Genomic DNA, 144,179 nt, shown 5'->3' on the forward strand with positions numbered 1-144,179 from the left:
GAGACAAAACTTATGTCACTTTGAGGTAACGTACATGTCAACTTCATGTCAGAGTCACGTCAATGTATGTCCAAGAGTTTGGAGGATAGAGACATTTTAATTTTTCGAGATTATTCGAAAGTTAATTTTTGAAAAGGCAAATATCTCCCGATCTGTTGGAATCTGAGAGACAAAACTTATGTCACTTTGAGGTAACGTACATGTCAACTTCATGTCAGAGTCACGTCAATGTATGTCCAAGAGTTTGGAGGATAGAGACATTTTAATTTTTCGAGATTATTAGAAAGTCAATTTTTGAAAAGGCAAATATCTCCCGATCTGTAGGAATCTGAGAGACAAAACTTATGTCACTTTGAGGGAACGTATATGTCAACTTCATGTCAGAGTCACGTCAATGTATGTCCAAGGGGTTGGAGGATAGACATATTTTAATTTTTCGAGATTATTTGATAGTCAATTTTTGAAAAGGCAAATATCTCCCGATCTGTAGGAATCTGAGAAACAAAACTTATGTTACTTTGGGGGAACGTATATGTCAACTTCATGTCAGATTCACGTCAATGTGTGTCCAAGTGTTTGGAGGACAGAGGCATTTTAATTTTGCGAGATTATTCGAAAGTCAATTTTTGAAAAGGCAAATATCTCCAGATCTGTAGGAATCTGAGAGACAATACTTATGTCACTTTGAGGGAACGTATATGTAAACTTCATATCAGAGTCACGTCAATGTATGTCCAAGGGTTTGGAGGATAGAGGCATTTAAATTTTTCGAGATTATTCGAAAGTCAATTTCTGAAAAGGCAAATATCTCCCGATCTGTAGGAATCTGAGAGACAAAACTTATGTCACTTTGGGGGAACGTATATGTCAACTTCATGTCAGAGTCATGTCAATGTATGTCCAAGGGTTTAGATGATAAACACATTTAAATTTTTCGAGATTATTCCAAAGTCAATTTTTGAAAAGGCAAATATCTCCCGATCTGTTGGTATCTGAGAGACAAAACTTATGTCACTTTGAGGTAACGTATATGTCAACTTCATGTCAGAGGCACGTCAATGTATGTCAAAGGGTTTGGAGGATAGATATATATTAATTTTTCGAGTTTATTCGAAAGTCAATTTTTGAAAAGGCAAATATCTCCCGATTTGTAGGAATCTGAGATACAAAACTTATGTCACGTTGAGGGAACGTATGTGTCAACTTCATGTCAGAGCCACGTCAAAGTATGTCCAAGGGTTTGGAGGACAGAGGCATTTAAATTTTTCGAGATTATTCGAAAGTCAATTTTTGAAAATTCAAATATCTCCCGATCTGAAGGAATCTGAGAGACAACACTTATGTCACTCTGAGGGAACGTATATGTCAACTTCATGACAGAGTCACGTCAATGTATGTCCAAATGTTTGGAGGATAGAGATATTTTAATTTTTCGAGATTATTCGAAAGTCAATTTTTGAAAATTCAAATATCTCCCGATCTGAAGGAATCTGAGAGACAACACTTATGTCACTTTGAGGGAACGTATATGTCAACTTCTTGTCAGAGTCACGTCAATGTATGTCCAAGAGTTTGGAGGATAGAGACATTTTAATTTTTCGAGATTATTCGAAAGTCAATTTATGAAAAGGCAAATATCGCCCGATCTGTAGGAATCTGAGAGACAAAATTTATGTTACTTTGAGGGAACGTATATGTAAACTTCATGTCAAAGTCACGTCAATGTATGTCCAAGAGTTTGGAGGAGTGAGACATTTTAATTTTTCGAGATTATTCGAAAGTCAATTATTGAAAATTTAAATATCACCCGATCTGTTGGAATCTGAGAGACAAAACTTATGTCACTTTGAGGGAACGTATATGTCAACTTCATGTCAGACTCATGTCAATGTATGTCCAAGGGTTTGGAGGTTAGAGATATTTTAATTTTTCGAGATTATTCGAAAGTCAATTTCTGAAAAGGCAAATATCTCTCGATCTGTAGGAATCTGGGAGACAAAACTTATGTCACTTTGAGGTAACGTATATGTCAACTTCATGTCAGAGTCACGTCAATGTATGTCCAAGGGTTTGCAGGATAGAGAAATTTTAATTTTTCGAAATTATTCGAAAGTCAATTTATTAAAAGGCAAATATCTCCCGATCTGTAGGAATCTGAGAGACAAAACTTATGCCAATTTGATTGAACGTGTATGTCAACTTCATGTCACAGTCACGTCAATGTATGTCCAAGGGTTTGGAGGACAGAGGCATTTTAATTTTGCGAGATTATTCGAAAGTCAATTTTTGAAAAGGCAAATATCTCCCGATCTGTAGGAATCTGAGAGACAACACTTATGTCACTTTGAGGTAACGTATATGTCAACTTCATGTCAGAGTCACGTAAATGTATGTAAAAAGGTTTGGAGGATAGAGATATTTTAATTTTTCGAGATTATTCGAAAGTCAATTTTTGAAAAGGAAAATATCTCCCGATCTGTAGGAATCTGAGAGACAAAACTTATATCACTTTGAGGGAACGTATATGTCAACTTCATGTTAGAGTCACGTCAATGTATGTCCAAGAGTTTGGAGGATAGAGACATTTTAATTTTTCGAGATTATTCGAAAGTCAATTTTTGAAAAGGCAAATATCTCCCGATCTGTAGGAATCTGAGAGACAAAACTTATGTCACTTTGAGGGAACGTATATGTCAACTTCATGTCAGAGTCACGTCAATGTATGTCCAAGGGGTTGGAGGTTAGACATATTTTAATTTTTCGAGATTATTTGATAGTCAATTTTTGAAAAGACAAATATCTCCCGATCTGTAGGAAACTGAGAGACAAACAATATGTCACTTTGGGGGAACGTATATGTCAACTTCATGTCAGATTCACGTCAATGTATGTCCAAGGGGTTGGAGGATAGACATATTTGAATTTTTCGAGATTATTTGATAGTCAATTTTTGAAAAGGCAAATATCTCCCGATCTGTAGGAATCTGAGAGACAATACTTATGTCACTTTGAGGTAACGTATATGTCAACTTCATGTCAGAGGCACGTCAATGTATGTCAAAGGGTTTGGAGGATAGAGACATTTTAATTTTTCGAAATTATTCGAAAGTCAATTTTTATTGGCAAATATCTCCCGATCTGTAGGAATCTGAGAGACAAAACTTATGTCACTTTGAGGGAACGTATATGTCAACTTCATGTCAGAGTCACGTCAATGTATGTCCAAGGGGTTGGAGGATAGACATATTTGAATTTTTCGAGATTATTTGATAGTCAATTTTTGAAAAGGCAAATATCTCCCGATGTGTAGGAAACTGAGAGACAAACAATATGTTGCTTTGGGGGAACGTATATGTCAACTTCACGTCAGATTCACGTCAATGTGTTTCCAAGTGTTTGGAGGACAGAGGCATTTTAATTTTGCGAGATTATTCGAAAGTCAATTTTTGAAAAGGCAAATATCTCCCGATCTGCATCAATCTGAGAGACAATACTTATGTCACTTTGAGGGAACGTATATGTAAACTTCATGTCAGAGTCACGTCAAAGTATGTCCAAGGGTTTGAAGGACAGAGGCATTTTAATTTTCCGAGATTATTCGAAAGTCAATTTTTGAAAAGGCAAATATCTTCCGATCTGTAGGAATCTGAGAGACACCACTTATGTCACTTTGAGGGAACGTATATGTGAACTTCATGTCAGAGTCACGTCAATGTATGTCCAAGGGTTTGGAGGATAGAGAGATTTTAATTTTTCGAGATTATTCGAAAGTCAATTTTTGAAAAGGCAAATATCTCCCGATCTGTAGGAATCTGAGAGACACCACTTATGTCACTTTGAGGGAATGTATATGTCAACTTCATGTCAGAGTCACGTAATGTATGTCCAAGGGTTTGGAGGATAGAGAGATTTCAATTTTTCGAGATTATTCGAAAGTCAATTTCTGAAAAGGCAATATCTCCCGATCTGTAGGAACCTGAGAAACGAAACTTATGTCACTTTGAGGGAACGTATATGTTAATTTCATGTCAGAGTCACGTCAATGTGTGTCCAAGGGTTTGAAGGATAGAGAGATTTTAATTTTTCGAGATTATTCGAAAGTCAATTTTTGAAAAGGCAAATATCTCTCGATCTGTAGGAATCTGAGAGACAAACCTTATGTCACTTTGAGGTAACGTATATGTCAACTGCATGTCAGAATCACGTAAATGTATGTCCAAAGGTTTGGAGGATAGAGATATTTTAATTTTTCGAGATTATTCGAAAGTCAATTTTTGAAAAAGCAAATATCTCCCGATCTGTAGGAATCTGAGAGACAAAACTTATATCACTTTGAGGGAACGTATATGTCAACTTCATGTCAGAGTCACGTCAATGTATGTCCAAGAGTTTGGAGGATAGAGACATTTTAATTTTTCGAGATTATTCGAAAGTCAATTTTTGAAAAGGCAAATATCTCCCGATCTGTAGGAATCTGAGAGACAAAACTTATGTCACTTTGAGGGAACGTATATGTCAACTTCATGTCAGAGTCACGTCAATGTATGTCCAAGGGTTTGAAGGACAGAGGAATTTTAATTTTTCGAGATTATTCGAAAGTCAATTTATGAAAAGGCAAATATCTCCCGATCTGTAGGAATCTGAGAGACAAAACTTATGTCACTTTGAGGGAACGTATATGTCAACTTCATGCCAGAGTCATGTCAATGTATGTCCAAGAGTTTAGAGGATAAACACATTTTAATTTTTCGAGATTATTCCAAAGTCAATTTTTGAAAAGGCAAATATCTCCCGATATGTTGGTATCTGAGAGACAAAACTTATGTCACATTGAGGTAACGTATATGTCAACTTCATGTCAGAGGCACGTCAATGTATGTCAAAGGGTTTGGAGGATAGATATATTTTAATTTTTCGAGTTTATTCGAAAGTCAATTTTTGAAAAGGCAAATATCTCCCGATCTGTAGGAATCTGAGATACAAAACTTATGTCACTTTGAGGGAACGTATGTGTCAACTTCATGTCAGAGCCACGTCAAAGTATGTCCAAGGGTTTGGAGGACAGAGGCATTTAAATTTTTCGAGATTATTCGAAAGTCAATTTTTGAAAATTCAAATATCTCCCGATCTGAAGGAATCTGAGAGACAACACTTATGTCACTCTGAGGGAACGTATGTGTCAACTTCATGACAGAGTCACGTCAATGTATGTCCAAAGGTTTGGAGGATAGAGATATTTTAATTTTTCGAGATTATTCGAAAGTCAATTTTTGAAAATTCAAATATCTCCCGATCTGAAGGAATCTGAGAGACAACAATTATGTCACTTTGAGGGAACGTATATGTCAACTTCATGTCAGAGTCACGTCAATGTATGTCCAAGAGTTTGGAGGATAGAGACATTTTAATTTTTCGAGATTATTCGAAAGTCAATTTATGAAAAGGCAAATATTGCCCGATCTGTAGGAATCTGAGAGACAAAATTTATGTTACTTTGAGGGAACGTATATGTCAACTATATGTCAGAGTCACGTCAATGTATGTCCAAGGGGTTGGAGGATAGAGATATTTTAATTTTTCGAGATTAATTGATAGTCAATTTTTGAAAAGGCAAATATCTCCCGATTTCTAGGAAACTGAGAGACAAACAATATGTTACTTTGGGGGAACGTATATGTCAACTTCATGTCAGATTCACGTCAATGTGTGTCCAAGTGTTTGGAGGACAGAGGCATTTTAATTTTGCAAGATTTTTCTAAAGTCAATTTTTGAAAAGGCAAATATCTCCCGATCTGTAGGAATCTGAGAGACTACACTTATGTCACTTTGAGGGAACGTATATGTAAACTTCATGTCAGAGTCACGTCAATGTATGTCCAAGGGTTTGGAGGATAGAGACATTTTAATTTTTCGAGATTATTCGAAAGTCAATTTATGAAAAGGCAAATATCTCCCGATCTGTAGGAATCTGAGAGACAAAACTTTTGTCACTTTGAGGGAACGTATATGTCAACTTCATGACATAGTCACGTCAATGTATGTCCAAGAGTTTGGAGGAGTGAGACATTTTAATTTTTCGAGATTATTTGAAAGTCAATTATTGAAAATTTAAATATCACCCGATCTGTTGGAATCTGAGAGACACCACTTATGTCACTTTGTGGGAACGTATATGTCAACTTCATGTCAGACTCATGTCAATGTATGTCCAAGGGTTTGGAGGTTAGAGATATTTTAATTTTTCGAGATTATTCGAAAGTCAATTTCTGAAAAGGCAAATATCTCCCGATCTGTAGGTATCTGAGAGACAAAACTTATGTCACTTTGAGGGAACGTATATGTCAACATCATGTCAGATTCACGTCAACGTATGTCCAAGGGTTTGGAGGACAGAGGCATTTTAATTTTGCGAGATTATTCGAAAGTCAATTTTTGAAAAGGCAAATATCTCCCGATCTGTAGGAATCTGAGAGACAACACTTATGTCACTTTGAGGTAACGTATATGTCAACTTCATGTCAGAGTCACGTAAATGTATGTCCAAAGGTTTGGAGGATAGAGATATTTTAATTTTTCGAGATTATTCGAAAGTCAATTTTTGAAAAGGCAAATATCTCCAGATCTGTAGGAATCTGAGAGACAAAAGTTATATCACTTTGAGGTAACGTATATGTCAACTTCATGTCAGAAGCACGTCAATGTATGTCAAAGGGTTTGGAGGATAGAGACATTTTAATTTTTCGAAATTATTCGAAAGTCAATTTTTTAAAGGCAAATATCTCCCGATCTGTAGGAATCTGAGAGACAAAACTTATGTCACTTTGAGGGAACGTATATGTCAACTTCATGTCAGAGTCACGTCAATGTATGTCCAAGGGGTTGGAGGATAGACATATTTGAATTTTTCGAGATTATTTGATAGTCAATTTTTGAAAAGGCAAATATCTCCCGATGTGTAGGAAACTGAGAGACAAACAATATGTTGCTTTGGGGGAACGTATATGTCAACTTCACGTCAGATTCACGTCAATGTGTTTCCAAGTGTTTGGAGGACAGAGGCATTTTAATTTTGCGAGATTATTCGAAAGTCAATTTTTGAAAAGGCAAATATCTCCCGATCTGCATCAATCTGAGAGACAATACTTATGTCACTTTGAGGGAACGTATATGTAAACTTCATGTCAGAGTCACGTCAATGTATGTCCAAGGGTTTGAGGGATAGAGGCATTTTAATTTTTCGAGATTATTTGAAAGTCAATTTCTGAAAAGGCAAATATCTCCCGATCTGTAGGAATCTGAGAGACAAAACTTTTGTCACTTTGAGGGAACGTATATGTCAACTTCATGTCAGACTCACGTCAATGTATGTCCAAGAGTTTGGAGGATAGAGACATTTTAATTTTTCGAGATTATTCGAAAGTCAATTTTTGAAAAGGCAAATATCTCCCGATCTGTTGGAATCTGAGAGACAGAACTTATGTCACTTTGAGGTAACGTACATGTCAACTTCGTGTCAGATTCACGTCAAAGTATGTCCAAGGGTTTGAAGGACAGAGGCATTTTAATTTTCCGAGATTATTCGAAAGTCAATTTTTGAAAAGGCAAATATCTTCCGATCTGTAGGAATCTGAGAGACACCACTTATGTCACTTTGAGGGAACGTATATGTCAACTTCATGTCAGAGTCACGTCAATGTATGTCCAAGGGTTTGGAGGATAGAGAGATTTTAATTTTTCGAGATTATTCGAAAGTCAATTTTTGAAAAGGCAAATATCTCCCGATCTGTAGGAATCTGAGAGACACCACTTATGTCACTTTGAGGGATTGTATATGTCAACTTCATGTCAGAGTCACGTCAATGTATGTCCAAGGGTTTGGAGGATAGAGAGATTTCAATTTTTCGAGATTATTCGAAAGTCAATTTCTGAAAAGGCAAATATCTCCCGATCTGTAGGAACCTGAGAAACGAAACTTATGTCACTTTGAGGGAACGAATATGTCAATTTCATGTCAGAGTCACGTCAATGTGTGTCCAAGGGTTTGAAGGATAGAGAGATTTTAATTTTTCGAGATTATTCGAAAGTCAATTTTTGAAAAGGCAAATATCTCCCGATCTGTAGGAATCTGAGAGACAAACCTTATGTCACTTTGAGGTAACGTATATGTCAACTTCATGTCAGAGTCATGTCAATGTATGTCCAAGGGTTTCGAGGATAGAGACATTTTAATTTTTCGAGATTATTCGAAAGTCAATTTCTGAAAAGGCAAATATCACCCGATCTGTAGGAATCTGAGAGACAAAACTTATGTCACTTTGAGGTAACGTATATGTCAACTTCATGTCAGAGTCACGTCAATGTATGTCCAAGGGTTTGCAGGATAGAGACATTTTAATTTTTCGAAATTATTCGAAAGTCAATTTATTAAAAGGCAAATATCTCCCGAACTGTAGGAATCTGAGAGACAAAACTTATGCCAATTTGATTAAACGTGTATGTCAACTTCATGTCACAGTCACGTCAATGTATGTCCAAGGGTTTGGAGGACAGAGGCATTTTAATTTTGCGAGATTATTCGAAAGTCAATTTTTGAAAAGGCAAATATCTCCCGATCTGTAGGAATCTGAGAGACAACACTTATGTCACTTTGAGGTAACGTATATGTCAACTTCATGTCAGAGTCACGTAAATGTTTGTCCAAAGGTTTGGAGGATAGAGATATTTTAATTTTTCGAGATTATTCGAAAGTCAATTTTTGAAAAGGCAAATATCTCCCGATCTGTAGGAATCTGAGAGACAAAACTTATATCACTTTGAGGGAACGTATATGTCAACTTCATGTCAGAGTCACGTCAATGTATGTCCAAGAGTTTGGAGGATAGAGACATTTAAATTTTTCGAGATTATTCGAAAGTCAATTTTTGAAAAGGCAAATATCTCCCGATCTGTAGGAATCTGAGAGACAAGACTTATGTCACTTTGAGGGAACGTATATGTCAACTTCATGTCCGAGTCACGTCAATGTATGTCCAAGGGGTTGGAGGTTAGACATATTTTAATTTTTCGAGATTATTTGATAGTCAATTTTTGAAAAGACAAATATCTCCCGATCTGTAGGAAACTGAGAGACAAACAATATGTTACTTTGGGGGAACGTATATGTCAACTTCATGTCAGATTCACGTCAATGTGTGTCCAAGTGTTTGGAGGACAGAGGCATTTTAATTTTGCGAGATTATTCGAAAGTCAATTTTTGAAAAGGCAAATATCTCCCGATCTGTAGGAATCTGAGAGACAATACTTATGTCACTTTGAGGGAACGTATATGTAAACTTCATGTCAGAGTCACGTCAATGTATGTCCAAGGGTTTGGAGGATAGAGGCATTTTAATTTTTCGAGATTATTCGAAAGTCAATTTTTGAAAAAGCAAATATCTCCCGATCTGTAGGTATCTGAGAGACAAAACTTATGTCACTTTGAGGGAACGTATATGTCAACTTCATGTCAGATTCACGTCAACGTATGTCCAAGGGTTTGGAGAATAGAGGCATTTTAATTTTACGAGATTATTCGAAAGTCAACTTCTGAAAAGGCAAATATCTCCCGATCTGTAGGAATCTGAGAGACAAAACTTATGTCACTTTGAGGGAACGTATACGTCAACTACATGTCAGAGTCATGTCAATGTATGTCCAGGAGTTTAGAGGACAAACACATTTAAATTTTTCGAGATTATTCCAAAGTCAATTTTTGAAAAGGCAAATATATCCCGATCTGTAGGAATCTGAGAGACAAAACTTATGTCACTTTGAGGTAACGTACATGTCAACTTCATGTCAGAGTCACGTCAATGTATGTCCAAGAGTTTGGAGGATAGAGACATTTTAATTTTTCGAGATTATTCGAAAGTTAATTTTTGAAAAGGCAAATATCTCCCGATCTGTTGGAATCTGAGAGACAAAACTTATGTCACTTTGAGGTAACGTACATGTCAACTTCATGTCAGAGTCACGTCAATGTATGTCCAAGAGTTTGGAGGATAGAGACATTTTAATTTTTCGAGATTATTAGAAAGTCAATTTTTGAAAAGGCAAATATCTCCCGATCTGTAGGAATCTGAGAGACAAAACTTATGTCACTTTGAGGGAACGTATATGTCAACTTCATGTCAGAGTCACGTCAATGTATGTCCAAGGGGTTGGAGGATAGACATATTTTAATTTTTCGAGATTATTTGATAGTCAATTTTTGAAAAGGCAAATATCTCCCGATCTGTAGGAATCTGAGAAACAAAACTTATGTTACTTTGGGGGAACGTATATGTCAACTTCATGTCAGATTCACGTCAATGTGTGTCCAAGTGTTTGGAGGACAGAGGCATTTTAATTTTGCGAGATTATTCGAAAGTCAATTTTTGAAAAGGCAAATATCTCCAGATCTGTAGGAATCTGAGAGACAATACTTATGTCACTTTGAGGGAACGTATATGTAAACTTCATATCAGAGTCACGTCAATGTATGTCCAAGGGTTTGGAGGATAGAGGCATTTTAATTTTTCGAGATTATTCGAAAGTCAATTTCTGAAAAGGCAAATATCTCCCGATCTGTAGGAATCTGAGAGACAAAACTTATGTCACTTTGGGGGAACGTATATGTCAACTTCATGTCAGAGTCATGTCAATGTATGTCCAAGGGTTTAGATGATAAACACATTTAAATTTTTCGAGATTATTCCAAAGTCAATTTTTGAAAAGGCAAATATCTCCCGATCTGTTGGTATCTGAGAGACAAAACTTATGTCACTTTGAGGTAACGTATATGTCAACTTCATGTCAGAGGCACGTCAATGTATGTCAAAGGGTTTGGAGGATAGATATATATTAATTTTTCGAGTTTATTCGAAAGTCAATTTTTGAAAAGGCAAATATCTCCCGATTTGTAGGAATCTGAGATACAAAACTTATGTCACGTTGAGGGAACGTATGTGTCAACTTCATGTCAGAGCCACGTCAAAGTATGTCCAAGGGTTTGGAGGACAGAGGCATTTAAATTTTTCGAGATTATTCGAAAGTCAATTTTTGAAAATTCAAATATCTCCCGATCTGAAGGAATCTGAGAGACAACACTTATGTCACTCTGAGGGAACGTATATGTCAACTTCATGACAGAGTCACGTCAATGTATGTCCAAATGTTTGGAGGATAGAGATATTTTAATTTTTCGAGATTATTCGAAAGTCAATTTTTGAAAATTCAAATATCTCCCGATCTGAAGGAATCTGAGAGACAACACTTATGTCACTTTGAGGGAACGTATATGTCAACTTCTTGTCAGAGTCACGTCAATGTATGTCCAAGAGTTTGGAGGATAGAGACATTTTAATTATTCGAGATTATTCGAAAGTCAATTTATGAAAAGGCAAATATCGCCCAATCTGTAGGAATCTGAGAGACAAAATTTATGTTACTTTGAGGGAACGTATATGTAAACTTCATGTCAAAGTCACGTCAATGTATGTCCAAGAGTTTGGAGGAGTGAGACATTTTAATTTTTCGAGATTATTCGAAAGTCAATTATTGAAAATTTAAATATCACCCGATCTGTTGGAATCTGAGAGACAAAACTTATGTCACTTTGAGGGAACGTATATGTCAACTTCATGTCAGACTCATGTCAATGTATGTCCAAGGGTTTGGAGGTTAGAGATATTTTAATTTTTCGAGATTATTCGAAAGTCAATTTCTGAAAAGGCAAATATCTCTCGATCTGTAGGAATCTGGGAGACAAAACTTATGTCACTTTGAGGTAACGTATATGTCAACTTCATGTCAGAGTCACGTCAATGTATGTCCAAGGGTTTGCAGGATAGAGAAATTTTAATTTTTCGAAATTATTCGAAAGTCAATTTATTAAAAGGCAAATATCTCCCGATCTGTAGGAATCTGAGAGACAAAACTTATGCCAATTTGATTGAACGTGTATGTCAACTTCATGTCTCAGTCACGTCAATGTATGTCCAAGGGTTTGGAGGACAGAGGCATTTTAATTTTGCGAGATTATTCGAAAGTCAATTTTTGAAAAGGCAAATATCTCCCGATCTGTAGGAATCTGAGAGACAACACTTATGTCACTTTGAGGTAACGTATATGTCAACTTCATGTCAGAGTCACGTAAATGTATGTAAAAAGGTTTGGAGGATAGAGATATTTTAATTTTTCGAGATTATTCGAAAGTCAATTTTTGAAAAGGAAAATATCTCCCGATCTGTAGGAATCTGAGAGACAAAACTTATATCACTTTGAGGGAACGTATATGTCAACTTCATGTTAGAGTCACGTCAATGTATGTCCAAGAGTTTGGAGGATAGAGACATTTTAATTTTTCGAGATTATTCGAAAGTCAATTTTTGAAAAGGCAAATATCTCCCGATCTGTAGGAATCTGAGAGACAAAACTTATGTCACTTTGAGGGAACGTATATGTCAACTTCATGTCAGAGTCACGTCAATGTATGTCCAAGGGGTTGGAGGTTAGACATATTTTAATTTTTCGAGATTATTTGATAGTCAATTTTTGAAAAGACAAATATCTCCCGATCTGTAGGAAACTGAGAGACAAACAATATGTCACTTTGGGGGAACGTATATGTCAACTTCATGTCAGATTCACGTCAATGTATGTCCAAGGGGTTGGAGGATAGACATATTTGAATTTTTCGAGATTATTTGATAGTCAATTTTTGAAAAGGCAAATATCTCCCGATCTGTAGGAATCTGAGAGACAATACTTATGTCACTTTGAGGGAACGTATATGTAAACTTCATGTCAGAGTCACGTCAATGTATGTCCAAGGGTTTGGAGGATAGAGGCATTTTAATTTTTCGAGATTATTCGAAAGTCAATTTTTGAAAAAGCAAATATCTCCCGATCTGTAGGTATCTGAGAGACAAAACTTATGTCACTTTGAGGGAACGTATATGTCAACTTCATGTCAGATTCACGTCAACGTATGTCCAAGGGTTTGGAGAATAGAGGCATTTTAATTTTACGAGATTATTCGAAAGTCAACTTCTGAAAAGGCAAATATCTCCCGATCTGTAGGAATCTGAGAGACAAAACTTATGTCACTTTGAGGGAACGTATACGTCAACTACATGTCAGAGTCATGTCAATGTATGTCCAGGAGTTTAGAGGACAAACACATTTAAATTTTTCGAGATTATTCCAAAGTCAATTTTTGAAAAGGCAAATATATCCCGATCTGTAGGAATCTGAGAGACAAAACTTATGTCACTTTGAGGTAACGTACATGTCAACTTCATGTCAGAGTCACGTCAATGTATGTCCAAGAGTTTGGAGGATAGAGACATTTTAATTTTTCGAGATTATTCGAAAGTTAATTTTTGAAAAGGCAAATATCTCCCGATCTGTTGGAATCTGAGAGACAAAACTTATGTCACTTTGAGGTAACGTACATGTCAACTTCATGTCAGAGTCACGTCAATGTATGTCCAAGAGTTTGGAGGATAGAGACATTTTAATTTTTCGAGATTATTAGAAAGTCAATTTTTGAAAAGGCAAATATCTCCCGATCTGTAGGAATCTGAGAGACAAAACTTATGTCACTTTGAGGGAACGTATATGTCAACTTCATGTCAGAGTCACGTCAATGTATGTCCAAGGGGTTGGAGGATAGACATATTTTAATTTTTCGAGATTATTTGATAGTCAATTTTTGAAAAGGCAAATATCTCCCGATCTGTAGGAATCTGAGAAACAAAACTTATGTTACTTTGGGGGAACGTATATGTCAACTTCATGTCAGATTCACGTCAATGTGTGTCCAAGTGTTTGGAGGACAGAGGCATTTTAATTTTGCGAGATTATTCGAAAGTCAATTTTTGAAAAGGCAAATATCTCCAGATCTGTAGGAATCTGAGAGACAATACTTATGTCACTTTGAGGGAACGTATATGTAAACTTCATATCAGAGTCACGTCAATGTATGTCCAAGGGTTTGGAGGATAGAGGCATTTTAATTTTTCGAGATTATTCGAAAGTCAATTTCTGAAAAGGCAAATATCTCCCGATCTGTAGGAATCTGAGAGACAAAACTTATGTCACTTTGGGGGAACGTATATGTCAACTTCATGTCAGAGTCATGTCAATGTATGTCCAAGGGTTTAGATGATAAACACATTTAAATTTTTCGAGATTATTCCAAAGTCAATTTTTGAAAAGGCAAATATCTCCCGATCTGTTGGTATCTGAGAGACAAAACTTATGTCACTTTGAGGTAACGTATATGTCAACTTCATGTCAGAGGCACGTCAATGTATGTCAAAGGGTTTGGAGGATAGATATATATTAATTTTTCGAGTTTATTCGAAAGTCAATTTTTGAAAAGGCAAATATCTCCCGATTTGTAGGAATCTGAGATACAAAACTTATGTCACGTTGAGGGAACGTATGTGTCAACTTCATGTCAGAGCCACGTCAAAGTATGTCCAAGGGTTTGGAGGACAGAGGCATTTAAATTTTTCGAGATTATTCGAAAGTCAATTTTTGAAAATTCAAATATCTCCCGATCTGAAGGAATCTGAGAGACAACACTTATGTCACTCTGAGGGAACGTATATGTCAACTTCATGACAGAGTCACGTCAATGTATGTCCAAATGTTTGGAGGATAGAGATATTTTAATTTTTCGAGATTATTCGAAAGTCAATTTTTGAAAATTCAAATATCTCCCGATCTGAAGGAATCTGAGAGACAACACTTATGTCACTTTGAGGGAACGTATATGTCAACTTCATGTCAGAGTCACGTCAATGTATGTCCAAGAGTTTGGAGGATAGAGACATTTTAATTTTTCGAGATTATTCGAAAGTCAATTTATGAAAAGGCAAATATCGCCCGATCTGTAGGAATCTGAGAGACAAAATTTATGTTACTTTGAGGGAACGTATATGTAAACTTCATGTCAAAGTCACGTCAATGTATGTCCAAGAGTTTGGAGGAGTGAGACATTTTAATTTTTCGAGATTATTCGAAAGTCAATTATTGAAAATTTAAATATCACCCGATCTGTTGGAATCTGAGAGACAAAACTTATGTCACTTTGAGGGAACGTATATGTCAACTTCATGTCAGACTCATGTCAATGTATGTCCAAGGGTTTGGAGGTTAGAGATATTTTAATTTTTCGAGATTATTCGAAAGTCAATTTCTGAAAAGGCAAATATCTCTCGATCTGTAGGAATCTGGGAGACAAAACTTATGTCACTTTGAGGTAACGTATATGTCAACTTCATGTCAGAGTCACGTCAATGTATGTCCAAGGGTTTGCAGGATAGAGAAATTTTAATTTTTCGAAATTATTCGAAAGTCAATTTATTAAAAGGCAAATATCTCCCGATCTGTAGGAATCTGAGAGACAAAACTTATGCCAATTTGATTGAACGTGTATGTCAACTTCATGTCACAGTCACGTCAATGTATGTCCAAGGGTTTGGAGGACAGAGGCATTTTAATTTTGCGAGATTATTCGAAAGTCAATTTTTGAAAAGGCAAATATCTCCCGATCTGTAGGAATCTGAGAGACAACACTTATGTCACTTTGAGGTAACGTATATGTCAACTTCATGTCAGAGTCACGTAAATGTATGTAAAAAGGTTTGGAGGATAGAGATATTTTAATTTTTCGAGATTATTCGAAAGTCAATTTTTGAAAAGGAAAATATCTCCCGATCTGTAGGAATCTGAGAGACAAAACTTATATCACTTTGAGGGAACGTATATGTCAACTTCATGTTAGAGTCACGTCAATGTATGTCCAAGAGTTTGGAGGATAGAGACATTTTAATTTTTCGAGATTATTCGAAAGTCAATTTTTGAAAAGGCAAATATCTCCCGATCTGTAGGAATCTGAGAGACAAAACTTATGTCACTTTGAGGGAACGTATATGTCAACTTCATGTCAGAGTCACGTCAATGTATGTCCAAGGGGTTGGAGGTTAGACATATTTTAATTTTTCGAGATTATTTGATAGTCAATTTTTGAAAAGACAAATATCTCCCGATCTGTAGGAAACTGAGAGACAAACAATATGTTACTTTGGGGGAACGTATATGTCAACTTCATGTCAGATTCACGTCAATGTGTGTCCAAGTGTTTGGAGGACGGAGGCATTTTATTTTTGCGAGATTATTCGAAAGTCAATTTTTGAAAAGGCAAATATCTCCCGATCTGTAGGAATCTGAGAGACAATACTTATGTCACTTTGAGGGAACGTATATGTAAACTTCATGTCAGAGTAACGTCAATGTATGTCCAAGGGTTTGGAGGATAGAGGCATTTTAATTTTTCGAGATTATTCGAAAGTCAATTTTTGAAAAAGCAAATATCTCCCGATCTGTAGGTATCTGAGAGACAAAACTTATGTCACTTTGAGGGAACGTATATGTCAACTTCATGTCAGAGCCACGTCAAAGTATGTCCAAGGGTTTGGAGGACAGAGGCATTTAAATTTTTCGAGATTATTCGAAAGTCAATTTTTGAAAATTCAAATATCTCCCGATCTGAAGGAATCTGAGAGACAACACTTATGTCACTCTGAGGGAACGTATATGTCAACTTCATGACAGAGTCACGTCAATGTATGTCCAAAGGTTTGGAGGATAGAGATATTTTAATTTTTCGAGATTATTCGAAAGTCAATTTTTGAAAATTCAAATATCTCCCGATCTGAAGGAATCTGAGAGACAACAATTATGTCACTTTGAGGGAACGTATATGTCAACTTCATGTCAGAGTCACGTCAATGTATGTCCAAGAGTTTGGAGGATAGAGACATTTTAATTTTTCGAGATTATTCGAAAGTCAATTTATGAAAAGGCAAATATTGCCCGATCTGTAGGAATCTGAGAGACAAAATTTATGTTACTTTGAGGGAACGTATATGTCAACTACATGTCAGAGTCACGTCAATGTATGTCCAAGGGGTTGGAGGATAGAGATATTTTAATTTTTCGAGATTATTTGATAGTCAATTTTTGAAAAGGCAAATATCTCCCGATTTCTAGGAAACTGAGAGACAAACAATATGTTACTTTGGGGGAACGTATATGTCAACTTCATGTCAGATTCACGTCAATGTGTGTCCAAGTGTTTGGAGGACAGAGGCATTTTAATTTTGCAAGATTTTTCTAAAGTCAATTTTTGAAAAGGCAAATATCTCCCGATCTGTAGGAATCTGAGAGACTACACTTATGTCACTTTGAGGGAACGTATATGTAAACTTCATGTCAGAGTCACGTCAATGTATGTCCAAGGGTTTGGAGGATAGAGACATTTTAATTTTTCGAGATTATTCGAAAGTCAATTTATGAAAAGGCAAATATCTCCCGATCTGTAGGAATCTGAGAGACAAAACTTATGTCACTTTGAGGGAACGTATATGTCAACTTCATGTCATAGTCACGTCAATGTATGTCCAAGAGTTTGGAGGAGTGAGACATTTTAATTTTTCGAGATTATTTGAAAGTCAATTATTGAAAATTTAAATATCACCCGATCTGTTGGAATCTGAGAGACACCACTTATGTCGCTTTGAGGGAACGTATATGTCAACTTCATGTCAGACTCATGTCAATGTATGTCCAAGGGTTTGGAGGTTAGAGATATTTTAATTTTTCGAGATTATTCGAAAGTCAATTTCTGAAAAGGCAAATATCTCCCGATCTGTAGGTATCTGAGAGACAAAACTTATGTCACTTTGAGGGAACGTATATGTCAACTTCATGTCAGATTCACGTCAACGTATGTCCAAGGGTTTGGAGGACAGAGGCATTTTAATTTTGCGAGATTATTCGAAAGTCAATTTTTGAAAAGGCAAATATCTCCCGATCTGTAGGAATCTGAGAGACAACACTTATGTCACTTTGAGGTAACGTATATGTCAACTTCATGTCAGAGTCACGTAAATGTATGTCCAAAGGTTTGGAGGATAGAGATATTTTAATTTTTCGAGATTATTCGAAAGTCAATTTTTGAAAAGGCAAATATCTCTAGATCTGTAGGAATCTGAGAGACAAAACTTATATCACTTTGAGGTAACGTATATGTCAACTTCATGTCAGAGGCACGTCAATGTATGTCAAAGGGTTTGGAGGATAGAGACATTTTAATTTTTCGAAATTATTCGAAAGTCAATTTTTTAAAGGCAAATATCTCCCGATCTGTAGGAATCTGAGAGACAAAACTTATGTCACTTTGAGGGAACGTATATGTCAACTTCATGTCAGAGTCACGTCAATGTATGTCCAAGGGGTTGGAGGATAGACATATTTGAATTTTTCGAGATTATTTGATAGTCAATTTTTGAAAAGGCAAATATCTCCCGATGTGTAGGAAACTGAGAGACAAACAATATGTTGCTTTGGGGGAACGTATATGTCAACTTCACGTCAGATTCACGTCAATGTGTTTCCAAGTGTTTGGAGGACAGAGGCATTTTAATTTTGCGAGATTATTCGAAAGTCAATTTTTGAAATGGCAAATATCTCCCGATCTGCATCAATCTGAGAGACAATACTTATGTCACTTTGAGGGAACGTATATGTAAACTTCATGTCAGAGTCACGTCAATGTATGTCCAAGGGTTTGAGGGATAGAGGCATTTTAATTTTTCGAGATTATTCGAAAGTCAATTTCTGAAAAGGCAAATATCTCCCGATCTGTAGGAATCAGAGAGACAAAACTTTTGTCACTTTGAGGGAACGTATATGTCAACTTCATGTCAGACTCACGTCAATGTATGTCCAAGAGTTTGGAGGATAGAGACATTTTAATTTTTCGAGATTATTCGAAAGTCAATTTTTGAGAAGGCAAATATCTCCCGATCTGTTGGAATCTGAGAGACAGAACTTATGTCACTTTGAGGTAACGTACATGTCAACTTCGTGTCAGAGTCACGTCAAAGTATGTCCAAGGGTTTGAAGGACAGAGGCATTTTAATTTTCCGAGATTATTCGAAAGTCAATTTTTGAAAAGGCAAATATCTTCCGATCTGTAGGAATCTGAGAGACACCACTTATGTCACTTTGAGGGAACGTATATGTCAACTTCATGTCAGAGTCACGTCAATGTATGTCCAAGGGTTTGGAGGATAGAGAGATTTTAATTTTTCGAGATTATTCGAAAGTCAATTTTTGAAAAGGCAAATATCTCCCGATCTGTAGGAATCTGAGAGACACCACTTATGTCACTTTGAGGGAATGTATATGTCAACTTCATGTCAGAGTCACGTCAATGTATGTCCAAGGGTTTGGAGGATAGAGAGATTTCAATTTTTCGAGATTATTCGAAAGTCAATTTCTGAAAAGGCAAATATCTCCCGATCTGTAGGAACCTGAGAAACGAAACTTATGTCACTTTGAGGGAACGTATATGTCAATTTCATGTCAGAGTCACGTCAATGTGTGTCCAAGGGTTTGAAGGATAGAGAGATTTTAATTTTTCGAGATTATTCGAAAGTCAATTTTTGAAAAGGCAAATATCTCCCGATCTGTAGGAATCTGAGAGACAAACCTTATGTCACTTTGAGGTAACGTATATGTCAACTTCATGTCAGAGTCATGTCAATGTATGTCCAAGGGTTTCGAGGATAGAGACATTTTAATTTTTCGAGATTATTCGAAAGTCAATTTCTGAAAAGGCAAATATCTCCCGATCTGTAGGAATCTGAGAGACAAAACTTATGTCACTTTGAGGTAACGTATATGTCAACTTCATGTCAGAGTCACGTCAATGTATGTCGAAGAGTTTGCAGGATAGAGACATTTTAATTTTTCGAAATTATTCGAAAGTCAATTTATTAAAAGGCAAATATCTCCCGATCTGTAGGAATCTGAGAGACAAAACTTATGCCAATTTGATTGAACGTGTATGGCAACTTCATGTCACAGTCACGTCAATGTATGTCCAAGGGTTTGGAGGACAGAGGCATTTTAATTTTGCGAGATTATTCGAAAGTCAATTTTTGAAAAGGCAAATATCTCCCGATCTGTAGGAATCTGAGAGACAACACTTATGTCACTTTGAGGTAACGTATATGTCAACTTCATGTCAGAGTCACGTAAATGTATGTCCAAAGGTTTGGAGGATAGAGATATTTTAATTTTTCGAGATTATTCGAAAGTAAATTTTTGAAAAGGCAAATATCTCCCGATCTGTAGGAATCTGAGAGACAAAACTTATATCACTTTGAGGGAACGTATATGTCAACTTCATGTCAGAGTCACGTCAATGTATGTCCAAGAGTTTGGAGGATAGAGACATTTTAATTTTTCGAGATTATTCGAAAGTCAATTTTTGAAAAGGCAAATATCTCCCGATCTGTAGGAATCTGAGAGACAAAACTTATGTCACTTTGAGGGAACGTATATGTCAACTTCATGTCAGAGTCACGTCAATGTATGTCCAAGGGGTTGGAGGTTAGACATATTTTAATTTTTCGAGATTATTTGATAGTCAATTTTTGAAAAGACAAATATCTCCCGATCTGTAGGAAACTGAGAGACAAACAATATGTTACTTTGGGGGAACGTATATGTCAACTTCATGTCAGATTCACGTCAATGTGTGTCCAAGTGTTTGGAGGACAGAGGCATTTCAATTTTGCGAGATTATTCGAAAGTCAATTTTTGAAAAGGCAAATATCTCCCGATCTGTGGGAATCTGAGAGACAATACTTATGTCACTTTGAGGGAACGTATATGTAAACTTCATGTCAGAGTCACGTCAATGTATGTCCAAGGGTTTGGAGGATAGAGGCATTTTAATTTTTCGAGATTATTCGAAAGTCAATTTTTGAAAAAGCAAATATCTCCCGATCTGTAGGTATCTGAGAGACAAAACTTATGTCACTTTGAGGGAACGTATATGTCAACTTCATGTCAGATTCACGTCAACGTATGTCCAAGGGTTTGGAGAATAGAGGCATTTAAATTTTACGAGATTATTCGAAAGTCAACTTCTGAAAAGGCAAATATCTCCCGATCTGTAGGAATCTGAGAGACAAAACTTATGTCACTTTGAGGGAACGTATACGTCAACTACATGTCAGAGTCATGTCAATGTATGTCCAGGAGTTTAGAGGACAAACACATTTTAATTTTTCGAGATTATTCCAAAGTCAATTTTTGAAAAGGCAAATATATCCCGATCTGTAGGAATCTGAGTACAAAACACTTATGTCACTTTGAGGGAACATATATGTCAACTTCATGTCAGAGTCACGTCAATGTATGTCCAAGAGTTTGGAGGATAGAGACATTTTAATTTTTCGAGATTATTCGAAAGTTAATTTTTGCAAAGGCAAATATCTCCCGATCTGTTGGAATCTGAGAGACAAAACTTATGTCACTTTGAGGTAACGTACATGTCAACTTCATGTCAGAGTCACGTCAATGTATGTCCAAGAGTTTGGAGGATAGAGACATTTTAATTTTTCGAGATTATTAGAAAGTCAATTTTTGAAAAGGCAAATATCTCCCGATCTGTAGGAATCTGAGAGACAAAACTTATGTCACTTTGAGGTAACGTATATGTCAACTTCATGTCAGAGTCACGTCAATGTATGTCCAAGGGGTTGGAGGATAGACATATTTTAATTTTTCGAGATTATTTGATAGTCAATTTTTGAAAAGGCAAATATCTCCCGATCTGTAGGAATCTGAGAAACAAAACTTATGTTACTTTGGGGGAACGTATATGTCAACTTCATGTCAGATTCACGTCAATGTGTGTCCAAGTGTTTGGAGGACAGAGGCATTTTAATTTTGCGAGATTATTCGAAAGTCAATTTTTGAAAAGGCAAATATCTCCAGATCTGTAGGAATCTGAGAGACAATACTTATGTCACTTTGAGGGAACGTATATGTAAACTTCATATCAGAGTCACGTCAATGTATGTCCAAGGGTTTGAAGGATAGAGGCATTTTAATTTTTCGAGATTATTCGAAAGTCAATTTCTGAAAAGGCAAATATCTCCCGATCTGTAGGAATCTGAGAGACAAAACTTATGTCACTTTGGGGGAACGTATATGTCAACTTCATGTCAGAGTCATGTCAATGTATGTCCAAGGGTTTAGATGATAAACACATTTTAATTTTTCGAGATTATTCCAAAGTCAATTTTTGAAAAGGCAAATATCTCCCGATCTGTTGGTATCTGAGAGACAAAACTTATGTCACTTTGAGGTAACGTATATGTCAACTTCATGTCAGAGGCACGTCAATGTATGTCAAAGGGTTTGGAGGATAGATATATTTTAATTTTTCGAGTTTATTTGAAAGTCAATTTTTGAAAAGGCAAATATCTCCCGATCTGTAGGAATCTGAGATACAAAACTTATGTCACTTTGAGGGAACATATGTGTCAACTTCATGTCAGAGCCACGTCAAAGTATGTCCAAGGGTTTGGAGGACAGAGGCATTTAAATTTTTCGAGATTATTCGAAAGTCAATTTTTGAAAATTCAAATATCTCCCGATCTGAAGGAATCTGAGAGACAACACTTATGTCACTCTGAGGGAACGTATATGTCAACTTCATGACAGAGTCACGTCAATGTATGTCCAAAGGTTTGGAGGATAGAGATATTTTAATTTTTCGAGATTATTCGAAAGTCAATTTTTGAAAATTCAAATATCTCCCGATCTGAAGGAATCTGAGAGACAACACTTATGTCACTTTGAGGGAATGTATATGTCAACTTCATGTCAGAGTCACGTCAATGTATGTCCAAGAGTTTGGAGGATAGAGACATTTTAATTTTTCGAGATTATTCGAAAGTCAATTTATGAAAAGGCAAATATCGCCCGATCTGTAGGAATCTGAGAGACAAAATTTATGTTACTTTGAGGGAACGTATATGTCAACTACATGTCAGAGTCACGTCAATGTATGTCCAAGGGGTTGGAGGATAGAGATATTTAAATTTTTCGAGATTATTTGATAGTCAATTTTTGAAAAGGCAAATATCTCCCGATTTCTAGGAAACTGAGAGACAAACAATATGTTACTTTGGGGGAACGTATATGTCAACTTCATGTCAGATACACGTCAATGTGTGTCCAAGTGTTTGGAGGACAGAGGCATTTTAATTTTGCAAGATTTTTCGAAAGTCAATTTTTGAAAAGGCAAATATCTCCCGATCTGTAGGAATCTGAGAGACTACACTTATGTCACTTTGAGGGAACGTATATGTAAACTTCATGTCAGAGTCACGTCAATGTATGTCCAAGGGTTTGGAGGATAGAGACATTTTAATTTTTCGAGATTATTCGAAAGTCAATTTATGAAAAGGCAAATATCTCCCGATCTGTAGAAATCTGAGAGACAAAACTTATGTCACTTTGAGGGAACGTATATGTCAACTTCATGTCAAAGTCACGTCAATGTATGTCCAAGAGTTTGGAGGAGTGAGACATTTTAATTTTTCGAGATTATTCGAAAGTCAATTATTGAAAATTTAAATATCACCCGATCTGTTGGAATCTGAGAGACAAAACTTATGTCACTTTGAGGGAACGTATATGTCAACTTCATGTCAGACTCATGTCAATGTATGTCCAAGGGTTTGGAGGTTAGAGATATTTTAATTTTTCGAGATTATTCGAAAGTCAATTTCTGAAAAGGCAAATATCTCCCGATCTGTAGGTATCTGAGAGACAAAACTTATGTCACTTTGAGGGAACGTATATGTCAACTTCATGTCAGATTCACGTCAACGTATGTCCAAGGGTTTGGAGGACAGAGGCATTTTAATTTTTCGAGATTATTCGAAAGTCAATTTTTGAAAAGGCAATTATCTCCCGATCTGTAGGAATCTGAGAGACACCACTTATGTCACTTTGAGGGAACGTAAATGTCAACTTCATGTCAGAGTCACGTCAATGTATGTCCAAGGGTTTGGAGGATAGAGAGATTTTAATTTTTCGAGATTATTCGAAAGTCAATTTCTGAAAAGGCAAATATCTCTCGATCTGTAGGAATCTGAGAGACAAAACTTATGTCACTTTGAGGTAACGTATATGTCAACTTCATGTCAGAGTCACGTAAATGTATGTCCAAAGGTTTGGAGGATAGAGATATTTTAATTTTTCGAGATTATTCGAAAGTCAATTTTTGAAAAGGCAAATATCTCCCGATCTGTAGGAATCTGAGAGACAAAACTTATATCACTTTGAGGGAACGTATATGTCAACTTCATGTCAGAGTCACGTCAATGTATGTCCAAGAGTTTGGAGGATAGAGACATTTTAATTTTTCGAGATTATTCGAAAGTCAATTTTTGAAAAGGCAAATATCTCCCGATCTGTAGGAATCTGAGAGACAAAACTTATGTCACTTTGAGGGAACGTATATGTCAACTTCATGTCAGAGTCACGTCAATGTATGTCCAAGGGGTTGGAGGTTAGACATATTTTAATTTTTCGAGATTATTTGATAGTCAATTTTTGAAAAGACAAATATCTCCCGATCTGTAGGAAACTGAGAGACAAACAATATGTTACTTTGGGGGAACGTATATGTCAACTTCATGTCAGATTCACGTCAATGTGTGTCCAAGTGTTTGGAGGACGGAGGCATTTTAATTTTGCGAGATTATTCGAAAGTCAATTTTTGAAAAGGCAAATATCTCCCGATCTGTAGGAATCTGAGAGACAATACTTATGTCACTTTGAGGGAACGTATATGTAAACTTCATGTCAGAGTCACGTCAATGTATGTCCAAGGGTTTGGAGGATAGAGGCATTTTAATTTTTCGAGATTATTCGAAAGTCAATTTTTGAAAAAGCAAATATCTCCCGATCTGTAGGTATCTGAGAGACAAAACTTATGTCACTTTGAGGGAACGTATATGTCAACTTCATGTCAGATTCACGTCAACGTATGTCCAAGGGTTTGGAGGATAGAGGCATTTTAATTTTACGAGATTATTCGAAAGTCAATTTCTGAAAAGGCAAATATCTCCCGATCTGTAGGAATCTGAGAGACAAAACTTATGTCACTTTAAGGGAACGTATATGTCAACTACATGTCAGAGTCATGTCAATGTATATCCAGGAGTTTAGAGGACAAACACATTTTAATTTTTCGAGATTATTCCAAAGTCAATTTTTGAAAAGGCAAATATATCCCGATCTGTAGGAATCTGAGAGACAACACTTATGTCACTTTGAGGGAACATTTATGTCAACTTCATGTCAGAGTCACGTCAATGTATGTCCAAGAGTTTGGAGGATAGAGACATTTTAATTTTTCGAGATTATTCGAAAGTCAATTTTTGAAAAGGCAAATATCTCCCGATCTGATGGAATCTGAGAGACAAAACTTATGTCACTTTGAGGTAACGTACATGTCAACTTCATGTCAGAGTCACGTCAATGTATGTCCAAGAGTTTGGAGGATAGAGACATTTTAATTTTTCGAGATTATTCGAAAGTCAATTTTTGAAAAGGCAAATATCTCCCGATCTGTAGGAATCTGAAAGACAAAACTTATGTCACTTTGAGGGAACGTATATGTCAACTTCATGTCAGAGTCACGTCAATGTATGTCCAAGGGGTTGGTGGATAGACATATTTTAATTTTTCGAGATTATTTGATAGTCAATTTTTGAAAAGGCAAATATCTCCCGATCTGTAGGAATCTGAGAGACAAAACTTATGTTACTTTGGGGGAACGTATATGTCAACTTCATGTCAGATTCACGTCAATGTGTGTCCAAGTGTTTGGAGGACAGAGGAATTTTAATTTTGCGAGATTATTCGAAAGTCAATTTTTGAAAAGGCAAATATCTCCCGATCTGTAGGAATCTGAGAGACAAAACTTATGTCACTTTGAGGGAACGTATATGTAAACTTCATGTAAGAGTCACGTCAATGTATGTCCAAGGGTTTGGAGGATAGAGGCATTTTAATTTTTCGAGATTATTCGAAAGTCAATTTCTGAAAAGGCAAATATCTCCCGATCTGTAGGAATCTGAGAGACAAAACTTATGTCACTTTGAGGGAACGTATATGTCAACTTCATGTCAGAGTCATGTCAATGTATGTCCAAGGGTTTAGAGGATAAACACATTTTAATTTTTCGAGATTATTCCAAAGTCAATTTTTGAAAAGGCAAATATCTCCCGATCTGTTGGTATCTGAGAGACAAAACTTATGTCACTTTGAGGTAACGTATATGTCAACTTCATGTCAGAGGCACGTCAATGTATGTCAAAGGGTTTGGAGGATAGATATATTTTAATTTTTCGAGTTTATTCGAAAGTCAATTTTTGAAAAGGCAAATATCTCCCGATCTGTAGGAATCTGAGATACAAAACTTATGTCACTTTGAGGGAACGTATGTGTCAACTTCATGTCAGAGCCACGTCAAAGTATGTCCAAGGGTTTGGAGGACAGAGGCATTTAAATTTTTCGAGATTATTCGAAAGTCAATTTTTGAAAATTCAAATAACTCCCGATCTGAAGGAATCTGAGAGACAACACTTATGTCACTCTGAGGGAACGTATATGTCAACTTCATGACAGAGTCACGTCAATGTATGTCCAAAGGATTGGAGGATAGAGATATTTTAATTTTTCGAGATTATTCGAAAGTCAATTTAGAAAAGGCAAATATCGCCCGATCTGTAGGAATCTGAGAGACAAAATTTATGTTACTTTGAGGGAACGTATATGTCAACTACATGTCAGAGTCACGTCAATGTATGTCCAAGGGGTTGGAGGATAGAGATATTTTAATTTTTCGAGATTATTTGATAGTCAATTTTTGAAAAGGCAAATATCTCCCGATTTCTAGGAAACTGAGAGACAAACAATATGTTACTTTGGGGGAACGTATATGTCAACTTCATGTCAGATTCACGTCAATGTGTGTCCAAGTGTTTGGAGGACAGAGGCATTTTAATTTTGCAAGATTTTTCGAAAGTCAATTTTTGAAAAGGCAAATATCTCCCGATCTGTAGGAATCTGAGAGACTACACTTATGTCACTTTGAGGGAACGTGTATGTAAACTTCATGTCAGAGTCACGTCAATGTATGTCCAAGGGTTTGGAGGATAGAGACATTTTAATTTTTCGAGATTATTCGAAAGTCAATTTATGAAAAGGCAAATATCTCCCGATCTGTAGGAATCTGAGAGACAAAACTTATGTCACTTTGAGGGAACGTATATGTCAACTTCATGTCAAAGTCACGTCAATGTATGTCCAAGAGTTTGGAGGAGTGAGACATTTTAATTTTTCGAGATTATTCGAAAGTCAATTATTGAAAATTTAAATATCACCCGATCTGTTGGAATCTGAGAGACACCACTTATGTCACTTTGAGGGAACGTATATGTCAACTTCATGTCAGAGTCACGTCAATGTATGTCCAAGAGTTTGGAGGATAGAGACATTTTAATTTTTCGAGATTATTTGAAAGTCAATTTTTGAAAAGGCAAATATCTCCCGATCTGTAGGAATCTGAGAGACAAAACTTATGTCACTTTGAGGGAACGTATATGTCAACTTCATGTCAGAGTCACGTCAATGTATGTCGAAGGGGTTGGAGGGTAGACATATTTTAATTTTTCGAGATTATTTGATAGTCAATTTTTGAAAAGGCAAATATCTCCCGATCTGTAGGAAACTGAGAGACAAACAATATGTTACTTTGGGGGAACGTATATGTCAACTTCATGTCAGATGCACGTCAATGTGTGTCCAAGTGTTTGGAGGACAGAGGCATTTTAATTTTGCGAGATTATTCGAAAGTCAATTTTTGAAAAGGCAAATATCTCCCGATCTGTAATAATCTGAGAAACAATACTTATGTTACTTTGAGGGAACGTATATGTAAACTTCATGTCAGAGTCACGTCAATGTATGTCCAAGGGTTTGGAGGATAGTGGCATTTTAATTTTTCGAGATTATTCGAAAGTCAATTTCTGAAAAGGCAAATATCTCCCGATCTGTATAAATCTGAGAGACATAACTTATGTCACTTTGAGGGAACGTATATGTCAACTTCATGTCAGACTCACGTCAATGTATGTCCAAGAGTTTGGAGGATAGAGACATTTTAATTTTTCGAGATTATTCGAAAGTCAATTTTTGAAAAGGCAAATATCTCCCGATCTGTTGGAATCTGAGAGACAAAACTTATGTCACTTTGAGGTAACGTACATGTCAACTTCATGTAAGAGTCACGTCAATGTATGTCCAAGGGGTTGGAGGATAGAGATATTTTAATTTTTCGAGATTATTTGATAGTCAATTTTTGAAAAGGCAAATATCTCCCGATTTCTAGGAAACTGAGAGACAAACAATATGTTACTTTGGGGGAACGTATATGTCAACTTCATGTCAGATTCACGTCAATGTGTGTCCAAGTGTTTGGAGGACAGAGACATTTTAATTTTTCGAGATTATTCGAAAGTCAATTTCTGAAAAGGCAAATATCTTCCGATCTGTAGGAACCTGAGAGACGAAACTTATGTCACTTTGAGGGAACGTATATGTCAACTTCATGTCAGAGTCACGTCAATGTATGTCCAAGGGTTTGGAGGATAGAGACATTTTAATTTTTCGAAATTATTCGAAAGTCAATTTTTTAAAAGGCAAATATCTCCCGATCTGTAGGAATCTGAGAGACAAAACTTATGCCAATTTGAGGGAACGTATATGTCAACTTCATGTCACAGTCACGTCAATGTATGTCCAAGGGTTTGGAGGACAGAGGCATTTTAATTTTGCGAGATTATTCGAAAGTCAATTTTTGAAAAGGCAAATATCTCCCGATCTGTATTAATCTGAGATACAACACTTATGTCACTTTGAGGGAACGTATATGTCAACTTCATGTCAAAGTCACGTAAATGTATGTCCAAAGGTTTGGAGGATAGAGATATTTTAATTTTTCGAGATTATTTGAAAGTCAATTTTTGAAAAGGCAAATATCTCCCGATCTGTAGGAATCTGAGAGACAAAACTTATGTCACTTTGAGGGAACGTATATGTCAACTTCATGTCAGAGTCACGTCAATGTATGTCCAAGGGGTTGGAGGATAGACATATTTTAATTTTTCGAGATTATTTGATAGTCAATTTTTGAAAAGGCAAATATATCCCGATCTGTAGGAAACTGAGAGACAAACAATATGTTACTTTGTGGTAACGTATATGTCAACTTCATGTCAGATTCACGTCAATGTGTGTCCAAGTGTTTGGAGGACAGAGGCATTTTAATTTTGCGAGATTATTCGAAAGTCAATTTTTGAAAAGGCAAATATCTCCCGATCTGTAGGAATCTGAGGGACAATACTTATGTCACTTTGAGGGAACGTATATGTAAACTTCATGTCAGAGTCACGTCAATGTATGTCCAAGGGTTTGGAGGATATAGGCATTTTAATTTTTCGAGATTATTCGAAAGCCAATTTCTGAAAAGGCAAATATCTCCCGATCTGTAGGAATCTGAGAGACAAAACTTATGTCACTTTGAGGGAACGTATATGTCAACTTCATGTCAGAGTCATGTCAATGTATGTCCAAGGGTTTAGAGGATAAACACATTTTAATTTTTCAAGATTATTCCAAAGTCAATTTTTGAAAAGGCAAATATCTCCCGATCTGTTGGAATCTGAGAGACAAAACTTATGTCACTTTGAGGTAACGTATATGTCAACTTCATGTCAGAGGCACGTCAATGTATGTCCAAGGGTTTGGAGGATAGATATATTTTAATTTTTCGAGTTTATTCGAAGTCAATTTTTGAAAAGGCAAATATCTTCCGATCTGTATGAATCTGAGAACAAACCTGATGTCACTTTGAGGGAACGTATATGTCAACTTCTTGTCAGATTCACGTCAATGTATGTAAAAGGGTTTGGAGTATAGAGACATTTTAATTTTTTGAGATTATTCGAAAGGCAATTTTTGAAAAGGCAAATATCTCCCGATCTGTGGGAATCTGAGAGACAAAACTTATGTCACTTTGAGGGAACGTATATGTCAACTTCATGTCACAGTCACGTCAATGTATGTCCAAGGGTTTGGAGGATAAACACATTTTAATTTTTCGAGATTATAGAAAGTCAATTTTTGAAAAGGCAAATATCTCCCGATCTGTAAGAATCTGAGAGACAAAACTTATGTCACTTTAAGGGAACGTATATGTCAACTTCATGTCAGACTCACGTCAATGTATGTCTAAGAGTTTGGAGGATAGAGACATTTTAATTTTTCGAGATTATTCGAAAGTCAATTTTTGAAAAGGAAAATATCTCCCGATCTGTTGGAATCTGAGAGACAAAACTTATGTCACTTTGAGGTAACGTACATGTCAACTTCGTGTCAGAGTCACGTCAATGTATGTCCAAGGGTTTGAAGGACAGAGGCATTTTAATTTTCCGAGATTATTCGAAAGTCAATTTTTGAAAAGGCAAATATCTCCCGATCTGTAGGAATCTGAGAGACACCACTTATGTCACTTTGAGGGAACGTATATGTCAACTTCATGTCAGAGTCACGTCAATGTATGTCCAAGGGTTTGGAGGATAGAGAGATTTTAATATTTCGAGATTATTCGAAAGTCAATTTCTGAAAAGGCAAATATCTCCCGATCTGTAGGAACCTGAGAGACGAAACTTATGTCACTTTAAGGGAACGTATATGTCAACGTCATGTCAGAGTCACGTCAATGTATGTCCAAGGGTTTGGAGGATAGAGAGATTTTAATTTTTCGAGATTATTCGAAAGTCAATTTCTGAAAAGGCAAATATCTCCCGATCTGTAGGAATCTTAGAGACAAACCTTATGTCACTTTGAGGTAACGTATATGTCAACTTCATGTCAGAGTCACGTCAATGTATGTCCAAGGGTTTGGAGGATAGAGACATTTGAATTTTTCGAAATTATTCGAAAGTCAATTTTTTAAAAGGCAAATATCTCCCGATCTGTAGGAATCTGAGAGACAAAACTTATGTCACTTTGAGGGAACGTGTATGTCAACTTCATGTCAGAGTCACGTCAATGTATGTCCAAGGGGTTGGAGGATAGACATATTTTAATTATTCGAGATTATTTGATAGTCAATTTTTGAAAAGGCAAATATCTCCCGATCTGTAGGAAACTGAGAGACAAACAATATGTTACTTTGGGGGAACGTATATGTTAACTTCATGTCAGATTCACGTCAATGTGTGTCCAAGGGTTTGGAGGACAGAGGCATTTTAATTTTGCGAGATTATTCGAAAGTCAATTTTTGAAAAGGCAAAGAACTCCCGATCTGTAGGAATCTGAGAGACAATACTTATGTCACTTTGAGGGAACGTATATGTAAACTTCATGTCAGAGTCACGTCAATGTATGTCCAAGGGTTTGGAGGATAGAGGCATTTTAATTTTTCGAGATTATTCGAAAGTCAATTTCTGAAAAGGCAAATATCTCCCGATCTGTTGGAATCTGAGAGACAAAACTTATGTCACTTTGAGGTAACGTACATGTCAATTTCATGTCAGATTCACGTCAATGTATGTCCAAGGGTTTGAAGGACAGAGGCATTTTAATTTTTCGAGATTATTTGAAAGTCAATTTTTGAAAAGGCAAATATCTCCCGATCTGAAGAACCTGATAGACGAAACTTTTGTCACTTTGAGGGAACGATTATATCAACTTCATGTCAGAGTCACGTCAATGTATGTCCAAGGGTTTCGAGGATAGATACATTTTAATTTTGCGAGATTATTCGAAAGTCAATTTCTGAAAAGGCAAATATCTCCCGATCTGTAGGAATCTGAGAGACAACACTTATGTTGCTTTGAGGGAACGTATATGTCAACTTCATGTCAGAGTCACGTAAATGTATGTCCAAAGGTTTGGAGGATAGAGATATTTTAATTTTTCGAGATTATTCGAAAGTCAATTTTTGAAAAGGCAAATATCTCCCGATCTGTAGGAATCTGAGAGACAAAACTTATGTCACTTTGAGGGAACGTATATGTCAACTTCATGTAGGAGTCACGTCAATGTATGTCCAAGAGTTTGGAGGATAGAGACATTTAAATTTTTCGAGATTATTCGAAAGTCAATTTTTGAAAAGGCAAATATCTCCCGATCTGTTGGAATCTGAGAGACAAAACTTATGTCACTTTGAGGTAACGTACATGTCAACTTCATGTCAGAGTCACGTCAATGTATGTCCAAGAGTTTGGAGGATAGAGACATTTTAATTTTTCGAGATTATTCGAAAGTCAATTTTTGAAAAGGCAAATATCTCCCGATCTGTAGGAATCTGAAAGACAAAACTTATGTCACTTTGAGGGAACGTATATGTCAACTTCATGTCAGAGTCACGTCAATGTATGTCCAAGGGGTTGGTGGATAGACATATTTTAATTTTTCGAGATTATTTGATAGTCAATTTTTGAAAAGGCAAATATCTCCCGATCTGTAGGAATCTGAGAGACAAAACTTATGTTACTTTGGGGGAACGTATATGTCAACTTCATGTCAGATTCACGTCAATGTGTGTCCAAGTGTTTGGAGGACAGAGGAATTTTAATTTTGCGAGATTATTCGAAAGTCAATTTTTGAAAAGGCAAATATCTCCCGATCTGTAGGAATCTGAGAGACAATACTTATGTCACTTTGAGGGAACGTATATGTAAACTTCATATAAGAGTCTCGTCAATGTATGTCCAAGGGTTTGGAGGATAGAGGCATTTTAATTTTTCGAGATTATTCGAAAGTCAATTTCTGAAAAGGCAAATATCTCCCGATCTGTAGGAATCTGAGAGACAAAACTTATGTCACTTTGAGGGATCGTATATGTCAACTTCATGCCAGAGTCATGTCAATGTATGTCCAAGGGTTTAGAGGATAAACACATTTTAATTTTTCGAGATTATTCCAAAGTCAATTTTTGAAAAGGCAAATATCTCCCGATCTGTTGGTATCTGTGAGACAAAACTTATGTCACTTTGAGGTAACGTATATGTCAACTTCATGTCAGAGGCACGTCAATGTATGTCAAAGGGTTTGGAGGATAGATATATTTTAATTTTTCGAGTTTATTCGAAAGTCAATTTTTGAAAAGGCAAATATCTCCCGATCTGTAGGAATCTGAGATACAAAACTTATGTCACTTTGAGGGAACGTATGTGTCAACTTCATGTCAGAGCCACGTCAAAGTATGTCCAAGGGTTTGGAGGACAGAGGCATTTAAATTTTTCGAGATTATTCGAAAGTCAATTTTTGAAAATTCAAATAACTCCCGATCTGAAGGAATCTGAGAGACAACACTTATGTCACTCTGAGGGAACGTATATGTCAACTTCATGACAGAGTCACGTCAATGTATGTCCAAAGGTTTGGAGGATAGAGATATTTTAATTTTTCGAGATTATTCGAAAGTCAATTTTTGAAAATTCAAATATGTCCCGATCTGAAGGAATCTGAGAGACAACACTTATGTCACTTTGAGGGAACGTATATGTCAACTTCATGTCAGAGTCACGTCAATGTATGTCCAAGAGTTTGGAGGATAGAGACATTTTAATTTTTCGAGATTATTCGAAAGTCAATTTATGAAAAGGCAAATATCGCCCGATCTGTAAGAATCTGAGAGACAAAATTTATGTTACTTTGAGGGAACGTATATGTCAACTACATGTCAGAGTCACGTCAATGTATGTCCAAGGGGTTGGAGGATAGAGATATTTTAATTTTTCGAGATTATTTGATAGTCAATTTTTGAAAAGGCAAATATCTCCCGATTTCTAGGAAACTGAGAGACAAACAATATGTTACTTTGGGGGAACGTATATGTCAACTTCATGTCAGATTCACGTCAATGTGTGTCCAAGTGTTTGGAGGACAGAGGCATTTTAATTTTGCAAGATTTTTCGAAAGTCAATTTTTGAAAAGGCAAATATCTCCCGATCTGTAGGAATCTGAGAGACTACACTTATGTCACTTTGAGGGAACGTATATGTAAACTTCATGTCAGAGTCACGTCAATGTATGTCCAAGGGTTTGGAGGATAGAGACATTTTAATTTTTCGAGATTATTCGAAAGTCAATTTATGAAAAGGCAAATATCTCCCGATCTGTAGGAATCTGAGAGACAAAACTTATGTCACTTTGAGGGAACGTATATGTCAACTTCATGTCAAAGTCACGTCAATGTATGTCCAAGAGTTTGGAGGAGTGAGACATTTTAATTTTTCGAGATTATTCGAAAGTCAATTATTGAAAATTTAAATATCACCCGATCTGTTGGAATCTGAGAGACACCACTTATGTCACTTTGAGGGAACGTATATGTCAACTTCATGTCAGAGTCACGTCAATGTATGTCCAAGGGTTTGGAGGATAGAGAGATTTGAATTTTTCGCGATTATTCGAAAGTCAATTTCTGAAAGGGCAAATATCTCCCGATCTGTAGGAACCTGAGAGACGAAACGTATGTCACTTTGAGGGAACGTATATGTCAACTTCATGTCAGAGTCACGTCAATGTATGTCCAAGGGTTTGGAGGATAGAGAGATTTTAATTTTTCGAGATTATTCGAAAGTCAATTTTTGAAAAGGCAAATATCTTCCGATCTGTAGGAATCTGAGAGACAAACCTTATGTCACTTTGAGGTAACGTATATGTGAACTTCATGTCAGAGTGACGTCAATGTATGTCCAAGGGTTTGCAGGATAGAGACATTTAAATTTTTCGAAATTATTCGAAAGTCAATTTTTTAAAAGGCAAATATCAACCGATCTGTAGGAATCTGAGAGACAAAACTTATGCCAATTTGAGGGAACGTATATGTCAACTACATGTCACAGTCACGTCAATGTATGTCCAAGGGTTTGGAGGACAGAGACATTTGAATTTTTCGAAATTATTCGAAAGTCAATTTTTGAAAAGGCAAATATCTCCCGATCTGTAGGAATCTGAGAGACAACACTTATGTCACTTTGAGGGAACGTATATGTCAACTTCATGTCAGAGTCACGTAAATGTATGTCCAAAGGTTTGGAGGATAGAGATATTTTAATTTTTCGAGATTATTCGAAAGTCAATTTTTGAAAAGGCAAATATCTCCCGATCTGTAGGAATCTGAGAGACAAAACTTATGTCACTTTGAGGGAACGTATATGTCAACTTCATGTCACAGTCACGTCAATGTATGTCCAAGGGGTTGGAGGGTAGACATATTTTAATTTTTCGAGATTATTTGATAGTCAATTTTTGAAAAGGCAAATATCTCCCGATCTGTAGGAAACTGAGAGACAAACAATATGTTACTTTGGGGGAACGTATATGTCAACTTCATGTCAGATGCACGTCAATGTGTGTCCAAGTGTTTGGAGGACAGAGGCATTTTAATTTTGCGAGATTATTCGAAAGTCAATTTTTGAAAAGGCAAATATCTCCCGATCTCTAATAATCTGAGAAACAATACTTATGTTACTTTGAGGGAACGTATGTGTAAACTTCATGTCAGAGTCACGTCAATGTATGTCCAAGGGTTTGGAGGATAGTGGCATTTTAATTTTTCGAGATTATTCGAAAGTCAATTTATGAAAAGGCAAATATCTCCCGATCTGTATAAATCTGAGAGACATAACTTATGTCACTTTGAGGGAACGTATATGTCAACTTCATGTCAGAGTCATGTCATTGTATGTCCAACGGTTTAGAGGATAAACAAATTTTAATTTTTCGAGATTATTCCAAAGTCAATTTTTGAAAAGGCAAATATCTCCCGATCTGTTGGAATCTGAGAGACAAAACTTATGTCACTTTGAGGTAACGTATATGTCAACTTCATGTCAGAGGCACGTCAATGTATGTCCAAGGGTTTGGAGGATAGATATATTTTAATTTTTCGAGTTTATTCGAAAGTCAATTTTTGAAAAGGCAAATATCTCCCGATCTGTAGGAATCTGAGAACAAACATGATGTTACTTTGAGGGAACGTATATGTCAACTTCTTGTCAGATTCACGTCAATGTATGTAAAAGGGTTTGGAGTATAGAGACATTTTAATTTTTTGAGATTATTCGAAAGTCAATTTTTAAAAGGCAAATATCTCCCGATCTGTAGGAATCTGAGAGACAAAACTTATGTCACTTTGAGGGAACGTATATGTCAACTTCATGTCAGAGTCACGTCAATGTATGTCCAAGGGTTTGGAGGATAAACACATTTTAATTTTTCGAGATTATAGAAAGTCAATTTTTGAAAAGGCAAATATCTCCCGATCTGTAGGAATCTGAGAGACAAAACTTATGTCACTTTGAGGGAACGTATATGTCAACTTCATGTCAGACTCACGTCAATGTATGTCCAAGAGTTTGGAGGATAGAGACATTTTAATTTTTCGAGATTATTCGAAAGTCAATTTTTGAAAAGGCAAATATCTCCCGATCTGTTGGAATCTGAGAGACAAAACTTATGTCACTTTGAGGTAACGTACATGTCAACTTCATGTAAGAGTCACGTCAATGTATGTCCAAGGGTTTGAAGGACAGAGGCATTTAAATTTTTCGAGATTATTCGAAAGTCAATTTTTGAAAATGCAAATATCTCCCGATCTGTAGGAATCTGAGAGACACCACTTATGTCACTTTGAGGGAACTTATATGTCAACTTCATGTAAGAGTCACGTCAATGTATGTCCAAGGGTTTGGAGGATAGAGAGATATTAATTTTTCGAGATTATTCGAAAGTCAATTTCTGAAAAGGCAAATATCTCCCGATCTGTAGGAACCTGAGAGACGAAACTTATGTCACTTTGAGGGAACGTATATGTCAACTTCATGTCAGAGTCACGTCAATGTATGTCGAAGGATTTGGAGGATAGAGACATTTTAATTTTTCGAGATTATTCGAAAGTCAATTTTTGAAAAGGCAAATATCTCCCGATCTGTAGGAATCTGAGAGACAAACCTTATGTCACTTTGAGGTAACGTATATGTCAACTTCATGTCAGAGTCATTGCAATGTATGTCCAAGGGTTTCGAGGATAGAGACATTTTAATTTTTCGAGATTATTCGAAAGTTAATTTCTGAAAAGGCAAATATCTCCCGATCTGTAGGAACCTGAGAGACGAAACTTATGTCACTTTGAGGGAACGTATATGTCAACTTCATGTCAGAGTCACGTCAATGTATGTCCAAGGGTTTGGAGGATAGAGACATTTGAATTTTTCGAAATTATTCGAAAGTCAATTTTTTAAAAGGCAAATATCTCCCGATCTGTAGGAATCTGAGAGACAAAACTTATGTCACTTTGAGGGAACGTATATGTCAACTTCATGTCAGAGTCACGTCAATGTATGTCCAAGGGGTTGGAGGATAGACATATTTTAATTTTTCGAGATTATTTGATAGTCAATTTTTGAAAAGGCAAATATCTCCCGATCTGTAGGAAACTGAGAGACAAACAATATGTTACTTTGGGGGAACGTATATGTTAACTTCATGTCAGATTCACGTCAATGTGTGTCCAAGGGTTTGGAGGACAGAGGCATTTTAATTTTGCGAGATTATTCGAAAGTCAATTTTTGAAAAGGCAAAGAACTCCCGATCTGTAGGAATCTGAGAGACAATACTTATGTCACTTTGAGGGAACGTATATGTAAACTTCATGTCAGAGTCACGTCAATGTATGTCCAAGGGTTTGGAGGATAGAGGCATTTTAATTTTTCGAGATTATTCGAAAGTCAATTTCTGAAAAGGCAAATATCTCCCGATCTGTAGGAATCTGAGAGACAAAACTTATGTCACTTTGAGGTAACGTACATGTCAATTTCATGTCAGATTCACGTCAATGTATGTCCAAGGGTTTGAAGGACAGAGGCATTTTAATTTTTCGAGATTATTTGAAAGTCAATTTTTGAAAAGGCAAATATCTCCCGATCTGTATTAACCTGATAGACGAAACTTTTGTCACTTTGAGGGAACGATTATATCAACTTCATGTCAGAGTCACGTCAATGTATGTCCAAGGGTTTGGAGGATAGAGACATTTTAATTTTTCGAGATTATTCGAAAGTCAATTTTTGAAAAGGCAAATATCTCCCGATCTGTAGGAATCTGAGAGACAAACCTTATGTCACTTTGAGGTAACGTATATGTCAACTTCATGTCAGAGTCATGTCAATGTATGTCCAAGGGTTTCGAGGATAGATACATTTTAATTTTGCGAGATTATTCGAAAGTCAATTTCTGAAAAGGCAAATATCTCCCGATCTGTAGGAATCTGAGAGACAACACTTATGTTACTTTGAGGGAACGTATATGTCAACTTCATGTCAGAGTCACGTAAATGTATGTCCAAAGGTTTGGAGGATAGAGATATTTTAATTTTTCGAGATTATTCGAAAGTCAATTTTTGAAAAGGCAAATATCTCCCGATCTGTAGGAATCTGAGAGACAAAACTTATGTCACTTTGAGGGAACGTATATGTCAACTTCATGTAGGAGTCACGTCAATGTATGTCCAAGAGTTTGGAGGATAGAGACATTTAAATTTTTCGAGATTATTCGAAAGTCAATTTTTGAAAAGGCAAATATCTCCCGATCTGTTGGAATCTGAGAGACAAAACTTATGTCACTTTGAGGTAACGTACATGTCAACTTCATGTCAGAGTCACGTCAATGTATGTCCAAGAGTTTGGAGGATAGAGACATTTTAATTTTTCGAGGTTATTCGAAAGTCAATTTTTGAAAAGGCAAATATCTCCCGATCTGTAGGAATCTGAAAGACAAAACTTATGTCACTTTGAGGGAACGTATATGTCAACTTCATGTCAGAGTCACGTCAATGTATGTCCAAGGGGTTGGTGGATAGACATATTTTAATTTTTCGAGATTATTTGATAGTCAATTTTTGAAAAGGCAAATATCTCCCGATCTGTAGGAATCTGAGAGACAAAACTTATGTTACTTTGGGGGAACGTATATGTCAACTTCATGTCAGATTCACGTCAATGTGTGTCCAAGTGTTTGGAGGACAGAGGAATTTTAATTTTGCGAGATTATTCGAAAGTCAATTTTTGAAAAGGCAAATATCTCCCGATCTGTAGGAATCTGAGAGACAATACTTATGTCACTTTGAGGGAACGTATATGTAAACTTCATATAAGAGTCACGTCAATGTATGTCCAAGGGTTTGGAGGATAGAGGCATTTTAATTTTTCGAGATTATTCGAAAGTCAATTTCTGAAAAGGCAAATATCTCCCGATCTGTAGGAATCTGAGAGACAAAACTTATGTCACTTTGAGGGATCGTATATGTCAACTTCATGCCAGAGTCATGTCAATGTATGTCCAAGGGTTTAGAGGAAAAACACATTTTAATTTTTCGAGATTATTCCAAAGTCAATTTTTGAAAAGGCAAATATCTCCCGATCTGTTGGTATCTGTGAGACAAAACTTATGTCACTTTGAGGTAACGTATATGTCAACTTCATGTCAGAGGCACGTCAATGTATGTCAAAGGGTTTGGAGGATAGATATATTTTAATTTTTCGAGTTTATTCGAAAGTCAATTTTTGAAAAGGCAAATATCTCCCGATCTGTAGGAATCTGAGATACAAAACTTATGTCACTTTGAGGGAACATATGTGTCAACTTCATGTCAGAGCCACGTCAAAGTATGTCCAAGGGTTTGGAGGACAGAGGCATTTAAATTTTTCGAGATTATTCGAAAGTCAATTTTTGAAAATTCAAATAACTCCCGATCTGAAGGAATCTGAGAGACAACACTTATGTCACTCTGAGGGAACGTATATGTCAACTTCATGACAGAGTCACGTCAATGTATGTCCAAAGGTTTGGAGGATAGAGATATTTTAATTTTTCGAGATTATTCGAAAGTCAATTTTTGAAAATTCAAATATGTCCCGATCTGAAGGAATCTGAGAGACAACACTTATGTCACTTTGAGGGAACGTATATGTCAACTTCATGTCAGAGTCACGTCAATGTATGTCCAAGAGTTTGGAGGATAGAGACATTTTAATTTTTCGAGATTATTCGAAAGTCAATTTATGAAAAGGCAAATATCGCCCGATCTGTAAGAATCTGAGAGACAAAATTTATGTTACTTTGAGGGAACGTATATGTCAACTACATGTCAGAGTCACGTCAATGTATGTCCAAGGGGTTGGAGGATAGAGATATTTTAATTTTTCGAGATTATTTGATAGTCAATTTTTGAAAAGGCAAATATCTCCCGATTTCTAGGAAACTGAGAGACAAACAATATGTTACTTTGGGGGAACGTATATGTCAACTTCATGTCAGATTCACGTCAATGTGTGTCCAAGTGTTTGGAGGACAGAGGCATTTTAATTTTGCAAGATTTTTCGAAAGTCAATTTTTGAAAAGGCAAATATCTCCCGATCTGTAGGAATCTGAGAGACTACACTTATGTCACTTTGAGGGAACGTATATGTAAACTTCATGTCAGAGTCACGTCAATGTATGTCCAAGGGTTTGGAGGATAGAGACATTTTAATTTTTCGAGATTATTCGAAAGTCAATTTATGAAAAGGCAAATATCTCCCGATCTGTAGGAATCTGAGAGACAAAACTTATGTCACTTTGAGGGAACGTATATGTCAACTTCATGTCAAAGTCACGTCAATGTATGTCCAAGAGTTTGGAGGAGTGAGACATTTTAAATTTTCGAGATTATTCGAAAGTCAATTATTGAAAATTTAAATATCACCCGATCTGTTGGAATCTGAGAGACACCACTTATGTCACTTTGAGGGAACGTATATGTCAACTTCATGTCAGAGTTACGTCAATGTATGTCCAAGGGTTTGGAGGATAGAGAGATTTGAATTTTTCGCGATTATTCGAAAGTCAATTTCTGAAAGGGCAAATATCTCCCGATCTGTAGGAACCTGAGAGACGAAACGTATGTCACTTTGAGGGAACGTATATGTCAACTTCATGTCAGAGTCACGTCAATGTATGTCCAAGGGTTTGGAGGATAGAGAGATTTTAATTTTTCGAGATTATTCGAAAGTCAATTTTTGAAAAGGCAAATATCTTCCGATCTGTAGGAATCTGAGAGACAAACCTTATGTCACTTTGAGGTAACGTATATGTGAACTTCATGTCAGAGTGACGTCAATGTATGTCCAAGGGTTTGCAGGATAGAGACATTTAAATTTTTCGAAATTATTCGAAAGTCAATTTTTTAAAAGGCAAATATCTCCCGATCTGTAGGAATCTGAGAGACAAAACTTATGCCAATTTGAGGGAACGTATATGTCAACTTCATGTCACAGTCACGTCAATGTATGTCCAAGGGTTTGGAGGACAGAGACATTTGAATTTTTCGAAATTATTCGAAAGTCAATTTTTGAAAAGGCAAATATCTCCCGATCTGTAGGAATCTGAGAGACAACACTTATGTCACTTTGAGGGAACGTATATGTTAACTTCATGTCAGAGTCACGTAAATGTATGTCCAAAGGTTTGGAGGATAGAGATATTTTAATTTTTCGAGATTATTCGAAAGTCAATTTTTGAAAAGGCAAATATCTCCCGATCTGTAGGAATCTGAGAGACAAAACTTATGTCACTTTGAGGGAACGTATATGTCAACTTCATGTCACAGTCACGTCAATGTATGTCCAAGGGGTTGGAGGGTAGACATATTTTAATTTTTCGAGATTATTTGATAGTCAATTTTTGAAAAGGCAAATATCTCCCGATCTGTAGGAAACTGAGAGACAAACAATATGTTACTTTGGGGGAACGTATATGTCAACTTCATGTCAGATGCACGTCAATGTGTGTCCAAGTGTTTGGAGGACAGAGGCATTTTAATTTTGCGAGATTATTCGAAAGTCAATTTTTGAAAAGGCAAATATCTCCCGATCTCTAATAATCTGAGAAACAATACTTATGTTACTTTGAGGGAACGTATGTGTAAACTTCATGTCAGAGTCACGTCAATGTATGTCCAAGGGTTTGGAGGATAGTGGCATTTTAATTTTTCGAGATTATTCGAAAGTCAATTTATGAAAAGGCAAATATCTCCCGATCTGTATAAATCTGAGAGACATAACTTATGTCACTTTGAGGGAACGTATATGTCAACTTCATGTCAGAGTCATGTCATTGTATGTCCAAGGGTTTAGAGGATAAACAAATTTTAATTTTTCGAGATTATTCCAAAGTCAATTTTTGAAAAGGCAAATATCTCCCGATCTGTAGGAATCTGAGAGACAAAACTTATGTCACTTTGAGGTAACGTATATGTCAACTTCATGTCAGAGGCACGTCAATGTATGTCCAAGGGTTTGGAGGATAGATATATTTTAATTTTTCGAGTTTATTCGAAAGTCAATTTTTGAAAAGGCAAATATCTCCCGATCTGTAGGAATCTGAGAACAAACATGATGTTACTTTGAGGGAACGTATATGTCAACTTCTTGTCAGATTCACGTCAATGTATGTAAAAGGGTTTGGAGTATAGAGACATTTTAATTTTTTGAGATTATTCGAAAGTCAATTTTTTAAAAGGCAAATATCTCCCGATCTGTAGGAATCTGAGAGACAAAACTTATGTCACTTTGAGGGAACGTATATGTCAACTTCATGTCAGAGTCACGTCAATGTATGTCCAAGGGTTTGGAGGATAAACACATTTTAATTTTTCGAGATTATAGAAAGTCAATTTTTGAAAAGGCAAATATCTCCCGATCTGTAGGAATCTGAGAGACAAAACTTATGTCACTTTGAGGGAACGTATATGTCAACTTCATGTCAGACTCACGTCAATGTATGTCCAAGAGTTTGGAGGATAGAGACATTTTAATTTTTCGAGATTATTCGAAAGTCAATTTTTGAAAAGGCAAATATCTCCCGATCTGTTGGAATCTGAGAGACAAAACTTATGTCACTTTGAGGTAACGTACATGTCAACTTCATGTAAGAGTCACGTCAATGTATGTCCAAGGGTTTGAAGGACAGAGGCATTTAAATTTTTCGAGATTATTCGAAAGTCAATTTTTGAATATGCAAATATCTCCCGATCTGTAGGAATCTGAGAGACACCACTTATGTCACTTTGAGGGAACTTATATGTCAACTTCATGTCAGAGTCACGTTAATGTATGTCCAAGGGTTTGGAGGATAGAGAGATATTAATTTTTCGAGATTATTCGAAAGTCAATTTCTGAAAAGGCAAATATCTCCCGATCTGTAGGAACCTGAGAGACGAAACTTATGTCACTTTGAGGGAACGTATATGTCAACTTCATGTCAGAGTCACGTCAATGTATGTCGAAGGATTTGGAGGATAGAGACATTTTAATTTTTCGAGATTATTCGAAAGTCAATTTTTGAAAAGGCAAATATCTCCCGATCTGTAGGAATCTGAGAGACAAACCTTATGTCACTTTGAGGTAACGTATATGTCAACTTCATGTCAGAGTCATTGCAATGTATGTCCAAGGGTTTCGAGGATAGAGACATTTTAATTTTTCGAGATTATTCGAAAGTTAATTTCTGAAAAGGCAAATATCTCCCGATCTGTAGGAACCTGAGAGACGAAACTTATGTCACTTTGAGGGAACGTATATGTCAACTTCATGTCAGAGTCACGTCAATGTATGTCCAAGGGTTTGGAGGATAGAGACATTTTAATTTTTCGAAATTATTCGAAAGTCAATTTTTTAAAAGGCAAATATCTCCCGATCTGTAGGAATCTGAGAGACAAAGATTATACCAATTTGAGGGAACGTATATGTCAACTTCATGTCACAGTCACGTCAATGTATGTCCAAGGGTTTGGAGGACAGAGGCATTTTAATTTTGCGAGATTATTCGAAAGTCAATTTTTGAAAAGGCAAATATCTCCCGATCTGTAGGAATCTGAGAGACAACACTTATGTCACTGTGAGGGAACGTATATGTCAACTTCATGTCAAAGTCACGTAAATGTATGTCCAAAGGTTTGGAGGATAGAGATATTTTAATTTTTCGAGATTATTCGAAAGTCAATTTTTGAAAAGGCAAATATCTCCCGATCTGTAGGAATCTGAGAAACAAAACTTATGTCACTTTGAGGGAACGTATATGTCAACTTCATGTCAGAGTCACGTCAATGTATGTCCTAGGGGTTGGAGGATAGACATATTTTAATTTTTCGAGATTATTTGATAGTCAATTTTTGAAAAGGCAAATATCTCCCGATCTGTAGGAAACTGAGAGACAAACAATATGTTACTTTGTGGTAACGTATATGTCAACTTCATGTCAGATTCACGTCAATGTGTGTCCAAGTGTTTGGAGGACAGATTCATTTTAATTTTGCGAGATTATTCGAAAGTCAATTTTTGAAAAGGCAAATATCTCCCGATCTGTAGGAATCTGAGGGACAATACTTATGTCACTTTGAGGGAACGTATATGTAAACTTCATGTCAGAGTCACGTCAATGTATGTCCAAGGGTTTTGAGGATACAGGCATTTTAATTTTTCGAGATTATTCGAAAGCCAATTTCTGAAAAGGCAAATATCTCCCGATCTGTATAAATCTGAGAGACATAACTTATGTCACTTTGAGGGAACGTATATGTCAACTTCATGTCAGAGTCATGTCATTGTATGTCCAAGGGTTTAGAGGATAAACAAATTTTAATTTTTCGAGATTATTCCAAAGTCAATTTTTGAAAAGGCAAATATCTCCCGATCTGTTGGAATCTGAGAGACAAAACTTATGTCACTTTGAGGTAACGTATATGTCAACTTCATGTCAGAGGCACGTCAATGTATGTCCAAGGGTTTGGAGGATAGATATATTTTAATTTTTCGAGTTTATTCGAAAGTCAATTTTTGAAAAGGCAAATATCTCCCGATCTGTAGGAATCTGAGAACAAACATGATGTTACTTTGAGGGAACGTATATGTCAACTTCTTGTCAGATTCACGTCAATGTATGTAAAAGGGTTTGGAGTATAGAGACATTTTAATTTTTTGAGATTATTCGAAAGTCAATTTTTTAAAAGGCAAATATCTCCCGATCTGTAGGAATCTGAGAGACAAAACTTATGTCACTTTGAGGGAACGTATATGTCAACTTCATGTCAGAGTCACGTCAATGTATGTCCAAGGGTTTGGAGGATAAACACATTTTAATTTTTCGAGATTATAGAAAGTCAATTTTTGAAAAGGCAAATATCTCCCGATCTGTAGGAATCTGAGAGACAAAACTTATGTCACTTTGAGGGAACGTATATGTCAACTTCATGTCAGACTCACGTCAATGTATGTCCAAGAGTTTGGAGGATAGAGACATTTTAATTTTTCGAGATTATTAGAAAGTCAATTTTTGAAAAGGCAAATATCTCCCGATCTGTTGGAATCTGAGAGACAAAACTTATGTCACTTTGAGGTAACGTACATGTCAACTTCATGTAAGAGTCACGTCAATGTATGTCCAAGGGTTTGAAGGACAGAGGCATTTAAATTTTTCGAGATTATTCGAAAGTCAATTTTTGAAAATGCAAATATCTCCCGATCTGTAGGAATCTGAGAGACACCACTTATGTCACTTTGAGGGAACATATATGTCAACTTCATGTCAGAGTCACGTCAATGTATGTCCAAGGGTTTGGAGGATAGAGAGATATTAATTTTTCGAGATTATTCGAAAGTCAATTTCTGAAAAGGCAAATATCTCCCGATCTGTAGGAACCTGAGAGACGAAACTTATGTCACTCTGAGGGAACGTATATGTCAACTTCATGTCAGAGTCACGTCAATGTATGTCCAAGGGTTTCGAGGATAGAGACATTTTAATTTTTTGAGATTATTCGAAAGTTAATTTCTGAAAAGGCAAATATCTCCCGATCTGTAGGAACCTGAGAGACGAAACTTATGTCACTTTGAGGGAACGTATATGTCAACTTCTTGTCAGAGTCACGTCAATGTATGTCCAAGGGTTTGGAGGATAGAGACATTTTAATTTTTCGAAATTATTCGAAAGTCAATTTTTAAAAGGCAAATATCTCCCGATCTGTAGGAATCTGAGAGACAAAACTTATGCCAATTTGAGGGAACGTATATGTCAACTTCATGTCACAGTCACGTCAATGTATGTCCAAGGGTTTGGAGGACAGAGGCATTTTAATTTTGCGAGATTATTCGAAAGTCAATTTTTGAAAAGGCAAATATCTCCCGATCTGTAGGAATCTGAGAGACAACACTTATGTCACTTTGAGGGAACGTATATGTCAACTTCATGTCAAAGTCACGTAAATGTATGTCCAAAGGTTTGGAGGATAGAGATATTTTAATTTTTCGAGATTATTCGAAAGTCAATTTTTGAAAAGGCAAATATCTCCCGATCTGTAGGAATCTGAGAGACAAAACTTATGTCACTTTGAGGGAACGTATATGTCAACTTCATGTCAGAGTCACGTCAATGTATGTCCAAGGGGTTGGAGGATAGACATATTTTAATTTTTCGAGATTATTTGATAGTCAATTTTTGAAAAGGCAAATATCTCCCGATCTGTAGGAAACTGAGAGACAAACAATATGTTACTTTGTGGTAACGTATATGTCAACTTCATGTTAGATTCACGTCAATGTGTGTCCAAGTGTTTGGAGGACAGAGGCATTTTAATTTTGCGAGATTATTCGAAAGTCAATTTTTGAAAAGGCAAATATCTCCCGATCTGTAGGAATCTGAGGGACAATACTTATGTCACTTTGAGGGAACGTATATGTAAACTTCATGTCAGAGTCACGTCAATGTATGTCCAAGGGTTTGGAGGATACAGGCATTTTAATTTTTCGAGATTATTCGAAAGCCAATTTCTGAAAAGGCAAATATCTCCCGATCTGTAGGAATCTGAGAGACAAAACTTATGTCACTTTGAGGGAACGTATATGTCAACTTCATGTCAGAGTCATGTCAATGTATGTCCAAGGGTTTAGAGGATAAACACATTTTAATTTTTCAAGATTATTCCAAAGTCAATTTTTGAAAAGGCAAATATCTCCCGATCTGTTGGAATCTGAGAGACAAAACTTATGTCACTTTGAGGTAACGTATATGTCAACTTCATGTCAGAGGCACGTCAATGTATGTCCAAGGGTTTGGAGGATAGATATATTTTAATTTTTCGAGTTTATTCGAAAGTCAATTTTTGAAAAGGCAAATATCTTCCGATCTGTATTAATCTGAGAACAAACCTGATGTCACTTTGAGGGAACGTATATGTCAACTTCTTGTCAGATTCACGTCAATGTATGTAAAAGGGTTTGGAGTATAGAGACATTTTAATTTTTTGAGATTATTCGAAAGGCAATTTTTGAAAAGGCAAATATCTCCCGATCTGTGGGAATCTGAGAGACAAAACTTATGTCACTTTGAGGGAACGTATATGTCAACTTCATGTCACAGTCACGTCAATGTATGTCCAAGGGTTTGGAGGATAAACACATTTTAATTTTTCGAGATTATAGGAAGTCAATTTTTGAAAAGGCAAATATCTCCCGATCTGTAAGAATCTGAGAGACAAAACTTATGTCACTTTAAGGGAACGTATATGTCAACTTCATGTCAGACTCACGTCAATGTATGTCTAAGAGTTTGGAGGATAGAGACATTTAAATTTTTCGAGATTATTCGAAAGTCAATTTTTGAAAAGGAAAATATCTCCCGATCTGTTGGAATCTGAGAGACAAAACTTATGTCACTTTGAGGGAACGTACATGTCAACTTCGTGTCAGAGTCACGTCAATGTATGTCCAAGGGTTTGAAGGACAGAGGCATTTTAATTTTCCGAGATTATTCGAAAGTCAATTTTTGAAAAGGCAAATATCTTCCGATCTGTAGGAATCTGAGAGACACCACTTATGTCACTTTGAGGGAACGTATATGTCAACTTCATGTCAGAGTCACGTCAATGTATGTCCAAGGGTTTGGAGGATAGAGAGATTTTAATTTTTCGAGATTATTCGAAAGTCAATTTCTGAAAAGGCAAATATCTCCCGATCTGTAGGAACCTGAGAGACGAAACTTATGTCACTTTAAGGGAACGTATATGTCAACGTCATGTCAGAGTCACGTCAATGTATGTCCAAGGGTTTGGAGGATAGAGACATTTGAATTTTTCGAAATTATTCGAAAGACAATTTTTTAAAAGGCAAATATCTCCCGATCTGTATGAATCTGAGAGACAAAACTTATGTCACTTTGAGGGAACGTATATGTCAACTTCATGTCAGAGTCACGTCAATGTATGTCCAAGGGGTTGGAGGATAGACATATTTTAATTTTTCGAGATTATTTGATAGTCAATTTTTGAAAAGGCAAATATCTCCCGATCTGTAGGAAACTGATAGACAAACAATATGTTACTTTGGGGGAACGTATATGTCAACTTCATGTCAGATTCACGTCAATGTGTGTCCAAGTGTTTGGAGGACAGAGGCATTTTAATTTTGCGAGATTATTCGAAAGTCAATTTTTGAAAAGGCAAATATCTCCCGATCTGTAGGAAACTGAGAGACAAACAATATGTTACTTTGGGGTAACGTATATGTCAACTTCATGTCAGATTCACGTCAATGTGTGTCCAAGTGTTTGGAGGACAGAGGCATTTTAATTTTGCGAGATTATTCGGAAGTCAATTTTTGAAAAGGCAAATATCTCCCGATCTGTAGGAATCTGAGAGACAATACTTATGTCACTTTGAGGGAACGTATATGTAAACTTCATGTCAGAGTCACGTCAATGTATGTCCAAGGGTATGGAGGATACAGGCATTTTAATTTTTCGAAATTATTCGAAAGCCAATTTCTGAAAAGGCAAATATCTCCCGATCTGTAGGAATCTGAGAGACAAAACTTATGTCACTTTGAGGGAACGTATATGTCAACATCATGTCAGAGTCATGTCAATGTATGTCCAAGGGTTTAGAGGATAAACACATTTTAATTTTTCGAGATTATTCCAAAGTCAATTTTTGAAAAGGCAAATATCTCCCGATCTGTAGGAATCTGAGAGACAAAACTTATGTCACTTTGAGGTAACGTACATGTCAACTTCATGTAAGAGTCACGTCAATGTATGTCCAAGGGTTTGAAGGACAGAGGCATTTAAATTTTTAGAGATTATTCGAAAGTCAATTTTTGAAAATGCAAATATCTCCCGATCTGTAGGAATCTGAGAGACACCACTTATGTCACTTTGAGGGAACGTATATGTCAACTTCATGTCAGAGTCACGTCAATGTATGTCCAAGGGTTTGGAGGATAGAGAGATATTAATTTTTCGAGATTATTCGAAAGTCAATTTCTGAAAAGGCAAATATCTCCCGATCTGTAGGAACCTGAGAGACGAAACTTATGTCACTTTGAGGGAACGTATATGTCAACTTCATGTCAGAGTCACGTCAATGTATGTCGAAGGGTTTGGAGGATAGAGACATTTTAATTTTTCGAGATTATTCGAAAGTCAATTTTTGAAAAGGCAAATATCTCCCGATCTGTAGGAATCTGAGAGACAAACCTTATGTCACTTTGAGGTAACGTATATGTCAACTTCATGTCAGAGTCATTGCAATGTATGTCCAAGGGTTTCGAGGATAGAGACATTTTAATTTTTCGAGATTATTCGAAAGTTAATTTCTGAAAAGGCAAATATCTCCCGATCTGTAGGAACCTGAGAGACGAAACTTATGTCACTTTGAGGGAACGTATATGTCAACTTCATGTCAGAGTCACGTCAATGTATGTCCAAGGGTTTGGAGGATAGAGACATTTTAATTTTTCGAAATTATTCGAAAGTCAATTTTTTAAAAGGCAAATATCTCCCGATCTGTAGGAATCTGAGAGACAAAACTTATGCCAATTTGAGGGAACGTATATGTCAACTTCATGTCACAGTCACGTCAATGTATGTCCAAGGGTTTGGAGGACAGAGGCATTTTAATTTTGCGAGATTATTCGAAAGTCAATTTTTGAAAAGGCAAATATCTCCCGATCTGTAGGAATCTGAGAGACAACACTTATGTCACTTTGAGGGAACGTATATGTCAACTTCATGTCAAAGTCACGTAAATGTATGTCCAAAGGTTTGGAGGATAGAGATATTTTAATTTTTCGAGATTATTCGAAAGTCAATTTTTGAAAAGGCAAATATCTCCCGATCTGTAGGAATCTGAGAGACAAAACTTATGTCACTTTGAGGGAACGTATATGTCAACTTCATGTCAGAGTCACGTCAATGTATGTCCAAGGGGTTGGAGGATAGACATATTTTAATTTTTTGAGATTATTTGATAGTCAATTTTTGAAAAGGCAAATATCTCCCGATCTGTAGGAAACTGAGAGACAAACAATATGTTACTTTGTGGTAACGTATATGTCAACTTCATGTCAGATTCACGTCAATGTGTGTCCAAGTGTTTGGAGGACAGAGGCATTTTAATTTTGCGAGATTATTCGAAAGTCAATTTTTGAAAAGGCAAATATCTCCCGATCTTTAGGAATCTGAGGGACAATACTTATGTCACTTTGAGGGAACGTATATGTAAACTTCATGTCAGAGTCACGTCAATGTATGTCCAAGGGTTTGGAGGATACAGGCATTTTAATTTTTCGAGATTATTCGAAAGCCAATTTCTGAAAAGGCAAATATCTCCCGATCTGTAGGAATCTGAGAGACAAAACTTATGTCACTTTGAGGGAACGTATATGTCAACTTCATGTCAGAGTCATGTCAATGTATGTCCAAGGGTTTAGAGGATAAACACATTTTAATTTTTCAAGATTATTCCAAAGTCAATTTTTGAAAAGGCAAATATCTCCCGATCTGTTGGAATCTGAGAGACAAAACTTATGTCACTTTGAGGTAACGTATATGTCAACTTCATGTCAGAGGCACGTCAATGTATGTCCAAGGGTTTGGAGGATAGATATATTTTAATTTTTCGAGTTTATTCGAAAGTCAATTTTTGAAAAGGAAAATATCTTCCGATCTGTAGGAATCTGAGAACAAACCTGATGTCACTTTGAGGGAACGTATATGTCAACTTCTTGTCAGATTCACGTCAATGTATGTAAAAGGGTTTGGAGTATAGAGACATTTTAATTTTTTGAGATTATTCGAAAGGCAATTTTTGAAAAGGCAAATATCTCCCGATCTGTGGGAATCTGAGAGACAAAACTTATGTCACTTTGAGGGAACGTATATGTCAACTTCATGTCACAGTCACGTCAATGTATGTCCAAGGGTTTGGAGGATAAACACATTTTAATTTTTCGAGATTATAGGAAGTCAATTTTTGAAAAGGCAAATATCTCCCGATCTGTAAGAATCTGAGAGACAAAACTTATGTCACTTTAAGGGAACGTATATGTCAACTTCATGTCAGACTCACGTCAATGTATGTCTAAGAGTTTGGAGGATAGAGACATTTTAATTTTTCGAGATTATTCGAAAGTCAATTTTTGAAAAGGAAAATATCTCCCGATCTGTTGGAATCTGAGAGACAAAACTTATGTCACTTTGAGGTAACGTACATGTCAACTTCGTGTCAGAGTCACGTCAATGTATGTCCAAGGGTTTGAAGGACAGAGGCATTTTAATTTTCCGAGATTATTCGAAAGTCAATTTTTGAAAAGGCAAATATCTCCCGATCTGTAGGAATCTGAGAGACACCACTTATGTCACTTTGAGGGAACGTATATGTCAACTTCATGTCAGAGTCACGTCAATGTATGTCCAAGGGTTTGGAGGATAGAGAGATTTTAATTTTTCGAGATTATTCGAAAGTCAATTTCTGAAAAGGCAAATATCTCCCGATCTGTAGGAACCTGAGAGACGAAACTTATGTCACTTTAAGGGAACGTATATGTCAACGTCATGTCAGAGTCACGTCAATGTATGTCCAAGGGTTTGGAGGATAGAGAGATTTTAATTTTTCGAGATTATTCGAAAGTCAATTTCTGAAAAGGCAAATATCTCCCGATCGGTAGGAATCTTAGAGACAAACCTTATGTCACTTTGAGGTAACGTATATGTCAACTTCATGTCAGAGTCACGTCAATGTATGTCCAAGGGTTTGGAGGATAGAGACATTTGAATTTTTCGAAATTATTCGAAAGTCAATTTTTTAAAAGGCAAATATCTCCCGATCTGTAGGAATCTGAGAGACAAAACTTATGTCACTTTGAGGGAACGTATATGTCAACTTCATGTCAGAGTCACGTCAATGTATGTCCAAGGGGTTGGAGGATAGACATATTTTAATTTTTCGAGATTATTTGATAGTCAATTTTTGAAAAGGCAAATATCTCCCGATCTGTAGGAAACTGAGAGACAAACAATATGTTACTTTGGGGGAACGTATATGTCAACTTCATGTCAGATTCACGTCAATGTGTGTCCAAGTGTTTGGAGGACAGAGGCATTTAAATTTTCCGAGATTATTCGAAAGTCAATTTTTGAAAAGGCAAATATCTCCCGATCTGTAGGAAACTGAGAGACAAAACTTATGTCACTTTGAGGGAACGTATATGTCAACATCATGTCAGAGTCATGTCAATGTATGTCCAAGGGTTTAGAGGATAAACACATTTTAATTTTTCGAGATTATTCCAAAGTCAATTTTTGAAAAGGCAAATATCTCCCAATCTGTTGGAATCTGAGAGACAAAACTTATGTCACTTTGAGGTAACTTATATGTCAACTTCATGTCAGAGGCACGTCAATGTATGTCCAAGGGTTTGGAGGATAGATATATTTTATTTTTTCGAGTTTATTCGAAAGTCAATTTTTGAAAAGGCAAATATCTCCCGATCTGTAGGAATCTGAGAGACACCACTTATATCACTTTGAGGGAACGTATATGTCAACTTCTTGTCAGATTCACGTCAATGTATGTAAAAGGGTTTGGAGTATAGAGACATTTTAATTTTTTGAGATTATTCGAAAGTCAATTTTTGAAAAGGCAAATATCTCCCGATCTGTAGGAATCTGAGAGACAAAACTTATGTCACTTTGAGGGAACGTATATGTCAACTTCATGTCACAGTCACGTCAATGTATGTCCAAGGGTTTGGAGGATAAACACATTTTAATTTTTCGAGATTATAGAAAGTCAATTTTTGAAAAGGCAAATATCACCCGATCTGTAGGAATCTGAGAGACAAAACTTATGTCACTTTGAGGGAACGTAATTGTTAACTTCATGTCAGACTCACGTTAATGTATGTCCAAGAGTTTGGAGGATAGAGACATTTTAATTTTTCGAGATTAAAGAAAGTCAATTTTTGAAAAGGCAAATATCACCCGATCTGTTGGAATCTGAGAGACAAAACTTATGTCACTTTGAGATAACGTACATGTCAACTTCGTGTCAGAGTCACGTCAATGTATGTCCAAGGGTTTGAAGGACAGAGGCATTTTAATTTTCCGAGATTATTCGAAAGTCAATTTTTGAAAAGGCAAATATCTTCCGATCTGTAGGAATCTGAGAGACACCACTTATGTCACTTTGAGGGAACGTATATGTCAACTTCATGTCAGAGTCACGTCAATGTATGTCCAAAGGTTTGGAGGATAGAGAGATTTTAATTTTTCGAGATTATTCGAAAGTCAATTTCTGAAAAGGCAAATATCTCCCGATCTGTAGGAACCTGAGAGACGAAACTTATGTCACTTTGAGGGAACGTATATGTCAACGTCATGTCAGAATCACGTCAATGTATGTCCAAGGGTTTGGAGGATAGAGAGATTTTAATTTTTCGAGATTATTCGAAAGTCAATTTCTGAAAAGGCAAATATCTCCCGATCTGTAGGAATCTAAGAGACAAACCTTATATCACTTTGAGGTAACGTATATGTCAACTTCATGTAAGAGTCATGTCAATGTATATCAAGGGTTTCGAGGATAGAGACATTTAAATTTTTCGAGATTATTCGAAAGTCAATTTCTGAAAAGGCAAATATCTCCCAATCTGTAGGAATCTGAGAAACAAAACTTATGTCACTTTGAGGTAACGTATATGTCAACTTCATGTCAGAGTCACGTCAATGTATGTCCAAGGGTTTGGAGGATAGAGACATTTTAATTTTTCGAAATTATTCGAAAGTCAATTTTTTTAAAGGCAAATATCTCCCGATCTGTACTAATCTGAGATACAAAACTTATGTCACTTTGAGGGAACGTATATGTCAACTTCATGTCAGATTCACGTCAATGTGTTTCCAAGTGTTTGGAGGACAGAGGCATTTTAATTTTGCGAGATTATTCGAAAGTCAATTTTTGAAAAGGCAAATATCTCCCGATCTGCAGGAATCTGAGAGACAATACTTATGTCACTTTGAGGGAACGTATATGTAAACGTCATGTCAGAGTCACGTCAATGTATGTCCAAGGGTTTGCAGGATAGAGGCATTTTAATTTTTCGAGATTATTCGAAAGTCAATTTCTGTAAAGGCAAATATCTCCCGATCTGTAGGAATCTGAGAGACAAAACTTATGTCACTTTGAGGGAACGTATATGTCAACTTCATGTCAGACTCACGTCAATGTATGTCCAAGAGTTTGGAGGATAGAGACATTTTAATTTTTCGAGATTATTCGAAAGTCAATTTTTGAAAAGGCAAATATCTCCCGATCTGTTGGAATCTGAGACACAAAACTTATGTCACTTTGAGGTAACGTACATGTCAACTTCGTGTCAGAGTCACGTCAATGTATGTCCAAGGGTTTGAAGGACAGAGGCATTTTAATTTTCCGAGATTATTCGAAAGTCAATTTTTGAAAAGGCAAATATCTTCCGATCTGTAGGAATCTGAGAGACACCACTTATGTCACTTTGAGGGAACGTATATGTCAACTTCATGTCAGAGTCACGTCAATGTATGTCCAAGGGTTTGGAGGATAGAGAGATTTTAATTTTTCGAGATTATTCGAAAGTCAATTTCTGAAAAGGCAAATATCTCCCGATCTGTAGGAACCTGAGAGACGAAACTTATGTCACTTTGAGGGAACGTATATGTCAACGTCATGTCAGAGTCACGTCAATGTATGTCCAAGGGTTTGGAGGATAGAGAGATTTTAATTTTTCGAGATTATTCGAAAGTCAATTTCTGAAAAGGCAAATATCTCCCGATCTGTAGGAATCTGAGAGACAAACCTTATATCACTTTGAGGTAACGTATATGTCAACTTCATGTAACAGTCATGTCAATGTATGTCCAAGGGTTTCGAGGATAGAGACATTTAAATTTTTCGTGATTATTCGAAAGTCAATTTCTGAAAAGGCAAATATCTCCCGATCTGTAGGAATCTGAGAGACAAACCTTGTGTCACTTTGAGGTAACGTATATGTCAACTTCATGTCAGATTCACGTCAATGTGTGTCAAAGTGTTTGGAGGACAGAGGCATTTTAATTTTGCGAGATTATTCGAAAGTCAATTTTTGAAAAGGCAAATATCTCCCGATCTGTAGGAATCTGAGAGACAATACTTATGTCACTTTGAGGGAACGTATATGTAAACTTCATGTCAGAGTCACGTCAATGTATGTCCAAGGGTTTGGAGGATAGAGACATTTTAATTTTTCGAGATTATTCGAAAGTCAATTTCTGAAAAGGCAAATATCTCCCGATCTGTAGGAATCTAAGAGACAAAGCTTATGTCACTTTGAGGGAACGTATTTGTCAACTTCATGTCAGAGTCATGTCAATGTATGTCCAAGGGTTTGGAGGATAGAGGCATTTTAATTTTTCGAGATTATTCGAAAGTCAATTTTTGAAAAGGCAAATATCTCCCGATCTGTTGGAATCTGAGAGACAAAACTTATGTCACTTTGAGGTAACGTATATGTCAACTTCATGTCAGAGGCACGTCAATGTATGTCCAAGGGTTTGGAGGATAGATATATTTTAATTTTTCGAGTTTATTCGAAAGTCAATTTTTGAAAAGGCAAATATCTCCCGATCTGTAGGAATCTGAGAACAAACCTGATTTCACTTTGATGGAACGTATATGTCAACTTCTTGTCAGATTCACGTCAATGTATGTAAAAGGGTTTGGAGTATAGAGACATTTTAATTTTTTGAAATTATTCGAAAAACAATTTTTGAAAAGGCAAATATCTCCTGATCTGTAGGAATCTGAGAGACAAAACTTATGCCAATTTGAGGGAACGTATATGTCAACTTCATGTCACAGTCACGTCAATGTATGTCCAAGGCTTTGGAGGACAGAGGCATGTTAATTTTGCGAGATTATTCGAAAGTCAATTTTTGAAAGGCAAATATCTCCCGATCTGTAGGAATCTGAGAGACAACACTTATGTCACTTTGAGGGAACGTATATGTCAACTTCATGTCAGAGTCACGTCAATGTATGTCCAAGAGTTTGGAGGATAGAGACATTTTAATTTTTCGAGATTATTCGAAAGTCAATTTTTGAAAAGGCAAATATCTCCCGAACTGTATTAAACTGAGAGACAAACAAAATGTTACTTTGGGGGAACGTATATGTCAACTTCATGTCAGATTCACGTCAATGTGTGTCCAAGTGTTTGGAGGACAGAGGCATTTTAATTTTGCGAGATTATTCGAAAGTCAATTTTTGAAAAGGCAAATATCTCCCGATCTGTAGGAATCTGAGAGACAATACTTATGTCACTTTGAGGGAACGTATATGTAAACTTCATGTCAGAGTCACGTCAATGTATGTCAAAGGGTTTGGAGGATAGATATATTTTAATTTTTCGAGATTATTCGAAAGCCAATTTCTGAAAAGGCAAATATCTCTCGATCTGTAGGAATCTGAGAGACAAAACTTATGTCACTTTGAGGGAACGTATATGTCAACTTCATGTCAGAGTCATGTCAATGTATGTCCAAGGGTTTAGAGGATAAACACATTTTAATTTTTCGAGATTTTTCCAAAGTCAATTTTTGAAAAGGCAAATATCTCCCGATCTGTTGGAATCTGAGAGACAAAACTTATGTCACTTTGAGCTAACGTACATGTCAACTTCATGTCAGAGTCACGTCAATGTATGTCCAAGGGTTTGAAGGACAGAGGCATTTTAATTTTTCGAGATTATTCGAAAGTCAATTTTTGAAAAGGCAAATATCTCCCGATCTGTAGGAATCTGAGAGACACCACTTATGTCACTTTGAGGGAATGTATATGTCAACTTCATGTCAGAGTCACGTCAATGTATGTCCAAGGGTTTGGAGGATAGAGAAATTTTAATTTTTCGAGATTATTCGAAAGTCAATTTTTGAAAAGGCAAATAACTCCCGATCTGTAGGAACCTGAGAGACGAAACTTATGTCACGTTGAGGGAACGTATATGTCAACTTCATGTCAGAGTCACGTCAATGTATGTCCAAGGGTTTGGAGGATAGAGAGATTTTAATTTTTCGAGATTATTCGAAAGTCAATTTTTGAAAAGGCAAATATCTCCCGATCTGGAGGAATCTGAGAGACAAACCTTATGTCACTTTGAGGTAACGTATATGTCAACTTCATGTCAGAGTCATGTCAATGTATGTCCAAGGGTTTCGAGTATAGAGACATTTAAATTTTTCGAGATTATTCGAAAGTCAATTTCTGAAAAAGCAAATATCTCCCGATCTGTAGGAATCTGAGAGACAAAACTTATGTCACGTTGAGTTAACGTATATGTCAACTTCATGTCAGAGTCACGTCAATGTATGTCCAAGGGTTTGGAGGATAGGCACATTTTAATTTTTCGAAATTATTCGAAAGTCAATTTTTAAAAGGCAAATATCTCCCGATCTGTAGGAATCTGAGAGACAAAACTTAAGTCACTTAGAGGGAACGTATATGTCAACTTCATGTCAGAGTCACGTCAATGTATGTCCAAGGGGTTGGAGGATAGACATATTTTAATTTTTCGAGATTATTTGATAGTCAATTTTTGAAAAGGCAAATATCTCCCGATCTGTAGGAAACTGAGAGACAAACAATATGTTACTTTCGGGGAACGTATATGTCAACTTCATGTCAGATTCACGTCAATGTGTGTCCAAGTGTTTGGAGGACAGAGGCATTTTAATTTTGCGAGATTATTCGAAAGTCAATTTTTGAAAAGGCAAATATCTCCCGATCTGTAGGAATCTGAGAGACAAAACTTATGTCACATTGAGGGAACGTATATGTCAACTTCATGTCAGAGTCACGTCAATGTATGTCCAAGGGTTTGGAGGATAAACACATTTTAATTATTCGAGATTATAGAAAGTCAATTTTTGAAAAGGCAAATATCTCCCGATCTGAATTAATCTGAGAGACAAAACTTATGTCACTTTGAGGGAACGTATATGTCAACTTCATGTCAGACTCACGTCAATGTATGTCCAAGAGTTTGGAGGATAGAGACATTTTAATTTTTCGAGAATATTCGAAAGTCAATTTTTGAAAAGGCAAATATCTCCCGATCTGTAGGAATCTGAGAGACACCACTTATGTCACTTTGAGGGAATATATATGTCAACTTCATGTCAGAGTCACGTCAATGTATGTCCAAGGGTTTGGAGGATAGAGAAATTTTAATTTTTCGAGATTATTCGAAAGTCAATTTCTGAAAAGGCAAATATCTCCCGATCTGTAGGAACCTGAGAGACGAAACTTATGTCACGTTGAGGGACCTTTATGTCAACTTCATGTCAGAGTCACGTCATTGTATGTCCAAGGGTTTGGAGGATAGAGAGATTTTAATTTTTCGAGATTATTCGAAAGTCAATTTTTGAAAAGGCAAATATCTCCCGATCTGTAGGAATCTGAGAGACAAACCTTATGTCACTTTGAGGTAACGTATATGTCAACTTCATGTCAGAGTCATGTCAATGTATGTCCAAGGGTTTCGAGGATAAAGACATTTAAATTTTTCGAGATTATTCGAAAGTCAATTTCTGAAAAGGCATATATCTCCCGATCTGTAGGAATCTGAGAGACAAAACTTATGTCACTTTGAGGTAACTTATATTTCAACTTCATGTCAGAGTCAAGTCAATGTATGTACAAGGGTTTGGAGGATAGAGACATTTTAATTTTTCGAAATTATTCGAAAGTCAATTTTTTAAAAGGCAAATACCTCCCGATCTGTAGGAATCTGAGAGACAAAACTTAAGTCACTTTGAGGGAACGTATATGTCAACTTCATGTCAGAATCACGTCAATGTATGTCCAAGGGGTTGGAGGATAGACATATTTTAATTTTTCGAGATTATTTGATAGTCAATTATTGAAAAGGCAAATATCTCCCGATCTGTAGGAAACTGAGAGACAAACAATATGTTACTTTGGGGGAACGTATATGTCAACTTCATGTCAGAGTCACGTCAATGTGTGTCGAAGTGTTTGGAGGACAGAGGCATTTTAATTTTTCGAAATTATTCGAAAGTCAATTTTTGAAAAGGCAAATATCTCCCGATCTGTAGGTATCTGAGAGACAAAACTTATGTCACTTTGAGGGAACGTATATGTCAACTTCATGTCAGATTCACGTCAACGTATGTCCAAGGGTTTGGAGGATAGAGCCATTTTAATTTTACAAGATTATTCGAAATTCAATTTCTGAAAAGGCAAATATCTCCCGATCTGTAGGAATCTGAGAGACAAAACTTATGTCACTTTGAGGGAACGTATATGTCAACTTCATGTCAGATTCACGTCAACGTATGTCCAAGGGTTTGGAGGATAGAGCCATTTAAATTTTACAAGATTATTCGAAATTCAATTTCTGAAAAGGCAAATATCTCCCGATCTGTAGGAATCTGAGAGACAAAACTTATGTCACTTTGAGGTAACGTATATGTCAACTTCATGTCAGAGTCACGTCAATGTATGTACAAGGGTTTGGAGGATAGAGACATTTTAATTTTTCGAAATTATTTGAAAGTCAATTTTTTAAAAGGCAAATACCTCCCGATCTGTAGGAATCTGAGAGACAAAACTTAAGTCACTTTGAGGGAACGTATATGTCAACTTCATGTCAGAGTCACGTCAATGTATGTCCAAGGGGTTGGAGGATAGACATATTTTAATTTTTCGAGATTATTTGATAGTCAATTATTGAAAAGGCAAATATCTCCCGATCTGTAGGAAACTGAGAGACAAACAATATGTTACTTTGGGGGATCGTATATGTCAACTTCATGTCAGAGTCACGTCAATGTGTGTGCAAGTGTTTGGAGGACAGAGGCATTTTAATTTTGTGAGATTATTCGAAAGTCAATTTTTGAAATGGCAAATATCTCCCGATCTGTAGGAATCTGAGAGACAAAACTTATGTCACTTTGAGGTAACGTATATGTCAACTTCATATCAGAGGCACGTCAATGTATGTCCAAGAGTTTGGAGGATAGAGACATTTTAATTTTTCGAGATTATTCGAAAGTCAATTTTTGAAAAGGAAAATATCTCCCGATCTGTAGGTATCTGAGAGACAAAACTTATGTCACTTTGAGGGAACGTATATGTCAACTTCATGTCAGATTCACGTCAACGTATGTCCAAGGGTTTGGAGGATAGTGGCATTTTAATTTTACGAGATTATTCGAAAGTCAATTTCTGAAAAGGCAAATATCTCCCGATCTGTAGGAATCTGAGAGACAAAACTTATGTCACTTTGAGGGAACGTATATGTCAACTACATGTCAGAGTCTTGTCAATGTATGTCCAGGAGTTTGGAGGATAGAGACATTTAAGTTTTCGAGATTATTCGAAATTCAATTTTTGAAAAGGCAAATATCTCCCGATCTGTTTGAATCTGAGAGACAAAACTTATGTCACTTTGAGGTAACGTATATGTCAACTTCATGTCAGATTCACGTCAATGTATGTCCAAGAGTTTGGAGGATACAGACATTTTAATTTTTCGAGATTATTCGAAAGTCAATTTTTGAAAAGGCAAATATCTCCCGATCTGTAGGTATCTGAGAGACAAAACTTATGTCACTTTGAGGGAACGTATATGTCAACTTCATGTCAGATTCACGTCAACGTATGTCCAAGGGTTTGGAGGATAGAGGCATTTTAATTTTACAAGATTATTCGAAATTCAATTTCTGAAAAGGCTAATAACTCCCGATCTGTAGGAATCTGAGAGACAAAACTTATGTCACTTTGAGGGAACGTATATGTCAACTACATGTCAGAGTCATGTCAATGTATGTCCAGGAGTTTAGAGGATAAACACATTTTAATTTTTCGAGATTATTCCAAAGACAATTTTTGAAAAGGCAAATATCTCCCGATCTGTAGGAATCTGAGAGACAACAATTATGTCACTTTGAGGGAACGTATATGTCAACTTCATGTCAGAGTCACGTCAATGTATGTCCAAGAGTTTGGAGGATAGAGACATTTTAATTTTTCAAGATTATTCGAAAGTCAATTTTTGAAAAGGCAAATATCTCCCGATCTGTTGGAATCTGAGAGACAAAACTTATGTCACTTTGAGGTAACGTATATGTCAACTTCATGTCAGACTCACGTCAATGTATGTCAAAGAGTTTGGAGGATAGAGACATTTTAATTTTTCGAGATTATTCGAAAGTCAATTTTTGAAAAGGCAAATATCTCCCGATCTGTTGGAATCTGAGAGACAAAACTTATGTCACTTTGAGGTAACGTATATGTCAACTTCATGTCAGATTCACGTCAATGTATGTACAAGAGGTTGGAGGATAGAGACATTTTAATTTTTCGAGATTATTCGAAAGTCAATTTTTGAAAAGGCAAATATCTCCGATCTGTAGGTATCTGAGAGACAAAACTTATGTCACTTTGAGGGAACGTATATGTCAACTTCATGTAAGATTCACGTCAACGTATGTCCAAGGGTTTTTAGGATAGAGGCATTTTAATTTTACGAGATTATTCGAAAGTCAATTTCTGAAAAGGCAAATATCTCCCGATCTGTAGGAATCTGAGAGACAAAACTTATGTCACTTTGAGGGAACGTATATGTCAACTACATGTCAGAGTCATGTCAATGTATGTCCAGGAGTTTAGAGGATAAACACATTTTAATTTTTCGAGATTATTCCAAAGTGAATTTTTGAAATGGCAAATATATCCCGATCTGTAGGAATCTGAGAGACAACACTTATGTCACTTTGAGGGAACGTATATGTCAACTTCATGTCAGACTCACGTCAATGTATGTCCAAGAGTTTGGAGGATAGAGTCATTTTAATTTTTCGAGATTATTCGAAAGTCAATTTTTGAAAAGGCAAATATCTCCCGATCTGTTGGAATCTGAGAGACAAAACTTATGTCACTTTGAGGTAACGTACATATCAACTTCATGTCAGAGTCACGTCAATGTATGTCCAAGGGTTTGAAGGACAGAGGCATTTTAATTTTTCGAGATTATTCGAAAGTCAATTTTGGAAAAGGCAATTATCTCCCGATCTGTAGGAATCTAAGAGTCACCACTTATGTCACTATGAGGGAACGTATATGTCAACTTCATGTCAGAGTCACGTCAGTGTATGTCCAAGGGTTTGGAGGATAGAGAGATTTTAATTTTTCGGGATTATTCGAAAGTCAATTTCTGAAAAGGCAAATATCTCCCGATCTGTAGGAACCTGAGAGACGAAACTTCTGTCACTTTGAGGGAACGTATATGTCAACTTCATGTCAGAGTCACGTCAATGTATGTCCAAGGGTTTGGAGGATAGAGAGATTTTAATTTTTCGAGATTATTCGAAAGTCAATTTTTGAAAAGGCAAATATCTCCCGATCTGTAGGAATCTGAGAGACAAACCTTATGTCACTTTGAGGTAACGTATATGTCAACTTCATGTCAGAGTGATGTCAATGTATGTCCAAGGGTTTCGAGGATAGAGACATTTTAATTTTTCGAGATTATTCGAAAGTCAATTTCTGAAAAGGCAAATATCTCCCGATCTGTAGGAATCTGAGAGACAAAACTTATGTCACTTTGAGGTAACGTATATGTCAACTTCATGTCAGAGTCACGTCAATGTATGTCCAAGGGTTTGGAGGATAGAGACATTTTAATTTTTCGAAATTATTCGAAAGTCAATTTTTTAAAAGGCAAATATCTCCCGATCTGTAGGAATCTGAGAGACAAAACTTATGCCAATTTGAGGGAACGTATATGTCAACTTCATGTCACAGTCACGTCAATGTATGTCCAAGGGTTTGGAGGACAGAGGCATTTTAATTTTGCGAGATTATTCGAAAGTCAATTTTTGAAAAGGCAAATATCTCCCGATCTGTAGGAATCTGAGAGACAACACTTATGTCACTTTGAGGGAACGTATATGTCAACTTCATGTCAGAGTCACGTAAATGTATGTCCAAAGGTTTGGAGGATAGAGATATTTTAATTTTTCGAGATTATTCGAAAGTCAATTTTTGAAAATTCAAATATCTCCCGATCTGTAGGAATCTGAGAGACAAAACTTATGTCACTTTGAGGGAACGTATATGTCAACTTCATGTCAGAGTCACGTCAATATATGTCCAAGAGTTTGGAGGATAGAGACATTTTAATTTTTCGAGATTATTCGAAAGTCAATTTTTGAAAAGGCAAATATCTCCCGATCTGTAGGAATCTGAGAGACAAAACTTATGTCACTTTGAGGGAACGTATATGTCAACTTCATGTCAGAGTCACGTCAATGTATGTCCAAGGGTTTGGAGGATAAACACATTTTAATTATTCGAGATTATAGAAAGTCAATTTTTGAAAAGGCAAATATCTCCCGATCTGAATTAATCTGAGAGACAAAACTTATGTCACTTTGAGGGAACGTATATGTCAACTTCATGTCAGACTCACGTCAATGTATGTCCAAGAGTTTGGAGGATAGAGACATTTTAATTTTTCGAGATTATTCGAAAGTCAATTTTTGAAAAGGCAAATATCTCCCGATCTGTTGGAATCTGAGAGACAAAACTTATGTCACTTTGAGCTAACGTACATGTCAACTTCATGTCAGAGTCACGTCAATGTATGTCCAAGGGTTTGAAGGACAGAGGCATTTTAATTTTTCGAGAATATTCGAAAGTCAATTTTTGAAAAGGCAAATATCTCCCGATCTGTAGGAATCTGAGAGACACCACTTATGTCACTTTGAGGGAATGTATATGACAACTTCATGTCAGAGTCACGTCAATGTATGTCCAAGGGTTTGGAGGATAGAGACATTTTAATTTTTCGAGATTATTCGAAAGTCAATTTCTGAAAAGGCAAATATCTCCCGATCTGTAGGAACCTGAGAGACGAAACTTATGTCACGTTGAGGGAACGTATATGTCAACTTCATGTCAGAGTCACGTCAATGTATGTCCAAGGGTTTGGAGGATAGAGAGATTTTAATTTTTCGAGATTATTCGAAAGTCAATTTTTGAAAAGGCAAATATCTCCCGATCTGTAGGAATCTGAGAGACAAACCTTATGTCACTTTGAGGTAACGTATATGTCAACTTCATGTCAGAGTCATGTCAATGTATGTCCAAGGGTTTCGAGGATAGAGACATTTAAATTTTTCGAGATTATTCGAAAGTCAATTTCTGAAAAGGCATATATCTCCCGATCTGTAGGAATCTGAGAGACAAAAATTAAGTCACTTTGAGGGAACGTATATGTCAACTTCATGTCAGAGTCACGTCAATGTATGTCCAAGGGGTTCGAGGATAGACATATTTTAATTTTTCGAGATTATTTGATAGTCAATTATTGAAAAGGCAAATATCTCCCGATCTGTAGGAAACTGAGAGACAAACAATATGTTACTTTGGGGGAACGTATAAGTCAACTTCATGTCAGAGTCACGTCAATGTGTGTCCAAGTGTTTGGAGGACAGAGGCATTTTAATTTTGCGAGATTATTCGAAAGTCAATTTGTGAAATGGCAAATATCTCCCGATCTGTAGGAATCTGAGAGACAATACTTATGTCACTTTGAGGGAACGTATATGTCAACTTCATGTCAGAGGCACGTCAATTTATGTCCAAGAGTTTGGAGGTTAGAGACATTTTAATTTTTCGAGATTAATCGAAAGTCAATTTTTGAAAAGGCAAATATCTCCCGATCTGTAGGTATCTGAGAGACAAAACTTATGTCACTTTGAGGGAACGTATATGTCAACTTCATGTCAGATTCACTTCAACGTATGTCCAAGGGTTTGGAGGATAGAGGCATTTTAATTTTACGAGATTATTCGAAAGTCAATTTCTGAAAAGGCAAATATCTCCCGATCTGTAGGAATCTGAGAGACAAAACTTATGTCACTTTGAGGGAACGTATATGTCAACTACATGTCAGAGTCTTGTCAATGTATGTCCAGGAGTTTGGAGGATAGAGACATTTAAATTTTCGAGATTATTCGAAATTCAATTTCTGAAAAGGCAAATATCTCCCGATCTGTTGGAATCTGAGAGACAAAACTTATGTCACTTTGAGGTAACGTATATGTCAACTTCATGTCAGATTCACGTCAATGTATGTCCAAGAGTTTGGCGGATAGAGACATTTTAATTTTTCGAGATTATTCGAAAGTCAATTTTTGAAAAGGCAAATATCTCCCGATCTGTTGGAATCTGAGAGACAAAACTTATGTCACTTTGAGGTAACGTATATGTCAACTTCATGTCAGATTCACGTCAATGTATGTACAAGAGGTTGGAGGATAGAGACATTTTAATTTTTCGAGATTATTCGAAAGTCAATTTTTGAAAAGGCAAATATCTCCGATCTGTAGGTATCTGAGAGACAAAACTTATGTCACTTTGAGGGAACGTATATGTCAACTTCATGTAAGATTCACGTCAACGTATGTCCAAGGGTTTTTAGGATAGAGGCATTTTAATTTTACGAGATTATTCGAAAGTCAATTTCTGAAAAGGCAAATATCTCCCGATCTGTAGGAATCTGAGAGACAAAACTTATGTCACTTTGAGGGAACGTATATGTCAACTACATGTCAGAGTCATGTCAATGTATGTCCAGGAGTTTAGAGGATAAACACATTTTAATTTTTCGAGATTATTCCAAAGTGAATTTTTGAAATGGCAAATATATCCCGATCTGTAGGAATCTGAGAGACAACACTTATGTCACTTTGAGGGAACGTATATGTCAACTTCATGTCAGACTCACGTCAATGTATGTCCAAGAGTTTGGAGGATAGAGTCATTTTAATTTTTCGAGATTATTCGAAAGTCAATTTTTGAAAAGGCAAATATCTCCCGATCTGTTGGAATCTGAGAGACAAAACTTATGTCACTTTGAGGTAACGTACATATCAACTTCATGTCAGAGTCACGTCAATGTATGTCCAAGGGTTTGAAGGACAGAGGCATTTTAATTTTTCGAGATTATTCGAAAGTCAATTTTGGAAAAGGCAATTATCTCCCGATCTGTAGGAATCTAAGAGTCACCACTTATGTCACTATGAGGGAACGTATATGTCAACTTCATGTCAGAGTCACGTCAGTGTATGTCCAAGGGTTTGGAGGATAGAGAGATTTTAATTTTTCGGGATTATTCGAAAGTCAATTTCTGAAAAGGCAAATATCTCCCGATCTGTAGGAACCTGAGAGACGAAACTTCTGTCACTTTGAGAGAACGTATATGTCAACTTCATGTCAGAGTCACGTCAATGTATGTCCAAGGGTTTGGAGGATAGAGAGATTTTAATTTTTCGAGATTATTCGAAAGTCAATTTTTGAAAAGGCAAATATCTCCCGATCTGTAGGAATCTGAGAGACAAACCTTATGTCACTTTGAGGTAACGTATATGTCAACTTCATGTCAGAGTGATGTCAATGTATGTCCAAGGGTTTCGAGGATAGAGACATTTTAATTTTTCGAGATTATTCGAAAGTCAATTTCTGAAAAGGCAAATATCTCCCGATCTGTAGGAATCTGAGAGACAAAACTTATGTCACTTTGAGGTAACGTATATGTCAACTTCATGTCAGAGTCACGTCAATGTATGTCCAAGGGTTTGGAGGATAGAGACATTTTAATTTTTCGAAATTATTCGAAAGTCAATTTTTTAAAAGGCAAATATCTCCCGATCTGTAGGAATCTGAGAGACAAAACTTATGCCAATTTGAGGGAACGTATATGTCAACTTCATGTCACAGTCACGTCAATGTATGTCCAAGGGTTTGGAGGACAGAGGCATTTTAATTTTGCGAGATTATTCGAAAGTCAATTTTTGAAAAGGCAAATATCTCCCGATCTGTAGGAATCTGAGAGACAACACTTATGTCACTTTGAGGGAACGTATATGTCAACTTCATGTCAGAGTCACGTAAATGTATGTCCAAAGGTTTGGAGGATAGAGATATTTTAATTTTTCGAGATTATTCGAAAGTCAATTTTTGAAAAGGCAAATATCTCCCAATCTGTTGGAATCTGAGAGACAAAACTTATGTCACTTTGAGGTAACGTATATGTCAACTTCATGTCAGATTCAGGTCAATGTATGTCCAAGAGTTTGGAGGATAGAGACATTTTAATTTTTCGAGATTATTCGAAAGTCAATTTATGAAAAGGCAAATATCTCCCAATCTGTAGGTATCTGAGAGACAAAACTTATGTCACTTTGAGGGAACGTATATGTCAACTTCATGTCAGATTCACGTCATCGTATGTCCAAGGGTTTGGAGGATAGAGGCATTTTAATTTTACGAGATTATTCGAAAGTCAATTTCTGAAAAGACAAATATCTCCCGATCTGTAGGAATCTGAGAGACAAAACTTATTTCACTTTGAGGGAACGTATATGTCAACTAAATGTCAGAGTCATGTCAATGTATGTCCAGGAGTTTAGAGGATAAACACATTTTAATTTTTCGAGATTATTCCAAAGTCAATTATTGGAAAGGCAAATATATCCCGATCTGTTGGAATCTGAGAGACAACACTTATGTCACTTTGAGGGAACGTGTATGTCAACTTCATGTCAGAGTCACGTCAATGTATGTCCAAGAGTTTGGAGTATAGAGACATTTTAATTTCTCGAGATTATTCGAAAGTCAATTTTTGAAAAGGCAAATATCTCCCGATCTGTTGGAATCTGAGAGACAAAACTTATGTCACTTTGAGGTGACGTACATGTCAACTTCATGTCAGACTCACGTCAATGTATGTCCAAGAGTTTGTAGGATAGAGACATTTTAATTTTTCGAGATTATTCGAAAGTCAATTTATGAAAAGGCAAATATCTCCCGATCTGTTGGAATCTGAGAGACAAAACTTATGTCACTTTGAGGGAACGTATATATCAACTTCATGTCAGATTCACGTCAACGTATGTCCAAGGGTTTGGAGGATAGAGGCATTTTAATTTTACGAGATTATTCGAAAGTCAATTTTTGAAAAGGCAAATATCTACCGATCTGTAGGAATCTGAGAGACAAACCTTATGTCACTTTGAGGGAACGTATATGTCAAGTACATGTCAGAGTCATGTCAATGTATGTCCAGGAGTTTAGAGGATAAACACATTTTAATTTTTCGAGATTATTCCAAAGTCAATTTTTGAAAAGGCAAATATATCCCGATCTGTAGGAATCTGAGAGACAACACTTATATCACTTTGAGGGAACGTATATGTCAACTTCATGTCAGAGTCACGTCAATGTATGTAAAAGGGTTTGGAGTATAGAGACATTTTAATTTTTTGAAATTATTCGAAAAACAATTTTTGAAAAGGCAAATATCTCCCGATCTGTAGGAATCTGAGAGACAAAACTTATGCCAATTTGAGGGAACGTATATGTCAACTTCATGTCACAGTCACGTCAATGTATGTCCAAGGCTTTGGAGGACAGAGGCATGTTAATTTTGCGAGATTATTCGAAAGTCAATTTTTGAAAGGCAAATATCTCCCGATCTGTAGGAATCTGAGAGACAACACTTATGTCACTTTGAGGGAACGTATATGTAAACTTCATGTCAGACTCACGTCAATGTATGTCCAAGAGTTTGGAGGATAGAGACATTTAAATTTTTCGAGATTATTCGAAAGTGAATTTTTGAAAAGGCAAATATCTCCCGATCTGTTGGAATCTGAGAGACAAAACTTATGTCACTTTGAGGTAACGTATATGTCAACTTCATGTCAGAGGCACGTCAATTTATGTCCAAGAGTTTGGAGGTTAGAGACATTTTAATTTTTCGAGATTAATCGAAAGTCAATTTTTGAAAAGGCAAATATCTCCCGATCTGTAGGTATCTGAGAGACAAAACTTATGTCACTTTGAGGGAACGTATATGTCAACTACATGTCAGAGTCTTGTCAATGTATGTCCAGGAGTTTGGAGGATAGAGACATTTAAATTTTCGAGATTATTCGAAATTCAATTTCTGAAAAGGCAAATATCTCCCGATCTGTTGGAATCTGAGAGACAAAACTTATGTCACTTTGAGGTAACGTATATGTCAACTTCATGTCAGATTCACGTCAATGTATGTCCAAGAGTTTGGCGGATAAAGACATTTTAATTTTTCGAGATTATTCGAAAGTCAATTTTTGAAAAGGCAAATATCTCCCAATCTGTTGGAATCTGAGAGACAAAACTTATGTCACTTTGAGGCAACGTATATGTCAACTTCATGTCAGATTCAGGTCAATGTATGTCCAAGAGTTTGGAGGATAGAGACATTTTAATTTTTCGAGATTATTCGAAAGTCAATTTATGAAAAGGCAAATATCTCCCAATCTGTAGGTATCTGAGAGACAAAACTTATGTCACTTTGAGGGAACGTATATGTCAACTTCATGTCAGATTCACGTCATCGTATGTCCAAGGGTTTGGAGGATAGAGGCATTTTAATTTTACGAGATTATTCGAAAGTCAATTTCTGAAAAGACAAATATCTCCCGATCTGTAGGAATCTGAGAGACAAAACTTATTTCACTTTGAGGGAACGTATATGTCAACTAAATGTCAGAGTCATGTCAATGTATGTCCAGGAGTTTAGAGGATAAACACATTTTAATTTTTCGAGATTATTCCAAAGTCAATTATTGGAAAGGCAAATATATCCCGATCTGTTGGAATCTGAGAGACAACACTTATGTCACTTTGAGGGAACGTGTATGTCAACTTCATGTCAGAGTCACGTCAATGTATGTCCAAGAGTTTGGAGTATAGAGACATTTTAATTTCTCGAGATTATTCGAAAGTCAATTTTTGAAAAGGCAAATATCTCCCGATCTGTTGGAATCTGAGAGACAAAACTTATGTCACTTTGAGGTAACGTACATGTCAACTTCATGTCAGACTCACGTCAATGTATGTCCAAGAGTTTGGAGGATAGAGACATTTTAATTTTTCGAGATTATTCGAAAGTCAATTTATGAAAAGGCAAATATCTCCCGATCTGTTGGAATCTGAGAGACAAAACTTATGTCACTTTGAGGTAACGTATATGTCAACTTCATGTCAGATTCACGTAAATGTATGTCCAAGAGTTTGGAGGATAGAGACATCTTAATTTTTCGAGATTATTCGAAAGTCAATTTTTGAAAAGGCAAATATCTCCCGATCTGTAGGTATCTGAGAGACAAAACTTATGTCACTTTGAGGGAACGTATATATCAACTTCATGTCAGATTCACGTCAACGTATGTCCAAGGGTTTGGAGGATAGAGGCATTTTAATTTTACGAGATTATTCGAAAGTCAATTTTTGAAAAGGCAAATATCTACCGATCTGTAGGAATCTGAGAGACAAACCTTATGTCACTTTGAGGGAACGTATATGTCAAGTACATGTCAGAGTCATGTCAATGTATGTCCAGGAGTTTAGAGGATAAACACATTTTAATTTTTCGAGATTATTCCAAAGTCAATTTTTGAAAAGGCAAATATATCCCGATCTGTAGGAATCTGAGAGACAACACTTATATCACTTTGAGGGAACGTATATGTCAACTTCATGTCAGAGTCACGTCAATGTATGTAAAAGGGTTTGGAGTATAGAGACATTTTAATTTTTTGAAATTATTCGAAAAACAATTTTTGAAAAGGCAAATATCTCCCGATCTGTAGGAATCTGAGAGACAAAACTTATGCCAATTTGAGGGAACGTATATGTCAACTTCATGTCACAGTCACGTCAATGTATGTCCAAGGCTTTGGAGGACAGAGGCATGTTAATTTTGCGAGATTATTCGAAAGTCAATTTTTGAAAGGCAAATATCTCCCGATCTGTAGGAATCTGAGAGACAACGCTTATGTCACTTTGAGGGAACGTATATGTCAACTTCATGTCAGAGTCACGTCAATGTATGTCCAAGAGTTTGGAGGATAGAGATATTTTAATTTTTCGAGATTATTCGAAAGTCAATTTTTGAAAAGGCAAATATCTACCGATCTGTAGGAATCTGAGAGACAAAACTTATGTCACTTTGAGGGAACGTATATGTCAACTTCATGTCAGAGTCACGTCAATGTATGTCCAAGAGTTTGGAGGATAGAGACATTTTAATTTTTCGGGATTATTCGAAAGTCAATTTTTGAAAAGGCAAATATCTCCCGAACTGTATTAAACTGAGAGACAAACAAAATGTTACTTTGGGGGAACGTATATGTCAACTTCATGTCAGATTCACGTCAATGTGTGTCCAAGTGTTTGGAGGACAGAGGCATTTTAATTTTGCGAGATTATTCGAAAGTCAATTTTTGAAAAGGCAAATATCTCCCGATCTGTAGGAATCTGAGAGACAATACTTATGTCACTTTGAGGGAACGTATATGTAAACTTCATGTCAGAGTCACGTCAATGTATGTCAAAGGGTTTGGAGGATAGATATATTTTAATTTTTCGAGATTATTCGAAAGCCAATTTCTGAAAAGGCAAATATCTCCCGATCTGTAGGAATCTGAGAGACAAAACTTATGACACTTTGAGGGAACGTATATGTCAACTTCATGTCAGAGTCATGTCAATGTATGTGTAAGGGTTTAGAGGATAAACACATATTAATTTTTCGAGATTTTTCCAAAGTCAATTTTTGAAAAGGCAAATATCTCCCGATCTGTTGGAATCTGAGAGACAAAACTTATGTCACTTTGAGGTAACGTATATGTCAACTTCATGTCAGAGGCACGTCAATGTATGTCCAAGGGTTTGGAGGATAGATATATTTTAATTTTTCGAGTTTATTCGAAAGTCAATTTTTGAAAAGGCAAATATCTCCCGATCTGTAGGAATCTGAGAGACAAAACTTATGTCACATTGACGGAACGTATATGTCAACTTCATGTCAGAGTCACGTCAATGTATGTCCAAGGGTTTGGAGGATAAACACATTTTAATTATTCGAGATTATAGAAAGTCAATTTTTAAAAAGGCAAATATCTCCCGATCTGTATTAATCTGAGAGACAAAACTTATGTCACTTTGAGGGAACGTATATGTCAACTTCATGTCAGACTCACGTCAATGTATGTCCAAGAGTTTGGAGGAGAGAGACATTTTAATTTTTCGAGATTATTCGAAAGTCAATTTTTGAAAAGGCAAATATCTCCCGATCTGTTGGAATCTGAGAGACAAAACTTATGTCACTTTGAGCTAACGTACATGTCAACTTCATGTCAGAGTCACGTCAATGTATGTCCAAGGGTTTGAAGGACAGAGGCATTTTAATTTTTCGAGATTATTCGAAAGTCAATTTTTGAAAAGGCAAATATCTCCCGATCTGTAGGAATCTGAGAGGCACCACTTATGTCACTTTGAGGGAATGTATATGTCAACTTCATGTCAGAGTCACGTCAATGTATGTCCAAGGGTTTGGAGGATAGCTAAATTTTAATTTTTCGAGATTATTCGAAAGTCAATTTTTGAAAAGGCAAATAACTCCCGATCTGTAGGAACCTGAGAGACGAAACTTATGTCACGTTGAGGGAACGTATATGTCAACTTCATGTCAGAGTCACGTCAATGTATGTCCAAGGGTTTGGAGGATAGAGAGATTTTAATTTTTCGAGATTATTCGAAAGTCAATTTATGAAAAGGCAAATATCTCCCGATCTGGAGGAATCTGAGAGACAAACCTTATGTCACTTTGAGGTAACGTATATGTCAACTTCATGTCAGAGTCATGTCAATGTATGTCCAAGGGTTTCGAGGATAGAGACATTTAAATTTTTCGAGATTATTCGAAAGTCAATTTCTGAAAAGGCAAATATCTCCCGATCTGTAGGAATCTGAGAGACAAAACTTATGTCACGTTGAGGTAACGTATATGTCAACTTCATGTCAGAGTCACGTCAATGTATGTCCAAGGGTTTGGAGGATAGGCACATTTTAATTTTTCGAAATTATTCGAAAGTCAATTTTTTAAAAGGCAAATATCTCCCGATCTGTAGGAATCTGAGAGACAAAACTTAAGTCACTTTGAGGGAACGTATATGTCAACTTCATGTCAGAGTCACGTCAATGTATGTCCAAGGGGTTGGAGGATAGACATATTTTAATTTTTCGAGATTATTTGATAGTCAATTTTTGAAAAGGCAAATATCTCCCGATCTGTAGGAAACTGAGAGACAAACAATATGTTACTTTCGGGGAACGTATATGTCAACTTCATGTCAGATTCACGTCAATGTGTGTCCAAGTGTTTGGAGGACAGAGGCATTTTAATTTTGCGAGATTATTCGAAAGTCAATTTTTGAAAAGGCAAATATCTCCCGATCTGTAGGAATCTGAGAGACAAAACTTATGTCACATTGAGGGAACGTATATGTCAACTTCATGTCAGAGTCACGTCAATGTATGTCCAAGGGTTTGGAGGATAAACACATTTTAATTTTTCGAGAATATTCGAAAGTCAATTTTTGAAAAGGCAAATATCTCCCGATCTGTAGGAATCTGAGAGACACCACTTATGTCACTTTGAGGGAATATATATGTCAACTTCATGTCAGAGTCACTTCAATGTATGTCCAAGGGTTTGGAGGATAGAGAAATTTTAATTTTTCGAGATTATTCGAAAGTCAATTTCTGAAAAGGCAAATATCTCCCGATCTGTAGGAACCTGAGAGTCGAAACTTATGTCACGTTGAGGGACCTTTATGTCAACTTCATGTCAGAGTCACGTCAATGTATGTCCAAGGGTTTGGAGGATAGAGAGATTTTAATTTTTCGAGATTATTCGAAAGTCAATTTTTGAAAAGGCAAATATCTCCCGATCTGTAGGAATCTGAGAGACAAACCTTATGTCACTTTGAGGTAACGTATATGTCAACTTCATGTCAGAGTCATGTCAATGTATGTCCAAGGGTTTCGAGGATAAAGACATTTAAATTTTTCGAGATTATTCGAAAGTCAATTTCTGAAAAGGCATATATCTCCCGATCTGTAGGTATCTGAGAGACAAAACTTATGTCACTTTGAGGTAACTTATATGTCAACTTCATGTCAGAGTCACGTCAATGTATGTACAAGGGTTTGGAGGATAGAGACATTTTAATTTTTCGAAATTATTCGAAAGTCAATTTTTTAAAAGGCAAATACCTCCCGATCTGTAGGAATCTGAGAGACAAAACTTAAGTCACTTTGAGGGAACGTATATGTCAACTTCATGTCAGAATCACGTCAATGTATGTCCAAGGGGTTGGAGGATAGACATATTTTAATTTTTCGAGATTATTTGATAGTCAATTATTGAAAAGGCAAATATCTCCCGATCTGTAGGAAACTGAGAGACAAACAATATGTTACTTTGGGGGAACGTATATGTCAACTTCATGTCAGAGTCACGTCAATGTGTGTCCAAGTGTTTGGAGGACAGAAGCATTTTAATTTTGCGAGATTATTCGAAAGTCAATTTTTGAAATGGCAAATATCTCCCGATCTGTAGGAATCTGAGAGACAAAACTTATGTCACTTTGAGGTAACGTATATGTCAACTTCATGTCAGAGGCACGTCAATGTATGTCCAAGAGTTTGGAGGATAGAGACATTTTAATTTTTCGAGATTATTCGAAAGTCAATTTTTGAAATGGCAAATATCTCCCGATCTGTAGGTATCTGAGAGACAAAACTTATGTCACTTTGAGGGAACGTATATGTCAACTTCATGTCAGATTCACGTCAACGTATGTCCAAGGGTTTGGAGGATAGTGGCATTTTCATTTTACGAGATTATTCGAAAGTCAATTTCTGAAAAGGCAAATATCTCCCGATCTGTAGGAATCTGAGAGACAAAACTTATGTCACTTTGAGGGAACGTATATGTCAACTACATGTCAGAGTCTTGTCAATGTATGTCCAGGAGTTTGGAGGATAGAGACATTTAAATTTTCGAGATTATTCGAAATTCAATTTTTGAAAAGGCAAATATCTCCCGATCTGTTGGAATCTGAGAGACAAAACTTATGTCACTTTGAGGTAACGTATATGTCAACTTCATGTCAGATTCATGTCAATGTATGTCCAAGAGTTTGGAGGATAGAGACATTTTAATTTTTCGAGATTATTCGAAAGTCAATTTTTGAAAAGGCAAATATCTCCCGATCTGTAGGTATCTGAGAGACAAAACTTATGTCACTTTGAGGGAACGTATATGTCAACTTCATGTCAGATTCACGTCAACGTATGTCCAAGGGTTTGGAGGATAGAGCCATTTTAATTTTACAAGATTATTCGAAATTCAATTTCTGAAAAGGCAAATATCTCCCGATCTGTAGGAATCTGAGAGACAAAACTTATGTCACTTTGAGGTAACGTATATGTCAACTTCATGTCAGAGTCACGTCAATGTATGTACAAGGGTTTGGAGGATAGAGACATTTTAATTTTTCGAAATTATTTGAAAGTCAATTTTTTAAAAGGCAAATACCTCCCGATCTGTAGGAATCTGAGAGACAAAACTTAAGTCACTTTGAGGGAACGTATATGTCAACTTCATGTCAGAGTCACGTCAATGTATGTCCAAGGGGTTGGAGGATAGACATATTTTAATTTTTCGAGATTATTTGATAGTCAATTATTGAAAAGGCAAATATCTCCCGATCTGTAGGAAACTGAGAGACAAACAATATGTTACTTTGGGGGAACGTATATGTCAACTTCATGTCAGAGTCACGTCAATGTGTGTGCAAGTGTTTGGAGGACAGAGGCATTTTAATTTTGCGAGATTATTCGAAAGTCAATTTTTGAAATGGCAAATATCTCCCGATCTGTAGGAATCTGAGAGACAAAACTTATGTCACTTTGAGGTAACGTATATGTCAACTTCATATCAGAGGCACGTCAATGTATGTCCAAGAGTTTGGAGGATAGAGACATTTTAATTTTTCGAGATTATTCGAAAGTCAATTTTTGAAAAGGAAAATATCTCCCGATCGGTTGGTATCTGAGAGACAAAACTTATGTCACTTTGAGGGAACGTATATGTCAACTTCATGTCAGATTCACGTCAACGTATGTCCAAGGGTTTGGAGGATAGTGGCATTTTAATTTTACGAGATTATTCGAAAGTCAATTTCTGAAAAGGCAAATATCTCCCGATCTGTAGGAATCTGAGAGACAAAACTTATGTCACTTTGAGGGAACGTATATGTCAACTACATGTCAGAGTCTTGTCAATGTATGTCCAGGAGTTTGGAGGATAGAGACATTTAAGTTTTCGAGATTATTCGAAATTCAATTTTTGAAAAGGCAAATATCTCCCGATCTGTTTGAATCTGAGAGACAAAACTTATGTCACTTTGAGGTAACGTATATGTCAACTTCATGTCAGATTCACGTCAATGTATGTCCAAGAGTTTGGAGGATAGAGACATTTTAATTTTTCGAGATTATTCGAAAGTCAATTTTTGAAAAGGCAAATATCTCCCGATCTGTAGGTATCTGAGAGACAAAACTTATGTCACTTTGAGGGAACGTATATGTCAACTTCATGTCAGATTCACGTCAACGTATGTCCAAGGGTTTGGAGGATAGAGGCATTTAATTTTACAAGATTATTCGAAATTCAATTTCTGAAAAGGCAAATAACTCCCGATCTGTAGGAATCTGAGAGACAAAACTTATGTCACTTTGAGGGAACGTATATGTCAACTACATGTCGGAGTCATGTCAATGTATGTCCAGGAGTTTAGAGGATAAACACATTTTAATTTTTCGAGATTATTCCAAAGACAATTTTTGAAAAGGCAAATATATCCCGATCTGTAGGAATCTGAGAGACAACAATTATGTCACTTTGAGGGAACGTATATGTCAACTTCATGTCAGAGTCACGTCAATGTATGTCCAAGAGTTTGGAGGATAGAGACATTTTAATTTTTCGAGATTATTCGAAAGTCAATTTTTGAAAAGGCAAATATCTCCCGATCTGTTGGAATCTGAGAGACAAAACTTATGTCACTTTGAGGTAACGTATATGTCAACTTCATGTCAGACTCACGTCAATGTATGTCAAAGAGTTTGGAGGATAGAGACATTTTAATTTTTTGAGATTATTCGAAAGTCAATTTTTGAAAAGGCAAATATCTCCCGATCTGTTGGAATCTGAGAGACAAAACTTATGTCACTTTGAGGTAACGTATATGTCAACTTCATGTCAGATTCACGTCAATGTATGTACAAGAGGTTGGAGGATAGAGACATTTTAATTTTTCGAGATTATTCGAAAGTCAATTTTTGAAAAGGCAAATATCTCCGATCTGTAGGTATCTGAGAGACAAAACTTATGTCACTTTGAGGGAACGTATATGTCAACTTCATGTAAGATTCACGTCAACGTATGTCCAAGGGTTTTTAGGATAGAGGCATTTTAATTTTACGAGATTATTCGAAAGTCAATTTCTGAAAAGGCAAATATCTCCCGATCTGTAGGAATCTGAGAGACAAAACTTATGTCACTTTGAGGGAACGTATATGTCAACTACATGTCAGAGTCATGTCAATGTATGTCCAGGAGTTTAGAGGATAAACACATTTTAATTTTTCGAGATTATTCCAAAGTGAATTTTTGAAATGGCAAATATATCCCGATCTGTAGGAATCTGAGAGACAACACTTATGTCACTTTGAGGGAACGTATATGTCAACTTCATGTCAGAGTCACGTCAATGTATGTCCAAGAGTTTGGAGGATAGAGTCATTTTAATTTTTCGAGATTATTCGAAAGTCAATTTTTGAAAAGGCAAATATCTCCCGATCTGTTGGAATCTGAGAGACAAAACTTATGTCACTTTGAGGTAACGTACATATCAACTTCATGTCAGAGTCACGTCAATGTATGTCCAAGGGTTTGAAGGACAGAGGCATTTTAATTTTTCGAGATTATTCGAAAGTCAATTTTTGAAAAGGCAAATATCTCCCGATCTGTAGGAATCTGAGAGTCACCACTTATGTCACTATGAGGGAACGTATATGTCAACTTCATGTCAGAGTCACGTCAGTGTATGTCCAAGGGTTTGGAGGATAGAGAGATTTTAATTTTTCGGGATTATTCGAAAGTCAATTTCTGAAAAGGCAAATATCTCCCGATCTGTAGGAACCTGAGAGACGAAACTTGTGTCACTTTGAGGGAACGTATATGTCAACTTCATGTCAGAGTCACGTCAATGTATGTCCAAGGGTTTGGAGGATAGAGAGATTTTAATTTTTCGAGATTATTCGAAAGTCAATTTTTGAAAAGGCAAATATCTCCCGATCTGTAGGAATCTGAGAGACAAACCTTATGTCACTTTGAGGTAACGTATATGTCAACTTCATGTCAGAGTGATGTCAATGTATGTCCAAGGGTTTCGAGGATAGAGACATTTTAATTTTTCGAGATTATTCGAAAGTCAATTTCTGAAAAGGCAAATATCTCCCGATCTGTAGGAATCTGAGAGACAAAACTTATGTCACTTTGAGGTAACGTATATGTCAACTTCATGTCAGAGTCACGTCAATGTATGTCCAAGGGTTTGGAGGATAGAGACATTTTAATTTTTCGAAATTATTCGAAAGTCAAATTTTTAAAAGGCAAATATCTCCCGATCTGTAGGAATCTGAGAGACAAAACTTATGCCAATTTGAGGGAACGTATATGTCAACTTCATGTCACAGTCACGTCAATGTATGTCCAAGGGTTTGCAGGACAGAGGCATTTTAATTTTGCGAGATTATTCGAAAGTCAATTTTTGAAAAGGCAAATATCTCCCGATCTGTAGGAATCTGAGAGACAACACTTATGTCACTTTGAGGGAACGTATATGTCAACTTCATGTCAGAGTCACGTAAATGTATGTCCAAAGGTTTGGAGGATAGAGATATTTTAATTTTTCGAGATTATTCGAAAGTCAATTTTTGAAAATTCAAATATCTCCCGATCTGTAGGAATCTGAGAGACAAAACTTATGTCACTTTGAGGGAACGTATATGTCAACTTCATGTCAGAGTCACGTCAATATATGTCCAAGAGTTTGGAGGATAGAGACATTTTAATTTTTCGAGATTATTCGAAAGTCAATTTTTGAAAAGGCAAATATCTCCCGATCTGTAGGAATCTGAGAGACAAAACTTATGTCACTTTGAGGGAACGTATATGTCAACTTCATGTCAGAGTCACGTCAATGTATGTCCAAGGGTTTGGAGGATAAACACATTTAAATTATTCGAGATTATAGAAAGTCAATTTTTTAAAAGGCAAATATCTCCCGATCTGAATTAATCTGAGAGACAAAACTTATGTCACTTTGAGGGAACGTATATGTCAACTTCATGTCAGACTCACGTCAATGTATGTCCAAGAGTTTGGAGGATAGAGACATTTTAATTTTTCGAGATTATTCGAAAGTCAATTTTTGAAAAGGCAAATATCTCCCGATCTGTTGGAATCTGAGAGACAAAACTTATGTCACTTTGAGCTAACGTACATGTCAACTTCATGTCAGAGTCACGTCAATGTATGTCCAAGGGTTTGAAGGACTGAGGCATTTTAATTTTTCAGAGAATATTCGAAAGTCAATTTTTGAAAAGGCAAATATCTCCCGATCTGTAGGAATCTGAGAGACACCACTTATGTCACTTTGAGGGAATGTATATGACAACTTCATGTCAGAGTCACGTCAATGTATGTAAAAGGGTTTGGAGGATAGAGACATTTTAATTTTTCGAGATTATTCGAAAGTCAATTTCTGAAAAGGCAAATATCTCCCGATCTGTAGGAACCTGAGAGACGAAACTTATGTCACGTTGAGGGAACGTATATGTCAACTTCATGTCAGAGTCACGTCAATGTATGTCCAAGGGTTTGGAGGATAGAGAGATTTTAATTTTTCGAGATTATTCGAAAGTCAATTTTTGAAAAGGCAAATATCTCCCGATCTGTAGGAATCTGAGAGACAAACCTTATGTCACTTTGAGGTAACGTATATGTCAACTTCATGTCAGAGTCATGTCAATGTATGTCCAAGGGTTTCGAGGATAGAGACATTTAAATTTTTCGAGATTATTCGAAAGTCAATTTCTGAAAAGGCATATATCTCCCGATCTGTAGGAATCTGAGAGACAAAACTTAAGTCACTTTGAGGGAACGTATATGTCAACTTCATGTCAGAGTCACGTCAATGTATGTCCAAGGGGTTCGAGGATAGACATATTTTAATTTTTCGAGATTATTTGATAGTCAATTATTGAAAAGGCAAATATCTCCCGATCTGTAGGAAACTGAGAGACAAACAATATGTTACTTTGGGGGAACGTATAAGTCAACTTCATGTCAGAGTCACGTCAATGTGTGTCCAAGTGTTTGGAGGACAGAGGCATTTTAATTTTGCGAGATTATTCGAAAGTCAATTTGTGAAATGGCAAATATCTCCCGATCTGTAGGAATCTGAGAGACAATACTTATGTCACTTTGAGGGAACGTATATGTAAACTTCATGTCAGACTCACGTCAATGTATGTCCAAGAGTTTGGAGGATAGAGACATTTAAATTTTTCGAGATTATTCGAAAGTGAATTTTTGAAAAGGCAAATATCTCCCGATCTGTTGGAATCTGAGAGACAAAACTTATGTCACTTTGAGGTAACGTATATGTCAACTTCATGTCAGAGGCACGTCAATTTATGTCCAAGAGTTTGGAGGTTAGAGGCATTTAAATTTTACGAGATTATTCGAAAGTCAATTTCTGAAAAGGCAAATATCTCCCGATCTGTAGGAATCTGAGAGACAAAACTTATGTCACTTTGAGGGAACGTATATGTCAACTACATGTCAGAGTCTTGTCAATGTATGTCCAGGAGTTTGGAGGATAGAGACATTTAAATTTTCGAGATTATTCGAAATTCAATTTCTGAAAAGGCAAATATCTCCCGATCTGTTGGAATCTGAGAGACAAAACTTATGTCACTTTGAGGTAACGTATATGTCAACTTCATGTCAGATTCACGTCAATGTATGTCCAAGAGTTTGGCGGATAGAGACATTTTAATTTTTCGAGATTATTCGAAAGTCAATTTTTGAAAAGGCAAATATCTCCCAATCTGTTGGAATCTGAGAGACAAAACTTATGTCACTTTGAGGTAACGTATATGTCAACTTCATGTCAGATTCACGTCAATGTATGTCCAAGGGTTTGGAGGATAGAGACATTTTAATTTTTCGAGATTATTCGAAAGTCAATTTATGGAAAGGCAAATATCTCCCAATCTGTAGGTATCTGAGAGACAAAACTTATGTCACTTTGAGGGAACGTATATGTAAACTTCATGTCAGATTCACGTCATCGTATGTCCAAGGGTTTGGAGGATAGAGGCATTTTAATTTTACGAGATTATTCGAAAGTCAATTTCTGAAAAGACAAATATCTCCCGATCTGTAGGAATCTGAGAGACAAAACTTATTTCGCTTTGAGGGAACGTATATGTCAACTAAATGTCAGAGTCATGTCAATGTATGTCCAGGAGTTTAGAGGATAAACACATTTTAATTTTTCGAGATTATTCCAAAGTCAATTATTGGAAAGGCAAATATATCCCGATCTGTTGGAATCTGAGAGACAACACTTATGTCACTTTGAGGGAACGTATATGTCAACTTCATGTCAGAGTCACGTCAATGTATGTCCAAGAGTTTGGAGTATAGAGACATTTTAATTTCTCGAGATTATTCGAAAGTCAATTTTTGAAAAGGCAAATATCTCCCGATCTGTTGGAATCTGAGAGACAAAACTTATGTCACTTTGAGGTAACGTACATGTCAACTTCATGTCAGACTCACGTCAATGTATGTCCAAGAGATTGGAGGATAGAGACATTTTAATTTTTCGAGATTATTCGAAAGTCAATTTATGAAAAGGCAAATATCTCCCGATCTGTTGGAATCTGAGAGACAAAACTTATGTCACTTTGAGGTAACGTATATGTCAACTTCATGTCAGATTCACGTAAATGTATGTCCAAGAGTTTGGAGGATAGAGACATCTTAATTTTTCGAGATTATTCGAAAGTCAATTTTTGAAAAGGCAAATATCTCCCGATCTGTAGGTATCTGAGAGACAAAACTTATGTCACTTTGAGAGAACGTATATATAAACTTCATGTCAGATTCACGTCAACGTATGTCCAAGGGTTTGGAGGATAGAGGCATTTTAATTTTACGAGATTATTCGAAAGTCAATTTCTGAAAAGGCAAATATCTCCCGATCTGTAGGAATCTGAGAGACAAACCTTATGTCACTTTGAGGGAACGTATATGTCAAGTACATGTCAGAGTCATGTCAATGTATGTCCAGGAGTTTAGAGGATAAACACATTTTAATTTTTCGAGATTATTCCAAAGTCAATTTTTGAAAAGGCAAATATATCCCGATCTGTAGGAATCTGAGAGACAACACTTATATCACTTTGAGGGAACGTATATGTCAACTTCATGTCAGAGTCACGTCAATGTATGTCCAAGAGTTTGGAGGATAGAGACATTTTAATTTTTCGAGATTATTCGAAAGTCAATTTTTGAAAAGGCAAATATCTCCCGATCTGTTGGAATCTGAGAGACAAAACTTATGTCACTTTGAGGTAACGTACATGTCAACTTCATGTCAGAGTCACGTCAATGTATGTCCAAGGGTTTGAAGGACAGAGGCATTTTAATTTTTCGAGATTATTCGAAAGTCAATTTTTGAAAAGGCAAATATCTCCCGATCTGTAGGAAACTGAGAGACAAACAATATGTTACTTTCGGGGAACGTATATGTCAACTTCATGTCAGATTCACGTCAATGTGTGTCCAAGTGTTTGGAGGACAGAGGCATTTTAATTTTGCGAGATTATTCGAAAGTCAATTTTTGAAAAGGCAAATACCTCCCGATCTGTAGGAATATGAGAGACAATACTTATGTCACTTTGAGGGAACGTATATGTCAACTTCATGTCAGAGTCATGTCAATGTATGTCCAAGGGTTTAGAGGATAAACACATTTTAATTTTTCGAGATTATTCCAAAGTCAATTTCTGAAAAGGCAAATATCTCCCGATCTGTAGGAATCTGAGAGACAAAACTTATGTCACTTTGAGGTAACGTATATGTCAACTTCATGTCAGAGTCACGTCAAGGTATGTAGAAGGGTTTGGAGAATAGAGACATTTTAATTTTTCGAAATTATTCGAAAGTCAATTTTTTAAAAGGCAAATATCTCCCGATCTGTAGGAATCTGAGAGACAAAACTTAAGTCACTTTGAGGGAACGTATATGTCAACTTCATGTCAGAGTCACGTCAATGTATGTCCAAGGGGTTTTAGGATAGACATATTTTAATTTTTCGAGATGATTTGATAGTCAATTTTTGAAAAGGCAAATATCTCCCGATCTGTAGGAAACTGAGAGACAAACAATATGTTACTTTCGGGGAACGTATATGTCAACTTCATGTCAGATTCACGTGAATGTGTGTCCAAGTGTTTGGAGGACAGAGGCATTTTAATTTTGCGAGATTATTCGAAAGTCAATTTTTGAAAAGGCAAATATCTCCCGATCTGTAGGAATCTGAGAGACAAAACTTATGTCACATTGAGGGAACGTATATGTCAACTTCATGTCAGAGTCACGTCAATGTATGTCCAAGGGTTTGGAGGATAAACACATTTTAATTATTCGAGATTATAGAAAGTCAATTTTTGAAAAGGCAAATATCTCCCGATCTGAATTAATCTGAGAGACAAAACTTATGTCACTTTGAGGGAACGTATATGTCAACTTCATGTCAGACTCACGTCAATGTATGTCCAAGAGTTTGGAGGATAGAGACATTTTAATTTTTCGAGATTATTCGAAAGTCAATTTTTGAAAAGGCAAATATCTCCCGATGTGTTGGAATCTGAGAGACAAAACTTATGTCACTTTGAGCTAACGTACATGTCAACTTCGTTTCAGAGTCACGTCAATGTATGTCCAAGGGTTTGAAGGACAGAGGCATTTTAATTTTTCGAGAATATTCGAAAGTCAATTTTTGAAAAGGCAAATATCTCCCGATCTGTAGGAATCTGAGAGACACCACTTATCTCACTTTGAGGGAATGTATATGTCAACTTCATGTCAGAGTCACGTCAATGTATGTCCAAGGGTTTGGATGATAGAGAAATTTTAATTTTTCGAGATTATTCGAAAGTCAATTTTTGAAAAGGCAAATATCTCTCGATCTGTTGGTACCTCAAAGTGACAAAACTTATGTCACTTTGAGGTAACGTACATGTCAACTTCATGTCAGACTCACGTCAATGTATGTCCAAGAGTTTGGAGGATAGAGACATTTAAATTTTTCGAGATTATTCGAAAGTCAATTTATGAAAAGGCAAATATCTCCCGATCTGTTGGAATCTGAGAGACAAAACTTATGTCACTTTGAGGTAACGTATATGTCAACTTCATGTCAGAGTCACGTCAGTGTATGTCCAAGGGTTTGGAGGATAGAGAGATTTTAATTTTTCGGGATTATTCGAAAGTCAATTTCTGAAAAGGCAAATATCTCTCGATCTGTAGGAACCTGAGAGACGAAACTTATGTCACTTTGAGGGAACGTATATGTCAACTTCATGTCAGAGTCACGTCAATGTATGTCCAAGGGTTTGGAGGATAGAGAGATTTTAATTTTTCGAGATTATTCGAAAGTCAATTTTTGAAAAGGCAAATATCTCCCGATCTGTAGGAATCTGAGAGACAAACCTTATGTCACTTTGAGGTAACGTATATGTCAACTTCATGTCAGAGAGATGTCAATGTATGTCCAAGGGTTTCGAGGATAGAGACATTTTAATTTTTCGAGATTATTCGAAAGTCAATTTCTGAAAAGGCAAATATCTCCCGATCTGTAGGAATCTGAGAGACAAAACTTATGTCACTTTGAGGTAACGTATTTGTCAACTTCATGTCAGAGTCACGTCAATGTATGTCCAAGGGTTTGGAGGATAGAGACATTTTAATTTTTCGAAATTATTCGAAAGTCAATTTTTTAAAAGGCAAATATCTCCCGATCTGTAGGAATCTGAGAGACAAAACTTATGCCAATTTGAGGGAACGTATATGTCAACTTCATGTCACAGTCACGTCAGTGTATGTCCAAGGGTTTGGAGGACAGAGGCATTTTAATTTTGCGAGATTATTCGAAAGTCAATTTTTGAAAAGGCAAATATCTCCCGATCTGTAGGAATCTGAGAGACAACACTTATGTCACTTTGAGGGAACGTATATGTCAACTTCATGTCAGAGTCACGTAAATGTATGTCCAAAGGTTTGGAGGATAGAGATATTTTAATTTTTCGAGATTATTAGAAAGTCAATTTTTGAAAATTCAAATATCTCCCGATCTGTAGGAATCTGAGAGACAAAACTTATGTCACTTTGAGGGAACTTATATGTCAACTTCATGTCAGAGTCACGTCAATATATGTCCAAGAGTTTGGAGGATAGAGACATTTTAATTTTTCGAGATTATTCGAAAGTCAATTTTTGAAAAGGCAATTATCTCCCGATCTGTAGGAATCTGAGAGACAAAACTTATGTCACTTTGAGGGAACGTATATGTCAACTTCATGTCAGAGTCACGTCAATGTATGTCCAAGGGTTTGGAGGATAAACACATTTTAATTATTCGAGATTATAGAAAGTCAATTTTTGAAAAGGCAAATATCTCCCGATCTGAATTAATCTGAGAGACAAAACTTATGTCACTTTGAGGGAACGTATATGTCAACTTCATGTCAGACTCACGTCAATGTATGTCCAAGAGTTTGGAGGATAGAGACATTTTAATTTTTCGAGATTATTCGAAAGTCAATTTTTGAAAAGGCAAATATCTCCCGATCTGTTGGAATCTGAGAGACAAAACTTATGTCACTTTGAGCTAACGTACATGTCAACTTCATGTCAGAGTCACGTCAATGTATGTCCAAGGGTTTGAAGGACAGAGGCATTTTAATTTTTCGAGAATATTCGAAAGTCAATTTTTGAAAAGGCAAATATCTCCCGATCTGTAGGAATCTGAGAGACACCACTTATGTCACTTTGAGGGAATGTATATGTCAACTTCATGTCAGAGTCACGTCAATGTATGTCCAAGGGTTTGGAGGATAGAGACATTTTAATTTTTCGAGATTATTCGAAAGTCAATTTCTGAAAAGGCAAATATCTCCCGATCTGTAGGAACCTGAGAGACGAAACTTATGTCACGTTGAGGGAACGTATATGTCAACTTCATGTCAGAGTCACGTCAATGTATGTCCAAGGGTTTGGAGGATAGAGAGATTTTAATTCTTTGAGATTATTCGAAAGTCAATTTTTGAAAAGGCAAATATCTCCCGATCTGTAGGAATCTGAGAGACAAACCTTATGTCACTTTGAGGTAACGTATATGTCAACTTCATGTCAGAGTCATGTCAATGTATGTCCAAGGGTTTCGAGGATAGAGACATTTAAATTTTTCGAGATTATTCGAAAGTCAATTTCTGAAAAGGCATATATCTCCCGATCTGTAGGAATCTGAGAGACAAAACTTAAGTCACTTTGAGGGAACGTATATGTCAACTTCATGTCAGAGTCACGTCAATGTATGTCCAAGGGGTTGGAGGATAGACATATTTTAATTTTTCGAGATTATTTGATAGTCAATTATTGAAAAGGCAAATATCTCCCGATCTGTAGGAAACTGAGAGACAAACAATATGTTACTTTGGGGGAACGTATAAGTCAACTTCATGTCAGAGTCACGTCAATGTGTGTCCAAGTGTTTGGAGGACAGAGGCATTTTAATTTTGCGAGATTATTCGAAAGTCAATTTTTGAAATGGCAAATATCTCCCGATCTGTAGGAATCTGAGAGACAATACTTATGTCACTTTGAGGGAACGTATATGTAAACTTCATGTCAGACTCACGTCAATGTATGTCCAAGAGTTTGGAGGATAGAGACATTTAAATTTTTCGAGATTATTCGAAAGTGAATTTTTGAAAAGGCAAATATCTCCCGATCTGTTGGAATCTGAGAGACAAAACTTATGCCAATTTGAGGGAACGTATATGTCAACTTCATGTCAGAGGCACGTCAATGTATGTCCAAGAGTTTGGAGGATAGAGACATTTTAATTTTTCGAGATTATTCGAAAGTCAATTTTTGAAAGGGCAAATATCTCCCGATCTGTAGGTATCTGAGAGACAAAACTTATGTCACATTGAGGGAACGTATATGTCAACTTCATGTCAGATTCACGTCATCGTATGTCCAAGGGTTTGGAGGATAGAGGCATTTTAATTTTACGAGATTATTCGAAAGTCAATTTATGAAAAGGCAAATATCTCCCAATCTGTAGGTATCTGAGAGACAAAACTTATGTCACTTTGAGGGAACGTATATGTCAACTTCATGTCAGATTCACGTCATCGTATGTCCAAGGGTTTGGAGGATAGAGGCATTTTAATTTCTCGAGATTATTCGAAAGTCAATTTTTGAAAAGGCAAATATCTCCCGATCTGTTGGAATCTGAGAGACAAAACTTATGTCACTTTGAGGTAACGTACATGTCAACTTCATGTCAGACTCACGTCAATGTATGTCCAAGAGTTTGGAGGATAGAGACATTTTAATTTTTCGAGATTATTCGAAAGTCAATTTATGAAAAGGCAAATATCTCCCGATCTGTTGGAATCTGAGAGACAAAACTTATGTCACTTTGAGGTAACGTATATGTCAACTTCATGTCAGATTCACGTAAATGTATGTCCAAGAGTTTGGAGGATAGAGACATCTTAATTTTTCGAGATTATTCGAAAGTCAATTTTTGAAAAGGCAAATATCTCCCGATCTGTAGGTATCTGAGAGACAAAACTTATGTCACTTTGAGGGAACGTATATATCAACTTCATGTCAGATTCACGTCAACGTATGTCCAAGGGTTTGGAGGATAGAGGCATTTTAATTTTACGAGATTATTCGAAAGTCAATTACTGAAAAGGCAAGTATCTCCCGATCTGTAGGAATCTGAGAGACAAAACTTATGTCGCTTTGAGGGAACGTATATGTCAAGTACATGTCAGAGTCATGTCAATGTATGTCCAGGAGTTTAGAGGATAAACACATTTTAATTTTTCGAGATTATTCCAAAGTCAATTTTTGAAAAGGCAAATATATCCCGATCTGTAGGAATCTGAGAGACAAAACTTATATCACTTTGAGGGAACGTATATGTCAACTTCATGTCAGAGTCACGTCAAAGTATGTCCAAGAGTTTGGAGGATAGAGACATTTTAATTTTTCGAGATTATTCGAAAGTCAATTTTTGAAAAGGCAAATATCTCCCGATCTGTTGGAATCTGAGAGACAAAACTTATGTCACTTTGAGGTAACGTACATGTCAACTTCATGTCAGAGTCACGTCAATGTATGTCCAAGGGTTTGAAGGACAGAGGCATTTTAATTTTTCGAGATTATTCGAAAGTCAATTTTTGAAAAGGCAAATATCTCCCGATCTGTAGGAAACTGAGAGACAAACAATATGTCACTTTCGGGGAACGTATATGTCAACTTCATGTCAGATTCACGTCAATGTGTGTCCAAGTGTTTGGAGGACAGAGGCATTTTAATTTTGCGAGATTATTCGAAAGTCAATTTTTGAAAAGGCAAATACCTCCCGATCTGTAGGAATATGAGAGACAATACTTATGTCACTTTGAGGGAACGTATATGTCAACTTCATGTCAGAGGCACGTCAATGTATGTCCAAGGGTTTGGAGGATAGAGAGATTTTAATTTTTCGAGATTATTCGAAAGTCAATTTTTGAAAAGGCAAATATCTCCCGATCTGTAGGAATCTGAGAGACAAAACTTATGTCACTTTGAGGTAACGTATATGTCAACTTCATGTCAGAGTCACGTCAAGGTATGTCCAAGGGTTTGGAGAATAGAGATATTTTAATTTTTCGAGATGATTTGATAGTCAATTTTTGAAAAGGCAAATATCTCCCGATCTGTAGGAAACTGAGAGACAAACAATATGTTACTTTCGGGGAACGTATATGTCAACTTCATGTCAGATTCACGTCAATGTGTGTCCAAGTGTTTGGAGGACAGAGGCATTTTAATTTTGCGAGTTTATTCGAAAGTCAATTTTTGAAAAGGCAAATATCTCCCGATCTGTAGGAATCTGAGAGACAAAACTTATGTCACATTGAGGGAACGTATATGTCAACTTCATGCCAGAGTCACGTCAATGTATGTCCAAGGGTTTTTAGGATAAACACATTTTAATTATTCGAGATTATAGAAAGTCAATTTTTGAAAAGGCAAATATCTCCCGATCTGTAGGAACCTGAGAGACGAAACTTATGTCACGTTGAGGGAACGTATATGTCAACTTCATGTCAGAGTCACGTCAATGTATGTCCAAGGGTTTGGAGGATAGAGAGATTTTAATTTTTCGAGATTATTCGAAAGTCAATTTTTGAAAAGGCAAATATCTCCCGATCTGTTGGAATCTGAGAGACAAAACTTATGTCACTTTGAGGTAACGTATATGTCAACTTCATGTCAGATTCACGTCAATGTATGTCCAAGAGTTTGGAGGATAGAGACATTTTAATTTTTCGAGATTATTCGAAAGTCAATTTTTGAAAAGGCAAATATCTCCCGATCTGTAGGTATCTGAGAGACAAAACTTATGTCACTTTGAGGGAACGTATATGTCAACTTCATGTCAGATTCACGTCAACGTATGTCCAAGGGTTTGGAGGATAGAGGCATTTTAATTTTACGAGATTATTCGAAAGTCAATTTCTGAAAAGGCAAATATCTCCCGATCTGTAGGAATCTGAGAGACAAAACTTATGTCACTTTGAGGGAACGTATATGTCAAATACATGTCAGAGTCATGTCAATGTATATCCAGGAGTTTAGAGGATAAACACATTTTAATTTTTCGAGATTATTCCAAAGTCAATTTTTGAAAAGGCAAATATATCCCGATCTGTAGGAATCTGAGAGACAGCAATTATGTCACTTTGAGGGAACGTATATGTCAACTTCATGTCAGAGTCACGTCAATGTATGTCCAAGAGTTTGGAGGATAGAGACATTTTAATTTTTCGAGATTATTCGAAAGTCAATTTTTGAAAAGGCAAATATCTCCCGATCTGTTGGAATCTGAGAGACAAAACTTATGTCACTTTGAGGTAACGTATATGTCAACTTCATGTCAGACTCACGTCAATGTATGTCCAAGAGTTTGGAGGATAGAGACATTTTAATTTTTCGAGATTATTCGAAAATCAATATTTGAAAAGGCAAATATCTCCGATCTGTAGGTATCTGAGAGACAAAACTTATGTCACTTTGAGGGAACGTATATGTCAACTTCATGTAAGATTCACGTCAACGTATGTCCAAGGGTTTGGAGGATAGAGGCATTTTAATTTTACGAGATTATTCGAAAGTCAATTTCTGAAAAGGCAAATATCTCCCGATCTGTAGGAATCTGAGAGACAAAACTTATGTCACTTTGAGGGAACGTATATGTCAACTACATGTCAGAGTCATGTCAATGTATGTCCAGGAGTTTAGAGGATAAACACATTTTAATTTTTCGAGATTAATCCAAAGTGAATTTTTGAAAAGGCAAATATATCCCGATCTGTAGGAATCTGAGAGACGAAACTTATGTCACTTTGAGGGAACGTATATGTCAACTTCATGTCAGAGTCATGTCAATGTATGTCCAAGGGTTTCGAGGATAGAGACATTTTAATTTTTCGAGATTAATCGAAAGTCAATTTCTGAAAAGGCAAATATCTCCCGATCTGTAGGAATCTGAGAGACAAAACTTATGTCACTTTGAGGGAACGTATATGTCAACCTCATGTCAGAGTCACGTCAATATATGTCCAAGAGTTTGGAGGATAGAGACATTTAAATTTTTCGAGATTATTCGAAAGTCAATTTTTGAAAAGGCAAATATCTCCCGATCGGTAGGAATAGGAGAGACAAAACTTATGTCACTTTGAGGGAACGTATATGTCAACTTCATGTCAGAGTCACGTCAATGTATGTCCAAGGGGTTGGAGGATAGAAATATTTTAATTTTTCGAGATTATTTGATAGTCAATTTTTGAAAAGGCAAATATCTCCCGATCTGTAGGAAACTGAGAGACAAACAATATGTTACTTTGGGGGAACGTATATGTCAACTTCATGTCAGATTCACGTCAACGTATGTCCAAGGGTTTGGAGGATAGAGGCATTTTAATTTTACGAGATTATTCGAAAGTCAATTTCTGAAAAGGCAAATATCTCCCGATCTGTAGGAATCTGAGAGACAAAACTTATGTCACTTTGAGGGAACGTATATGTCAACTACATGTAAGAGTCATGTCAATGTATGTCCAGGAGTTTAGAGGATAAACACATTTTAATTTTTCGAGATTATTCCAAAGTGAATTTTTGAAAAAGCAAATATATCCCGATCTGTAGGAATCTGAGAGACAACACTTATGTCACTTTGAGGGAACGTCTATGTCAACTTCATGTCAGAGTCACGTCAATGTATGTCCAAGAGTTTGGAGGATAGAGACATTTTAATTTTTCGAGATTATTCGAAAGTCAATTCTTGAAAAGGCAAATATCTCCCGATCTGTTGGAATCTGAGAGACAAAACTTATGTCACTTTGAGGTAACGTACATGTCAACTTCATGTCAGAGTCACGTCAATGTATGTAGAAGGGTTTGAAGGACAGAGGCATTTTAATTTTTCGAGATTATTCGAAAGCCAATTTTTGAAAAGGCAAATATCTCCCGATCTGTAGGAATCTGAGAGTCACCACTTATGTCACTTTGAGGGACTGTATATGTCAACTTCATGTCAGAGTCACGTCAGTGTATGTCCAAGGGTTTGGAGGATAGAGACATTTTAATTTTACGAGATTATTCGAAAGTCAATTTCTGAAAAGGCAAATATCTCCCGGTCTGTAGGAATCTGAGATAAAACACATGTCACTTTGAGATAACGTATATGTCAACTTCATGTCAGAGTCACGTCAATGTATGTCCAAGGGTTTGTAGGATAGAGACATTTAATTTTTTCGAAATTATTCGAAAGTTAATTTTTGAAAAGGCAAATATCTCCCGATCCGTTTTAATCTGAGAGACAAACCTTATGTCACTTTGAGGTAACGTATATGTCAACTTCATGTCAGAGTCATTTCAATGTATGTCCAAGGGTTTCGAGGATAGAGACATTTTAATTTTTCGAGATTATTCGAAAGTCAATTTCTGGAAAGGCAAATATCTCCCGATCTGTAGGAATCTGAGAGACAAAACTTATGTCACTTTGAGGTAACGTATATGTCAACTTCATGTCAGAGTCACGTCAATGTATGTCCAAGGGTTTGGAGGATAGAGACATTTTAATTTTTCGAAATTATTCGAAAGTCAATTTTTTAAAAGGCAAATATCTCCCGATCTGTAGGAATCTGAGAGACAAAACTTATGTCACTTTGAGGTAACGTATATGTCAACTTCATGTCAGACTCACGTCAATGTATGTCCAAGAGTTTGGAGGATAGAGACATTTTAATTTTTCGAGATTATTCGAAAGTCAATTTTTGAAAAGGCAAATATCTTCCGATCTGTTGGAATCTGAGAGACAGAACTTATGTCACTTTGAGGGAACGTATATGTCAACTTCATGTAAGATTCACGTCAACGTATGACCAAGGGTTTGGAGGATAGAGGCATTTTAATTTTACGAGATTATTCGAAAGTCAATTTCTGAAAAGGCAAATATCTCCCGATCTGTAGGAATCTGAGAGACAAAACTTATGTCACTTTGAGGGAACGTATATGTCAACTACATGTCAGAGTCATGTCAATGTATGTCCAGGAGTTTAGAGGATAAACACATTTTAATTTTTCGAGATTAATCCAAAGTGAATTTTTGAAAAGGCAAATATATCCCGATCTGTAGGAATCTGGGAGACGAAACTTATGTCACTTTGAGGGAACGTATATGTCAACTTCATGTCAGAGTCATGTCAATGTATGTCCAAGGGTTTCGAGGATAGAGACATTTTAATTTTTCGAGATTATTCGAAAGTCAATTTCTGGAAAGGCAAATATCTCCCGATCTGTAGGAATCTGAGAGGCAAAACTTATGTCACTTTGAGGGAACGTATATGTCAACTTCATGTCAGAGTCACGTCAATATATGTCCAAGAGTTTGGAGGATAGAGACATTTTAATTTTTCGAGATTATTCGAAAGTCAATTTTTGAAAAGGAAAATATCTCCCGATCTGTAGGAACCTGAGAGACAAAACTTATGTCACTTTGAGGGAACGTATATGTCAACTTCATGTCAGAGTCACGTCAATGTATGTCCAAGGGGTTGGAGGATAGTAATATTTTAATTTTTCGAGATTACTTGATAGTCAATTTTTGAAAAGGCAAATATCTCCCGATCTGTAGGAAACTGAGAGACAAACAATATGTTACTTTGGGGGAACGTATATGTCAACTTCATGTCAGATTCACGTCAATGTGTGTCCAAGTGTTTGGAGGACAGAGGCATTTTAATTTTGCGAGATTATTCGAAAGTCAATTTTTGAATAGGCAAATATCTCCCGATCTGTACTAATCTGAGAGACAATACTTATGTCACTTTGAGGGAACGTATATGTCAACTTCATGTCAGATTCACGTCAACGTATGTCCAAGGGTTTGGAGGATAGAGGCATTTTAATTTTACGAGATTATTCGAAAGTCAATTTCTGAAAAGGCAAATATCTCCCGATCTGTAGGAATCTGAGAGACAAAACTTATGTCACTTTGAGGGAACGTATATGTCAACTACATGTCAGAGTCATGTCAATGTATGTCCAGGAGTTTAGAGGATAAACACATTTTAATTTTTCGAGATTATTCCAAAGTGAATTTTTGAAAAAGCAAATATATCCCGATCTGTAGGAATCTGAGAGACAAAACTTATGTCACTTTGAGGGAACGTTTATGTCAACTTCATGTCAGAGTCACGTCAATGTATGTCCAAGAGTTTGGAGGATAGAAACATTTTAATTTTTCGAGATTATTCAAAAGTCAATTTTTGAAAAGGCAAATATCTCCCGATCTGTTGGAATCTGAGAGACAAAACTTATGTCACTTTGAGGTAACGTACATGTCAACTTCATGTCAGAGTCACGTCAATGCATGTCCAAGGGTTTGAAGGACAGAGGCATTTTAATTTTTCGAGATTATTCGAAAGTCAATTTTTGAAAAGGCAAATATCTCCCGATCTGTAGGAATCTGAGAGTCACCACTTATGTCACTTTGAGGGACTGTATATGTCAACTTCATGTCAGAGTCACGTCAGTGTATGTCCAAGGGTTTGGAGGATAGAGAGATTTTAATTTTTCGGGATTATTCGAAAGCCAATTTCTGAAAAGGCAAATATCTCCCGATCTGTAGGAACCTGAGAGACGAAACTTATGTCACTTTGAGGGAACGTATATGTCAACTTCATGTCAGAGTCACGTCAATGTATGTCCAAGGGTTTGGAGGATAGAGAGATTTAAATTTTTCGAGATTATTCGAAAGTCAATTTCTGAAAAGGCAAATATCTCCCGATCTGTTGGAACCTGAGAGACGAAACTTATGTCACTTTGAGGGAACGTATATGTCAACTTCATGTCAGAGTCACGTCAATGTATGTCCAAGGGTTTGGAGGATAGAGAGATTTTAATTTTTCGAGATTATTCGAAAGTCAATTTTTGAAAATTCAAATATCTCCCGATCTGAAGGAATCTGAGAGACAACACTTATGTCACTTTGAGGGAACGTATATGTCAACTTCATGTCAGAGTCATTTCAATGTATGTCCAAGGGTATCGAGGATAGAGACATTTTAATTTTTCGAGATTATTCGAAAGTCAATTTCTAAAAAGGCAAATATCTCCCGATCTGTTGGAACCTGAGAGACGAAACTTATGTCACTTTGAGGGAACGTATATGTCAACTTCATGTCAGAGTCACGTCAATGTATGTCCAAGGGTTTGGAGAATAGAGACATTTTAATTTTTCGAAATTATTCGAAAGTCAATTTTTAAAAAGGCAAATATCTCCCGATCTGTATTAATCTGAGAGACAAAACTTAAGTCACTTTGAGGGAACGTATATGTCAACTTCATGTCAGAGTCACGTCAATGTATGTCCAAGGGGTTTTAGGATAGACATATTTTAATTTTTCGAGATGATTTGATAGTCAATTTTTGAAAAGGCAAATATCTCCCGATCTGTAGGAAACTGAGAGACAAACAATATGTTACTTTCGGGGAACGTATATGTCAACTTCATGTCAGATTCACGTCAATGTGTGTCCAAGTGTTTGGAGGACAGAGGCATTTTAATTTTGCGAGATTATTCGAAAGTCAATTTTTGAAAAGGCAAATATCTCCCGATCTGTAGGAATCTGAGAGACAAAACTTATGTCACATTGAGGGAACGTATATGTCAACTTCATGTCAGAGTCACGTCAATGTATGTCCAAGGGTTTTTAGGATAAACACATTTTAATTATTCGAGATTATAGAAAGTCAATTTTTGAAAAGGCAAATATCTCCCGATCTGTAGGAACCTGAGAGACGAAACTTATGTCACGTTGAGGGAACGTATATGTCAACTTCATGTCAGAGTCACGTCAATGTATGTCCAAGGGTTTGGAGGATAGAGAGATTTTAATTTTTCGAGATTATTCGAAAGTCAATTTCTGAAAAGGCAAATATCTCCCGATCTGTTGGAATCTGAGAGACAAAACTTATGTCACTTTGAGGTAACGTATATGTCAACTTCATGTCAGATTCACGTCAATGTATGTCCAAGAGTTTGGAGGATAGAGACATTTTAATTTTTCGAGATTATTCGAAAGTCAATTTTTGAAAAGGCAAATATCTCCCGATCTGTAGGTATCTGAGAGACAAAACTTATGTCACTTTGAGGGAACGTATATGTCAACTTCATGTCAGATTCACGTCAACGTATGTCCAAGGGTTTGGAGGATAGAGGCATTTTAATTTTACGAGATTATTCGAAAGTCAATTTCTGAAAAGGCAAATATCTCCCGATCTGTAGGAATCTGAGAGACAAAACTTATGTCACTTTGAGGGAACGTATATGTCAAATACATGTCAGAGTCATGTCAATGTATATCCAGGAGTTTAGAGGATAAACACATTTTAATTTTTCGAGATTATTCCAAAGTCAATTTTTGAAAAGGCAAATATATCCCGATCTGTAGGAATCTGAGAGACAGCAATTATGTCACTTTGAGGGAACGTATATGTCAACTTCATGTCAGAGTCACGTCAATGTATGTCCAAGAGTTTGGAGGATAGAGACATTTTAATTTTTCGAGATTATTCGAAAGTCAATTTTTGAAAAGGCAAATATCTCCCGATCTGTTGGAATCTGAGAGACAAAACTTATGTCACTTTGAGGTAACGTATATGTCAACTTCATGTCAGACTCACGTCAATGTATGTCCAAGAGTTTGGAGGATAGAGACATTTTAATTTTTCGAGATTATTCGAAAATCAATTTTTGAAAAGGCAAATATCTCCGATCTGTAGGTATCTGAGAGACAAAACTTATGTCACTTTGAGGGAACGTATATGTCAACTTCATGTAAGATTCACGTCAACGTATGTCCAAGGGTTTGGAGGATAGAGGCATTTTAATTTTACGAGATTATTCGAAAGTCAATTTCTGAAAAGGCAAATATCTCCCGATCTGTAGGAATCTGAGAGACAAAACTTATGTCACTTTGAGGGAACGTATATGTCAACTACATGTCAGAGTCATGTCAATGTATGTCCAGGAGTTTAGAGGATAAACACATTTTAATTTTTCGAGATTAATCCAAAGTGAATTTTTGAAAAGGCAAATATATCCCGATCTGTAGGAATCTGAGAGACGAAACTTATGTCACTTTGAGGGAACGTATATGTCAACTTCATGTCAGAGTCATGTCAATGTATGTCCAAGGGTTTCGAGGATAGAGACATTTTAATTTTTCGAGATTAATCGAAAGTCAATTTCTGAAAAGGCAAATATCTCCCGATCTGTAGGAATCTGAGAGACAAAACTTATGTCACTTTGAGGGAACGTATATGTCAACTTCATGTCAGAGTCACGTCAATATATGTCCAAGAGTTTGGAGGATAGAGACATTTAAATTTTTCGAGATTATTCGAAAGTCAATTTTTGAAAAGGCAAATATCTCCCGATCTGTAGGAATAGGAGAGACAAAACTTATGTCACTTTGAGGGAACGTATATGTCAACTTCATGTCAGAGTCACGTCAATGTATGTCCAAGGGGTTGGAGGATAGAAATATTTTAATTTTTCGAGATTATTTGATAGTCAATTTTTGAAAAGGCAAATATCTCCCGATCTGTAGGAAACTGAGAGACAAACAATATGTTACTTTGGGGGAACGTATATGTCAACTTCATGTCAGATTCACGTCAATGTGTGTCCAAGTGTTTGGAGGACAGAGGCATTTTAATTTTGCGAGATTATTCGAAAGTCAATTTTTGTAAAGGCAAATATCTCCCGATCTGTACTAATCTGAGAGACAATACTTATGTCACTTTGAGGGAACGTATATGTCAACTTCATGTCAGATTCACGTCAACGTATGTCCAAGGGTTTGGAGGATAGAGGCATTTTAATTTTACGAGATTATTCGAAAGTCAATTTCTGAAAAGGCAAATATCTCCCGATCTGTAGGAATCTGAGAGACAAAACTTATGTCACTTTGAGGGAACGTATATGTCAACTACATGTAAGAGTCATGTCAATGTATGTCCAGGAGTTTAGAGGATAAACACATTTTAATTTTTCGAGATTATTCCAAAGTGAATTTTTGAAAAAGCAAATATATCCCGATCTGTAGGAATCTGAGAGACAACACTTATGTCACTTTGAGGGAACGTCTATGTCAACTTCATGTCAGAGTCACGTCAATGTATGTCCAAGAGTTTGGAGGATAGAGACATTTTAATTTTTCGAGATTATTCGAAAGTCAATTTTTGAAAAGGCAAATATCTCCCGATCTGTTGGAATCTGAGAGACAAAACTTATGTCACTTTGAGGTAACGTACATGTCAACTTCATGTCAGAGTCACGTCAATGTATGTCCAAGGGTTTGAAGGACAGAGGCATTTTAATTTTTCGAGATTATTCGAAAGCCAATTTTTGAAAAGGCAAATATCTCCCGATCTGTAGGAATCTGAGAGTCACCACTTATGTCACTTTGAGGGACTGTATATGTCAACTTCATGTCAGAGTCACGTCAGTGTATGTCCAAGGGTTTGGAGGATAGAGACATTTTGATTTTTCGATATTATTCGAAAGAAAATTTTAAAAAGGCAAATATCTCCCGGTCTGTAGGAATCTGAGATAAAACACATGTCACTTTGAGATAACGTATATGTCAACTTCATGTCAGAGTCACGTCAATGTATGTCCAAGGGTTTGTAGGATAGAGACATTTAATTTTTTCGAAATTATTCGAAAGTCAATTTTTGAAAAGGCAAATATCTCCCGATCCGTTTTAATCTGAGAGACAAACCTTATGTCACTTTGAGGTAACGTATATGTCAACTTCATGTCAGAGTCATTTCAATGTATGTCCAAGGGTTTCGAGGATAGAGACATTTTAATTTTTCGAGATTATTCGAAAGTCAATTTCTGAAAAGGCAAATATCTCCCGATCTGTAGGAATCTGAGAGACAAAACTTATGTCACTTTGAGGTAACGTATATGTCAACTTCATGTCAGAGTCACGTCAATGTATGTCCAAGGGTTTGGAGGATAGAGACATTTTAATTTTTCGAAATTATTCGAAAGTCAATTTTTTAAAAGGCAAATATCTCCCGATCTGTAGGAATCTGAGAGACAAAACTTATGTCACTTTGAGGTAACGTATATGTCAACTTCATGTCAGACTCACGTCAATGTATGTCCAAGAGTTTGGAGGATAGAGACATTTTAATTTTTCGAGATTATTCGAAAGTCAATTTTTGAAAAGGCAAATATCTTCCGATCTGTTGGAATCTGAGAGACAGAACTTATGTCACTTTGAGGGAACGTATATGTCAACTTCATGTAAGATTCACGTCAACGTATGACCAAGGGTTTGGAGGATAGAGGCATTTTAATTTTACGAGATTATTCGAAAGTCAATTTCTGAAAAGGCAAATATCTCCCGATCTGTAGGAATCTGAGAGACAAAACTTATGTCACTTTGAGGGAACGTATATGTCAACTACATGTCAGAGTCATGTCAATGTATGTCCAGGAGTTTAGAGGATAAACACATTTTAATTTTTCGAGATTAATCCAAAGTGAATTTTTGAAAAGGCAAATATATCCCGATCTGTAGGAATCTGAGAGACGAAACTTATGTCACTTTGAGGGAACGTATATGTCAACTTCATGTCAGAGTTATGTCAATGTATGTCCAAGGGTTTCGAGGATAGAGACATTTTAATTTTTCGAGATTATTCGAAAGTCAATTTCTGAAAAGGCAAATATCTCCCGATCTGTAGGAATCTGAGAGGCAAAACTTATGTCACTTTGAGGGAACGTATATGTCAACTTCATGTCAGAGTCACGTCAATATATGTCCAAGAGTTTGGAGGATAGAGACATTTTAATTTTTCGAGATTATTCGAAAGTCAATTTTTGAAAAGGAAAATATCTCCCGATCTGTAGGAACCTGAGAGACAAAACTTATGTCACTTTGAGGGAACGTATATGTCAACTTCATGTCAGAGTCACGTCAATGTATGTCCAAGGGGTTGGAGGATAGTAATATTTTAATTTTTCGAGATTATTTGATAGTCAATTTTTGAAAAGGCAAATATCTCCCGATCTGTAGGAAACTGAGAGACAAACAATATGTTACTTTGGGGGAACGTATATGTCAACTTCATGTCAGATTCACGTCAACGTATGTCCAAGGGTTTGGAGGATAGAGGCATTTTAATTTTACGAGATTATTCGAAAGTCAATTTCTGAAAAGGCAAATATCTCCCGATCTGTAGGCATCTGAGAGACAAAACTTATGTCACTTTGAGGGAACGTATATGTCAACTTCATGTCAGAGTCATGTCAATGTATGTCCAGGAGTTTAGAGGATAAACACATTTTAATTTTTCGAGATTATTCCAAAGTGAATTTTTGAAAAAGCAAATATATCCCGATCTGTAGGAATCTGAGAGACAACACTTATGTCACTTTGAGGGAACGTTTATGTCAACTTCATGTCAGAGTCACGTCAATGTATGTCCAAGAGTTTGGAGGATAGAAACATTTTAATTTTTCGAGATTATTCAAAAGTCAATTTTTGAAAAGGCAAATATCTCCCGATCTGTTGGAATCTGAGAGACAAAACTTATGTCACTTTGAGGTAACGTACATGTCAACTTCATGTCAGAGTCACGTCAATGTATGTCCAAGGGTTTGAAGGACAGAGGCATTTTAATTTTTCGAGATTATTCGAAAGTCAATTTTTGAAAAGGCAAATATCTCCCGATCTGTAGGAATCTGAGAGTCACCACTTATGTCACTTTGAGGGACTGTATATGTCAACTTCATGTCAGAGTCACGTCAGTGTATGTCCAAGGGTTTGGAGGATAGAGAGATTTTAATTTTTCGGGATTATTCGAAAGCCAATTTCTGAAAAGGCAAATATCTCCCGATCTGTAGGAACCTGAGAGACGAAACTTATGTCACTTTGAGGGAACGTATATGTCAACTTCATGTCAGAGTCACGTCGATGTATGTCCAAGGGTTTGGAGGATAGAGAGATTTAAATTTTTCGAGATTATTCGAAAGTCAATTTCTGAAAAGGCAAATATCTCCCGATCTGTTGGAACCTGAGAGACGAAACTTATGTCACTTTGAGGGAACGTATATGTCAACTTCATGTCAGAGTCACGTCAATGTATGTCCAAGGGTTTGGAGGATAGAGAGATTTTAATTTTTCGAGATTATTCGAAAGTCAATTTTTGAAAATTCAAATATCTCCCGATCTGAAGGAATCTGAGAGACAACACTTATGTCACTTTGAGGGAACGTATATGTCAACTTCATGTCAGAGTCATTTCAATGTATGTCCAAGGGTATCGAGGATAGAGACATTTTAATTTTTCGAGATTATTCGAAAGTCAATTTCTAAAAAGGCAAATATCTCCCGATCTGTAGGAATCTGAGAGACAAAACTTATGTCACTTTGAGGTAACGTATATGTCAACTTCATGTCAGATTCACGTCAATGTGTGTCCAAGTGTTTGGAGGACAGAGGCATTTTAATTTTGCGAGATTATTCGAAAGTCTTTTTTTGAAAAGGCAAATATCTCCCGATCTGTACTAATCTGAGAGACAATACTTATGTCACTTTGAGGGAACGTATATGTCAACTTCATGTCAGATTCACGTCAACGTATGTCCAAGGGTTTGGAGGATAGAGACATTTAAATTTTTCGAGATTATTCGAAAGTCAATTTTTGAAAAGGCAAATATCTCCCGATCTGTAGGAATAGGAGAGACAAAACTTATGTCACTTTGAGGGAACGTATATGTCAACTTCATGTCAGAGTCACGTCAATGTATGTCCAAGGGGTTGGAGGATAGAAATATTTTAATTTTTCGAGATTATTTGATAGTCAATTTTTGAAAAGGCAAATATCTCCCGATCTGTAGGAAACTGAGAGACAAACAATATGTTACTTTGGGGGAACGTATATGTCAACTTCATGTCAGATTCACGTCAATGTGTGTCCAAGTGTTTGGAGGACAGAGGCATTTTAATTTTGCGAGATTATTCGAAAGTCAATTTTTGTAAAGGCAAATATCTCCCGATCTGTACTAATCTGAGAGACAATACTTATGTCACTTTGAGGGAACGTATATGTCAACTTCATGTCAGATTCACGTCAACGTATGTCCAAGGGTTTGGAGGATAGAGGCATTTTAATTTTACGAGATTATTCGAAAGTCAATTTTTGAAAAGGCAAATATCTCCCGATCTGTAGGAATCTGAGAGACAAAACTTATGTCACTTTGAGGGAACGTATATGTCAACTACATGTAAGAGTCATGTCAATGTATGTCCAGGAGTTTAGAGGATAAACACATTTTAATTTTTCGAGATTATTCCAAAGTGAATTTTTGAAAAAGCAAATATATCCCGATCTGTAGGAATCTGAGAGACAACACTTATGTCACTTTGAGGGAACGTCTATGTCAACTTCATGTCAGAGTCACGTCAATGTATGTCCAAGAGTTTGGAGGATAGAGACATTTTAATTTTTCGAGATTATTCGAAAGTCAATTTTTGAAAAGGCAAATATCTCCCGATCTGTTGGAATCTGAGAGACAAAACTTATGTCACTTTGAGGTAACGTACATGTCAACTTCATGTCAGAGTCACGTCAATGTATGTCCAAGGGTTTGAAGGACAGAGGCATTTTAATTTTTCGAGATTATTCGAAAGCCAATTTTTGAAAAGGCAAATATCTCCCGATCTGTAGGAATCTGAGAGTCACCACTTATGTCACTTTGAGGGACTGTATATGTCAAATTCATGTCAGAGTCACGTCAGTGTATGTCCAAGGGTTTGGAGGATAGAGACATTTTGATTTTTCGATATTATTCGAAAGAAAATTTTAAAAAGGCAAATATCTCCCGGTCTGTAGGAATCTGAGATAAAACACATGTCACTTTGAGATAACGTATATGTCAACTTCATGTCAGAGTCACGTCAATGTATGTCCAAGGGTTTGTAGGATAGAGACATTTAATTTTTTCGAAATTATTCGAAAGTCAATTTTTGAAAAGGCAAATATCTCCCGATCCGTTTTAATCTGAGAGACAAACCTTATGTCACTTTGAGGTAACGTATATGTCAACTTCATGTCAGAGTCATTTCAATGTATGTCCAAGGGTTTCGAGGATAGAGACATTTTAATTTTTCGAGATTATTCGAAAGTCAATTTCTGAAAAGGCAAATATCTCCCGATCTGTAGGAATCTGAGAGACAAAACTTATGTCACTTTGAGGTAACGTATATGTCAACTTCATGTCAGAGTCACGTCAATGTATGTCCAAGGGTTTGGAGGATAGAGACATTTTAATTTTTCGAAATTATTCGAAAGTCAATTTTTTAAAAGGCAAATATCTCCCGATCTGTAGGAATCTGAGAGACAAAACTTATGTCACTTTGAGGTAACGTATATGTCAACTTCATGTCAGACTCACGTCAATGTATGTCCAAGAGTTTGGAGGATAGAGACATTTTAATTTTTCGAGATTATTCGAAAGTCAATTTTTGAAAAGGCAAATATCTTCCGATCTGTTGGAATCTGAGAGACAGAACTTATGTCACTTTGAGGGAACGTATATGTCAACTTCATGTAAGATTCACGTCAACGTATGACCAAGGGTTTGGAGGATAGAGGCATTTTAATTTTACGAGATTATTCGAAAGTCAATTTCTGAAAAGGCAAATATCTCCCGATCTGTAGGAATCTGAGAGACAAAACTTATGTCACTTTGAGGGAACGTATATGTCAACTACATGTCAGAGTCATGTCAATGTATGTCCAGGAGTTTAGAGGATAAACACATTTTAATTTTTCGAGATTAATCCAAAGTGAATTTTTGAAAAGGCAAATATATCCCGATCTGTAGGAATCTGAGAGACGAAACTTATGTCACTTTGAGGGAACGTATATGTCAACTTCATGTCAGAGTTATGTCAATGTATGTCCAAGGGTTTCGAGGATAGAGACATTTTAATTTTTCGAGATTATTCGAAAGTCAATTTCTGAAAAGGCAAATATCTCCCGATCTGTAGGAATCTGAGAGGCAAAACTTATGTCACTTTGAGGGAACGTATATGTCAACTTCATGTCAGAGTCACGTCAATATATGTCCAAGAGTTTGGAGGATAGAGACATTTTAATTTTTCGAGATTATTCGAAAGTCAATTTTTGAAAAGGAAAATATCTCCCGATCTGTAGGAACCTGAGAGACAAAACTTATGTCACTTTGAGGGAACGTATATGTCAACTTCATGTCAGAGTCACGTCAATGTATGTCCAAGGGGTTGGAGGATAGTAATATTTTAATTTTTCGAGATTATTTGATAGTCAATTTTTGAAAAGGCAAATATCTCCCGATCTGTAGGAAACTGAGAGACAAACAATATGTTACTTTGGGGGAACGTATATGTCAACTTCATGTCAGATTCACGTCAATGTGTGTCCAAGTGTTTGGAGGACAGAGGCATTTTAATTTTGCGAGATTATTCGAAAGTCAATTTTTGAATAGGCAAATATCTCCCGATCTGTACTAATCTGAGAGACAATACTTATGTCACTTTGAGGGAACGTATATGTCAACTTCATGTCAGATTCACGTCAACGTATGTCCAAGGGTTTGGAGGATAGAGGCATTTTAATTTTACGAGATTATTCGAAAGTCAATTTCTGAAAAGGCAAATATCTCCCGATCTGTAGGAATCTGAGAGACAAAACTTATGTCACTTTGAGGGAACGTATATGTCAACTTCATGTCAGAGTCATGTCAATGTATGTCCAGGAGTTTAGAGGATAAACACATTTTAATTTTTCGAGATTATTCCAAAGTGAATTTTTGAAAAAGCAAATATATCCCGATCTGTAGGAATCTGAGAGACAACACTTATGTCACTTTGAGGGAACGTTTATGTCAACTTCATGTCAGAGTCACGTCAATGTATGTCCAAGAGTTTGGAGGATAGAAACATTTTAATTTTTCGAGATTATTCAAAAGTCAATTTTTGAAAAGGCAAATATCTCCCGATCTGTTGGAATCTGAGAGACAAAACTTATGTCACTTTGAGGTAACGTACATGTCAACTTCATGTCAGAGTCACGTCAATGTATGTCCAAGGGTTTGAAGGACAGAGGCATTTTAATTTTTCGAGATTATTCGAAAGTCAATTTTTGAAAAGGCAAATATCTCCCGATCTGTAGGAATCTGAGAGTCACCACTTATGTCACTTTGAGGGACTGTATATGTCAACTTCATGTCAGAGTCACGTCAGTGTATGTCCAAGGGTTTGGAGGATAGAGAGATTTTAATTTTTCGGGATTATTCGAAAGCCAATTTCTGAAAAGGCAAATATCTCCCGATCTGTAGGAACCTGAGAGACGAAACTTATGTCACTTTGAGGGAACGTATATGTCAACTTCATGTCAGAGTCACGTCAATGTATGTCCAAGGGTTTGGAGGATAGAGAGATTTAAATTTTTCGAGATTATTCGAAAGTCAATTTCTGAAAAGGCAAATATCTCCCGATCTGTTGGAACCTGAGAGACGAAACTTATGTCACTTTGAGGGAACGTATATGTCAACTTCATGTCAGAGTCACGTCAATGTATGTCCAAGGGTTTGGAGGATAGAGAGATTTTAATTTTTCGAGATTATTCGAAAGTCAATTTTTGAAAATTCAAATATCTCCCGATCTGAAGGAATCTGAGAGACAACACTTATGTCACTTTGAGGGAACGTATATGTCAACTTCATGTCAGAGTCATTTCAATGTATGTCCAAGGGTATCGAGGATAGAGACATTTTAATTTTTCGAGATTATTCGAAAGTCAATTTCTAAAAAGGCAAATATCTCCCGATCTGTAGGAATCTGAGAGACAAAACTTATGTCACTTTGAGGTAACGTATATGTCAACTTCATGTCAGATTCACGTCAATGTGTGTCCAAGTGTTTGGAGGACAGAGGCATTTTAATTTTGCGAGATTATTCGAAAGTCTTTTTTTGAAAAGGCAAATATCTCCCGATCTGTACTAATCTGAGAGACAATACTTATGTCACTTTGAGGGAACGTATATGTCAACTTCATGTCAGATTCACGTCAACGTATGTCCAAGGGTTTGGAGGATAGAGGCATTTTAATTTTACGAGATTATTCGAAAGTCAATTTCTGAAAAGGCAAATATCTCCCGATCTGTAGGAATCTGAGAGACAAAACTTATGTCACTTTGAGGGAACTTATATGTCAACTACATGTCAGAGTCATGTCAATGTATGTCCAGGAGTTTAGAGGATAAACACATTTTAATTTTTCGAGATTATTCCAAAGTGAATTTTTGAAAAAGCAAATATATCCCGATCTGTAGGAATCTGAGAGACAACACTTATGTCACCTTGAGGGAACGTCTATGTCAACTTCATGTCAGAGTCACGTCAATGTATGTCCAAGAGTTTGGAGGATAGAGACATTTTATTTTTTCCAGATTATTCGAAAGTCAATTTTTGAAAAGGCAAATATCTCCCGATCTGTTGGAATCTGAGAGACAAAACTTATGTCACTTTGAGGTAACGTACATGTCAACTTCATGTCAGAGTCACGTCAATGTATGTCCAAGGGTTTGAAGGACAGAGGCATTTTAATTTTTCGAGATTATTCGAAAGTCAATTTTTGAAAAGGCAAATATCTCCCGATCTGTAGGAATCTGAGAGTCACCACTTATGTCACTTTGAGGGACTGTATATGTCAACTTCATGTCAGAGTCACGTCAGTGTATGTCCAAGGGTTTGGAGGATACAGAGATTTTAATTTTTCGGGATTATTCGAAAGCCAATTTCTGAAAAGGCAAATATCTCCCGATCTGTAGGAACCTGAGAGACGAAACTTATGTCACTTTGAGGGAACGTATATGTCAACTTCATGTCAGAGTCACGTCAATGTATGTCCAAGGGTTTGGAGGATAGAGAGATTTAAATTTTTCGAGATTATTCGAAAGTCAATTTCTGAAAAGGCAAATATCTCCCGATCTGTTGGAACCTGAGAGACGAAACTTATGTCACTTTGAGGGAACGTATATGTCAACTTCATGTCAGAGTCATGTCAATGTATGTCCAAGGGTTTCGAGGATAGAGACATTTTAATTTTTCGAGATTATTCGAAAGTCAATTTCTGAAAAGGCAAATATCTCCCGATCTGTAGGAATCTGAGAGGCAAAACTTATGTCACTTTGAGGGAACGTATATGTCAACTTCATGTCAGAGTCACGTCAATATATGTCCAAGAGTTTGGAGGATAGAGACATTTTAATTTTTCGAGATTATTCGAAAGTCAATTTTTGAAAAGGAAAATATCTCCCGATCTGTAGGAACCTGAGAGACAAACAATATGTTACTTTGGGGGAACGTATATGTCAACTTCATGTCAGATTCACGTCAATGTGTGTCCAAGTGTTTGGAGGACAGAGGCATTTTAATTTTGCGAGATTATTCGAAAGTCAATTTTTGTAAAGGCAAATATCTCCCGATCTGTACTAATCTGAGAGACAATACTTATGTCACTTTGAGGGAACGTATATGTCAACTTCATGTCAGATTCACGTCAACGTATGTCCAAGGGTTTGGAGGATAGAGGCATTTTAATTTTACGAGATTATTCGAAAGTCAATTTCTGAAAAGGCAAATATCTCCCGATCTGTAGGAATCTGAGAGACAAAACTTATGTCACTTTGAGGGAACGTATATGTCAACTACATGTAAGAGTCATGTCAATGTATGTCCAGGAGTTTAGAGGATAAACACATTTTAATTTTTCGAGATTATTCCAAAGTGAATTTTTGAAAAAGCAAATATATCCCGATCTGTAGGAATCTGAGAGACAACACTTATGTCACTTTGAGGGAACGTCTATGTCAACTTCATGTCAGAGTCACGTCAATGTATGTCCAAGAGTTTGGAGGATAGAGACATTTTAATTTTTCGAGATTATTCGTAAGTCAATTTTTGAAAAGGCAAATATCTCCCGATCTGTTGGAATCTGAGAGACAAAACTTATGTCACTTTGAGGTAACGTACATGTCAACTTCATGTCAGAGTCACGTCAATGTATGTCCAAGGGTTTGAAGGACAGAGGCATTTTAATTTTTCGAGATTATTCGAAAGCCAATTTTTGAAAAGGCAAATATCTCCCGATCTGTAGGAATCTGAGAGTCACCACTTATGTCACTTTGAGGGACTGTATATGTCAACTTCATGTCAGAGTCACGTCAGTGTATGTCCAAGGGTTTGGAGGATAGAGACATTTTGATTTTTCGATATTATTCGAAAGAAAATTTTAAAAAGGCAAATATCTCCCGGTCTGTAGGAATCTGAGATAAAACACATGTCACTTTGAGATAACGTATATGTCAACTTCATGTCAGAGTCACGTCAATGTATGTCCAAGGGTTTGTAGGATAGAGACATTTAATTTTTTCGAAATTATTCGAAAGTCAATTTTTGAAAAGGCAAATATCTCCCGATCCGTTTTAATCTGAGAGACAAACCTTATGTCACTTTGAGGTAACGTATATGTCAACTTCATGTCAGAGTCATTTCAATGTATGTCCAAGGGTTTCGAGGATAGAGACATTTTAATTTTTCGAGATTATTCGAAAGTCAATTTTTGAAAAGGCAAATATCTTCCGATCTGTTGGAATCTGAGAGACAGAACTTATGTCACTTTGAGGGAACGTATATGTCAACTTCATGTAAGATTCACGTCAACGTATGACCAAGGGTTTGGAGGATAGAGGCATTTTAATTTTACGAGATTATTCGAAAGTCAATTTCTGAAAAGGCAAATATCTCCCGATCTGTAGGAATCTGAGAGACAAAACTTATGTCACTTTGAGGGAACGTATATGTCAACTACATGTCAGAGTCATGTCAATGTATGTCCAGGAGTTTAGAGGATAAACACATTTTAATTTTTCGAGATTAATCCAAAGTGAATTTTTGAAAAGGCAAATATATCCCGATCTGTAGGATTCTGAGAGACGAAACTTATGTCACTTTGAGGGAACGTATATGTCAACTTCATGTCAGAGTTATGTCAATGTATGTCCAAGGGTTTCGAGGATAGAGACATTTTAATTTTTCGAGATTATTCGAAAGTCAATTTCTGAAAAGGCAAATATCTCCCGATCTGTAGGAATCTGAGAGGCAAAACTTATGTCACTTTGAGGGAACGTATATGTCAACTTCATGTCAGAGTCACGTCAATATATGTCCAAGAGTTTGGAGGATAGAGACATTTTAATTTATCGAGATTATTCGAAAGTCAGTTTTTGAAAAGGAAAATATCTCCCGATCTGTAGGAACCTGAGAGACAAAACTTATGTCACTTTGAGGGAACGTATATGTCAACTTCATGTCAGAGTCACGTCAATGTATGTCCAAGGGGTTGGAGGATAGTAATATTTTAATTTTTCGAGATTATTTGATAGTCAATTTTTGAAAAGGCAAATATCTCCCGATCTGTAGGAAACTGAGAGACAAACAATATGTTACTTTGGGGGAACGTATATGTCAACTTCATGTCAGATTCACGTCAATGTGTGTCCAAGTGTTTGGAGGACAGAGGCATTTTAATTTTGCGAGATTATTCGAAAGTCAATTTTTGAATAGGCAAATATCTCCCGATCTGTACTAATCTGAGAGACAATACTTATGTCACTTTGAGGGAACGTATATGTCAACTTCATGTCAGATTCACGTCAACGTATGTCCAAGGGTTTGGAGGATAGAGGCATTTTAATTTTACGAGATTATTCGAAAGTCAATTTCTGAAAAGGCAAATATCTCCCGATCTGTAGGAATCTGAGAGACAAAACTTATGTCACTTTGAGGGAACGTATATGTCAACTTCATGTCAGAGTCATGTCAATGTATGTCCAGCAGTTTAGAGGATAAACACATTTTAATTTTTCGAGATTATTCCAAAGTGAATTTTTGAAAAAGCAAATATATCCCGATCTGTAGGAATCTGAGAGACAACACTTATGTCACTTTGAGGGAACGTTTATGTCAACTTCATGTCAGAGTCACGTCAATGTATGTCCAAGAGTTTGGAGGATAGAAACATTTTAATTTTTCGAGATTATTCAAAAGTCAATTTTTGAAAAGGCAAATATCTCCCGATCTGTTGGAATCTGAGAGACAAAACTTATGTCACTTTGAGGTAACGTACATGTCAACTTCATGTCAGAGTCACGTCAATGTATGTCCAAGGGTTTGAAGGACAGAGGCATTTTAATTTTTCGAGATTATTCGAAAGTCAATTTTTGAAAAGGCAAATATCTCCCGATCTGTAGGAATCTGAGAGTCACCACTTATGTCACTTTGAGGGACTGTATATGTCAACTTCATGTCAGAGTCACGTCAGTGTATGTCCAAGGGTTTGGAGGATAGAGAGATTTTAATTTTTCGGGATTATTCGAAAGCCAATTTCTCAAAAGGCAAATATCTCCCGATCTGTAGGAACCTGAGAGACGAAACTTATGTCACTTTGAGGGAACGTATATGTCAACTTCATGTCAGAGTCACGTCAATGTATGTCCAAGGGTTTGGAGGATAGAGAGATTTAAATTTTTCGAGATTATTCGAAAGTCAATTTCTGAAAAGGCAAATATCTCCCGATCTGTTGGAACCTGAGAGACGAAACTTATGTCACTTTGAGGGAACGTATATGTCAACTTCATGTCAGAGTCACGTCAATGTATGTCCAAGGGTTTGGAGGATAGAGAGATTTTAATTTTTCGAGATTATTCGAAAGTCAATTTTTGAAAATTCAAATATCTCCCGATCTGAAGGAATCTGAGAGACAACACTTATGTCACTTTGAGGGAACGTATATGTCAACTTCATGTCAGAGTCATTTCAATGTATGTCCAAGGGTATCGAGGATAGAGACATTTTAATTTTTCGAGATTATTCGAAAGTCAATTTCTAAAAAGGCAAATATCTCCCGATCTGTAGGAATCTGAGAGACAAAACTTATGTCACTTTGAGGTAACGTATATGTCAACTTCATGTCAGATTCACGTCAATGTGTGTCCAAGTGTTTGGAGGACAGAGGCATTTTAATTTTGCGAGATTATTCGAAAGTCTTTTTTTGAAAAGGCAAATATCTCCCGATCTGTACTAATCTGAGAGACAATACTTATGTCACTTTGAGGGAACGTATATGTCAACTTCATGTCAGATTCACGTCAACGTATGTCCAAGGGTTTGGAGGATAGAGGCATTTTAATTTTACGAGATTATTCGAAAGTCAATTTCTGAAAAGGCAAATATCTCCCGATCTGTAGGAATCTGAGAGACAAAACTTATGTCACTTTGAGGGAACTTATATGTCAACTACATGTCAGAGTCATGTCAATGTATGTCCAGGAGTTTAGAGGATAAACACATTTTAATTTTTCGAGATTATTCCAAAGTGAATTTTTGAAAAAGCAAATATATCCCGATCTGTAGGAATCTGAGAGACAACACTTATGTCACCTTGAGGGAACGTCTATGTCAACTTCATGTCAGAGTCACGTCAATGTATGTCCAAGAGTTTGGAGGATAGAGACATTTTATTTTTTCCAGATTATTCGAAAGTCAATTTTTGAAAAGGCAAATATCTCCCGATCTGTTGGAATCTGAGAGACAAAACTTATGTCACTTTGAGGTAACGTACATGTCAACTTCATGTCAGAGTCACGTCAATGTATGTCCAAGGGTTTGAAGGACAGAGGCATTTTAATTTTTCGAGATTATTCGAAAGTCAATTTTTGAAAAGGCAAATATCTCCCGATCTGTAGGAATCTGAGAGTCACCACTTATGTCACTTTGAGGGACTGTATATGTCAACTTCATGTCAGAGTCACGTCAGTGTATGTCCAAGGGTTTGGAGGATACAGAGATTTTAATTTTTCGGGATTATTCGAAAGCCAATTTCTGAAAAGGCAAATATCTCCCGATCTGTAGGAACCTGAGAGACGAAACTTATGTCACTTTGAGGGAACGTATATGTCAACTTCATGTCAGAGTCACGTCAATGTATGTCCAAGGGTTTGGAGGATAGAGAGATTTAAATTTTTCGAGATTATTCGAAAGTCAATTTCTGAAAAGGCAAATATCTCCCGATCTGTTGGAACCTGAGAGACGAAACTTATGTCACTTTGAGGGAACGTATATGTCAACTTCATGTCAGAGTCATGTCAATGTATGTCCAAGGGTTTCGAGGATAGAGACATTTTAATTTTTCGAGATTATTCGAAAGTCAATTTCTGAAAAGGCAAATATCTCCCGATCTGTAGGAATCTGAGAGGCAAAACTTATGTCACTTTGAGGGAACGTATATGTCAACTTCATGTCAGAGTCACGTCAATATATGTCCAAGAGTTTGGAGGATAGAGACATTTTAATTTTTCGAGATTATTCGAAAGTCAATTTTTGAAAAGGAAAATATCTCCCGATCTGTAGGAACCTGAGAGACAAAACTTATGTCACTTTGAGGGAACGTATATGTCAACTTCATGTCACAGTCACGTCAATGTATGTCCAAGGGTTTGGAGGATAGAGACATTTTAATTTTTCGAAATTATTCGAAAGTCAATTTTTTAAAAGGCAAATATCTCCCGATCTGTAGGAATCTGAGAGACAAAACTTATGTCACTTTGAGGTAACGTATATGTCAACTTCATGTCAGACTCACGTCAATGTATGTCCAAGAGTTTGGAGGATAGAGACATTTTAATTTTTCGAGATTATTCGAAAGTCAATTTTTGAAAAGGCAAATATCTTCCGATCTGTTGGAATCTGAGAGACAGAACTTATGTCACTTTGAGGGAACGTATATGTCAACTTCATGTAAGATTCACGTCAACGTATGACCAAGGGTTTGGAGGATAGAGGCATTTTAATTTTACGAGATTATTCGAAAGTCAATTTCTGAAAAGGCAAATATCTCCCGATCTGTAGGAATCTGAGAGACAAAACTTATGTCACTTTGAGGGAACGTATATGTCAACTACATGTCAGAGTCATGTCAATGTATGTCCAGGAGTTTAGAGGATAAACACATTTTAATTTTTCGAGTTTAATCCAAAGTGAATTTTTGAAAAGGCAAATATATCCCGATCTGTAGGAATCTGAGAGACGAAACTTATGTCACTTTGAGGGAACGTATATGTCAACTTCATGTCAGAGTCATGTCAATGTATGTCCAAGGGTTTCGAGGATAGAGACATTTTAATTTTTCGAGATTATTCGAAAGTCAATTTCTGAAAAGGCAAATATCTCCCGATCTGTAGGAATCTGAGAGGCAAAACTTATGTCACTTTGAGGGAACGTATATGTCAACTTCATGTCAGAGTCACGTCAATATATGTCCAAGAGTTTGGAGGATAGAGACATTTTAATTTTTCGAGATTATTCGAAAGTCAATTTTTGAAAAGGAAAATATCTCCCGATCTGTAGGAACCTGAGAGACAAAACTTATGTCACTTTGAGGGAACGTATATGTCAACTTCATGTCAGAGTCACGTCAATGTATGTCCAAGGGGTTGGAGGATAGTAATATTTTAATTTTTCGAGATTATTTGATAGTCAATTTTTGAAAAGGCAAATATCTCTCGATCTGTAGGAAACTGAGAGACAAACAATATGTTACTTTGGGGGAACGTATATGTCAACTTCATGTCAGATTCACGTCAATGTGTGTCCAAGTGTTTGGAGGACAGAGGCATTTTAATTTTGCGAGATTATTCGAAAGTCAATTTTTGAATAGGCAAATATCTCCCGATCTGTACTAATCTGAGAGACAATACTTATGTCACTTTGAGGGAACGTATATGTCAACTTCATGTCAGATTCACGTCAACGTATGTCCAAGGGTTTGGAGGATAGAGGCATTTTAATTTTACGAGATTATTCGAAAGTCAATTTCTGAAAAGGCAAATATCTCCCGATCTGTAGGAATCTGAGAGACAAAACTTATGTCACTTTGAGGGAACGTATATGTCAACTTCATGTCAGAGTCATGTCAATGTATGTCCAGGAGTTTAGAGGATAAACACATTTTAATTTTTCGAGATTATTCCAAAGTGAATTTTTGAAAAAGCAAATATATCCCGATCTGTAGGAATCTGAGAGACAACACTTATGTCACTTTGAGGGAACGTTTATGTCAACTTCATGTCAGAGTCACGTCAATGTATGTCCAAGAGTTTGGAGGATAGAAACATTTTAATTTTTCGAGATTATTCAAAAGTCAATTTTTGAAAAGGCAAATATCTCCCGATCTGTTTGAATCTGAGAGACAAAACTTATGTCACTTTGAGGTAACGTACATGTCAACTTCATGTCAGAGTCACGTCAATGTATGTCCAAGGGTTTGAAGGACAGAGGCATTTTAATTTTTCGAGATTATTCGAAAGTCAATTTTTGAAAAGGCAAATATCTCCCGATCTGTAGGAATCTGAGAGTCACCACTTATGTCACTTTGAGGGACTGTATATGTCAACTTCATGTCAGAGTCACGTCAGTGTATGTCCAAGGGTTTGGAGGATAGAGAGATTTTAATTTTTCGGGATTATTCGAAAGCCAATTTCTGAAAAGGCAAATATCTTCCGATCTGTTGGAATCTGAGAGACAGAACTTATGTCACTTTGAGGGAACGTATATGTCAACTTCATGTAAGATTCACGTCAACGTATGACCAAGGGTTTGGAGGATAGAGGCATTTTAATTTTACGAGATTATTCGAAAGTCAATTTCTGAAAAGGCAAATATCTCCCGATCTGTAGGAATCTGAGAGACAAAACTTATGTCACTTTGAGGGAACGTATATGTCAACTACATGTCAGAGTCATGTCAATGTATGTCCAGGAGTTTAGAGGATAAACACATTTTAATTTTTCGAGTTTAATCCAAAGTGAATTTTTGAAAAGGCAAATATATCCCGATCTGTAGGAATCTGAGAGACGAAACTTATGTCACTTTGAGGGAACGTATATGTCAACTTCATGTCAGAGTCATGTCAATGTATGTCCAAGGGTTTCGAGGATAGAGACATTTTAATTTTTCGAGATTATTCGAAAGTCAATTTCTGAAAAGGCAAATATCTCCCGATCTGTAGGAATCTGAGAGGCAAAACTTATGTCACTTTGAGGGAACGTATATGTCAACTTCATGTCAGAGTCACGTCAATATATGTCCAAGAGTTTGGAGGATAGAGACATTTTAATTTTTCGAGATTATTCGAAAGTCAATTTTTGAAAAGGAAAATATCTCCCGATCTGTAGGAACCTGAGAGACAAAACTTATGTCACTTTGAGGGAACGTATATGTCAACTTCATGTCAGAGTCACGTCAATGTATGTCCAAGGGGTTGGAGGATAGTAATATTTTAATTTTTCGAGATTATTTGATAGTCAATTTTTGAAAAGGCAAATATCTCTCGATCTGTAGGAAACTGAGAGACAAACAATATGTTACTTTGGGGGAACGTATATGTCAACTTCATGTCAGATTCACGTCAATGTGTGTCCAAGTGTTTGGAGGACAGAGGCATTTTAATTTTGCGAGATTATTCGAAAGTCAATTTTTGAATAGGCAAATATCTCCCGATCTGTACTAATCTGAGAGACAATACTTATGTCACTTTGAGGGAACGTATATGTCAACTTCATGTCAGATTCACGTCAACGTATGTCCAAGGGTTTGGAGGATAGAGGCATTTTAATTTTACGAGATTATTCGAAAGTCAATTTCTGAAAAGGCAAATATCTCCCGATCTGTAGGAATCTGAGAGACAAAACTTATGTCACTTTGAGGGAACGTATATGTCAACTTCATGTCAGAGTCATGTCAATGTATGTCCAGGAGTTTAGAGGATAAACACATTTTAATTTTTCGAGATTATTCCAAAGTGAATTTTTGAAAAAGCAAATATATCCCGATCTGTAGGAATCTGAGAGACAACACTTATGTCACTTTGAGGGAACGTTTATGTCAACTTCATGTCAGAGTCACGTCAATGTATGTCCAAGAGTTTGGAGGATAGAAACATTTTAATTTTTCGAGATTATTCAAAAGTCAATTTTTGAAAAGGCAAATATCTCCCGATCTGTTTGAATCTGAGAGACAAAACTTATGTCACTTTGAGGTAACGTACATGTCAACTTCATGTCAGAGTCACGTCAATGTATGTCCAAGGGTTTGAAGGACAGAGGCATTTTAATTTTTCGAGATTATTCGAAAGTCAATTTTTGAAAAGGCAAATATCTCCCGATCTGTAGGAATCTGAGAGTCACCACTTATGTCACTTTGAGGGACTGTATATGTCAACTTCATGTCAGAGTCACGTCAGTGTATGTCCAAGGGTTTGGAGGATAGAGAGATTTTAATTTTTCGGGATTATTCGAAAGCCAATTTCTGAAAAGGCAAATATCTCCCGATCTGTAGGAACCTGAGAGACGAAACTTATGTCACTTTGAGGGAACGTATATGTCAACTTCATGTCAGAGTCACGTCAATGTATGTCCAAGGGTTTGGAGGATAGAGAGATTTAAATTTTTCGAGATTATTCGAAAGTCAATTTCTGAAAAGGCAAATATCTCCCGATCTGTTGGAACCTGAGAGACGAAACTTATGTCACTTTGAGGGAACGTATATGTCAACTTCATGTCAGAGTCACGTCAATGTATGTCCAAGGGTTTGGAGGATAGAGAGATTTTAATTTTTCGAGATTATTCGAAAGTCAATTTTTGAAAATTCAAATATCTCCCGATCTGAAGGAATCTGTGAGACAACACTTATGTCACTTTGAGGGAACGTATATGTCAACTTCATGTCAGAGTCATTTCAATGTATGTCCAAGGGTATCGAGGATAGAGACATTTTAATTTTTCGAGATTATTCGAAAGTCAATTTCTAAAAAGGCAAATATCTCCCGATCTGTAGGAATCTGAGAGACAAAACTTATGTCACTTTGAGGTAACGTATATGTCAACTTCATGTCAGATTCACGTCAATGTGTGTCCAAGTGTTTGGAGGATAGAGGCATTTTAATTTTACGAGATTATTCGAAAGTCAATTTCTGAAAAGGCAAATATCTCCCGATCTGTAGGAATCTGAGTACAAAACTTATGTCACTTTGAGGGAACTTATATGTCAACTACATGTCAGAGTCATGTCAATGTATGTCCAGGAGTTTAGAGGATAAACACATTTTAATTTTTCGAGATTATTCCAAAGTGAATTTTTGAAAAAGCAAATATATCCCGATCTGTAGGAATCTGAGAGACAACACTTATGTCACCTTGAGGGAACGTCTATGTCAACTTCATGTCAGAGTCACGTCAATGTATGTCCAAGAGTTTGGAGGATAGAGACATTTTATTTTTTCCAGATTATTCGAAAGTCAATTTTTGAAAAGGCAAATATCTCCCGATCTGTTGGAATCTGAGAGACAAAACTTATGTCACTTTGAGGTAACGTACATGTCAACTTCATGTCAGAGTCACGTCAATGTATGTCCAAGGGTTTGAAGGACAGAGGCATTTTAATTTTTCGAGATTATTCGAAAGTCAATTTTTGAAAAGGCAAATATCTCCCGATCTGTAGGAATCTGAGAGTCACCACTTATGTCACTTTGAGGGACTGTATATGTCAACTTCATGTCAGAGTCACGTCAGTGTATGTCCAAGGGTTTGGAGGATAGAGAGATTTTAATTTTTCGGGATTATTCGAAAGCCAATTTCTGAAAAGGCAAATATCTCCCGATCTGTAGGAACCTGAGAGACGAAACTTATGTCACTTTGAGGGAACGTATATGTCAACTTCATGTCAGAGTCACGTCAATGTATGTCCAAGGGTTTGGAGGATAGAGAGATTTAAATTTTTCGAGATTATTCGAAAGTCAATTTCTGAAAAGGCAAATATCTCCCGATCTGTTGGAACCTGAGAGACGAACTTATGTCACTTTGAGGGAACGTATATGTCAACTTCATGTCAGAGTCACGTCAATGTATGTCCAAGGGTTTGGAGGATAGAGAGATTTTAATTTTTCGAGATTATTCGAAAGTCAATTTTTGAAAAGGCAAATATCTCCCGATCTGTAGGAATCTGAGAGACAAACCTTATGTCACTTTGAGGTAACGAATATGTCAACTTCATGTCAGAGTCATTTCAATGTATGTCCAAGGGTTTCGAGGATAGAGACATTTTAATTTTTCGAGATTATTCGAAAGTCAATTTCTGAAAAGACAAATATCTCCCGATCTGTAGGAATCTGAGAGACAAAACTTATGTCACTTTGAGGTAACGTATATGTCAACTTCATGTCACAGTCACGTCAATGTATGTCCAAGGGTTTGGAGGATAGAGACATTTTAATTTTTCGAAATTATTCGAAAGTCAATTTTTTAAAAGGCAAATATCTCCCAATCTGTAGGAATCTGAGAGACAAAACTTATGCCAATTTGAGGGAACGTATATGTCAACTTCATGTCACAGTCACGTCAATGTATGTCAAAGGGTTTGGAGGACAGAGGCATTTTAATTTTGCGAGATTATTCGAAAGTCAATTTTTGAAAAGGCAAATATCTCCCGATCTGTAGGAATCTGAGAGACAACACTTATGTCACTTTGAGGGAACGTATATGTCAACTTCATGTTAGAGTCACGTAAATGTATGTCCAAAGGTTTGGAGGATAGAGATATTTTAATCTTTCGAGATTATTCGAAAGTCAATTTTTGAAAAGGCAAATATCTCCGATCTGTAGGTATCTGAGAGACAAAACTTATGTCACTTTGAGGGAACGTATATGTCAACTTCATGTCAGAGTATCGTCAATATATGTCCAAGAGTTTGGAGGATAGAGACATTTTAATTTTTCGAGATTATTCGAAAGTCAATTTTTGAAAAGGCAAATATCTCCCGATCTGTAGGAATCTGAGAGACAAAACTTATGTCACTTTGAGGGAACGTATATGTCAACTTCATGTCAGAGTCACGTCAATGTATGTCCAAGGGGTTGGAGGATAGAAATATTTTAATTTTTCGAGATTATTTGATAGTCAATTTTTGAAAAGGCAAATATCTCCCGATCTGTAGGAAACTGAGAGACAAACAATATGTTACTTTGGGGGAACGTATATGTCAACTTCATGTCAGATTCACGTCAATGTGTGTCCAAGTGTTTGGAGGACAGAGGCATTTTAATTTTGCGAGATTATTCGAAAGTCAATTTTTGAAAAGGCAAATATCTCCCGATCTGTACTAATCTGAGAGACAATACTTATGTCACTTTGAGGGAACGCATATGTCAACTTCATGTCAGATTCACGTCAACGTATGTCCAAGGGTTTGGAGGATGGAGGCATTTTAATTTTACGAGATTATTCGAAAGTCAATTTCTGAAAAGGCAAATATCTCCCGATCTGTAGGAATCTGAGAGACAAAACTTATGTCACTTTGAGGGAACGTATATGTCAACTACATGTCAGAGTCATGTCAATGTATGTCCAGGAGTTTAGAGGATAAACACATTTTAATTTTTCGAGATTATTCCAAAGTGAATTTTTGAAAAGGCAAATATATCCCGATCTGTAGGAATCGGAGAGACAACACTTATGTCACTTTGAGGGAACGTCTATGTCAACTTCATGTCAGAGTCACGTCAATGTATGTCCAAGAGTTTGGAGGATAGAGACATTTTAATTTTTCGAGATTATTCGAAAGTCAATTTTTGAAAAGGCAAATAACTCCCGATCTGTTGGAATCTGAGAGACAAAAGTTATGTCACTTTGAGGTAACGTACATGTCAACTTCATGTCAGAGTCACGTCAATGTATGTCCAAGGGTTTGAAGGACAGAGGCATTTTAATTTTTCGAGATTATTCGAAAGTCAATTTTTGAAAAGGCAAATATCTCCCGATCTGTAGGAATCTGAGAGTCACCACTTATGTCACTTTGAGGGACAGTATATGTCAACTTCATGTCAGAGTCACGTCAGTGTATGTCCAAGGGTTTGGAGGATAGAGAGATTTTAATTTTTCGGGATTATTCGAAAGTCAATTTCTGAAAAGGCAAATATCTCCCGATCTGTAGGAACCTGAGAGACGAAACTTATGACACATTGAGGGAACGTATATGTCAACTTCATGTCAGAGTCACGTCAATGTATGTCCAAGGGTTTGGAGGATAGAGAGATTTAAATTTTTCGAGATTATTCGAATGTCAATTTGTGTAAAGGCAAATATCTCCCGATCTGTTGGAACCTGAGAGACGAAACTTATGTCACTTTGAGGGAACGTATATGTCAACTTCATGTCAGAGTGACGGCAATGTATGTCCAAGGGTTTGGAGGATAGAGAGATTTTAATTTTTCGAGATTATTCGAAAGTCAATTTTTGAAAAGGCAAATATCTCCCGATCTGTAAGAATCTGAGAGACAAACCTTATGTCACTTTGAGGTAACGTATATGTCAACTTCATGTCAGAGTCATTTCATTGTATGTCCAAGGGTTTCGAGGATAGAGACATTTAAATTTTTCGAGATTATTCGAAAGTCAATTTCTGAAAAGGCAAATATCTCCCGATCTGTAGGAATCTGAGAGACAAAACTTATGTCACTTTGAGGTAACGTATATGTCAACTTCATGTCAGAGTCACGTCAATGTATGTCCAAGGGTTTGGAGGATAGAGACATTTTAATTTTTCGAAATTATTCGGAAGTCAATTTTTTAAAAGGCAAATATCTCCCAATCTGTAGGAATCTGAGAGACAAAACTTATGCCAATTTGAGGGAACGTATATGTCAACTTCATGTCACAGTCACGTCAATGTATGTCAAAGGGTTTGGAGGACAGAGGCATTTTAATTTTGCGAGATTATTCGAAAGTCAATTTTTGAAAAGGCAAATATCTCCCGATCTGTAGGAATCTGAGAGACAACACTTATGTCACTTTGAGGGAACGTATATGTCAACTTCATGTCAGAGTCACGTAAATGTATGTCCAAAGGTTTGGAGGATAGAGATATTTTAATTTTTCGAGATTATTCGAAAGTCAATTTTTGAAAATTCAAATATCTCCCGATCTGTAGGAATCTGAGAGACAAAACTTATGTCACTTTGAGGGAACGTATATGTCAACTTCATGTCAAAGTCACGTCAATGTATGTCCAAGAGTTTGGAGGATAGAGACATTTTAATTTTTGGAGATTATTCGAAAGTCAATTTTTAAAAAGGCAAATATCACCCGATCTGTAGGAATCTGAGAGACAAAACTTATGTCACTTTGAGGGAACGTATATGTCAACTTCATGTCAGAGTCACGTCAATGTATGTAAAAGGGGTTGGAGGATAGAAATATTTTAAATTTTCGAGATTATTTGATAGTCAATTTTTGAAAAGGCAAATATCTCCCGATCTGTAGGAAACTGAGAGACAAACAATATGTTACTTTGGGGGAACGTATATGTCAACTTCATGTCAGATTCACGTCAATGTGTGTCCAAGTGTTTGGAGGACAGAGGCATTTTAATTTTGCGAGATTATTCGAAAGTCAATTTTTGAAAAGTCAAATATCTCCCGATCTGTACTAATCTGAGAGACAATACTTATGTCACTTTGAGGGAACGTATATGTAAACTTCATGTCAGAGTCACGTCAATGTATGTCCAAGGGTTTGGAGGATAGAGGCATTTTAATTTTTCGAGATTATTCGAAAGTCAATTTCTGAAAAGGCAAATATCTCCCGATCTGTGGGAATCTGAGAGACAAAACTTATGTCACTATGAGGGAACGTATATGTCAACTTCATGTCAGAGTCATGTCAATGTATGTCCAAGGGTTTAGAGGATAAACACATTTTAATTTTTCGAGATTATTCCAAAGTCAATTTTTGAAAAGGCAAATATCTCCCGTTCTGTTGGAATCTGAGAGACAAAACTTATGTCACTTTGAGGTAACGTATATGTCAACTTCATGTCAGAGGCACGTCAATGTATGTCCAAGGGTTTGGAGGATAGATATATTTTAATTTTTCTAGTTTATTCGAAAGTCAATTTTTGAAAAGGCAAATATCTCCCGATCTGTAGGAATCTGTGAACAAACCTGATGTCACTTTGAGGGAACGTATATGTCAACTTCTTGTCAGATTCACGTCAATGTATGTAAAAGGGTTTGGAGTATAGAGACATTTTAATTTTTTGAGATTATTCGAAAGTCAATTTTTCAAAAGGCAAATATCTCCCGATCTGTAGGAATCTGAGAGACAAAACTTATGTCACTTTGAGGGAACGTATATGTCAACTTCATGTCAGAGTCACGTCAATGTATGTCCAAGGGTTTGGAGGATAAACACATTTTAATTTTTCGAGATTATAGAAAGTCAATTTTTGAAAAGGCAAATATCTCCCGATCTGTAGGAATCTGAGAGACAAAACTTATGTCACTTTGAGGGAACGTATATGTCAACTTCATGTCAGACTCACGTCAATGTATGTCCAAGAGTTTGGAGGATAGATACATTTTAATTTTTCGAGATTATTCGAAAGTCAATTTTTGAAAAGGCAAATATCTCCCAATCTGTTGGAATCTGAGAGACAAAACTTATGTCACTTTGAGGTAACGTATATGTCAACTTTATGTCAGATTCACGTCAATGTATGTCCAAGAGTTTGGAGGATAGAGACATTTTAATTTTTCGAGATTATTCGAAAGTCAATTTTTGAAAAGGCAAATATCTCCCGATCTGTAGGTATCTGAGAGACAAAACTTATGTCACTTTGAGGGAACGTATATGTCAACTTCATGTCAGATTCACGTCAACGTATGTCCAAGTGTTTGGAGGATAGAGGCATTTTAATTTTACGAGATTATTCGAAAGTCAATTTCTGAAAAGGCAAATATCTCCCGATCTGTAGGAATCTGAGAGACAAAACTTATGTCACTTTGAGGGAACGTATATGTCAACTACATGTCAGAGTCATTTCAATGTATGTCCAGGAGTTTAGAGGATAAACACATTTTAATTTTTCGAGATTATTCCAAAGTCAATTTTTGAAAAGGCAAATATATCCCGATCTGTAGGAATCTGAGAGACAACACTTATGTCACTTTGAGGGAACGTATATGTCAACTTCATGTCAGAGTCACGTCTATGTATGTCCAAGAGTTTGGAGGATAGAGACATTTTAATTTTTCGAGATTATTCGAAAGTCAATTTTTGAAAAGGCAAATATCTCCCGATCTGTTGGAATCTGAGAGACAAAACTTATGTCACTTTGAGGTAACGTTTATGTCAACTTCATGTCAGACTCACGTCAATGTATGTCCAAGAGTTTGGAGGATAGAGACATTTAAATTTTTCGAGATTATTCGAAAGTCAATTTATGAAAAGGCAAATATCTCCCGATCTGTTGGAATCTGAAAGACAAAACTTATGTCACTTTGAGGTAACGTATATGTCAACTTCATGTCAGATTCTTGTAAATGTATGTCCAAGAGTTTGGAGGATAGAGACATCTTAATTTTTCGAGATTATTCGAAAGTCAATTTTTGAAAAGGCAAATATCTCCCGATCTGTAGGTATCTGAGAGACAAAACTTATGTCACTTTGAGGGAACGTATATATCAACTTCATGTCAGATTCACGTCAACGTATGTCCAAGGGTTTGGAGGATAGAGGCATTTTAATTTTACGAGATTATTCGAAAGTCAATTTCTGAAAAGGCAAATATCTCCCGATCTGTAGGAATCTGAGAGACAAAACTTATGTCACTTTGAGGGAACGTATATGTCAACTACATGTCAGAGTCATGTCAATGTATGTCCAGGAGTTTAGAGGATAAACACATTTTAATTTTTCGAGATTATTCCAAAGTCAATTTTTGAAAAGGCAAATATATCCCGATCTGTAGGATTCTGAGAGACAACACTTATATCACTTTGAGGGAACGTATATGTCAACTTCATGTCAGAGTCACGTCAATGTATGTCCAAGAGTTTGGAGGATAGAGACATTTTAATTTTTCGAGATTATTCGAAAGTCAATTTTTGAAAAGGCAAATATCTCCCGATCTGTTTTAATCTGAGAGACAAAACTTATGTCACTTTGAGGTAACGTACATGTCAACTTCACGTCAGAGTCACGTCAATGTATGTCCAAGGGTTTGAAGGACAGAGGCATTTTAATTTTTCGAGATTATTCGAAAGTCAATTTTTGAAAAGGCAAATATCTCCCGATCTGTAGGAATCTGAGAGTCAAAACTTATGTCACTTTGAGGGAACGTATATGTCAACTTCATGTCAGAGTCACGTCAATGTATGTAGAAGGGTTTGGAGGATAGAGAGATTTTAATTTTTCGAGATTATTCGAAAGTCAATTTCTGAAAAGGCAAATATCTCCCGATCTGTAGGAACCTGAGAGACGAAACTTATGTCACATTGAGGGAACGTATATGTCAACTTCATGTCAGAGTCACGTCAATGTATGTCCAAGGGTTTGGAGGATAGAGAGATTTTAATTTTTCGAGATTATTCGAAAGTCAATTTTTGTAAAGGCAAATATCTCCCGATCTGTAGGAATCTGAGAGACAAACCTTATGTCACTTTGAGGTAACGTATATGTCAACTTCATGTCAGAGTCATGTCAATGTATATCCAAGGGTTTCGAGGATAGAGACATTTTAATTTTTCGAGATTATTCGAAAGTCAATTTCTGAAAAGGCAAATATCTCCCGATCTGTAGGAATCTGAGAGACAAAACTTATGTCACTTTGAGGTAACGTATATGTCAACTTCATGTCAGAATCACGTCAATGTATGTCCAAGGGTTTGGAGGATAGAGACATTTTAATTTTTCGAAATTATTCGAAAGTCAATTTTTTAAAAGGCAAATATCTCCCGATCTGTATGAATCTGAGAGACAACACTTATGTCACTTTGAGGGAACGTATATGTCAACTTCATGTCAGAGTCACGTAAATGTATGTCCAAAGGTTTGGAGTATAGAGATATTTTAATTTTTCGAGATTATTCGAGAGTCAATTTTTGAAAAGGCAAATATCTCCCGATCTGTAGGAATGTGAGAGACAAAACTTATGTCACTTTGAGGGACTGTATATGTCAACTTCATGTCAGAATCATGTCAATGTATGTCCAAGGGTTTGGAGGATAGAGGCATTTTAATTTTTCGAGATTATTCGAAAGTCAATTTTTGAAAAGGCAAATATCTCCCGATCTGTAGGAATCTGAGAACAAACCTGATGTCAATTTGAGGGAACGTATATGTCAACTTCTTCTCAGATTCACGTCAATGTATGTAAAAGTGTTTGGAGTATAGAGATATTTTAATTTTTTGAGATTATTCGAAAGTCAATTTTTGAAAATTCAAATATCTCCCGATCTGTAGGAATCTGAGAGACAAAACTTATGTCACTTTGAGGGAACGTATATGTCAACTTCATGTCAGAGTCACGTCAATGTATGTCCAAGGGTTTGGAGGATAGAGACATTTAAATTTTTCGAGATTATTCGAAAGTCAATTTTTAAAAGGCAAATATCTCCCGATCAGTAGGAATCTGAAAGACAAAGCTTATGTCACTTTGAGGGAACGTATATGTCAACTTCATGTCAGATTCACGTCAATGTGTGTCCAAGTGTTTGGAGGACAGAAGCATTTTAATTTTGCGAGATTATTCGAAAGTCAATTTCTGAAAAGGCAAATATCTCCCGATCTGTAGGAATCTGAGAGACAAAACTTATGTCACTTTGAGGTAACGTATATGTCAACTTCATGTCAGAATCACGTCAATGTATGTCCAAGGGTTTGGAGGATAGAGACATTTTAATTTTTCGAAATTATTCGAAAGTCAATTTTTTAAAAGGCAAATATCTCCCGATCTGTATGAATCTGAGAGACAACACTTATGTCACTTTGAGGGAACGTATATGTCAACTTCATGTCAGAGTCACGTCTATGTATGTCCAAGAGTTTGGAGGATAGAGACATTTTAATTTTTCGAGATTATTCGAAAGTCAATTTTTGAAAAGGCAAATATCTCCCGATCTGTTGGAATCTGAGAGACAAAACTTATGTCACTTTGAGGTAACGTTTATGTCAACTTCATGTCAGACTCACGTCAATGTATGTCCAAGAGTTTGGAGGATAGAGACATTTAAATTTTTCGAGATTATTCGAAAGTCAATTTATGAAAAGGCAAATATCTCCCGATCTGTTGGAATCTGAAAGACAAAACTTATGTCACTTTGAGGTAACGTATATGTCAACTTCATGTCAGATTCTTGTAAATGTATGTCCAAGAGTTTGGAGGATAGAGACATCTTAATTTTTCGAGATTATTCGAAAGTCAATTTTTGAAAAGGCAAATATCTCCCGATCTGTAGGTATCTGAGAGACAAAACTTATGTCACTTTGAGGGAACGTATATATCAACTTCATGTCAGATTCACGTCAACGTATGTCCAAGGGTTTGGAGGATAGAGGCATTTTAATTTTACGAGATTATTCGAAAGTCAATTTCTGAAAAGGCAAATATCTCCCGATCTGTAGGAATCTGAGAGACAAAACTTATGTCACTTTGAGGGAACGTATATGTCAACTACATGTCAGAGTCATGTCAATGTATGTCCAGGAGTTTAGAGGATAAACACATTTTAATTTTTCGAGATTATTCCAAAGTCAATTTTTGAAAAGGCAAATATATCCCGATCTGTAGGATTCTGAGAGACAACACTTATATCACTTTGAGGGAACGTATATGTCAACTTCATGTCAGAGTCACGTCAATGTATGTCCAAGAGTTTGGAGGATAGAGACATTTTAATTTTTCGAGATTATTCGAAAGTCAATTTTTGAAAAGGCAAATATCTCCCGATCTGTTTTAATCTGAGAGACAAAACTTATGTCACTTTGAGGTAACGTACATGTCAACTTCACGTCAGAGTCACGTCAATGTATGTCCAAGGGTTTGAAGGACAGAGGCATTTTAATTTTTCGAGATTATTCGAAAGTCAATTTTTGAAAAGGCAAATATCTCCCGATCTGTAGGAATCTGAGAGTCAAAACTTATGTCACTTTGAGGGAACGTATATGTCAACTTCATGTCAGAGTCACGTCAATGTATGTAGAAGGGTTTGGAGGATAGAGAGATTTTAATTTTTCGAGATTATTCGAAAGTCAATTTCTGAAAAGGCAAATATCTCCCGATCTGTAGGAACCTGAGAGACGAAACTTATGTCACATTGAGGGAACGTATATGTCAACTTCATGTCAGAGTCACGTCAATGTATGTCCAAGGGTTTGGAGGATAGAGAGATTTTAATTTTTCGAGATTATTCGAAAGTCAATTTTTGTAAAGGCAAATATCTCCCGATCTGTAGGAATCTGAGAGACAAACCTTATGTCACTTTGAGGTAACGTATATGTCAACTTCATGTCAGAGTCATGTCAATGTATATCCAAGGGTTTCGAGGATAGAGACATTTTAATTTTTCGAGATTATTCGAAAGTCAATTTCTGAAAAGGCAAATATCTCCCGATCTGTAGGAATCTGAGAGACAAAACTTATGTCACTTTGAGGTAACGTATATGTCAACTTCATGTCAGAATCACGTCAATGTATGTCCAAGGGTTTGGAGGATAGAGACATTTTAATTTTTCGAAATTTTTCGAAAGTCAATTTTTTAAAAGGCAAATATCTCCCGATCTGTATGAATCTGAGAGACAACACTTATGTCACTTTGAGGGAACGTATATGTCAACTTCATGTCAGAGTCACGTAAATGTATGTCCAAAGGTTTGGAGTATAGAGATATTTTAATTTTTCGAGATTATTCGAGAGTCAATTTTTGAAAAGGCAAATATCTCCCGATCTGTAGGAATGTGAGAGACAAAACTTATGTCACTTTGAGGGACTGTATATGTCAACTTCATGTCAGAATCATGTCAATGTATGTCCAAGGGTTTGGAGGATAGAGGCATTTTAATTTTTCGAGATTATTCGAAAGTCAATTTTTGAAAAGGCAAATATCTCCCGATCTGTAGGAATCTGAGAACAAACCTGATGTCAATTTGAGGGAACGTATATGTCAACTTCTTCTCAGATTCACGTCAATGTATGTAAAAGTGTTTGGAGTATAGAGATATTTTAATTTTTTGAGATTATTCGAAAGTCAATTTTTGAAAATTCAAATATCTCCCGATCTGTAGGAATCTGAGAGACAAAACTTATGTCACTTTGAGGGAACGTATATGTCAACTTCATGTCAGAGTCACGTCAATGTATGTCCAAGGGTTTGGAGGATAGAGACATTTAAATTTTTCGAGATTATTCGAAAGTCAATTTTTAAAAGGCAAATATCTCCCGATCAGTAGGAATCTGAAAGACAAAGCTTATGTCACTTTGAGGGAACGTATATGTCAACTTCATGTCAGATTCACGTCAATGTGTGTCCAAGTGTTTGGAGGACAGAAGCATTTTAATTTTGCGAGATTATTCGAAAGTCAATTTCTGAAAAGGCAAATATCTCCCGATCTGTAGGAATCTGACAGACAAAACTTATGTCACTTTGAGGGAACGTATATGTCAACTACATGTCAGAGTCATGTCAATGTATGTCCAGGAGTTTAGAGGATAAACACATTTTAATTTTTCGAGATTATTCCAAAGTCAATTTTTGAAAAGGCAAATATATCCCGATCTGTAGGATTCTGAGAGACAACACTTATATCACTTTGAGGGAACGTATATGTCAACTTCATGTCAGAGTCACGTCAATGTATGTCCAAGAGTTTGGAGGATAGAGACATTTTAATTTTTCGAGATTATTCGAAAGTCAATTTTTGAAAAGGCAAATATCTCCCGATCTGTTTTAATCTGAGAGACAAAACTTATGTCACTTTGAGGTAACGTACATGTCAACTTCATGTCAGAGTCACGTCAATGTATGTCCAAGGGTTTGAAGGACAGAGGCATTTTAATTTTTCGAGATTATTCGAAAGTCAATTTTTGAAAAGGCAAATATCTCCCGATCTGTAGGAATCTGAGAGTCAAAACTTATGTCACTTTGAGGGAACGTATATGTCAACTTCATGTCAGAGTCACGTCAATATATGTCCAAGGGTTTGGAGGATAGAGAGATTTTAATTTTTCGAGATTATTCGAAAGTCAATTTTTGAAAAGGCAAATATCTCCCGATCTGTAGGAACCTGAGAGACGAAACTTATGTCACATTGAGGGAACGTATATGTCAACTTCATGTCAGAGTCACGTCAATGTATGTCCAAGGGTTTGGAGGATAGAGAGATTTTAATTTTTCGAGATTATTCGAAAGTCAATTTTTGTAAAGGCAAATATCTCCCGATCTGTAGGAATCTGAGAGACAAACCTTATGTCACTTTGAGGTAACGTATATGTCAACTTCATGTCAGAGTCATGTCAATGTATGTCCAAGGGTTTCGAGGATAGAGACATTAAAATTTTTCGAGATTATTCGAAAGTCAATTTCTGAAAAGGCAAATATCTCCCGATCTGTAGGAATCTGAGAGACAAAACTTATGTCACTTTGAGGTAACGTATATGTCAACTTCATGTCAGAATCACGTCAATGTATGTCCAAGGGTTTGGAGGATAGAGACATTTTAATTTTTCGAAATTATTCGAAAGTCAATTTTTTAAAAGGCAAATATCTCCCGATCTGTATGAATCTGAGAGACAACACTTATGTCACTTTGAGGGAACGTATATGTCAACTTCATGTCAGAGTCACGTAAATGTATGTCCAAAGGTTTGGAGTATAGAGATATTTTAATTTTTCGAGATTATTCGAGAGTCAATTTTTGAAAAGGCAAATATCTCCCGATCTGTAGGAATGTGAGAGACAAAACTTATGTCACGTTGAGGGACTGTATATGTCAACTTCATGTCAGAATCACGTCAATGTATGTCCAAGGGTTTGGAGGATAGAGGCATTTTAATTTTTCGAGATTATTCGAAAGTCAATTTTTGAAAAGGCAAATATCTCCCGATCTGTAGGAATCTGAGAACAAACCTGATGTCACTTTGAGGGAACGTATATGTCAACTTCTTCTCAGATTCACGTCAATGTATGTAAAAGTGTTTGGAGTATAGAGATATTTTAATTTTTTGAGATTATTCGAAAGTCAATTTTTGAAAATTCAAATATCTCCCGATCTGTAGGAATCTGAGAGACAAAACTTATGTCACTTTGAGGGAACGTATATGTCAACTTCATGTCAGAGTCACGTCAATGTATGTCCAAGGGTTTGGAGGATAGAGACATTTAAATTTTTCGAGATTATTCGAAAGTCAATTTTTAAAAGGCAAATATCTCCCGATCAGTAGGAATCTGAAAGACAAAGCTTATGTCACTTTGAGGGAACGTATATGTCAACTTCATGTCAGATTCACGTCAATGTGTGTCCAAGTGTTTGGAGGACAGAAGCATTTTAATTTTGCGAGATTATTCGAAAGTCAATTTCTGAAAAGGCAAATATCTCCCGATCTGTAGGAATCTGAGAGACAAAACTTATGTCACTTTGAGGGAACGTATATGTCAACTTCATGTCAGAGGCACGTCAATGTATGTCAAAGGGTTTGGAGGATAGATATATTTTAATTTTTCGAGATTATTCGAAAGTCAATTTCTGGAAAGGCAAATATCTCCCGATCTGTAGGAATCTGAGAGACAAAACTTATGTCACTTTGAGGGAACGTATATGTCAACTTCATGTCAGAGTCATGTCAATGTATGTCCAAGGGTTTAGAGGATAAACACATTTTAATTTTTCGAGATTATTCCAAAGTCAATTTTTGAAAAAGCAAATATCTCCCGATCTGTTGGAATCTGAGAGACAAAACTTATGTCACTTTGAGGTAACGTATATGTCAACTTCATGTCAGAGGCACGTAAATGTATGTCAAAGGTTTTGGAGGATAGATATATTTTAATTTTTCGAGTTTATTCGAAAGTCAATTTTTGAAAAGGCAAATATCTCCCGATTTGTAGGAATCTGAGAGACAAAACTTATGTCACTTTGAGGGAACGTATATGTCAACTACATGTCAGATTCATGTCAATGTATGTCCAGGAGTTTAGAGGATAAACACATTTTAATTTTTCGAGATTATTCGAAAGTCAATTTTTGAAAAGGCAAATATCTCCGATCTGTAGGTATCTGAGAGACAAAACTTATGTCACTTTGAGGGAACGTATATGTCAACTTCATGTCAGATTCACGTCAACGTATGTCCAAGGGTTTGGAGGATAGAGGCATTTTAATTTTACGAGATTATTCGAAAGTCAATTTCTGAAAAGGCAAATATCTCCCGATCTGTAGGAATCTGAGAGACAAAACTTATGTCACTTTGAGGGAACGTATATGTCAACTACATGTCAGAGTCATGTCAATGTATGTCCAGGAGTTTAGAGGATAAACACATTTTAATTTTTCGAGATTATTCCAAAGTCAATTTTTGAAAAGGCAAATAACTCCCGATCTGTAGGAATCTGAGATACAAAACTTATGTCACTTTGAGGTAACGTACATGTCAACTTCATGTCAGAGTCACGTCAATGTATGTCCAAGGGTTTGAAGGACAGAGGCATTTTAATTTTTCGGGATTATTCGAAAGTCAATTTCTGAATAGGCAAATATCTCCCGATCTGTAGGAACCTGAGAGACGAAACTTATGTCACTTTGAGGGAACGTATATGTCAACTTCATGTCACAGTCACGTCAATGTATGTCCAAGGGTTTGGAGGACAGAGGCATTTTTATTTTGCGAGATTATTCGAAAGTAAATTTTTTAAAATTCAAATAAATCCCGACCTGTTGGAATCTGAGAGACAACACTTATGTCACTTTGAGGGAAACTATATGTCAACTTCATGTCAGAGTCACGTCAATGTATGTCCAAGGGTTTGGAGTATAGAGAGATTTTAATTTTTCGAGATTATTCGAAAGTCAATTTTTGAAAAGGCAAATATCTCCCGATCTGTAGGAATTTGAGAGACAAACCTTATGTCACTTTGAGGTAACGTATATGTCAACTTCATGTCAGAGTCATGTCAATGTATGTCCAAGGGTTTCGAGGATAGAGACATTTTAATTTTTCGAGATTATTCGAAAGTCAATTTCTGAAAATTCAAATATCTCCCGATCTGTAGGAATCTGAGAGACAAAACTTATGTCACTTTGAGGTAACGTATATGTCAACTTCATGTCAGAGTCACGTCAATGTATGTCCAAGGGTTTGGAGGATAGAGACATTTTAATTTTTCGAAATTATTCGAAAGTCAATTTTTTAAAAGGCAAATATCTCTCGATCTGTAGGAATCTGAGAGACAAAACTTATGCCAATTTGAGGGAACGTATATGTCAACTTCATGTCACAGTCACGTCAATGTGTGTCCAAGTGTTTGGAGGACAGAGGCATTTTAATTTTGCGAGATTATTCGAAAGTCAATTTTTGAAAAGGCAAATATCTCCCGATCTGTAGGAATCTGAGAGACAACACTTATGTCAATTTGAGGGAACGTATATGTCAACTTCATGTCAGAGTCACGTAAATGTATGTCCTAAGCTTTGGAGGATAGAGATATTTTAATTTTTCGAGATTATTCGAAAGTCAATTTTTGAAAATTCAAATATCTCCCGATCTGTAGGAATCTGAGGGACAAAACTTATGTCACTTTGAGGGAACGTATATGTCAACTTCATGTCAGAGTCACGTCAATGTATGTCCAAGAGTTTGGAGGATAGAGACATTTTAATTTTTCGAGATTATGCGAAAGTCAATTTTTGAAAAGGCAAATATCTCCCGATCTGTAGAAATCTGAGAGACAAAACTTATGTCACTTTGAGGGAACGTATATGTAAACTTCATGTCAGAGTCACGTCAATGTATGTCCAAGGGGTTGGAGGATAGAAATATTTTAATTTTTCGAGATTATTTGATAGTCAATTTTTGAAAAGGCAAATATCTCCCGATCTGTAGGAAACTGAGAGACAAACAATATGTTACTTTGGGGGAACGTATATGTCAACTTCATGTCAGATTCACGTCAATGTGTGTCCAAGTGTTTGGAGGACAGAGGCATTTTAATTTTGCGTGATTATTCGAAAGTCAATTTTTGAAAAGGCAAATATCTCCCGATCTGTACTAATCTGAGAGACAATACTTATGTCACTTTGAGGGAACGTATATGTAAACTTCATGTCAGAGTCACGTCAATGTATGTCCAAGGGTTTGGAGGATAGAGGCATTTAAATTTTTCGAGATTATTCGAAAGTCAATTTCTGAAAAGGCAAATATCTCCCGATCTGTAGGAATCTGAGAGACAAAACTTATGTCACTTTGAGGGAACGTATATGTCAACTTCATGTCAGAGTCATGTCAATGTATGTCCAAGGGTTTAGAGGATAAACACATTTTAATTTTTCGAGATTATTCCAAAGTCAATTTTTGAAAAGGCAAATATCTCCCGTTCTGTTGGAATCTGAGAGACAAAACTTATGTCCCTTTGAGGTAACGTATATGTCAACTTCATGTCAGAGGCACGTCAATGTATGTCCAAGGGTTTGGAGGATAGATATATTTTAATTTTTCTAGTTTATTCGAAAGTCAATTTTTGAAAAGGCAAATATCTCCCGATCTGTAGGAATCTGAGAACAAACCTGATGTCACTTTGAGGGAACGTATATGTCAACTTCTTGTCAGATTAACGTCAATGTATGTAAAAGGGTTTGGAGTATAGAGACATTTTAATTTTTTGAGATTATTCGAAAGTCAATTTTTGAAAAGGCAAATATCTCCCGATCTGTAGGTATCTGAGAGACAAAACTTATGTCCTTTGAGGGAACGTATATGTCAACTTCATGTCAGAGTCACGTCAATGTATGTCCAAGGGTTTGGAGGATAAACACATTTTAATTTTTCGAGATTATAGAAAGTCAATTTTTGAAAAGGCAAATATCTCCCGATCTGTAGGAATCTGAGAGACAAAACTTATGTCACTTTGAGGGAACGTATATGTCAACTTCATGTCAGAGGCACGTCAATGTATGTCCAAGGGTTTGGAGGATAGATATATTTTAATTTTTCTAGTTTATTCGAAAGTCAATTTTTGAAAAGGCAAATATCTCCCGATCTGTAGGAATCTGAGAACAAACCTGATGTCACTTTGAGGGAACGTATATGTCAACTTCTTGTCAGATTCACGTCAATGTATGTAAAAGGGTTTGGAGTATAGAGACATTTTAATTTTTTGAGATTATTCGAAAGTCAATTTTTCAAAAAGGCAAATATCTCCCGATCTGTAGGAATCTGAGAGACAAAACTTATGTCACTTTGAGGGAACGTATATGTCAACTTCATGTCAGAGTCACGTCAATGTATGTCCAAGGGTTTGGAGGATAAACACATTTTAATTTTTCGAGATTATAGAAAGTCAATTTTTGAAAAGGCAAATATCTCCCGATCTGTAGGAATCTGAGAGACAAAACTTATGTCACATTGAGGGAACGTATATGTCAACTTCATGTCAGTCTCACGTCAATGTATGTCCAAGAGTTTGGAGGATAGAGACATTTTAATTTTTCGAGATTATTCGAAAGTCAATTTTTGAAAAGGCAAATATCTCCCGATCTGTAGGAATCTGAGAGACAACACTTATGTCACTTTGAGGGAACGTATATATCATAGTCATGTCAGAGTCACGTCAATGTATGTCCAACGGTTTCGAGGATAGAGACATTTTAATTTTTCGAGATTATTCGAAAGTCAATTTTTGAAAAGGCAAATATCTCCCGATCTGTTGGAATCTGAGAGACAAAACTTATGTCACTTTGAGGTAACGTATATGTCAACTTCATGTCAGACTCACGTCAATGTATGTCCAAGAGTTTGGAGGATAGAGACATTTTAATTTTTCGAGATTATTCGAAAGTCAATTTATGAAAAGGCAAATATCTCCCGATCTGTTGGAATCTGAAAGACAAAACTTATGTCACTTTGAGGTAACGTATATGTCAACTTCATGTCAGATTCTTGTAAATGTATGTCCAAGAGTTTGCAGGATAGAGACATCTTAATTTTTCGAGATTATTCGAAAGTCAATTTTTGAAAAGGCAAATATCTCCCGATCTGTAGGTATCTGAGAGACAAAACTTATGTCACTTTGAGGGAACGTATATATCAACTTCATGTCAGATTCACGTCAACGTATGTCCAAGGGTTTGGAGGATAGAGGCATTTTAATTTTACGAGATTATTCGAAAGTCAATTTCTGAAAAGGCAAATATCTCCCGATCTGTAGGAATCTGAGAGACAAAACTTATGTCACTTTGAGGGAACGTATATGTCAACTACATGTCAGAGTCACGTCAATGTATGTCCAAGAGTTTGGAGGATAGAGACATTTTAATTTTTCGAGATTATTCGAAAGTCAATTTTTGAAAAGGCAAATATCTCCCGATCTGTTGGAATCTGAGAGACAAAAATTATGTCACTTTGAGGTAACGTACATGTCAACTTCATGTCAGAGTCACGTCAATGTATGTCCAAGGGTTTGAAGGACAGAGGCATTTTAATTTTTCGAGATTATTCGAAAGTCATTTTTTGAAAAGGCAAATATCTCCCGATCTGTAGGAATCTGAGAGTCAAAACTTATGTCACTTTGAGGGAACGTATATGTCAACTTCATGTCAGAGTCACGTCAATGTATGTCCAAGGGTTTGGAGGATAGAGAGATTTTAATTTTTCGAGATTATTCGAAAGTCAATTTCTGAAAAGGCAAATATCTCCCGATCTGTAGGAACCTGAGTGACGAAACTTATGTCACATTGAGGGAACGTATATGTCAACTTCGTGTCAGAGTCACGTCAATGTATGTCCAAGGGTTTGGAGGATAGAGAGATTTTAATTTTTCGAGATTATTCGAAAGTCAATTTTTGAAAAGGCAAATATCTCCCGATCTGTAGGAATCTGAGAGACAAACCTTATGTCTCTTTGAGGTAACGTATATGTCAACTTCATGTCAGAGTCTTGTCAATGTATGTCCAAGGGTTTCGAGGATAGAGACATTTTAATTTTTCGAGATTATTCGAAAGTCAATTTCTGAAAAGGCAAATATCTCCCGATCTGTAGGAATCTGAGAGACAAAACTTATGTCACTTTGAGGTAACGTATATGTCAACTTCATGTCAGAATCACGTCAATGTATGTCCAAGGGTTTGGAGGATAGAGACATTTTAATTTTTCGAAATTATTCGAAAGTCAATTTTTTAAAAGGCAAATATCTCCCGATCTGTATGAATCTGAGAGACAACACTTATGTAACTTTGAGGGAACGTATATGTCAACTTCATGTCAGAGTCACGTAAATGTATGTCCAAAGGTTTGGAGGATAGAGATATTTTAATTTTTCGAGATTATTCGAGAGTCAATTTTTGAAAAGGCAAATATCTCCCGATCTGTAGGAATGTGAGAGACAAAACTTATGTCACTTTGAGGGACTGTATATGTCAACTTCATGTCAGAGTCACGTCAATGTATGTCCAAGGGTTTGGAGGATAGAGGCATTTTAATTTTTCGAGATTATTCGAAAGTCAATTTTTGAAAAGGCAAATATCTCCCGATCTGTAGGAATCTGAGAACAAACCTGATGTCACTTTGAGGGAACGTATATGTCAACTTCTTCTCAGATTCACGCCAATGTATGTAAATAGGGTTTGGAATATAGAGATATTTTAATTTTTTGAGATTATTCGAAAGTCAATTTTTGAAAATTCAAATATCTCCCGATCTGTAGGAATCTGAGAGACAAAACTTATGTCACTTTGAGGGAACGTATATGTCAACTTCATGTCAGAGTCACGTCAATGTATGTCCAAGGGTTTGGAGGATAGAGACATTTAAATTTTTCGAGATTATTCGAAAGTCAATTTTTAAAAGGCAAATATCTCCCGATCAGTAGGAATCTGAAAGACAAAGCTTATGTCACATTGAGGGAACGTATATGTCAACTTCATGTCAGATTCACGTCAATGTGTGTCCAAGTGTTTGGAGGACAGAGGCATTTTAATTTTGCGAGATTATTCGAAAGTCAATTTCTGAAAAGGCAAATATCTCCCGATCTGTAGGAATCTGAGAGACAAAACTTATGTCACTTTGAGGGAACGTATATGTCAACTTCATGTCAGAGGCACGTCAGTGTATGTCAAAGGGTTTGGAGGATAGATATATTTTAATTTTTCGAGATTATTCGAAAGTCAATTTCTGAAAAGGCAAATATCTCCCGATCTGTAGGAATCTGAGAGACAAAACTTATGTCACTTTGAGGGAACGTATATGTCAACTTCATGTCAGAGTCATGTCAATGTATGTCCAAGGGTTTAGAGGATAAACACATTTAAATTTTTCGAGATTATTCCAAAGTCAATTTTTGAAAAAGCAAATATCTCCCGATCTGTTGGAATCTGAGAGACAAAACTTATGTCACTTTGAGGTAACGTATATGTCAACTTCATGTCAGAGGCACGTCAATGTATGTCAAAGGGTTTGGAGGATAGATATATTTAAATTTTTCGAGTTTATTCGAAAGTCAATTTTTGAAAAGGCAAATATCTCCCGATCTGTAGGAATCTGAGAGACAAAACTTATGTCAATTTGAGGGAACGTATATGTCAACTACATGTCAGAGTCATGTCAATGTATGTCCAGGAGTTTAGAGGATAAACACATTTTAATTTTTCGAGATTATTCGAAAGTCAATTTTTGAAAAGGCAAATATCTCCGATCTGTAGGTATCTGAGAGACAAAACTTATGTCACTTTGAGGGAACGTATATGTCAACTTCATGTCAGATTCACGTCAACGTATGTCCAAGGGTTTGGAGGATAGAGGCATTTTAATTTTACGAGATTATTCGAAAGTCAATTTCTGAAAAGGCAAATATCTCCCGATCTGTAGGAATCTGAGAGACAAAACTTATGTCACTTTGAGGGAACGTATATGTCAACTACATGTCAGAGTCATGTCAATGTATGTCCAGGAGTTTAGAGGATAAACACATTTTAATTTTTCGAGATTATTCCAAAGTCAATTTTTGAAAAGGCAAATATATCCCGATCTGTATGAATCTGAGAGACAACACTTATGTCACTTTGAGGGAACGTATATGTCAACTTCATGTCAGAGTCACGTCAATGTATGTCCAAGGGTTTGAAGGACAGAGGCATTTTAATTTTTCGGGATTATTCGAAAGTCAATTTCTGAAAAGGCAAATATATCCCGATCTGTAGGAACCTGAGAGACGAAACTTATGTCACTTTGAGGGAACGTATATGTCAACTTCATGTCAGAGTCACGTCAATGTATGTCCAAGGGTTTGGAGGATAGAGAGATTTAAATTTTTCGAGATTATTCGAAAGTCAATTTCTGAAAAGGCAAATATCTCCCGATCTGTTGGAACCTGAGAGACGAAACTTATGTCACTTTGAGGGAACGTATATGTCAACTTCATGTCAGAGTCACGTCAATGTATGTCCAAGGGTTTGGAGGATAGAGAGATTTTAATTTTTCGAGATTATTCGAAAGTCAATTTTTGAAAAGGCAAATATCTCCCGATCTGTAGGAATCTGAGAGACAAACCTTATGTCACTTTGAGGTAACGTATATGTCAACTTCATGTCAGAGTCATGTCAATGTATGTCCAAGGGTTTCGAGGATAGAGACATTTTAATTTTTCGAGATTATTCGAAAGTCAATTTCTGAAAAGGCAAATATCTCCAGATCTGTAGGAATCTGAGAGACAAAACTTATGTCACTTTGAGGTAACGTATATGTCAACTTCATGTCAGAGTCACGTCAATGTATGTCCAAGGGTTTGGAGGATAGAGACATTTTAATTTTTCGAAATTATTCGAAAGTCAATTTTTTAAAAGGCAAATATCTCTCGATCTGTAGGAATCTGAGAGACAAAACTTATGCCAATTTGAGGGAACGTATATGTCAACTTCATGTCACAGTCACGTCAATGTATGTCCAAGGGTTTGGAGGACAGAGGCATTTTAATTTTGCGAGATTATTCGAAAGTCAATTTTTGAAAATTCAAATATCTCCCGATCTGTAGGAATCTGAGGGACAAAACTTATGTCACTTTGAGGGAACGTATATGTCAACTTCATGTCAGAGTCACGTCAATGTATGTCCAAGAGTTTGGAGGATAGAGATATTTTAATTTTTCGAGATTATTCGAAAGTCAATTTTTGAAAAGGCAAATATCTCCCGATCTGTAGGAATCTGAGAGACAAAACTTATGTCACTTTGAGGGAACGTATATGTCAACTTCATGTCAGAGTCACGTCAATGTATGTCCAAGGGGTTGGAGGATAGAAATATTTTAATTTTTCGAGATTATTTGATAGTCAATTTTTGAAAAGGCAAATATCTCCCGATCTGTAGGAAACTGAGAGACAAACAATATGTTACTTTGGGGGAACGTATATGTCAACTTCATGTCAGATTCACGTCAATGTGTGTCCAGTGTTTGGAGGACAGAGGCATTTTAATTTTGCGAGATTATTCGAAAGTCAATTTTTGAAAAGGCAAATATCTCCCGATCTGTACTAATCTGAGAGACAATACTTATGTCACTTTGAGGGAACGTATATGTAAACTTCATGTCAGAGTCACGTCAATGTATGTCCAAGGGTTTGGAGGATAGAGGCATTTAAATTTTTCGAGATTATTCGAAAGTCAATTTCTGAAAAGGCAAATATCTCCCGATCTGTTGGAATCTGAGAGACAAAACTTATGTCACTTTGAGGTAACGTATATGTCAACTTCATGTAAGAGGCACGTCAATGTATGTCCAAGGATTTGGAGGATAGATATATTTTAATTTTTGAGTTTATTCGAAAGTCAATTTTTGAAAAGGCAAATATCTCCCGATCTGTAGGAATGTGAGAGACAAAACTTATGTCACTTTGAGGGACTGTATATGTCAACTTCATGTCAGAGTCACGTCAATGTATGTCCAAGGGTTTGGAGGATAGAGGCATTTAAATTTTTCGAGATTATTCGAAAGTCAATTTTTGAAAAGGCAAATATCTCCCGATCTGTAGGAATCTGAGAACAAACCTGATGTCACTTTGAGGGAACGTATATGTCAACTTCTTCTCAGATTCACGTCAATGTATGTAAAAGGGTTTGGAGTATAGAGATATTTTAATTTTTTGAGATTATTCGAAAGTCAATTTTTGAAAATTCAAATATCTCCCGATCTGTAGGAATCTGAGAGACAAAACTTATGTCACTTTGAGGGAACGTATATGTCAACTTCATGTCAGAGTCACGTCAATGTATGTCCAATGGTTTGGAGGATAAACACATTTTAATTTTTCGAGATTATAGAAAGTCAATTTTTGGAAATTCAAATATCTCCCGATCTGTAGGAATCTGAGAGACAAAACTTACACTTTGAGGGAACGTATATGTCACCTTCATGTCAGAGTCACGTCAATGTATGTCCAAGAGTTTGGAGGATAGAGATATTTAAATTTTTCGAGATTATTCGAAAGTCAAATTTTGAAAAGGCAAATATCTCCCGATCTGTATAAACTGATAGACAAAACTTATGTGACCTTAAGAGAACGTATATGTCAACTTCATGTCAGAGTCACGTCAATGTATGTCCAAGAGTTTGGAGGATAGAGACATTTTAATTTTTCGAGATTATTCGAAAGTCAATTTTTGAAAAGGCAAATATCTCCCGATCTGTTGGAATCTGAGAGACAAAACTTATGTCACTTTGAGGTAACGTATATGTCAACTTCAAGTCAGAGACACGTCAATGTATGTCCTAGGGTTTGGAGGATAGAGATATTTAAATTTTTCGAGATTATTTGAAAGTCAATTTTTGAAAAGGCAAATATCTCCCGATCTGTAGGAATCTGAGAGACAAAACTTATGTCACTTTGAGGGAACGTATATGTCAACTTCATGTCAGATTCACGTCAATGTATGTCCAAGGGTTTGGAGGATAGAGACATTTTAATTTTTCGAGATTATTCGAAAGTCAATTTTTTAAAAGGCAAATATCTCCCGATCTGTAGGAATCTGAGAAACAAAACTTATGTCACTTTGAGGGAACGTATATGTCACCTTCATGTCAGAGTCACGTCAATGTATGTCCAAGGGTTTGGAGGATAAACACATTTCAATTTATCGAGATTATAGAAAGTCAATTTTTGAAAATTCAAATATCTCCCGATCTGTAGGAATCTGAGAGACAAAACTTCTATCACTTTGATGGAACTTATATGCCAACTTCCTGTCAGAGTCACGTCAATGTATATCCAAGGGTTTGGAGGATAGAGACATTGAAATTTTTCGAGATTATTCGAAAGTCAATTTTTAAAAGGCAAATATCTTCCGATCTGTAGGAATCTGAGAGATAAAACTTATATCACTTTGAGGGAACGTATATGTCAAATTCCTGTCAGAGTCACGTCAATGTATGTCCAAGGGTTTTGATGATAGAGACATTTAATTTTTTATAGATTATTCGAAAGTCAATATTTAAAAGGCAAATATCTCCCGATCTTAGGAATCTGAGAGACAAAACTTATGTCACTTTGAGGGAACGTATATGTCAACTTCATGTCAGAGTCATGTCAATGTATGTCCAAGGGTTTAGAGGATAAACACATTTTAATTTTTCGAGATTATTCCAAAGTCAATTTTTGAAAAGGCAAATATCTCCCGATCTGTTGGAATCTGAGAGACAAAACTTATGTCACTTTGAGGTAACGTATATGTCAACTTCATGTCAGAGGCACGTCAATGTATGTCAAAGGGTTTGGAGGATAGATATATTTTAATTTTTCGAGTTTATTCGAAAGTCAATTTTTGAAAAGGCAAATATCTCCCGATCTGTAGGAATCTGAGAGACAAAACTTATGTCACTTTGAGGGAACGTATATGTCAACTACATGTCAGAGTCATGTCAATGTATGTCCAGGAGTTTAGAGGATAAACATATTTTAATTTTTCGAGATTATTCGAAAGTCAATTTTTGAAAAGGCAAATATCTCCGATCTGTAGGTATCTGAGAGACAAAACTTATGTCACTTTGAGGGAACGTATATGTCAACTTCATGTCAGATTCACGTCAACGTATGTCCAAGGGTTTGGAGGATAGAGGCATTTTAATTTTACGAGATTATTCGAAAGTCAATTTCTGAAAAGGCAAATATCTCCCAATCTGTAGGAATCTGAGAGACAAAACTTATGTCACTTTGAGGGAACGTATATGTCAACTACATGTCAGAGTCATGTCAATGTATGTCCAGGAGTTTAGAGGATAAACACATTTTAATTTTTCGAGATTATTCCAAAGTCAATTTTTGAAAAGGCAAATATATCCCGATCTGTATGAATCTGAGAGACAACACTTATGTCACTTTGAGGGAACGTATATGTCAACTTCATGTCAGAGTCACGTCAATGTATGTCCAAGAGTTTGGAGGATAGAGACATTTTAATTTTTCGAGATTATTCGAAAGTCAATTTTTGAAAATGCAAATATCTCCCGATCTGTTGGAATCTGAGAGACAAAACTTATGTCACTTTGAGGTAACGTACATGTCAACTTCATGTCAGAGTCACGTCAATGTATGTCCAAGGGTTTGAAGGACAGAGGCATTTTAATTTTTCGGGATTATTCGAAAGTCAATTTCTGAAAAGGCAAATATCTCCCGATCTGTAGGAACCTGAGAGACGAAACTTATGTCACTTTGAGGGAACGTATATGTCAACTTCATGTCAGAGTCACGTCAATGTATGTCCAAGGGTTTGGAGGATAGAGAGATTTAAATTTTTCGAGATTATTCGAAAGTCAATTTCTGAAAAGGCAAATATCTCCCGATCTGTTGGAACCTGAGAGACGAAACTTATGTCACTTTGAGTGAACGTATATGTCAACTTCATGTCAGAGTCACGTCAATGTATGTCCAAGGGTTTGGAGGATAGAGAGATTTTAATTTTTCGAGATTATTCGAAAGTCAATTTTTGAAAAGGCAAATATCTCCCGATCTGTAGGAATCTGAGAGACAAACCTTATGTCACTTTGAGGTAACGTATATGTCAACTTCAAGTCAGAGTCATGTCAATGTATGTCCAAGGGTTTCGAGGATAGAGACATTTTAATTTTTCGAGATTATTCGAAAGTCAATTTCTGAAAAGGCAAATATCTCCCGATCTGTAGGAATCTGAGAGACAAAACTTATGTCACTTTGAGGTAACGTATATGTCAACTTCATGTCAGAGTCACGTCAATGTATGTCCAAGGGTTTGGAGGATAGAGACATTTTAATTTTTCCAAATTATTCGAAAGTCAATTTTTTAAAAGGCAAATATCTCTCGATCTGTAGGAATCTGAGAGACAAAACTTATGCCAATTTGAGGGAACGTGTATGTCAACTTCATGTCACAGTCACGTCAATGTATGTCCAAGGGTTTGGAGGAGAGAGGCATTTTAATTTTGCGAGATTATTCGAAAGTCAATTTTTGAAAATTCAAATATCTCCCTATCTGTAGGAATCTGAGGGACAAAACTTATGT

The sequence above is a fragment of the Zootermopsis nevadensis genome, unplaced genomic scaffold (genome assembly GCF_977971745.1).
Source record: "Zootermopsis nevadensis isolate Lab colony 2312 unplaced genomic scaffold, Znev_1.0 Znev_ptg000037l, whole genome shotgun sequence".
Taxonomy (NCBI): domain Eukaryota; kingdom Metazoa; phylum Arthropoda; class Insecta; order Blattodea; family Termopsidae; genus Zootermopsis; species Zootermopsis nevadensis.